Source organism: Ailuropoda melanoleuca, chromosome 13 (genome assembly GCF_002007445.2).
Source record: "Ailuropoda melanoleuca isolate Jingjing chromosome 13, ASM200744v2, whole genome shotgun sequence".
Taxonomy (NCBI): domain Eukaryota; kingdom Metazoa; phylum Chordata; class Mammalia; order Carnivora; family Ursidae; genus Ailuropoda; species Ailuropoda melanoleuca.
Window position 1 is genome coordinate 65779944 of NC_048230.1, and position 132440 is coordinate 65912383.

The 132440-nt window shown below is 45.1% G+C and overlaps 3 protein-coding genes, 1 long non-coding RNA gene and 4 other non-coding genes across 30 annotated transcripts in view; 4 read left to right on the forward strand and 4 right to left on the reverse strand.

Moving 5' to 3' along the window:
- RALGAPB (Ral GTPase activating protein non-catalytic subunit beta) overlaps window positions 1-53134 on the reverse strand; it is a 76630-nt gene extending 23496 nt beyond the window's left edge. Inside the window, exons 1-20 of one of the 3 annotated variants that reach the window (XM_011219609.3) lie at window positions 52851-53134; window positions 40345-40560; window positions 36960-37162; window positions 31893-32056; window positions 30110-30296; window positions 27045-27176; window positions 26198-26376; window positions 24788-24936; window positions 24443-24659; window positions 20748-20949; window positions 17780-17947; window positions 17121-17235; window positions 16608-16755; window positions 14044-14108; window positions 13035-13164; window positions 11130-11251; window positions 9648-9830; window positions 8399-8550; window positions 2478-2665; window positions 115-221 (exon numbers count right to left, since the gene is read on the reverse strand). In XM_011219609.3, coding sequence (XP_011217911.2) covers window positions 115-221; window positions 2478-2665; window positions 8399-8550; window positions 9648-9830; window positions 11130-11251; window positions 13035-13164; window positions 14044-14108; window positions 16608-16755; window positions 17121-17235; window positions 17780-17947; window positions 20748-20949; window positions 24443-24659; window positions 24788-24936; window positions 26198-26376; window positions 27045-27176; window positions 30110-30296; window positions 31893-32056; window positions 36960-37162; window positions 40345-40530 — 2997 coding nt within the window. In that variant the 5' untranslated portion in view covers window positions 40531-40560; window positions 52851-53134. Of the gene's footprint in view, window positions 1-114; window positions 222-2477; window positions 2666-8398; window positions 8551-9647; window positions 9831-11129; window positions 11264-13034; window positions 13165-14043; window positions 14109-16607; window positions 16756-17120; window positions 17236-17779; window positions 17948-20747; window positions 20950-24442; window positions 24660-24787; window positions 24937-26197; window positions 26377-27044; window positions 27177-30109; window positions 30297-31892; window positions 32057-36959; window positions 37163-39282; window positions 39451-40344; window positions 40561-52850 lie in introns of those variants that run through there. The other 2 variants (XM_002915147.4, XM_034641760.1) reach the window with 2 other exon arrangements.
- Window positions 53135-63641: 10507 nt separating this feature from the next.
- Window positions 63642-68025, reverse strand: LOC105235838. Of its 5 annotated transcripts, none has more exons than XR_004619796.1 (6): window positions 67833-68025; window positions 67653-67752; window positions 67044-67206; window positions 65748-65839; window positions 64109-64291; window positions 63642-64022 (listed from the first exon to the last, which is right to left on the reverse strand). It is a non-coding gene; the product is annotated as an uncharacterized LOC105235838 (long non-coding RNA). The 5 variants fall into 5 exon arrangements; XR_004619797.1 differs by lacking the exon at window positions 67653-67752 and having other exon boundaries at window positions 63642-63809; window positions 63899-64022; window positions 67833-68018; XR_854241.3 differs by lacking the exon at window positions 67653-67752 and having other exon boundaries at window positions 67833-68019.
- LOC117795815 lies at window positions 64964-65097 on the reverse strand. The gene has a single exon (XR_004619974.1). It is a non-coding gene; the product is annotated as a small nucleolar RNA SNORA71 (small nucleolar RNA).
- Window positions 68026-75543: 7518 nt separating the features above from the next.
- LOC105235839 lies at window positions 75544-87917 on the forward strand. Of its 8 annotated transcripts, none has more exons than XR_004619640.1 (8): window positions 75551-75648; window positions 77723-78223; window positions 78753-78916; window positions 80062-80132; window positions 81736-81808; window positions 83480-83640; window positions 85113-85213; window positions 85295-87917. XR_004619640.1 is itself a non-coding variant. In XM_034640652.1 (6 exons), exons 2-5 carry the CDS (start codon window positions 77860-77862, stop codon window positions 85121-85123), a joined length of 612 nt encoding a protein of 203 aa, XP_034496543.1. In that variant the 5' UTR covers window positions 75560-75648; window positions 77723-77859; the 3' UTR covers window positions 85124-85213; window positions 85295-87917. The 8 variants fall into 8 exon arrangements, 4 of the variants coding, with proteins under 4 accessions (XP_034496543.1, XP_034496542.1, XP_034496545.1 ...); XR_004619639.1 differs by having other exon boundaries at window positions 75561-75648; window positions 85320-87917; XR_004619641.1 differs by lacking the exon at window positions 80062-80132 and having other exon boundaries at window positions 75544-75648; window positions 85320-87917.
- LOC117795813 lies at window positions 79452-79585 on the forward strand. The gene has a single exon (XR_004619972.1). It is a non-coding gene; the product is annotated as a small nucleolar RNA SNORA71 (small nucleolar RNA).
- Window positions 80672-80804, forward strand: LOC117795814. Its single transcript, XR_004619973.1, has one exon. It is a non-coding gene; the product is annotated as a small nucleolar RNA SNORA71 (small nucleolar RNA).
- LOC117795817 lies at window positions 82594-82728 on the forward strand. The gene has a single exon (XR_004619975.1). It is a non-coding gene; the product is annotated as a small nucleolar RNA SNORA71 (small nucleolar RNA).
- Window positions 87918-91579: 3662 nt separating the features above from the next.
- On the reverse strand, window positions 91580-120566 carry LOC100476795 (lipopolysaccharide-binding protein). 10 transcript variants are annotated; one of them, XM_034639771.1, is made up of 16 exons: window positions 120335-120566; window positions 119543-119657; window positions 118176-118304; window positions 117688-117843; window positions 113270-113333; window positions 110764-110827; window positions 109536-109627; window positions 108656-108832; window positions 106726-106785; window positions 105582-105752; window positions 102996-103063; window positions 101451-101496; window positions 100402-100465; window positions 99229-99305; window positions 92936-93019; window positions 91580-92587 (listed from the first exon to the last, which is right to left on the reverse strand). In XM_034639771.1, the coding sequence occupies exons 1-16, from the start codon at window positions 120456-120458 to the stop codon at window positions 92534-92536; spliced, it is 1545 nt and encodes a 514-aa protein (XP_034495662.1). In that variant the 5' UTR covers window positions 120459-120566; the 3' UTR covers window positions 91580-92533. The 10 variants fall into 10 exon arrangements, 5 of the variants coding, with proteins under 5 accessions (XP_034495662.1, XP_034495661.1, XP_034495664.1 ...); XM_034639770.1 differs by having other exon boundaries at window positions 91580-93019; XR_004619368.1 differs by lacking the exons at window positions 91580-92587; window positions 92936-93019 and adding an exon at window positions 96733-98339 and having other exon boundaries at window positions 99229-99390; window positions 120335-120565.
- Window positions 120567-132440: the final 11874 nt, after the last annotated feature.

Below are 132440 nucleotides of genomic sequence, written 5' to 3' on the forward strand. Positions count from 1 at the left end.
TTAATGAATTTTGTTGGGATATTATTTAACCTTTAAATCATAACACACGCACACGCGAACACATGCACTCACTCACTCACTCCTAGTCATTTCCCTGTAACTTCTAATGGATACCTTCTGATTTGCTTTTGCTCCTCTGGGTAAAAGGCAAAGTTGTTGTGCCCAAGCAAGTCTTCCAGACATTCCCCGGACCAGCACAGTGACAGAGGGGAAAAAATCATCTAGAATAAAATATTGGTGTAAAAAGTTTTTATTTCAGACAACAACCATTTAAAATACATGTGTTATCAACTGTAGAGCCTCTAATAATCCAAACCCCAGCAGCAGTGTTTGAAAGCCACAGTGTTCCTGTCCGTGTGCCACCTCTGCGGTTTCTGCCATATCCACTTACCGTAAGTACTATTATCTTACTTCGTATCAACCACTTTCTTATTTAAACTTACATCTATTTTAAAAGGAAATTATGTATTTTTAAATGGAAAACTGTGAATTTTGGTGTGCTAATAATGTATTTTTTAAACACATGTTTAACAATACATAAAATAATGTTCACCAATATATTCACTAACACCATCTCACATGCCTCCATGGGTACACATACACATTTTTGGTAAACCCTGTCCTAGCCCATACTCTTAGTACAGAGAGACAGACTGGTTGTCTGCAGTGCTGCTGCTGCATTCCCCCACGCCTTGTGTACTGCTATCCACCACAGGCAGTCACTGTTCCATCCCAGGGGAAGTTCAGGGGCAGGGAATTGGGGGTGGGGGGATGGGAGGAACTCAAAGTGACCCAGATCCTCCTCCTTATTCCCTCCTTCTGTCCTGGTGTGGGAGTTCAACTTCTTCAAACATTTTTTCTCACTTCTTCTGTTATTAACTATTACAATAAACTATTAAAATGTCCTTGTAAATCTATAAAGTCCAAACTGTTTATATTTTTGGTACACTTCCAAAGCAGTGAAATTACTGTGAATGAGAGTAGGGAAGTCCTAAAAAATCTGAAAGAGGGCTGACACTTACCCCTCAGGCCAGGAAACCTGAAGGGAACACTGAGATTTTAGACTCCACAGCAGGTGGCCTGGGAGTAGAAGGCTGGAGGAATAATGAATAACAGGTACAAGGCAAGGAAGAAAGTGAAGCAAGCCCTAGGTCTAGGACAGAGAAGATTGAAGTGCATGCAGGGAAGAGCTGGAACTAGCACTTCTAGAGCTGGGCAATGCTTAAAGGCAACATTTATTTTATATTAAAGTCACTGTATCTTACCACCACACAATGGAAACCTGTGATGGTATCCACTCATCTCTGAGCTATAGGGAAAGGTTTCATTTTCATTTTATGGATTCATGAGATCCTACTTATACAGTCTCAACAGAATTTGCATGGGACTGTAAGACCCTGTTCACCTTTGTAAAGGTAACAAGTCTTTAATTACTAAGAAAATCCTAGGGGGCAGGGACAACAGAAAAGGACAGCATGAGGCTCAGAAAATTTGGACACTAGTCCTAGTCATACCAAGTACTTCTTGCGTAACCCTGACCAAGTCACATACTCTCTCTGAGCCTCCATTTCTTCACCTATAAATGAAGGAACAGTGGGTGATTCTCTGGACCCTCTCTGCCCATGGGTCTGTAAGCTTCACTTCCCCAGAAATAAGGGTCTCTCTGAGAACATGCTTCCTTTACATACTGGCTGATTCCAAATGCCATCAGAAAAAAAATATATATACTCTGAGTAGCCTGGGTTGTAGTGGTAATCATGTACCTCGAGATGGGTTACAATTGTGGGGGGAAGTTGAGGAGGGAACTAGTGTATGCTGTGTCAACGGAAAATCATTAAAGGGTTTTCAGGAGGGCACTGGCATAGTCAGATCCATATTTAAGAGTATAATGATGGCAGCAAGTAGGACTGGGGTAAGGGTAAGATATTTTGGAATGGGGGGGTGGGGGTGGTCAGACCATGTGGGAAGCAACCACAATAATCTGAGTAAGAAATATTAAGGCCCTGCATTTGGATGTATTGGGAGGGGTGCAGAGGAAAAAAAGATGCAAGAATCACTGGGTAAGCATAAACTCGGACACCAATTATGGAAGGGGGAAACAGGAAGGAGCAGGCCAAGATGACTCCTCAAATTTCCCACCTGTTTGGGTGGCACGGATAACTGAAATACAACGATGTGGAATGAGGGCCAGAAGAGGAGAAGGGCAGGATCCGAAGTTCAGGAAGAGTAATAATAATTTTTATACACATTACACAAGAGAAAATACCCCACTAAAATAAACTTTTTACAGAACTATAGAGCTCCTTTCTGATATTTCAGATACATACAAAGAGCCTCTAAGAGATTCTATTTAATATGTGTATTCTATTTTCTGTGTGCATTTGCAGTCTTTCCCTCCCTGACCCTGGAAACAGCCTGCGAGTACTGATGAACACGTCGATTTTGCAATGGAGAAGGCCCAAAGTGCTGCAACTTACTCTGTTCATTTCCAAGAGGTTGCTCCAGCATTGCCAGGATGACACTGTTATCCAAGACAAAGTACCGGAAACTATGCTTGTTTATGGTTGGGAGCCTGGAGTACTTAATCAAAGTGGTCTCATTCACCAGACTACAAGGAGAGGCAGGACCACTGGGTGAAGGAAATGCGCCAAGCAACTGCATAATACTATGGAGAATGCAAAAGATAACAGTTAATACCCAAAGCAAAATCTTAAGTTTACCTCATGCATCAATGTGTTCTTCTGCCCTTTGAATTTTAAGTGACCACAGCCATGCTTCCTCTTTGCAAATCAGAGTTACTTCCTGTGGTGGACGTCGTAGTGTGTGGTCCAGATTCCTGCCTCCAAGTCTGAAAGCTCCAGTCCCAAGAGATGGTGGCCACAATTTTCAGCTGCATCCCTCTCTAGGACTTGCTCTCAGGCCAAGAAGAAGCACCTCACCCCAAATCACCACTTTGTCTGGAACAGCCCACAGGCAGCAAAAGGGTTATATGGCAGTATCAAGTCCCATCCCAGCCCCAAAGATCTCTGTTGTACCTGCCTCAGCTTAGTGTTTCCCCTCTGCTCAGTCCTGCCTCCTTCACCTCCATAGAGCAGGTGATCCTAAGAGCACCTTCCAATAAACTTCTTGCAAGGAAATTTCTCTCAGAGCCTGCTATCCAGAGAACCCAACTAACCACACTTCTAAATTGTGGAGCTCTCAAAAATGTATTTTAAAAAATATGTTATGTGCTCCAAGTGTCAGGATTATGCTAGCTAAAGCATTCTAGACCTAGAAAAGAACCCAAAGACCAGCCAAACCTCAATATTTCAGATGAGGAAATTCAGGCTCAGATGTGATAAGTGATTTTTTTAAGCAACCAGGAACCAGGGCCTGCTGCCTTCTCACTGTGTGGTCCTGAGTAGACATTATCCCCATTTTACAGATAAGACTGGAGGCACTAATAGTACACCTTACAGAACTACTGTAATTACTAAATAAGAATATTTAAGAAAAAAAATGCTTTGTAAACTGGAATTCAACTGAACAAGAACAAAACTTAACATTCAGAAATGTTTATGTCCATAGAAATTTCTGCATACATTCAATTAACAATAATAATAACTGGCACTTACCATGAGGCACTGGTCTAAGCACTTAATACACGTTCTTTTGTTTAGCTATCAAAACAACCCTATGAGGTAAGTACCACTATCATTCCCATTGTATAATGAAGAAACTGAAACAAAGAGAGAAAGTACCTTGTAATGATTTTACCTTGTGGTCCTATTATCACCTGACCCGTCATATGCATCTCATTTGGAGTCTGATGTACTACCAGTGTGCCACAAGGCCTTCCCCACATGGCACCTCATTCGGAAAACTAATACTCCCCAACACATTTTCGTCATCTCAATTCTTAGCCTGAGCAGCCTCTCCCTTTCTCCTTCATTCTAATGCCTGAACACAAACAGCTCTGATAATGGAAGGCAACACTGCTCAACAGATGTTTTCCACCAAAAATTTTCTCTTCTCTTAGGTGGAGGATGGTCTAAAAATTTCAGAGACCAGGAGAATTTGATGGTGAGTTCAAGCCTCTAAGGATGTGTGGAAAACAAGTGAAATAGTAGACCAGAAAGAGGATAATGTGACTTCAGTTTTCTAATGCAGGACAGAGACAGATGTTACAAAGTATATGGACCATGTGAGTTTGTCATGTTGGACGCAAGATCCTAAGACAATATCAAATGGGCTGCTGGCAAGGAAACAGGTTACTAAGATCAAATCACACCAGCCTAACCACATTTTCTCTTCTGATAGTGACTAGACTGGAAAGGTAGAGAATGGTTTCTGAAGTCAAGACATACAGGTACTTAACAGTGTATGGTGACAACCTTGGAGACAACATTGAAAAATTCCTGTCAACCCGAATGGAAATCTCTGATGGTGTGCTTTGTGAGTCTATCTCTGTTCAATATTTTCACCAGTGTCTTTGACTAAGTCACACACATAGCAGGCTCATTAAATCTACGGTTGACCAAAAGTTGAGCTGCAGAGTTAATATGTCAGAGGAAGAGTTGGGATCCAAATAATGAGAGAAATCTTACATAAAAAGATCCGAAGTTTAAATGTAGAGTTCTGTACATCCAAATACCCCCAAACAAGTAAGTACACGATGAGAAAAACAGACAAAAGATAAATGTGTGAAAAAGACTCTAATTTTAGTTGAGTTTATGCAAATCATCAAGTTCTCAAAAACCCAATGCAGTCTCAAAGTACATTTTAATGAAAATAATATCCTACAGGGCGTAAAGATCATCCAACTCACCTAGAATATTGTACTCAGCAACTTTAAGAGGTACATACGTAGTCAAACCCCCACTGCTGAGAGAAGAATGACCAGGATGATAAAGGTACTTGAAGCTCTGTCATGTAACAAATAGCTTAAGGCACTGGCAGAAACGAATCACTAACTTCATGAGCACTATGTTCAGATATCGTTACTGCCTGGGAAGAGGACTCCACTACCAAGAGTTTGAATTAGAACTAATAGGTAGAAGTTTAAGTGGGATGATTTCAGTTCAATGTAAACATCAATTTTTTTTTTAAAGATTTTATTTATTTATTTGACACAGAGAGACAGTCAGAGAGAGCGGGAACACAAGCAGGGGGAGTGGGAGAGGAAGAAGCAGGCTCCTAGCAGGAGCCTGACGTGGGACTCGATCCCAGAACGCCGGGATCACGCCCTGAGCCGAAGGCAGTCGCTTAACGACTGAGCCACCCAGGCGCCCCCTAAACATCAAATTTTTAACAATAAAAATGAAATGGGAACCCAGGGGGTTACAGTATCCCAAAATTAGAGACTAAATAACTGGGTATATGTGTCTTACAGGTGGCTTAAGCAGAGGGGCTGCTGAAAGGTGTTCCAAGAGTCCTAATTCTGAATTTGTATTAGTACACGAAGGAGAAAACACCCAACTAGCTACTCTGCACTTCATCACCGTCTACTATTCTTAGCATTGTGAAGAGGTGTTGAAGAAGGAAATGTGGGCTCTACCCAAGTTTGGGAGACAACACCAGCATGTATCAAATATAACCAGATACAATCGTGACAGTATAGAATTCCACACTATGCAGTCGCGTCTGACTGAACGAGCACAGAGGCACAGAAAAGAGTCATCATTTGGAAGCAGAATAGCCAAGAGAGATCCCATGGAGGCAGACAGATCTTATGTGAGCACTGAACAGTGGAGGATGTGACCTCAGGGAAAAGAGGGAAGTCATGAAACCCAGGGAATACACAGAGGCAGGTATGAGCATGCCCACAAATGGCCTGCCAGGTCCTACTATGGCAGAAGGGATATGCTGGGAAAGATCAGACAGTAGGAGTGGGTACAGAAGAAGGAGGGTCTTGACAACCAGACAAGAAGTTCAGACAACATGGCAGGAAACAAGAGATCTATTGTTTTCAACCACTCAAGCAACAGAAAAAAAAAAAACAACAGTGCCTAAGGAGGAGTTCAAAAACGGAATGCAAGATGAACACGGTGAGATTAAAAACAGGGAAATTAGGCAAGAAGTGAGAAGAGCCTAGACCAGGATGCTGAGGTTAGAGGGGACGGAGGAAATACTTGTAAAAATAGAGTCTACTGGACTCGGTCACTAGCTTCATATGGCTAATGACAGATAAAGCAGAGATAAATCAGAAAAAAAAGCCAAAGGTCTGTGTTTGCATAACCGGAAAGCAGCAGTGATGCAAACATAAAGCAGTGATTTTGAGGCAACAGAGAGATTTGGTTTGGGACAGGTTTCATGATGACGGTACTCTGCAGGGCCCTCTTCAAGACTGGTAACTGGAGATACCATTTGTGGAGCTGGCAGCAGAAACAAGTGCAGATAAAACAGATGAGCCACCTAGATAATCACTGGCTAGGCTGCCTGGAAGCCAGGGCTCATTACTCATTCTGAACACATACATACCAATTCTTGCGGCGTCATATTCTCATAGGAATGCCCCACCTAGGGGCTAGGAGGCAGCAAACTTACTTTTGTATAATACAGAGTTCCCAGTGAGAAATGCTCTCCCTCTTTCTCTCCATATCCTTCTTATTCTTCCAGGCACACATCAAAGCTCAGTTCTTTTATAAAGCTTTTCAGTCTATCCCACCCCCCACATGGTCTTCTTTTTTTTTTTTTTTTTAAGATTTATTTATTTGAAAGAGAACACACGTACACGAGCAGGAGGAGGGGCAGAGGAAGATAATCTTTGAGCAGACTCTCCGCTGAGCGGAAAGCCCAACTTGGGGTTTAATCTCGCCACCCATGAGATCATGACCTGAGCTGAAACCAAGAGTTAGAAGGGCACCTGGGTGGCTCAGTCAGTTAAGCATCTGTGTTTGGCTCAGGGTCCTGGGATCAAGCCCCACATCAGGCTCCCTGCTCAGCGGGGAGTCTGCTTCTCCCTCTGCACCTCCCTCTACTCGTGCACAATCTCTCTCTCTCTCAGATAAATACAGAAAATCTTCAAAAACAAAACAAAACCCCAGAACTGGACACTTAAATGACTGAGCCATCCAAGCACCTCTCTGAACTTTTATCTAGTACTCATCGCCTGTATAAGTACATATTTAAACAGTTGCATTCACGTTTTTCTGATTTTCTAGCTATTAGCCAAACCTCCAGAAGCACACCAAAAGCCTAGCTAGTGCAGTAAGCAGGACTAAACTAAAGCATGCATACTTCTAAAAATGCACTGAATGACCAAAGCCTACGAGGAAGAGAAATAACACCCCAATAACACACACCCCAAGTGATACATAGACCACTGAACTCAAAAGATTCTGGGATCTTGGTAAGGGCTGACTTACACACAAATCTGCAAGCAGTCCTGCCTACCACTTTAAGACCAAGATGAGCCAATCCAGACTGACCTGACATCTGCCTTCCTGCTTTTATGTTTTCTGGGTCTTCACCCACACTTACCCTCACAAGCCCCAAATTTCCATCTGTACTGTGATTCTACCTCATCTTCTCCACTCAACTCTTCCCTTCAATCCATAAATGTGCCTACATGGCCTTCCTTCCCTCTTTCCATTCCCCTCACTTACCAGCCAAATGCAAACTCTCTCAGCAATCTCTATTTTTCTAAGGTTCCAACCTGTCTCCATCCCTTCACTACCAAAATGATTAGAACAGAAATCTTCCCTTGCTGCCTTCTTAACCACTCTGTAATCTGGTTTTTGATGAAACTTCACCAGTCCTGTAAAAGTCAGGTCCAATGTCATCTTCTCTAGAAAGCTCTGATTTGCCCATATCTGGAAGTATTCCCCCTTCCAGCATGTTATTATACCCCTTCTCCTGCAGCACTTACTCTCTACCTAACATTATAGCTATTTGTGCTCATCTCTTATCTTCCCTATTGGACAAGAACCTTTTTGAGCATGGTGATTGAATCTGATTTATCTTTACAATCCTATTACAAGTTCATAAGAGGGAGCTCATAAATTTTGACTGAATGCACTTCTAATACGTACTATAAATGTAACGGAATACAGACCACTCAGCTAAGAAGCAGGAGACTTAATAGTGTGACCTCAGGCAGATCCCATCTCTGGACTCAGGCACCAAAGGGAAGAGGAAGGGTAAGGCTCTCCGAGATTCTTTCTAACTCTAACAAGATATGACTTCAATTAATGCCAATTAGCAAGGAAAAACAAGGACCCAAACTCTCAGCCCCACATTCCTGGGTTCTTTTGGTCCCCAAAACAAGTTTTCCCTTTCTATTTTATTTCTAAAGAAAAAGTATCCTGGAAGATTACATCACTTAATGCTGAACAACTGAGGAGGAGAGGAAACAACATGGACCACAACTAACCCCATCTAATTGCTAGGAGCAATCCCTGTGCAGTCACTTTCATACCATGTTAGGGTGGCTTCAGCAGCATCCTTTACCCTCATAGATGCAGGGTTTGGCTCCTTATCTCCTTTGTACTTGACTTCTTGCTCACTGCTCTTGGATTTACTTCCTGAAATACCCAGTTCCACAATCTCCAATACTTCCTTAAGACAGTCCTAGAAGCAGGAAAGGCAAATCAGTTTTTGTAATACACCTATGAGAAGATAAGGAAATACAGCAAAATGCTAACAGTGGTTGTGTTTTGGTGATGGGCTCCAGTTTCCTTCTCACTTTAATAGGTATATGTTAATTTCACAATAATATAAAAAACTTTGCCCAATTTTTCTTTTAAGAACTGAATTTGAATGTTCAGAGTTAGATAATAAATGATAAATTCAATTCAGTCTTATCAGTCATAATTCTTACAAAACTACCACAGACTATAAAATCATGAAAGCCCAAGTTTAAGAAATAGAACAGTAATTCAGTTAAACCTGGGATGGTTTAAGACATTAAGACATTAGATTATCCAAAGGGAAGTTCATCCATTACTAACATTTTTAAGCAATTCTTGGTACCATAACTTTAGTAGAAATCATAATGAAAATAACTAAGTTAATCAACAGTATTATTTTAAAATGATATAAAGTTCTCCATAAATATCCAATGAGCCTGATATATCTTATTTATACTATGAATTCTTGATAGCCGCCTGGCTCCCTATAAGGAAGATATTAAATGGAACAATGGCAAGGGAAATCAGCCTAGAGATCTGCGCCTACTTGAAAGTGGGAAATATGTGTGAAATGAGATTTTTATCTACAAGCAAACCGTTATGGCAAGCTGTGCCCTCGGTTTGCAGCCCGGCTACCAACTGTCCTTCAAAGTTTGGCAATGTGTGACCAAAGTGCCTGCTGGCCATCTCAAAGCTACCACATCCTTTCAAGAAAGAATTTTCTTGATATTTCAGAGAAATTAGTCAAGGCTCCATCTTGCAAAAGAACTTCTCTATGGATTAATTTGCAACCAAATATAAGTGTGATGACAATTTTTGAATTGTGCTCCAAAGGACAAGTATTCTACCGAAATATAACAAAGAATATTCAGTTTAAAATAGGCAATACGTATTTAAATATTCTCTTTTAAGAGACATCTTCCCAATATACATTTTTGTTTCTCCTTCTTGTTTTAAGATCTAGTAAACTAACCTTTTCTTTCTTTCTTTTTTTTTTTTAAAGATTTTATTTATTTTTTAAAGATTTTATTTACTAACCTTTTCATCAAGCATATCAGGGTGCTCTGTCAGCCAGACACAGAGACACTGAAAAGCTGCTACTATCATGGAGTGCAGATCCCGGGAGTGAAGAGGAGCTGGCCGACTACACTGGTACACAATGTAGCTGCACACAGAACTGATGGCTCGCTTCCGGTCTCCAGAGTCAACCATCACCTTCACCTAAGCATATTCATACGGGGAACACAGTTAGCCAGGAACCACTGTATCAATTTCAAACTATCTACACTGCAGCCTGGCCTTTCTGACACTGGGATACACCACAGGAAGCCTTGCTTTTTAAAATATTATTGATACAAAGGCACCTGGGTGGCTCAATGAGTTGAGTGTCCAACTCTTAACTTTGGCTCAGGTCACGATCCCAGGGTTGTGTGAGATCAAGTCCCATGTCGGGTCTGTGCAGTGGGTGGAGCCTGCTTGAGATTCTCTCTCCCTCTCTCCCTTTGTCCCTCCTCCCACTCTCTCTCTCTCTTTGAAATAAATAAATCTTAAAAATAAATAAATAAAATATTATTTATACAGGAACAGAATATTTCAGATACATCATTATATAATACTCTATAAAAACCAGAGAGCATTTTTCAAACTCTAAAATAGTTATTTCATTTTAGCATATTTTTTCATTGGCTAAAAAGCTAAACTCCTGGGGTACACCTATTCATCACTCCCAGATATCAAAAGAATATCTGGCAATGGAACATGTATATATTTCTTAAGCCCTCTAACCCAATCTTGTGGTGATGCACCATGGGCTATAAAGTTCTGTATAGCTGCTCAGAGGTATAATTAACATACAGGCAACTACACATATTTACAGTGTAATTTTACAAATTTTGGCGTAAGTATACACTTGTGAACTACCACTACCATCAAAACAGTAGACATATCCGCCACCCCCAAATATCCTCGTGCACCTTTATAACCCTTTCTTCCATTCCTTTATGCCCCTTCCTTAGGTTACTATTGATCTGCTTTCTGTCAATGCATTTTCTAGAGTTTAATACAAATAAAATCACACGTATTGTATTCTCTTTGGGGGGAGGGGGTCTGGCTTCTTCTACTCAGCATCAGTATTTTGATATTTATGCATATTTTTATGTGCATTTATTAAAATCAGATGATCCTATAATGACACAAAATATCATGCTGAAAATTTAAGGGTATTATAAGCAAATACAAAACCAACAGGTATTCTATTATCATGTGCAAATTAATAGGAAGTACTGAAATGTTTCCTGTAACTTAAGAGCAAAAGTATCATTCATCATCTTTGAACCTATTAAAAAAAGTAAAGTTCACTTTGTAAAATTTCACTAGGAGGCTCATTTTTGCACACTCTGGATAAAACTATGTTTGAGAGTAAGTAACACTGTAATACCCATATCCAGGAGTTGAGAGATATAGGAAAAAAAGTCATGGTCCAAAGCTATTGGGCTAAAATAAAAGGACTGTTCTCCTCACCTTTGCTAGGCCAGAGAGGAGCTCTAGAGCTGCCAGTGATATGCTCATGTCTTGCCGCCACTGGGAGTTGAGTCTTTGGGTGACAAGATGAATGCTGCGAATCAGGAGCCCAGCAGCTGAATCTGTATTAAGAGCTAGGATATAACCCCAATGCCACATCCCACAGGGAGGGAAAACAACTAAGCATTAGTAACGAGAAGCACAGCATTCCACCAGGCACAGACCACAGCAGCCACAGTGAGCACGATGGGCACCCACACAGTGCTATGCTCCCCACCCCACTGGCCTGAGCGTCAAGCCTGACTGAACAACAGTGCACAGGGCACACACACTGGACCAAAGCAGCTTCTAGCGCTCAGCTCAGGTACTTTTACACAGACACCCACTAGGATTTGGCAGTTCAATATATCTTAAAATTTCTTAATTAACTCATAGGGAGTTACATCTAAAAAAAAAAACCAATGAAAAGGCGATCAATTATTTTTTTGGAATTTTATAGAAAAAAGGAATTCACATTTTAGAATCTCCTCCGATGTTAGGAATACCCTAAAACATCTGTTGAAATTATTTTCAGGGTTTAACACTATCAAAAGTCACATGCAATGCCTTTTCAAACACATTTTAACATTTAATTCTCTAAAGCTACTTTAATACTTCTAAAAAAATTAAATAATCAAGTCGCCATATTTTTATTTGGCCTCTAGTTCTACATTTAAAAATAAGTACTACTCACTTAATTATAAATTAGGACAAATTAAACCGAATTTATAAAGGAAGCTTTAGGGACATTATACCTGTCGATCCTATCAGAAAGAGGGCAGTGACAACAGAAAAAGGAATGATCATTAAAGAGAGACATTCATGCAACACTAACACAAATCTGGATTTCTTAGTAAAAACTACTTTACGACATTACAAGCAGAACTCACTAACACCAGTTCAAAAGGCTGAAACAAACAATAATCACTTCAAACATTTATATTAGAACACATACAATAATTCAAAAAGTTCTTTAGTGTTTTAGAAAGCATGAAAAACAAATTTTCATCTCTAGTATACTTAAATCCATGAACATAATGAATAACAATTTAAATAACTTCTTTATAAATGCAATATTTAAATTTGTTGAATAACCTCACAATGTCCTGATGTATTTGACATGCTCAAGGATACTTAAAAGCAAATTTAAACATGCCTGGACTCCTAGGCTCATGAATTCTCCAGATAATTAAAAAATTAAATTCACATCTAAGGATCCAGATTTCATTCCAGTCATGTTGGACTAACACTCACAGATTCAATACAATATTAATAATCATGTATTAAAAAAAAAGGCACCCACATATTCACAGAACCCATAAAGTAATTGCCAAGGTAATGGACATCACTGAATAGTATGCTCTGCTAGCTTTTGATTCAAATTTGTGACTAAAAAATCTAACCGGTTATAGTAGGGTATATGGTTTTTAAACACAAAGACTCTCCCCTCTTGGTTCCATCTAACGTATATTTTATCACTCCACTTACCACACTGCAATAATTGATGTGCTGGCTATCTCTGTCATTAGAGCCTGAGGCAGAGCACATTCTATTTCTCTGTATTGCCAGTATCTGGTAACAGAATCCATAAATTTTTCCTGACCACCCGCTATTATCGTTTATAAAACTGAAAAAACTACCCAAAATCTAGCTACTAAAAGCTATAGAGGTAATTTTAAAAGATTTGTTTTCTTTTTAAAAATCTTTTAGACTAATAAATATTAGGTTATTAAGTATTATACCTAAATACATTTAAGTATTATACTTAAACACATTAAAATCATGAACACTAAAATTTTGTTTATGTACTGGGCATTAAAAATTATTCAATAATCTTCAGATTTCAAAAGAACAAACATGGCTTACCATAATCCCTTAGGAGAGCTTGAGCAGGTCTTTCACTATCGGGAGTTGTGGGCTCTGTGCTTCCACCACTTGCTGAACTAATACCACTATTAGTGCGACTATGACTCTTCAGGTTATTCTCTCCACCACCCTAGTCAAATAAAAATGGATCAAATATTTGAGGGCTACATCCAAAATTGGCCAGTACAGACAGAAGTCAATCATTAAAAGCCATGTTAATAAAACGGAATGGGCCAACTAAGTAGCACAAACTGATACACAGATAAAAACTGACAAGGGATTAAAACTACTGAGGTGTTTTTGCATAGATGCCATCTACTGAAGGGTATGAAGGGTCTGATGATTATGAGTGTCCATTCTGGAGTCTTCTTTGCTGCTGTTTACAAAGGGCCAGCCCAAGACCTTTCCTATGTTCACTAGACTTCACCAGCTAATGACTCTGGGCCCTTAAAGAATTACCTTATCCCTCCTAAGCAAAATTTCAGGCATACAAGCTTAAAAAACAAAACGCAAATAAACAAACAACAGTAACTTTCAAATGTAGTTACCAGAAAGCAAACAAAAAGATATCATGGTTAGTGTAAAGACTGACTCCTACACGGATAGGGGTTAACAAAGGTATCTGTTAAAGATTTCTCTCGTTTTTCTCCCCATATAAACAAAATTCATTATATCCAGATCAGTGGATTATTACTAGCAACCTACTGGGACACGAATATAATTTCCTTAATAATAATTTGATCACCCATCCTACATCTACCCAGCTCATTCTGGTATACTCTGTTAATTTCCCCACTCTCCTGTCTATACACCAAGTGTGGGGATCACATATCCTATAGCCAGAAGCAAGGGGCAGTGGGAGTCTCTGGGAAGCTTTTTTAATTTGGAAGTACTGGTGCTTTGGGGGACCTTCAAACTTTAAAAATCACAAGGACAGACATTTTGGATTGCAATTTACATAAAATCAGATGTTGATATTCTGACAGATAACATGTGGTATGCTTCTTACCACCTCCATTTGGCAACCAATGGCTTCTAAAAGTGCTGAATCTTGAACAATATTTAACATTGCCCCTGTAACAGCAAAAAAAAAAAAAAAAAAGGCATTTTATTTAAATATATGACAAGAATACTAAAATGGCTAAAATATCTCAATAGAGATAAGAATATGATTTTAGCTGACTATTCCTGAAATGTCCATAAAATTGCTAATAAATCTACTGACTGGATGAAAAAAAACACTCTTTAGAAATGCCCTAATTCTGATCTGTCCTCAAAGTTTTAAAACCACATTTTCTAAAATAAACTTGAAGTCAAACTATATAAAAACATGACTACTATCAGATATTTTTAAACTGCTATTTAAGACCAGATGCAAGCATATCAATTTCAAGGCTAATACAAACTAAGAAAAATATTATGGACTACTTTAAAAAAACAGATTCTGTTCTTTTATTTGTTTTTTTAAAGATTTTATTTATTTATTTGACAGAGAGAGAGATAGAGTCAGAGAGCACACGTGGGGGGAATGGCAGAGAGGGAGGGAGAAGCAGGCTCCCTGCTGAGCAGGGAGCCTGATGTGGGGCTCAATCCCAGGACCCCAGGATCACGACCCAAGCCAAAGGCAGACACCTAACCAACTGAGCCACCCAGGCGCCCCTGGATTCTGTTCTTTTAGAAATAAAAGAAAAATGACAAAATAAAAATCTTTCTGGTCAGACTGCTTTTGTGTTTATTTTATTTGAGAGAGAAAACGAGAGGAGAGGGCATGAGTGGGGGGAGGAGCAGAGGGAAAGGGAGAATCTCAAGCAGACTCCCTGCAGAGCACAGAGCCTGGGGCTCCAGACATGGGGCTTGATCCCACGGCCCATGAAATCATGATCTGAGCTGAGATCACCAGTCAGACGCTCAACCAACTGAGCCACCCAGGTGCCCTTGGTCAGACTGCTTTCTAAGAATAATTAAAGCCACAAGGTTCAGGGCTACCCGTGGCTGCATATTCTGAAGGAAAGCTGCACATATTTACTATCAAGGAACTTACAGCCCTAGAAAGGCTAGAACAGAAATAAGACAGTGTGCCTAGCACACTGCTTCTCAACTCAGTGTGGGAGTACTCTCGTCCACAGTGGATAAAGAGAGGAGAGACACAGCTTTGCCAATCTATGGCAAGAGTTGGACAACTGACTCTTCCTTGAAATGTACATATGGAGCTCTTCAGAACAAGGGTAAGGCAAAACTAAATAGCAACTCTGTAGTAAGTGTCTGATTTCAAGTATACGTTATTTGAATAACCTAAAACACTACAACGTGGAGGCCCCCTCATAGTAAGATTTAAGCTCTATTCTTTCAACTCTTTCAAAATGAAAGGATTTATTCTTCCCTATTTATTCCACCTTCTCACTGCATAACATAACACTTCCTGAACACTCACTCCAACTACTCCTGCCACCACCAATTCTTTGGCCAGGACATTTCCTCTCCTGAAATGAAATCCTAACTTCATTTCTGCCTATTCAAATTCTGCCTTACAAGATCAAATTTAACTTCCACTTCCCCCATGAAGTCTTCCTTGCTCTTTTGGTTTGTTCTCTCAACAATGAAGACACTGAACAAGACATGCAATCTGCTATTATCTGACACTTTGTGAGAATGTTCTAATTTCTGCAATAAGACTTGCTCAAGGCTGAAAGCCATGTCATTCAGTTCTTTAGTACTATCCTCAGAGCACCTGTAACTAGGGCCATGTTCTTGGCTTGGATGAAAAGCCAGAAGTACAGAAAGAGACAGCTGTAGTAATTAAGCTGAAAAATAACGGGGGCTTAAAACATGGCAGTGGGCATAATGATGAGGAGCCATTTAAAACTGACAATCAGGGACACCTGGGTGGCTCAGTCGGTTAAGCTTCGGCTCAGGTCATGATCCAGGGTCCTGGGATCGAGTCCGGAATCGGGCTCCCTGCTCAGCGGGGAGTCTGCTACTCCCTCTGCCTGCCGCTCCCCCCCACTTGTGCCTTCTCTCTCTGACAATAAATAAAATCTTAAAAAAAAATTTTTTTAAATAAAAATAAAAAGGAGAATCAGTATGATCAGGAAACCACCAGAGAACATTAAGGAAAAAGGAAGGAAGCAGAGCAACAGCTATTCCTCAGTTTCCTCCTGGCAGGGTTCTGACATAGCTTCCAGATTTACACCCAACTCAAAATTTTTCCCCATGGACATAATGAGCAGGAGACAGAGGAAAATGCAGATGTAAGGGACAGAAGGAAAGAGGAGAGAGGGAGAAAGAAGAAGGAGGTAAGGGAAAGGAGGAGAGAGGAAAGGCAAGAGGGAAAGAGAAAAATAATACAACTAAAACTAAGCAAAAAGGACCCCTGAGACACCTATAACGCTTTCCCCTTCCCTCATCTCACACCTTAAAACTTTTTCACATATAGAAGCAAACAAATTCTGCCTCTGATTCAGAGTAAGTAGAGCTGTATTAGGCTCAGGCTTCATCACCGACCCCTGGCTTCCAAGCACGACTGGGGTCAACAGTGTATGGGTTCACTTACAAAAAAAATGTGTGAACACAAACCTAGTATCATTTGAGTGTTGTTGGGGTCCGTTTCCGTTTGCAAGGCACCTATTAGTATATTCACAAGTCTCAACTTCAGGGACAAAAAAGTTATTGGTTTATCATATGAAGAGCTGTCGTCATTACTAAACTTTCCTTCCAGGACCACCTACGGAAGAAACAAATAATACTCAACATCAACTGCTGCGGTGCGCTATGCCCACATGGCAAGTCCTGCAGTGGACAAAGAGACCAGGCTACCAAGCAAGGCCTTCAACTTACTAGTATTAGCCCGTCTGCGAAGTCTGGCACTAACTCACACAACACGCGTTATTATTAGCTGTCACTAGCTATCGCCACCTGAAACAGTAGACCAAGGCATGCTGGCTGGCTGATAGAAGAACAACTTTGTTGATTTGATTGAAATAATCTGAGAAAAGTTTTAAAAAGCTCATGTTCCATTTTTTAAAATACAATTTGATTTAAGCACACAAAACAGAATATAGAATATAAAAAACTTTAATAAAACATTACCTCAGATCTGACTGTGCCAAAATGATGAGGGAGGGGCAACAAAGAAAGGAGGATATTAATGGAAGATCTTCTCAATTCTGTTGGATTTACATAGCTTTTGAATTTTGAGAGTTCTCTGCCAAAAAAAAAAAAAAAAAAGAAAGAAAGAAAGAAAGAAAGAAAGAAATAGCTATTGGTATTTCCAAACCAAAGCTCGTTTTTAGCTATTGCCAAACATACATTGTCAATTTTTCACAATATAAGCACTGGGTTTGGTTTCATAATGCAATAACTACTTTCCACTGAGTTTATATTGTGGGGTGTGTGTGTGTGTGTGTGTGTGTGCATTTCCATGTTAAATCGTTACAGAATTAAACTAGAATCTGATTGATTGTTTTAAAATGTATGATCTACTCTGTAAAAGTAGGACCTCTGGGCTGCAGTTGTTCTTAGCCCTCTAGACCAGGCCAAAAAGGATTCAATATGCCCAGGACAAATTAGAACTAAATGAATTCAGAGATGAGATATATCTGGATGTTCTATGCTCAGGTAATGTGACCTGAGTCCCCTTGGGTTATGAAGACAACTGCACAGGATAAATTAGGAAACTGGGGAGGAAGCACCAAAACAGACCTGGCCAAACCCAACAAGTGATACGCTAGTATAGAGTGAGAGCTTACCTGTCAGGCAAAATGGTTTCAAGAGCTGAAATAAAGTAAGGAACCACAACATCAATCCCTTTCAAGTCACAGCAGAACAAAGGAGGGGAGTTTAGAATAACGCTGGCCAAGACAGGATGGCACACATAATCATTTATCTGCAAACCTTGAATTAAAAGCATGTAAAATCTAGGAAAGCAAGAAAAAAATTTTAAATAAACTGCTGATCAACTGTTTTCATAATTATTAATATTTTCTACACACTCATCTGAAAGTCTATTTCCACTCTTCACTACTTCTATCCTTTAAAAGGTATTACTAGAGTTAGAACAATTCAAAAGCAAATATACTAAGAACCAAATTATCTTTCCTAATGAAAAGAGAAAAAAGATTCATGTCTATTACACCTTCTTGAAGTGTTAAGCCTCGCAACTCAGTTATAGGTGCCTGCAAATGAAGACAAATGACTGCAGTAATTATCAGTAAACTAGGAATTAGTGAACTGAATTCCATGCCAGTAAAATTTTGCAACAATTCCCAGTTTTCCCAAGGGGGAAAAAAAAGTGTGTGTTGTGTCTTTCCCCTTCCCCATCATTTCTGGGGGGACGATGAAAGAAAGAAACCTCATTCAACCCTGCATTTACCATGGAGGTGAGTATGAGTAAGACTCCTTTTAGGAATATACCTGAGCGTACCTTCCTTCAGCCTCCTCTCCTAACCTCCAATCAACTAAGTATTCAATCTTCCATCATTCAAGAGCAACTAAATCGGTAAACTCCTCTACTACCGTGAGGCACTTTTCTCCACATACCTATTCAGAAACAACTTCCTCACCTCCTGGTCACTACTCAACACACTGCAATCTAGCTTCTCCTCCTAGAACTCGGTTGAAACCATGTCAGCAAATAACCAACAGCCTCTCAATTACTAAATCCAGAAGACATGTCTAAGTCTTAACTTACTCTGCCTTTTTTAAAGCATTCAACCCTTTAATTACTCCCTTCTTCTCTTCTTTTCCTTCTGTGACCTCTGTAGCTGTTTTCTGTAATAGACCCTCTTACTCCGCCTGCCTCCTACACTGGTATCCATCAGGCTGTCAAGCTCCACTCTCTTAAGCTCTCTCTCACACTAACCTGGTTTTAAGCTCCTGAATATAATCAAATCAATCTCTACTCCATGCCTCTCAAGTGAGCCCCAGATCTGTTAACCAAAAGTGTGCTGGATACCTGAAAGCAGGTCATGTCAATTATTGATTAGTGATAATTTGTACTGATTACTCCAGTACTTCCTATGCAGTGTCTGGCACATAGTAGGAACTTAATAAATATTAGTTGATTAATATCCTACAGGCATCTCAAACTCAATAGTTTCATAACTAAGTTCACCACTTGCCCTCTAACAAATCTGCTCTTTCGGTTGGTCATACTCCCACCATCCAGTCTTAGGGGCCAGACAGAAAGCTCATGATCACAGCCTTCTCCCTTATTGCTATTTACTCTTCAGGGTATCTCCCCAACCCATAGTCTCCCTCCCAGACTATGCCTCCACCACAAGTGATAAGCTCCAGCACTCCATGCGACCCACCCTCACAGTTGTAGCTGACTAGACCAGAGGAAGACACCTGATTAATCCGATCCTCTTTCCCAGGAATCTGAAATTAGGCTTCAGAAATGCTAACTGGCCCTGCTGATCATCTAGACCAAAGCCATGGAATTTGAGAACTCAGAAGCATATTGACTACAAGAAGTCATCTGCAGAGAAGAGAAGAATGAAGCAGTTCTGGGAGACCATGAAGACAGAGAAACAGGAAGAAAGTTGTTTTGTTCCTTGAACACTTCCTAGTTTCTGATCCCTGCCCTTTGTGAGGCCCCACTGCACGTCCTGACTTCAGAATGTATTAAATAGCAGTTTCCCGTAACTCATTACCATTTTGCTTAAATCACATTGAGGGGTTTCCTGTTACTTAAAGCCAAGAACCTATTAAGATACCTGATTAGTTGCCTGCATGTACCATTCTGTTTCAGGCCTACAGGATTCTGCACTCGGTTCCCTGGGGCTCAGTTTAATCCTCACTCTTGAGAGCCCGGCGGGTACAGACACCTGAATGCTCTCTTGGTGATCACTTTAGCAGCTATGTGAATGATCAGTTCAGGAAAGCAAAACAGAGTCAAGAAAAAACAGGAGGCCACTACAAGTTAATTTAGGAAAAAAAATGACAAGATCTAAAGTGTCATGGTGAGGACAGAGTGGAGAGACTAGAAAGAGGGTTAAGTAAGGCAGGAGTTGGTTCACCCTCTAAAGAGAAAGAGGGACAAGAGTCTAAAATGACTCCTAGTTTCTGGCCTGAGCAACTGAATGGCTGACAGAGCCATTCACCAAGATGGATGAAGTCACCGATTTGGGTAAGATAACTCTACCCAACTTGCTAACATAGGCTAACCACTACCCAACCTTTTTAAGTCCAGCATAATCATCTCATCCTCTCTAACTCTTTCCTGAACCCCTGGAGTAAATGTGTACTGCTGCTTCTTCTGAATGCCCACAGCACTTGACCTCTGCCTCTCTCCTACCAACTTCCTATTACTATCGGATCATTGTTACTTATGTACGTGGCTTTGCTCACTTGAGAAAATAAGCTCCCCAGAGGCCAGATTCACAGCTAACATTTCTGGACCATCTATAGTGCCTAATACTATGCTAAAAATTTATTTAATTAATGTGATCCTTCCAAATTTCTCCATTATTAATAAAAATCAAATATGATGAAATAAATAATATTTCTAAAATAAAAAGCATCTTAAGGATCTTTACCAAACTTGATGAGGCAGCTAAAATGCAAGAATTTCAAGAAAAATTCCAATTACTTATAGACATTTGCAAGTATTTCAGACCAAAATTGACTTATCACTTCAGCCTACCAAGTCATGCTATAATAGTTTCACTATCAAAACTATATAAACGGAAAAATAAACAAAAAAAATTCTAAGACCTGGATAAATAAGCTGGCAGAATCTCTTCTCCAGTCTTCTTGCTACAAAAAATCCTACACAGTGTCCCACAAGCCTCAGCTCTTCCTGCTTCATAGTTATCAGGAAATTCACTTGCATCAAACATAGGATTGGAAACCATGGTGTCTGTGGACATTTGTGACCCTTTCCGTCGAAACTCCATGCTAGCTTGTGTCGTAATGGCTGAGGAGAGAAAAGGAGCGTTTTATTATATTTGTCAATATGCAAATAGGCTCATGGGACCCTGGACACAAAGATCAAGTGTTGGTGTCATTAAATTGTTACTTAAATAGAATTCAATAATGCTTTTGTTTGGCAACTGCGTCTTAATTTTTTTAAAAAGGGGCTCTCTGAAATCTTCTTTGAAAATGGTAACAATTAATTTACAGTGATATTATCCGTTTAATAGAGTCTACTAGAAGCATTTTTCAACTGAATTTTTGATCAGCAGAGTACATGTGTATATATCTGTATGTGAATACAGATATATAATAAAAGAATTTGGTTTTTCTATTATTTATTCTGCTTTTTCCTCCCCCTGTAGAATGATGCTTAAACATTAAGAAAAATAGCTACTGCAATTTACACATTACCCCAGACAGACATCATAATTGAATGGGCAAGCCCATGCCAGTTTTTATAGTTTAGGGAGAGGGCAAAGTAAGGATGAGAAATGGGTAGGGAGGAAGAGAGAGCATTCCCACCACCCACCCAACTCCAAAACACACACCAAAGAATTGCCCAACCAAGCAAAATGAGAATGAATTTTAACAACCACAGACAGCAGCTAACTTGAGGTTGATAAGTCAGATAATTGGATTGGTAAGAAAGATTAACATGGTCATTCATTGTCACTGAAACAGAAGCCCTTTGAAAGTTGCTTTTACTTTTAACAAAAGATTTCACAGTGTATCGAAAATCACTCTGAAATCTTTTATCACTCTACATGAAATGTTTAAATTATTTTGTAATAGTTTTAATAGAATGCAGAGTCAAGCATAAATCTTTATGCAACTTCCCATGAGCCATTTTTTAGTCCTGAATAAGCTATCCAGCAATAATACATTTGAAAAACACTACATGCAGAATGCATACAAACCAAACACTAAATCTGTATTAAAATAAGCTTAAAGCTTAAAAAAAAAAAAAAAGCCAAAACACAGTTAGTGCAAAGTCCTGGAATTCATGACATGACCAGACTAGTGTACAGAAATAATGGGACTGATTCAGGCAGATTAATTTGCTTTTGCCAACAATCTTCCCCATTCAAAACACAGAAAAGTATTTTTCTTCCCAAGTGCAAAAACTACAAGAGACAATGACAATAAAAATTTTTAATGGAATTATGAAAAAAATAAAAACATGACTGCAATTAAGGAGAAGCTTCTGGTTCCTACTTACAAGATTTATAAGAAAGAAGAATTTGGATAAAAGATGCTGCAAGATAATAGAAATAAATGGAAACAAATCAAAGGACAGCAGTAATTATAAAATACTTTAAAGATGGTGAAATTTTACAATAAGTTAAGAAGCTTTTAGCTTTTTAAAAGTTAGATTAAAAGCTTTATGATACCACAAGCTAGTTCAAAAACAGGAAATTGTGCATTCAGATCCAAAATTGTGATTTTTGTATCATGCAAAACAATGAACGAAGAAAATTACACAACTACAAAGAATTGAGGTTTTGAACTGCCAATACGTGCATTAAAATTTTAGTTCATTAACCCTTCCCAGCTCAATGTTACTTTCACAAACTACAGTGTAATGTCACATCAGTCTAGAGCTAACCAGTTCATAGAAGCAAACATTTTAAGTTAGAGGTGAACTGCATGGCAGAATTCCTTGATGACAGCCAGTACTTAGAAAACAGACTAACAGTGTTAGTATTTCCAAATCTTCCAACCCTGCCCCTCCACTCCCACCCCCACAACTTCAAGAGCAGCACCCAATAGCACTCAAACCCAGTGAAATACCAGGACACCTCCTATCTCCTGGGTAATGTAACAGCCTTTCTCATCTCCAAACACAATAGGGGAAAGAGGAGCTTCTATCTTTTCCGTACGAAGGAAAATGTTAAGAGTTAAAAGTAAGAATTAGTTGCCCACATATTATCTGAATTATCCATCTTTTGGAACGAGAGGGTGAACAAAGCTGTTACAAACTCCCTTGAGAGTGAGAAGAGCTGTAAATTCCCTTTAAGCAAGCCCACCAAGGAGGCAGGAGATTGAGCCATTCTGGATCCAGGGAGTTTATGGTCAATAGCTTGATACCCAAAAGTTACAATTATAAGAAATGCACCTTAATAAAAATAAAAATTAAAAATATGACTGATTCATTCTAGAAAATACAATACAAATTAATAAATATAAACATGGTTCAGAAAACTCAAAATATAAGGCACACGAACATAAGAAAATAAAAGCCAAAAATGTTTCCTAAAAGTTTTCATTTAGTCATAAGTACATTTACTTATCCATATGTGAGAACTACTTTCAAACTTGTAAATAAACTATAATATGGAAATGGCAGAATATAAAGTGTCTGAATTTGAAGAAAATAAACAAAAGAATCTGTAAATTCAAACATGCAATCTCCAATTATATTCCCAAAAATATCTTCATAGTCACACCTTTTAAAATTATTTAAAAGATTTGTAAGAACATCCAAAATGATTAAACACGTATAATGCTCATATAGACCTTAGTTCTGAGATGATTCATAATAGCTAAGAATGCATTTCTGAGAGAAAGCAGAGACCTTTATGGTCATCATATCAGTTTTAATCCTTGGAACTAATATTCTCCCTAGAGATGCATAAATTAATGCAATCAGGCATCCTTTTCTCTCAACCTACATCTAACCCCAGTTGGAAAAGTGCTTTCCTACCAAACAACCAATACACTCACTAGTGCGTATAACACGGTGTCTGGGCACATAGTCATTGCAGCTCAATAAATGCTAGCCATGATTATTGTTCTCTATAAGACATGTCATAAATATCCAGTATTTTCTGCACTACCCCACACTCCCATCCTGCACGCTATGCCACTACTTCCAAGTGCAATGGTGAGATGACAAAAATAAATCAGACTTCACTTAGTGCCATTTCTATATTAAAATCTAAATGAAGATAGCAGGGTTGAGTTAATTCGCCACCAGTCTTATTTAGCTCCAAAGCAAATGGTATTTTTTAAAGTGTGCCCTGAAATAAAGTTCTCTAGACTAAAACCTGAGAAGAGTTTTTCATGAAGCAGAAATTTTCTAATATTTACATGTACTAATAAGTGAATGGCTGTCAGCATCTAAGAAAACACTTCCTGTGAATAAATTTCTGGTCAAATCTTTAATTCTTTCTATCAATATTATTATCCTGGCTGACATGAAGGGAACTTCCGGCCACCTACTGAAAGGAATTTGATTCAACAAAAAGCGGCTAACCTGAAGTGTGTCTAATAAAACCAGACAAAAGCCAAACCTCATAGAACAGACATAAAAAGGACAGGTAGGAAAACTTCCAAAATTCTGTTACTGCAGCTGGAAGGGGTTAAACACAAGACACTGCTTGGTCAGAGACAGAAAGCTTTTTAAGATACATATTAATCTTGCAGGTAGGAAAGATTAAAAAGAAAAAAAAGAAAAGAAAAAAGTGATAACATATTTCTTGAGCAATATTTACCAGTCATGCTGCTGTCTCTGTTTATCCCATTATGAAGTTTACAGTGAACAAACGCTGCATCAAACAACCATGATCCAAAGAGATTCAAGATGCTGTTAACCTTTGGTCTCCGAGGGGCAGGCAGTGGCCGGGGTTCAGAACTAGTCTGATTGGGACTTGACAGAGGAGAGGTGGAGGATGTCTGGTGCTGAACTTTCGAGGCATGAGCAGTACTAACCTGTTAGAGGAGTACAAGAATAGATCCATACTCAAGAAAAGTTGAGAAAACAGCAGGACTTTTTAAAAAGGTTGGCAGATTAAAAAGTCAACTTTATACAGCATAATAAGAGAGATGAAAACTCTTACTGTGCTTGTCTTCATGGTGGCCTTATTCACAGTAACAGCCCGGTGCCTCCGGTTATGTGGTGGGGTGGTATTGACAGCAGTGCTTTGAGGCATACTTAATCTATTCACGGGTGTTGGAGGAGCACTGTCTGATCGGGGTCTAGAAATGCCTTTAAGAAAAAGACAATCGGAGTTATTCTTCATAGTTTCAAACATGTGGTCAGAAAAATCTTCCTTAAATAACACCAGTGAAGGCTGATCATGACAGACTACAGCAGACACTGCTAGCTGCCTCCCAATAACCACTCATTCTTTCTTCCCGAGTTACAGAACACGAATTTTAGCTGGACACGGCTACCCAAAATACACAACTACATTTTCCAGCCTTCCTTAGAGCCAGATGTAGCCATGTTCTGACCAAAGGCAAATGGGTGATTGTTGGGTGGGTCTTCCAAGAAATCTCCTTAATAAGACCAGTCAAGTACAGACTTTCCTCCCTTCCTAATTCCTGAACAGGATGGTTGGAACTCATTTAACCATCATGGCCTATGAGAGAGTACACAAAGACCCACAAGATGGAAGGGCCTTGGGTCCCTTACAATGATGGAACAGCTACAGCAGCCCTATACTGCCTACCCCTGGCCTTACCATATGTGAAAATAAACTATCTTGTTTAAACCACTGGTATTTTTGGTTGTTATGTGGCAGCCAAACTTAATTTGAACTAATATACTACCTATGTAATGTATTAACAAGTGCACGTAATAAATGTTTTAGAAAAAAACTTATTAAATATCATTGCCTTTTGGTAGTTTAAAAATACTGACTTTCCATATTCCTAAAATGTGAAAAACTTTTTTTTTTTTTAAGATTTTATTTATTTATTTGACGGGGGTGGGGGGAAAGTACAAGGAGGGGGAGTGACAGGATGAGCAGGGAGCCCGATGTGGGGCTCGATCCCAGGACCCCGGCATCATGACCTGAACAGAAGGCAGATGCTTACCCGACTGAGCCACTCAGTCGCCCTAAAATCGTTTAAAATAATGGTTCATAAAAGGTGTAATTTGCTTCCCAGTGACAGACATAAGAAAGATACTTAACGTATTTTAATCTTATTTTCTTGGATTACTAGTGATAATGAACTTTTCCCTTCTGTAAATCATTTATTCATATCCTTTGTCCATCTATCTACCAAATCTTATTCTTTTTCTTAGCATATTTTGATCTATTTATATAAAGACAACGAAAGCCTTCTAGCTATTACATTTGTTGCAAATAATTTTTCCTGCTTTGTCATTTGTAATCAGATTTGTTCCGAAAAACACATTTGTTCATCTTTTCTCTGGGCTTTCCATAATAGTTTCTAAATCTATACTCTAGAGTTATCTACACGTAGGTCTCCAAACATTCAGCAACGTACACAAAACTCACCTAAGAACGCATCCACCAGACAGCTGATTCCACGCATGGCACGAAAAAATATTTGAGGCAGATGTTTAAGGCAGGGATACTGATTCAATTCTTGTGGCATTCCGCTCACATTTAAGAACTGTTCCTGAAATTTGGGAGTTGAGCTTATAATGGCCGGGTTACTCAAATCCACGGGATTGCTACCAAAAAAGAGGAAAAGAATTAATTACAAAGAAAGGCTTTCTAATTTTAAAGGAAACAGAAAACGATCATAGAGAAAGACATTTTAAAAAAACTAAAATCACTGAAAGACGAAAAACAAACTACAAACTGGAAAAAAGGATAGAGAATGGTTAACATCCCTAATTTATAAAAAGGATAATTTAGCATCACTAATACACAAACAGAAAAATGAAGCCAGTCAAACCAGAATGAGAGGATATGGAGAGGAAATGGTTTAAGAATTCGGGCAGTATGCAACAGAACAAAAGTTCCACAGGACACAAGGATGTAGCTAGTAGAAAGAAAAGTAAGAAGCAATAAAACTGAACAGAAAAGAATTACTATAAAGAAAGAGCAGGTCCTGGGAGAGATAATATCCAGCTGCAGCAGTAGGCATGAGAGCAAATGTTCCATGTACACAGGGGACAAGATTCTAGAGTGCAGACCAAGCGCAGCTGAGGGTAGCCTGACTCTGTTGGGACAGGGAGAGCAGGAGGCCCATGATGTAGATATGCCAATTGTCCAACGTGCCTCCATCTGAGGACTGTACTTAGCTGTCACACACTGAGCACCAACATGAAAGTTACAGCATGGTTCCTGCCCCAAGACACCAGGGAAGAGCACACACAATACTAAATAATAGTACCTTAACATATGTAAGAAGCGAAACCACGTCTGTGCTACACACTCGTTATCCATTTCAGGAGGGATCAGACTGGCATCTTCATCAGGAACTTTAAATGGAGGAAATGAAGGACCATATGTAAAGCGTAGCAATCTGGAATACAAAAAAAATGCATACCACCAAGTTCTTTTTTTTTTTTTCTTAAAGATTTTATTTATTTATTTGACAGAGGGAGACAGCAAGAGAGGGAACACAAGCAAGGGGAGTGTGAGAGGGAGAAGCAGGCTTACCGCCGAGCAGGGAGCCCGATGCAGGGCTAGATCCCAGGACCCTGGGGTCATGACCTGAGCCGAAGACAGACACTTAACGGCTGAGCCACCCAGGTACCCCAACTAAGGTCATTTCTTAACAGAATGAAAAATATATTAAAGTATTAAGATATGTATTAAGTATTAGAATATTAAGAATTAAAATACGATAAGAGAAATACAAAAGAAACAGATGACATGTGCATTATACCTCACAGAAGTGAATAAGATAAATGAAAACCTTTGTTGATAAGAGACAAACTATAAGGGGATTTCCGGTTTTGTAAGATAAAAAAATGTTTAAACGTTTGAATAATGTATTTATTTTAAAAATTATTGTTATTTAGTTACATACCTATTTATGTTAGGTTACATAATTTATATTATAAATTTATACATAATTTATAAAACTACATATACATAATGTTATACATTAAATATATATATGATCTTATATTTTATATAATAGCTTTTTAATACATAATATGTAATATATAAAACTGTATATGATATAATTTCATAATATATAACATTACAAATCATATATTATCAAATTATAAAATTATGCATTTTTAAATTTTTATTTATAATTGCAAACATAAGTAGTAAATTGTATAATCACATAATATGAAACTGATGTTTATATAGTTATATAGTTATAAAGTTATTTAAATTATTTTTAAAAGATTCACCCCACTGCAAACTCCTTCAACACAACTAAGCTGTAATTTATCCATAATAACTGCTATATAACTTGCATGAAGTTCAGAATTTATAGTGTACCTTAAAAGTAATTCGATTCAAAAATTCAATTACTTAATTTAATAGTACTATTCCAAATGTATTTAAACTGTTCAATGCCCTTTGACTCAATTATCTTATATCTAGAAATTACATCTTAATGAAATAACCAGAATACACACAGACTTTGTATAAAGCATTCATATCAACAATATTTTTAAAGAACATAAATATCTAACCAATGAAATTATTTATATAATGAAAAACTACAAAGGCATTAAAAATATGATCTTGAGATTTAAGAATGCAAAAGGCACACGTAATTAATGGGACAAGAATCAAATTTAAAAAGCAGATAACAATACTATACATATTAATCTCAAATTTTTTTTATAAAGAGAAATGGAAAAAATACATTAAAATGTTAACACTGGTTATCTGTAAGTGGATATTTTTCCGTATATCTTCCAAATTTTCTATTTTAAGAATGTATTGCTTTTATAATCAAGATAAAAAGAAGTATTATTTATTTTTTTGGAGGAATAATTAGTTAATTTATTTAACATGATACAGGTATTATTTAATGACACTTTTTTTTGGTTGCTAAAAATTGTTTAGGGTTTTTTTTCACTTATTTTTTTTTCATTTAAATTCAAGTAAGTATTATTTAAAAATAGATTTATAATTTTGACATTCACTAAGATAAAACAGAATCAAAAGAAATTCCAAAACCTCCATTTTTTACTTTAAATAATGATAAAGATATAAACATAAACATTTTATTAACTCAGAAAAAGACCAGTCTACCTTCTGATATATAATGCTACCTATAAGGTATTTGTTCCTGCCTTCACACTGCCTCTCCATCTATCGAATCTAAATCAGATCAAGTCTCTAGATCGTACTGCCAGCTGACAGGAAACACAGAGGACAGAGAAACATATTGACACAGCTAGGACAAAATCAGAAAAATTCAGAACATGGAAACACTCTAAGACAAACAACCCAGTTTCTTCAACAACAAAAACTGCAAAGAAATAAAAATGAGACAGTAGGAACCTACAGTTTAAGATAAGCTTAAGAAACATGTCAACTAAATGTAATATGGGAACCTTGCTTGTTTTGATTCAATGGCATCAACCATAAAAAGAAAAAAAATAGAGGCATTCAAGGGAAATTTAAACATGGAATGGCTAACTGATATTAAAGAGCTGTTAAAATTTTTAGGTATGATAATGGTATTGTGATTATGTTTTAAAAAGAATCCTCATCTTTTAGAGTTACATACTAAAATATGTAGAGTTGGGGGTGCCGGGGTGGCTCAGTTGGTTAAGCATCTGCCTTCAGCTCAGGTCATGATTCCGGAGTCCTGGGATCAAGCCCCGCAACAGGCTTCCTACTCAGCAGGGAGTCTGCTTCTCCCTCTGCCCCTCACATTGCTCTCATGCTCTCTCTCACTCCCTCTCTCTCAAATAAATAAATGAAATCTTTAGGGAAAAAAATGTGTAGAATTGAAATGAAAAAACAAGTCTGAAAAAAAAAAAGCCTAAAGTTTACTCACATTACATATAAATGGTAAAAAAGGTAAAATTATTATAACAAACTACCTACATTTTGGTTATAATACAGCATGTTATAGTATGGTCTCATTTCTGTAAAATTATGTATAAATATATATAATAGGATTTCTAGTGAACTTAACTTTTTTTATACCTTTCTATGGTTTTTTAAAAATAATTATCATGGTATTCTAGTAATCAAATTAAGAATGGGATTTTGGCAAGGGAGGCAGGGTGCTGAATTTATCTGCTTCTCCATACTTCATCTGAAAGGTTTTAAATTTGCCAGGCAGTAGCCAAACTGCTATATCAATTTTTAAAAAGCGGCTTGATTCTATACCTGAAATACAAGTAATAACAGACACAGGATATAGACTTTTCACAACATAGTCCACGAATCCCAGGAAGACATGTAACTAGGAGAAAGCTGTCTTAGACCAGGTAGATGAAGGAAGGCAAGTCAATGATGCTAACCTACCTTGAAGTGAGCGCACAGGTGACCTTGCTCCACTGCTCCACCACTGCCGGGTGGTGCCTCCAGTTCGCCACCATCTCCTTGGCTGTTTTCCAGTACGGTGGTGTTGGGAAGCACCGAGTACAAGCTAGTAACCAAACCTCAAAGAGAACACCAATCAACTTCTCTGCTAGATTCTCAGCAATGCCACCTTACCAACAAAAAGAAAACATCTTTGGCATACTTACTTTTAAAGAAAAATCTTTAATTCACTGATTTGGGATAAGTGGTCAAAAAAATCAAAATAACTGCAATGTTAAGTTCTGACTTTCAAACAGCCACTTAATAAGTAAGAATGAGAAACTGTTCTTAGGAGCTCCTATGAAGAAAATAATGACTACGTCAACCAATTATCATTTATAAAGTTTTCAAGTGGCCCTGCTCGGTTCTTATCAAAGATCTTTATCTTCCAGCAAGTGGGACACAGAGGAGAAGGGGAAGGATGAAATGTCTATAATGAGTGACTACTGGGCCAGTTTCTGTGCTGACTGGTTTTTGCACATGACCTCCCATATTCCTCGCATTAATTCTGCAAGATAGATATTTGTACCTTTTACCAATTATCAATTAAACACGTTTTGAAGAAGAGAAAACTTAGATGAGAAAATTTAAGTAACCTCTCCAAGTTTACATAGTCAGTAAGTGAAGGAATCAGAGCAAATACCCAGGTCTTTCTACCTCCAAACACTTTGCTGTAAAACACTCAGGTGTTTGAAGCTACCCTTCGGGGAGAGGGAGACAAAGAAGGGAGCAAAAGGACTGGTGCTGTGCAGGACAGAGCCTCAACCATGAAAACAGACCTGTTCCTCTGCTCTGAGCCCCGGAACTAGGGAGAAAAGCAGTGGTCTGTACTCTGCATAGCTCCACAAGACAAACGTGGGATTAGTAGGAAAAGTTATAAGGATGCATATTTCAAATAAGCAAAAATGAAGTTTCAACAATAATGAGCCCCAGAAGGGGAGAAATTGCCTGTGTTGAGTTGCTGAGATCCCTGGCATGGAGACTGTGTACCAACGATCAAAAGAGTCAATGACTGGCTAGCTATCATCATAACAGACAATGTATTCCTACTATGGACTCACTTTCAACAGTAGAATTCTGTGATTTCCTTTAGGTAATTTCCTGGACACTGCATTTGTGCGAGATCACAAGCGCACACTTGGCATGTCTGTTAGTAAGAGACTACACAGATGAATAGGCAACAAGGGAACCTAGAACTAGAATATCAACGTACAGTTTGTGTACACTGTGCTGTAACATACACAGCAGGGCCTCTAAAATACAATCTGAAGGCATGAAACTGGAGGCTTCTTAATGACAAGGTAATGAGTGGCATACTGTCATTCCTCAAATAGAACCCTTAAGATTTTGTATGTTTCATTTGCTGAACAAAATATCTTCTGCAGCTGTCAAGTTTTCAGTGTCTACTTTGATAACTACTTTGAAATCAGGTACAGTACTTACAGGTCCTACTTCAGTTAGTTCTTTCTTATATAGGCTCTGTACTGTTCCCATCATTATCAAATATGCATCAATGCACTGAGTCTCTCCCTACATTAGCAAAATCATCACTGAAAGTAAAATAACTTCATATTGTGCCTATGAGGGCTTCCATTCTAAGACCTGTTAACCTTAGTTTGTCAAATGTCATGGCAAATTGTAAATCCCTACTTAGTCTACTACTCATTGAGTTTAAAGTGAACTGTATCCAGAGCTCGGAAATAAATTAGAAAAAACATAAACAGACCTTGCACAGTTGGCGGGGCTAGAAGTATGTCATTAATCTGCAGAAGAAACAACAGTAAGACTTCCCACGTTTCTCGTGCCATGATGGATGACTCACGGGCCAGTTTCTGAATGGCTCTCAGGACCTGTAAGCATAGTCGGATCTGACTGGAGCCCTGTTCCTGTCTGAAGAAGACAGACATATCACTGACAAGCCTCAAGGAGAGAAAGCAAAGGCTTGAGGACAGGCAACTTATGGACACAGCAAGCAATGATCCAATGACACTCCCCAAGAGCATCAGAAGACAGGACAAGGTGCAGCCTCTTCAGTTCAAAACTATTTCACCACCACACAGTTTGGCTCTCTGGGATCTCAACCTGCCATTCCTATGAGAGCTTGAAGAGCTCCTGGGGGTGGGGGGGGGAGGGGTAGCAGAATGGAAACTTCACCTCTGGATTTTTAAGTCTAAAATGTGCCTGACACATAACAAGCACACCATTTTCTGCTGAATGAATGAGTAAACACCCACAGCCCCTTCTGTTGCTCAGACTGAAGTAGAATGGCCTTTGTATTCTTTTTTAACTTTTTTAAACACACATTCACAAGAATTTGGAATGTGAATTCATAGTGTTCACAGTTGCACTGAAGCTAATGTCTGGTAGAGAAGAGCCTACAGACCCAATGGAATATCCTCACAGGTTCCTGAAACTGATGAGGTATGGAGGCGACTGCCTCAGAATTGAACACCCTGCTACTGCTGTTCTAATGAAAAAAGCAACTTAACCTAAGATGGGGGTTCCAATGGTTCCCAAGATAAACTAGAAAAAAGTTTTATAACTCTCTTTAGTCCATGGGACCATTTTTTCTCAAGAGAATAAAACAGATCAAAGTACTGGGGCTTGAGTTAAAGACAGAGGTCCAAGACCCAGCCCCTTATCCCTACTTTCCAAAGTGGACGACCTAACAATTTTGAAAATAGTAGGAAACTCACTGCATAAATGAGTGGTGAGTTGGCCTCCGGACCTCCTACGTGAAACCTAAGACAAGTAACTAATATTACTGAAATAAATCTTGAGGACAAGTTTCTGTATTATGACTTTCGTCCCAAACAACTGATAAAACAGAGCTTCCTCAAAAAAATCTAGAAAATGGAGTGGCCTTACCACTCCCGCCCCCACCTTCAGATCGAAGATTCTGATTCTGGGCCATGGCCCAGAAAACCAGACATTTACCCTAAAGTTGCAAAAAAATGACACACTAAGTTTTTCCTAAAGAAGTCCTACCTAGAGTAAAATGAGACATTCACCTAGAAAAGACCAAGACCTCCCAAAGAGCAGGGAGATGTCCCATGTTCAGCTGGAGGTGAATTCAGTTTATGTAAAGCCATGAGGCTCACGTTTGTGTCTGTTGCTCTGGCTACTTGAAGAATAGTACAAAACTATCTAATAGCCCCAAATCTCATCTAGCCATATAAGAAGTCCAGAATAAGAAATAAGAATAGCTCGAGGGCGCCTGGGTGGCTCAGTCATTAAGCGTCTGCCTTCTGCTCAGGGTGTGACCCCAGGGTCCTGGGATGGAGCCCCACATCGGGCTCCATGCTCCGCGCTGGGAGCCTGCTTCTTCCTCTCCCCCTATCCCTGCTTGTGTTCCCTCTCTCGCGGGCTGTCTCCCTCTCTCCCTCTGTCAGATAAATACATAAAATCTTTAAAAAAAAAAAAAAAAGAAAAGAAAGAAAGAAGGAAGGAAGGAAGCCAGACTAGCTCTGGGGTTGACACTCTTCCAAGCTAGTGGTAAGACTCCAAGCCAGTAACTTAGGCCTATTCACTACTTCCAGGTACCCGTCCACTGGTACAAAAGGAAACACCTGCTCTGCAGGTAGCTGTAGCCTCACTAAGAAGACCTACATTCAGGAGCAGCATCCAAGTTTCTAAAGCTAAGAGAAACAAGATCATCTTTACTAAAAAATAAAGAGAAAGGTCTAAACACCAGAGATTTTCCTTCCCCCCCAATATTTTCAAAAAGAACTTGTGATCTTCAGAAAAACCGTTCTTAGAACAAGGGCTGGTGAACTATAGCCCTTGGGTCAAATCTGGCTGCCATCTGTTTTTGTTGAAGTTTTATTGGAACACTGCCATGCTCATTCATTTATATATTATCTGTGGCTGCTTTCTCTACATCAGCAGAGTTGAGTAGTTAGAACAGACACAGTATGGCCCACAAAGCCTAAAATATTTACTATCTGGCTGTTTATCAAAAAAGTTTGCCAGCCACTGATTTAGAAGAATATTACATTTTTTAAACTACAATATATTTGAGCAATGAAAACCCTAATCAATTTTAAAAGATGATTCACTCTTCACTCAATTACTCAAACAAAAAAGAGATCAAACTGATAGGCAAAAAGAGAAAGGTTACCCCCGCCGACTTATCTCTAGCAAAGTGGTAAAAAGTTTCTTCCATTTTGAGTGTCACTTTTTATAAAAACAACTAAGTAAACTTGATGACAATTTTGTGATCTGAATAAAAAAAAAAACAACAAAAAACTCTGATACTTCCAATAAAGGGAGAGGAAATCATAACTTCCAATATTTAGCACTGAAAATATTCAGCTCCCCAGAACAGTGTTGGCCAGGAGAACTCTAGTACTCAGTTCAGTATCCTCTCCAAAGAATGCACACACACTCTTGAAAAAACAAGCTAATGAACAAGGTACTCATGTTCTCAAAAGGGAAAAAAAGCAAAAGCCCAATTAACTCAAATGCCATTGATATTCTTCATCAATACAAATGAACTGAACACGGAGAGGTGGTGAGAGTACAAACAGGAAAGAAACACAGTGACAATACTACTCATCAGACTGTCCCATGCCAAAGGAAAAAGCCAGTAAATTAGTCTCCTACATGGAATGACAAAAGCAGTAAAACCATTACACCGGTTTAGAAGAGCCTGCTTAGACACAAGTAATATGCTAATCACTGCCGACTACTTCCTGTTGCTACTTCTACTTGAGATCAATAAATACAATCAACAAATATTTAATTCACATCTAAAGTAATATAAGTACTGCACGAGGTACTGTGGAAGCCCAAAATATGGACAGCCTCATTCTTGCCTTCAAGCTGGTTAGCTGGGGAAATGAGACACACACATTTTAAAAGATAAACAATAAAACAGTGAAGACATAAAGGAGTGACACAGGAAGTACGACATTGGTTCAGAAAAGGTATGGTCACTGTGGGTCTGGATGGTCAAGTAAGGCCTGACCAACAAGAAGTGAAATGTGGACAACTAGGAGAGGGAGAAGAGGAAGAAGATGACAAAAGGGCACGTGAAGATGCAGATCATTAAGGAGTCTTAAGGGAATGTTTAACTTATGAGTCTGACCAATGAGCAGGGCTCAGGCAGAATTAGCAGCAGATAATCTGGCTAGATTACAGCCAGCATTTCACACAAGGCAAGGAGTTTATACTTGATCCTACACATCACAGTTCTCAATGAGATTTTTTTTTTTTTTTAAAGATTTTATTTATTTATTTGACAGAGACAGAGACAGCCAGCGAGAGATGGAACACAAGCAGGGGGAGTGGGAGAGGAAGAAGCAGGCTCATAGTGGAGGAGCCTGATGTGGGGCTCGATCCCATAACGCCGGGATCACGCCCTGAGCCGAAGGCAGACGCCTAACCGCTGTGCCACCCAGGCGCCCCGAGATTTTTTTTTAATTCAAATTTTACAAAGTAATTTTCTTTCTAAAACTCTTTAAAAAATTTTTTTGGGGGGCGCCTAGGTGGCTCAGGCAGTTAAGCATCTGACTTCTGCTCAGGTCATGATCCCAGGTCCTGGAATCCAGCCCTGAGTTGGGCTCCCTGCTCAGTGTGGAGTCTGCTTGTCCCTCTCCCTCTGCCCTCCCCCCGCTCATGCTCTTTCTCTCACTAATAAATAAGTAAAATTTTTTAAAAATAGTAATTTTTTTAAGTAAACTCAATGCCACATGTGGGGCTCAAACTCACAACCCTGAGATCCAGAGTTGCATGCTCTACCAACTGAGCCTGTCAGGCACCCTCAAAGTAATCCTCCTTCTAAACTTAAAAAGTTAAAATTTATAGAGTGGTTTTGGATGATTCAAAGTCCCTCACCATCTGATAAAGAAAAAGCTATAACAAGAACTTTTCCAAAAGGAAGCAAACCCCTCTGCCTCTTTCAAAGACATTAAAAAATAGCTAAAGGCAGGTTTTCCTTAAAGGAAATCCTCATGAATGGATAAGAAATAATTAATGCTTTCTTCTCCATTATTTTTTGTATTTCCCAAACTCTTTACAATAACATATAATCTTTTAGAATTGGAAAAAAAATTTTTTTTAAGATTATTTATTTATTTGTTTGAGAGAGAGAGAGTGCAAGAGGGGGAGAGTGCAAGCAGGGAAGAGGGAGAAACAGACTCCCTGACAAGCAGGGTGCCCAACGTGGGGCTTGATCCCAGGACCCGGAGATCATGACCTGAGCTGAAGGCTGCCACTTACCTGACTGAGCCATCCAGGCGCCACTGGAAAAAAAATTTTAAGCCTAAATAAGGTACATCCCCCATACTATGATATTTAAGGTCTTTGTCTCTGAAGATGGGAGAAAAAAAATCAGTAACAAACTGTGTTAACATAATCTTTTGGCCTACTATGAATTTGCCCATAATAATTTCAAGTCTGCTTATTTCAATGTCTTCATTCTCTCATAGGAAAGATTCATTTTAAGGTAGAGGACTTAGTTGCCTTTAGCTTAAGTGGAGAAAAGAATTATGATAGACAAAAGTATGTTTTTTGAATGGAGGGGAAAGGGGTCATAGCGTTTTAATATCTAACAGCTATCTTAGAAAGGAAACCAAAAGCCTTTAATGAACACACAGTTGTTAAAAACTCTTAGTAAACATTATATAAGCCCATCTCTTATCGTTAATATTAATACATTCTTCGAACAGTAATGAAAGTCACTTTTCAAAAAACTAACAATGAAATCAGCTCCTATTAATATAAAAAAGTAACATTTATGAATATTTTATCATGATCCTGATAACGGGCCAGACAGACAGGTATAGCTTACCTAGGTACAAAAAGATTTTGCAGGTGTTTTAGTATACTTTGAACATATAGATTAGGCTCTTTAATAACTGGCAATGGAATAGAATCTTTCGGCAATACTAAAGCCATAATCCAGTCTGTATATACATCAACACAATATTTTACAGTCTCTCCATCCAATGGAAGGGTCAGTCCATAGCAAATTACTTCCATGGTCCATTTCACCTAAACAAAAGAAAATATACATAAAGAATTATCACAAACCCCTACTAGATTTCAGTAGACTGATTTAAAATATTTACCTCTTTTATTACCAAAAACCTCTCAAGTGACAGTATATTCATCTCAATTAGGTATCATCAGATTTATTCTCAAGAACGCACTTTCCATGGATAAAAAATGCTCACACATTTCCTAAGCAAAATATTTAAGAAAAAAATAAATTATTTATTTCTAAATATTAAGCCCATGTTGGCTTTTACCCATTAGACGTTATTATTGTTTGCTATGTTAAATAAAAAGCAACTATGGGCCATCTTCATTCTCCCTAGAAACTGGAGGCACAGAAATAGAAAATTTTAGCTACATTTTTCCTTTTAATTTGTATGTAGGTATGTGTGTCACTTAGGAAATCATATACATAAATTCAATCATATTCCATATCCACATTATGCAACATTAACAAGCAACAGGAAGGAATATGAACTGCTCAACCTTTTTCTGCCAAAGAAAATAATTAACATGGGAAGGTAAGAACAAACACAAGTGAGAAGAGACTTAAGCTGGGTAAGATCTTTTTTTTTTTTTTTTTAAGATTTTATTTATTTATTTGACAGAGATAGAGACAGACAGAGAGAGAGGGAACACAAGCAGGGGGAGTGGGAGAGGAAGAAGCAGGCTCATAGCAGAGGAGCCTGATGTGGGGCTCGATCCCATAACGCCAGGATCACACCCTGAGCCGAAGGCAGACACTTAACCGCTGTGCCACCCAGGCGCCCCTAAGCTGGGTAAGACCTTAACAAGGCACTTAGCTGCACTAAATGAGTGCCAGCCTCTTGACCCATCTGCATCACATCACAGAGGCTGAGAGAACTTGACTAAGGGACTGCCAAACCACTGCCTGCAGTCTTGAAGAATGAATGTGATATGAGCAGAAAGGGAAAATAGCATGATTTGCAAAAGAGAATGAAACAATATGCCAGATATTGTAGACTGGAAAGTTTCAGTGAATTCCAGACGAAACTTGGGACAAATCACTAAGCAGATGATCAGTGAGCACTTATAAAACGGAAGCATGATCACTGGGAACCAGCCTACTCAAAAAGAACAAGTCATGCTAGACAAGTTTCATTCCTTTACTAACAAGGTTACTATGAAGGCAGTGGACAATTGCATAACCCTGGCAATTTACAAAGCAACTTTCATAAATATCATCTAATCATCAAAATAACCCTGTGTGAGAGGGTAAACTATCCTCACTTTATAGATAAGAAAACTGACACTTAGGAAAATTAAGCAATTTGGCCCAAGTCACTGGTTTGGAAATGGTAAAACTAGAAACTTGGACCCTAGTCTTCCAGCTAGACATCCGAAGCCACTCTCACCATACCATCAATAGCCTTGTCTGGCTAAGGGGGACCTGGGTTTTAACAAGAAATGTGGTCAGATGCAGGATATCCTTTGGACAAGATGGAGACCTATGGCCCAGAGGATGGTAGAATGGCTGGATTTATAAGTGGATGAAACACAAGATGAGAGAACACAGTGGTTTAATGTACCAAGATCATTTTGAAGAAGGTGCCCAGTGGCATGCCAAAGGTCCTGCTGAAATTTTAACTTAGGAAAAGAGAGAAAAACAGATTATAGGCTGACCATCTGTAGATATCACAAAGCTAAAATGGATAGCTAACTATTCAGAATTCAAAAAGACTTCAACAGTTTAAAACAAAAAAACAAAGTTGAAGCTAACAAGATAAATACATGTAAATTTCAAGCTCAAAAACAACTACAAAGACAAAGGGTAAAATTATGTAACAGCAATATAACATAGATAATATAATACAATATTATCTGCAACAGTGATAAACTTTAAAGGCTATAATACCACAGTGAAGCTGTGACAAATATAGGAGGGTGGGAGGAATTTAACCACGCATAAGAAGGGATTTTAAAAGGGACAGCAAGTCCATAATTGTCAGATGAAAAGACAAAGGAGAAAACATCTCTGGTGATATCTTCATAATAGTTCAATTGTATAATTCTAGAGGACACTGGATTCAAGGACTATTCTCTCGTATCTTTTTAAGGGTGAGGAAGGAGAACAAACAAGGGCTGCCCCAGAGCACCTCTATCCACTCATGTGCCATCTCTTCCCAGGAGAAGAATACAGAGCCAGCAAGACGAAAGTGCACCAGGGCAAGCGCTGGTGCTCAGGGAAGTCTCTGCTGAGGTACTCTGAAGAGAGAAAAACCGCTCCTCAGACTGAGGGGCTTCGTCCTCCGGCAACCCATGGCCTGCGGAGGGTAAATAAACTGCCTTTAGAGCTATGAGCTTTAGTCTTGTATCCAGTTTTCTATCTAGATTAAGTCTAATCTCTCCTTTATCAGAAAGAAATCAAAAAGTAAGGAAGAGAAAAAGTGGGTCTGGAAAATAAGTTAACCCAAAGTCTGAAGGTTGTATAAACTTCCTCAAGCACAGAGACAAAGTTCTAATCCCATATCTTAGCCAGACATCACACTAGCAAGTTCCTGTATCCCTCCATTTTCAGGGTCCCTTCATGACCTGCCCCTGAACACTTCACTTCAGCCCAGTCACCAGAACCCAAGAACGGAGGACCACCTCCAGGCCAAGCCACTCTAAGAGCCCTTATCTTTAGGGACAGCAAACACAACCCCCATTCCAACCACTTGGGCTGATAGCCATATGGGCTTAGCTGCTCTGCACCACTCTAAAACCTGAGAGTCAGGTAAGGGTAGGCAGACATGGAGACACAGGAGGGCCTCAAGTTCAGTGCATATGTGTAGCCTGAAAAACTTGATACAAGATAGGCCTTCAGTTAGAGGCCATATGGGAGCAGCAATGAAGACCTTCCGAACACACCTCTGAATAAAAATCTGAAGACTGGGCCCAGAGCTTAAGGGAAAGGGCCTGACACTCAAGCCTCTGTCTTGGGCACACAGCTCAAATGGAGAGTTGGGTCTGGCTAGTAAGGAGCCAGCAGCACAAAGGTACAACCTATTCCGTGACCCCCCCAAATTCTCAGCCCCAACCCTCAACCCAAACAAAGGTCAAAATTAAGAAAGTTGTTCTACATTGGACAGAAACCCATTAAAAGGACAATGTCAAATAAATGCTTCAGTAAAAAAATTTTGTTTTCACACAGGAGAATGAAATGAAGAAACACTTACTTCTTTGTCAGTTTTTAACAAACTCTCACTACCAGCCACTGAAGGGGTACCTAAGGCCTGCCCAAGGGGATGGACCACTGCATTTGCCACTTCTCGCCCGACGCTCTCTGGATAGCTGTGCAGCACACTCGTGTGGCCCTGATCATTCTGAATCACCAAATGCAGTGACCTCCACTCAGAGTACATCGTGCCGCTAAAGGACTATCCAAATGGCACCTGAAAAGACAAAACAGAATTATGTTAAATTACACTGTTGCAAATTAATAAAAATAAGTAAAACACAGATTTACCCTACATGGAAAGATAAAGCAGCTACAAACACAATGCCAGGTAGACAGAAAAATACACATCTAAATGTTTTGAGAAAGTCCTAAAACAGCCTCATGGCAAGATCAGGTAGGAAGGCAGACCCTGGGAAGCAGCTGTCTGAGCACCTCCCCAAAGAGCCTCAGAAACGCCGGAGTGGAACTGGGACAGACATCACTGTGCAAGGGGATAAAATGATCTGATTTGGCAGTCATAGCAAGAGGGAGCCCTCCTCATTCTATGTTCCAGGACAGAAAAAGACAGAAGAATGAAGCACACTAAGTTGGAAAGGAAGACAAAGGAAAGAGTTTACTCCAAGATCCAGATTTTTAAGTCAACAATTTCCAAGTACCTATTACATGCTAGACACTTACCCCTGCAATTTCCCACCAATGTCCTCAAATCAGACATAAAATTCTTTGAGAATATTTCATTCCCTGCAGCAGTGACACACAAATTTCTAGTAATGGAACACCTGGAAGTCACAGTGTTCTTCAGAAAATACTTTAAGAGCTCCACTCACTGAGCATTTACTACATGCTACTCATGCAATCATCAAAACAACTCAGTGAACAGGGGTACCTGGATGGCTCAGTCGGCTAAGCATCCCAACTCTTGGTTTCAGCTCAGGTCATGGGATCCAGCCCCACATCAGGCTCCACGCTCAGCAGGGAGTCAGCCTGGGATTCTCTCTCTCCTACTCCCTCTGCCCTTCCCCCCACTGTGTTTGTGTATGCGTGCGCACACGCTCTCTCTCCCTAAAGATAAATCTTGAAAAAAAACCAACTCAATGAATATTAATGAATGTTATCTCTATGTCACAGATGAAAAAGCTGAGACACAGAGAGGTTTGCTACTTACCTGAGGCTTCAGAGCTATAACATGGTGGAGCTGGGTTTGAATCCATATCTGTTGGGTTCCAGGGACCATTCTCTCAACCATGGCATGTACTACCTTCTCCCTATCTTATACATTCTCCATATATGTACTGCTTCTCCCTGTGCTGTGTATTCTCCATGAAATGATCTGTCTACCATGCAAATGAAAAACTTTCAGCCACAGAAAACATATCTGTATGAATGCACGGTAAATGTTACAATCATAAAAACCACGCTTATGAAGAGAATCAAGGATGGTTAGCTCTTTCCAATTAATTTCTGTTAACTTCCAACTTCTACTTGTTCTGAAATCTGTATGCCCAGTCAGCAGAGTTTAAGCAAAATACATGGGTACACTTAATCTTTAAAAAGTTCTATCCCTTAAGTTAATTTTTCTTCACACTGGGAAAGACTAGCATTGTTCATTTTTATCTCAAAAAACCTCATTCCAGCTCAACAAGTATCAGTGTTTTTCAAGAGGATATGGCATTTGAGAATTACAGGCCTGCAGAATGAAGATGAAACTCCTTAGCACGATGTCAAAGTCATTCACAGACTGGTTCCAAACTACCTTTCTTTCTCATTTCCATACAGAGGAACCCACCACCTCCCCTTCCCCTCTTGCATATCTTCCACCCTACTCAATCTTCTCAGGTACTTCGGGAATCTGATGGACTCTGGGCCCTGGTACCTTTCAGTACCCTATGAGATCTGATGTCCTCCTATGAAAAAAAAAGCCCTGAAAATGGGAAAGCAAGAGAGATGGACCAGCATCTAACAAGGTACCTACAATGTGAAGGAAGGGTGAATGTGACTATTAAGATTGCCTCAGTTTCCTTGGGTTTATAAGGAATCCCCCCAAGGATACTCTGGTGCCCTCCCCACCCCTCCCAAAATAATGGAAGGGGGAAAAGGGAAAGCTCTGATAGGGAGCCATCCCCATCAGATGACAACTTATATTCCCATGCCACACATTTTTTCTCACCTCTTTTAGTCAACATATATATACATACGTACATATACATACAGTACAGTATACATATACACACTAGACATAGTCTCTTACATACATGCACAAGAATATTACACCACAGGGACTTTCGTTTTGTTTTAGGGTAGTTTTAATTTTTTTTTCACTTTATTTAGCTCCATGTCCTATCCAAATAATTCACTTTCCTAGATAGATAATCCATGTTAACAACCTAACGTTTCCTCTTGTGTTTGTCCTATTCTAACTCAATCATATTAATTTACATACTTGCATAGATAGGCATTGTATACTTTTCTTTATCTGTTTTTTTTTTCATTCAACAATGCCTTGTGAATGTCCTTCCAACTAATAATAGATTCTTTCTAATGATTGTGTAACATTCCATGGCATGGGTGTGGTATAACTTATTCAACCAGTCTCCTAATGATGTGTATTTATTTTGTTTCCCATTTTTTGGTACCAGGAAATGATGCAATAAACATGCTTGTTCATATAAACACTGGCCTTTTAATTTCTATGGAACAAGTCCCCAAGAATGAAACTACTGGATCAAAGGACATTTGTTTTTAATGTTAGTAGGTCCTGCCAGATTGCTTCCCAAAAAAACCTGTAACAACTTCCATCTACATTAAGAATGGATGAGAGCCGTTCCCTCCTCTCACTCTCCATCTCCTGCCAGGAATTGCTTGCTTTTTTTCTTTCTTTCTTTGCCAATTTGGTAGTTATGAAGTGAAATTTCATTGTTCTAGTCACGCATTTACATTTTACAGCTTGAGTCTGGCTTAGGTGGTTTCTGTCTCCCATCTCCTCTATCAGTGTTTCTCACACTGTGCATCATGAAATAAATGTAATGGGTAACACTTTTGTTTCTCATTACATGGAATAAGATATACAATAAAGGCATCACACATAGTAAAGATAAGCAATATTCTGTGAAACTTGTTTCACTCTTCAGAAATGCGTATTTCTGGGTCACAGTGTAAAATACATTTATTATGGGACTAGGTCCAAAAAGTGTGAAAATGTAACCCTAAAGTGTATATGTACTCTCCCAGATTTCCTACAAAACATTGTTTATTTCTACACACTGAAGTTTTATATTCATCTGGAATTTACTTCCGTAAGGAAAAGTGCAATTTATTTTCTTGTAAATGTACAGGCAGTTGTGCCATCATCATCTATTAAAAATACATCCTTTCCCACCAAACTGAAACACCAATTTGTCATACACTAAATCGTCATTTATATAGGAATCTACTTATGAATGTGTTCTATTCAACTATTTACGTATTCCTATGCCAATGCCATAATGATTTAAATTTAGTGGCTTTACAGAAAGTTTTAAGATCTGAAAAGAAAGCCCCCTCCACCTCCCCTATTCTTTTTCAAAACTTTATTGGCTGTTCCCAGACCAAATTATTACATATGTATTCTTCTATATAAAATTTAGATGATTTTATACAATTAAAAAAATAAACACAACCTTGCTGGGAAACTAATTGAAATTGCTAATTCCACCTTCTCAGCCTTATCTTCTACTGACACTTTTCCACACATACCCTTCCCCCCAGCTATGGCCATAAAGGACCACTGATGGATCACTCAAACTCAACAAGGTTTTTCATACCCTATATTACTGCTCGAGCTACTCCCACTGACTGCACTGCCACGCTTCACCTTGATCCACTTTATTAAGTACTCCTTCAAGGAACAGCACAAATGTCCTCCCTTTGGTAAGGCTTTTCTACACTCCTCAAATCACTCCTCCTCCATGTGCCTATTACAGGTTGATCATATCAAACTTCACATTAACTTATTTGTTGGCTGTGTAAAGATATCTTCACCACAAGAGTGTCAACCTTTTCTGAGTGGAAACTTCACTTCCTAAATCTTTGAGTAGTTTCTAGCATGCAGTAGGTAATAAATGTTTCAGAATGCTAAGGTTTACCAGTGGGAAACAGGAAGACATCAGAAAGTTCCCTTTATTCCACTGAGTTATGTTCAAAATTCTGCACACCATACACAAATAAAATTGGAAAATGTCCATTTGTTTTATGCTATTAGTTTTTTTTTTAATTTTTTAAAGATTTTATTTATTTATTTGAGAGAGACTGAGAGAGAGAGGACAAGAGGGCGGAGTGTCAGAGGGAGAAGCAGACTCCCCACTGAGTAGGGAGCCGGACTTAGGGCTAGATCCTAGAACGCCAGGATCATGACCTGAGCCAAGGGCACATGCTCAACCAACTAAGCCACCCAGGTGCCCCTATGTTATTAGTTTTTAAAAAAGTAGTTAGATGGTTTCCAAATATCTAAAGAATATTTAATTAATATTTAGCATGAATTTCAGACAACACAGTACTGGAGGGAAAAAAAATGTTTTAAGGCAAAAAAAAAAAAGGACAAGTTAGCTTTCAAACTCTACTGCACACATAAGAATCGTGGAGGGGCAGGGCAGGGGTGGTGGTGGTGCTGCTGCATATTTCCAGGCCCTATCACTATAAACTGAAATTCTGTACAGGTCTGCACTGGGGCCTGGGAATAAGCATTTTTAAGAAACAGCTGCTATCCCTCCCAATTCTTTTTTTTTCTTAAAGATTTTATTTATTTATGTGACAGAGAGACAGCCAGCGAGAGAGGGAACACAGCAGGGGGAGTGGGAGAGGAAGAAGCAGGCTCTCAGCGGAGGAGCCCGATGTGGGACTCGATCCCTGAACGCTGGGATCACGCCCTGAGCCGAAGGCAGACGCTTAACAACTGCGCTACCCAGGCGCCCCTATCCCTCCCAATTCTGAAAAAAGGCAGGAATATTATGCTTTAAAAACAACAACGGGGCGCCTGTATTGGTTTTCAATACAAAAGAACTGCCTCCTAGAGGGCATTCTGGAACTATTAAGTGTACTTCTGGTTAACACAATGATTGGGGTGTGCTATTGGTATTTATGGGCAGAGGCAGGAAATCTAGACATCCTGCAATGCAGGAGACAGTCCTGCACAATGAACAATTATGCTACTTTTCACATGACTATCAAATGTCTGCCAGAAAATCATTCTGTCCTTAACTGTCTAAGCCTAGAAATGTAACTCCATTTTATATAAAAATACAAAATATTTTATGCTATCTTAATATACACTGAATTTACCAGTAATGCAATTAATCGTGTAAACTGTGAAAAGACTGGACCTTTTATGTTTATAACCTCACCATACCAAGAATTGTTTAAAAAAAAAAAAAAAGAACTGTTGACCATTTCAGAAAAATCACATCACCAAAGGCTATGCCACGGGTGGTATCTGAGCTGCTGATACCACACACTGCTATCAGACACACAATCACTAGAACTACATACATACTTCTGCAGCCCTTATTTCAAAATGTCAAATATACAAGAAAAGACAGTCTCTTTAATAAGTGGTGCTGGGAGAACTGGATATTCACATGTAAAAAAAAATGGAACCACCCTTATCTTATACCATCCACAAAAATTAACTCAAACTGGATTAAAGACTTAATTTTAAGACACGAAACTCCTAGAAGAAAACACAGGAAAAAGGCTCCTTGATATGGGTCTTGATAACGGATTTTTTGGAAATCATACCTAAAGCACAAGCAACAAAATGAAAAATAAGTGGAACCACAACAAACTGAGAAGTTTCTGCAGAGCAAAAGAAACCATCAACAAAGCGAAAAGACAACCTATGGGGAAAATATGAGAATGGGAAAAAATACTTGCAAACCATGTACCTGATGAGGGGTTAATATCCAAAACACACAAAGAACTCATACAACTCAATAGCAAAAAAAACCCCAAATAATCCAATTAAAAATGGGCAAAGGATCTGAATAGACATTTTTCCAAAGAACATACATGAATGGACAACGGGTAGATGAAAAGGTGCTCAACATCATTAGTCATTAGGGAAATGCAAATTGAAACCAAAATGAGATACTACCCCATGCCTGTTAAAACGGCTATTGTCAAAAAGACATAATAAATGCTGGCATGGATGTGGAGAAAAGGGGACCCTCAATACACAGTTGGTGGGATTGTAAACTGGTACAGCCACTACAGAAAAATGTATGAAGTTTCCTCAAAAAATTAAAAAAGAACTAACATATGATCCAGCAATTCCACTTGTGGGAATATATATCTGCACCCCCATGTTCAAAGCAACGTCAATACATGGAAACCACCCAAGTGTCCATTGATGGATGAATGGATAAAGAAGCTGTGTGGGGGGGTGTATAATGGAATATTATTTAGCCATAAAGAAACAAGAAAATTCTACCATTTGCAACAACATGGATGGACAATGAAGGCATTATGCTAGGTGAAGCTAGACAGAGAAAGACAAATACTGTATGATCTCACTTATATGTGGCATCTTAAAAACAAACGAACAAAAAAAAAAAAAAACCCCAACAAAATCATAGAAAAAGAGATCAGATTTGTGGTTACCAGTGATGGGGGTTTTGGGGAGGGGAAATTGGAGGAAGGTAGTCAAAAGGTACAAACTTCCAGTTACAAGATAAATAAGCACTAGGGATATAACGTACAACGTAATGACTATAGTTACCACCGCTGTATGACATACAGGAAAGCTGTTAAGAGAGCAGATCCTAAGAGTTCTCATCACAAGGAAAATATTTTTTTTCTTTTTATCTATAGGAGATGATGGATATTAACTAAACCTATTATGGTAAGCTATAGGCAAGACATTGTGGAAGTTCAGAGGACAAAAGATTACTTTTGATTGAAAGAAGGGCTGAGCTGGAAAACAAGAGGTTAAGATCAGGGAAGAATGAATGAGGTATTGAAGGAAGGTTACAATTTTAACAGAGATAAGAAAATTAAGTGAATAAGAGTGAGAATAAAAAGAGGCGGGCAGAAAAGAAAAATATATGAGGAAGGGTGCTTGCTTCAAGTAGCAAAAAAAACAGCACCAGAAACTAAAAACCTAGAGTGGCAGAAAAGAAAGCCGTTAAGTAGAAGGGATAAGATTTCAAAGATAAACAGTGACCAATTTTGAAAGAGTATGAATGCTAGGACTGGAGATTTATAACTTAAAAACTGGGGCAGAGAATGAGAGAATATTAACTTTATCATAGAAATGATACAACAGAAACTAGAATTTGGTGTAAGTGTCCAAGACAGGCTGAAGAGACAACAGAAAAGTAAACTCCAGTGCAGCTAATATACTGAGAGGGAGGGAGGGAAGGATGGGGACGAGGCAGGGAGGACCGGGCACTGCAGTGAGAAATGAAGACAGAACTGAAGTTAGATAATTAAGGGCTCTGACTGCTAAGTTAAGGATCCTGTATCTCCTCCCCAGACAGGCTCGGTCAGCTATCACCCTGAGCTACTAGCAGAGAAGTCTCCAGAAGTAAATATGACAGGAGGAAGGAGAAGATGATGACAATGCTCCCCTGCAGATCACTTAATTTCTTCCCAACTCTACATGTGTCCATTTTCTAGGTAATCTCCCTGGAGGTTTCTACTATCAGGTGACTGTGTGCTGGTAACAGCTTATGGCTTGTAGGCACTACTGCAAAGTAACATGAAGGTTTGGTCTAATTGACAGATTACCACAATGACTGATAGTGGTAGTGGTAGATGCACTGAGACCACAGCCTGACATTAATTATATCAATGGACTCAACCAATATTTATTGCATGCCTTCTGTACACCATGCACAGGGAATAATAACAGTGAATAAATAAGATCCCTGTTCCCAAGAAGCTCCAAATCTAATTGCAAAGAACAATTTTTAAAAACTTCATAAAGTAAATCCAGACATCAGTTATTTCATGAAACAAACATTTATTAAACACGAGCTACGTGTCAGGTATTGTCCTAGGTATAGGTAGGCAGATATAAACGGGACACGATGCCTGCCCAAGGGAAGGTTTCATAGTAAGGAAGACAAGAGAAATCTATGACAACACCAGAGTACCGCAGTATTCAACATGATTAACTGACATGATGAGTTTTGAAGTCAGCATCAAACAAGAGAAAAACTACTAGAAATCTTGCTTTGCACCTCTGTAAATGTACCTCTGTAAAACTGATCATTTTGAAAGAGCTTTCACGTGTTATTTCATTTTATTCCAATAACAAACCTAGAAAGTTCAGTAAGACAGATGCACTAGACACCAGGTGAAGAAACAAAAAAGGCTTTAACTTGCTCAGAGTCACACCAAGTGACAGTAGAGCTGGGACAAGAAACCACCTTTTGCTCCAAAGTCCAATGTTTTTCCCTTTTGTTCTGACTCCATACCTCACCATTATGACCTTAGACAAGTCACTTGGCATTTCTTTGTCATAGTTTCCTCATCTGCAAAACAGGGAGAACACCTGCAGTACCTACCTAAAGTAACTCGGGGGGGAAGGATCAAATAAAGTGACATAAGTCAACATACTTTAAGATGTACAAAGGCAAGGTACACATTATCAGGCATGCCTTGTTTCTCTTAGGAAAAATAGGGTACAGAGTGCCAAAGCACTGAGTAAATAAATGAACCATGCTGGATTTTAAAGCACACATTGCTCTCAAGGTCACCCATATAACTTTATGATGAATAAAGACAAAAGGATTATAGCTTACATTTCTGTTGTAATCCCACTGACCCTACAAGGCAATTATCAATCAAATTTCGTCAGAAAAGAATGTATTCACCTATACCCCAGATTCTGTTGGGGATCCTACCAAACACCTGAATCACAAGAAAGAAAGACAGGTTGTGCCTGTATTCCTCCCCAAAAGGGTAAACAAGTAGTTTTTGCTAGTCTGTTTCAAAAAAAAAAAAAAAAAGCATGAATACTATGAATACCCTGCCCACCCCTCATCAGCACCACCACACTTCTCATCTTTTATGCCTCAGACCTGCTCTGTCCAGTACAGGAGCCATATCCACACGTAACTACTTACATTTAAATTAGAAATTCAGTTCCTCATTTACACTAGTCACATTTCCGGTGCTCAGTACTCACATGTGGCTAGGGGCTACCATACTGGACAGTGCAGATATAGAACAGCTCCATCACTGCAGAAAATTCTACCCAGCAGAGCTGCCTTAGATACTATACTTCTATTTTTATTACAACTCTAATGAAACGATAGACTCCTTGAGGACAGAGGCTGTGTCTTATTTGTCTTGGTATCCTCAGTATATAAAGTACATGTCACACACCAAGCATTCACTATATATCTAATTGAGTTCTCAAACACAGCAGACTACTCTGTCATTTTCCCCACCCCAAAACACACATACAGGCACACACACAACAATAACAAACAAGACATCCTCTCACTTGGGGCATGGAGGTGGAAGGAAATACTGCGCGCAGAGGAAGGAACCTGCTTTCTAGCCCTTGATGTGCTAGAACCTAACGATGTCGTCTTGGGCAAATTACTTACTTTCTTCACTTCTAAAAACTTAGAATTAAACTCCATGTACTTTAATTCTAAAACTTTAATCGTCTTGTACCAAAAGAAATCATGTATTCTATCTAAAAGGTCTTTATGCATGTCAGAAAACACATTGGCTAACATTGATGAGTATCTCAAATTAAACAGAATCCATTTCTAAGTCTCAGGCTATCTTGATTGAAGCCACTTTTGGTCTTTAATGAACATGTGAAATATTTCACCTTTACTTTGGATATCAACTACAGAGTAAAACCTCAGGCTTAAAGATTGAGTTTCTTCCAGGCGCTGAGGCCAGAACTGGATAGTCTGTCCATATCTGATCAGAGAGAAACGAGAGCAAGTTTCTTGAGTTTCTGAATTTAACAAGAATTGTCCCATCAGGGGCGCCTGGGTGGCACAGCGGTTAAGCGTCTGCCTTCGGCTCAGGGCGTGATCCCGGCGTTATGGGATCGAGCCCCACATCAGGCTCCTCCGCTTTGAGCCTGCTTCTTCCTCTCCCACTCCCTGCTTGTGTTCCCTCTCTCGCTGGCTGTCTCTATCTCTGTCAAATAAATAAATAAAATCTTAAAAAAAAAAATAAAAGATTTGTCCCATCAGTTTCTCTATTAGCCTTAGCCTAAAAATGGACAAAACAGTCCAAAACAGAACCAAGAAAATCTTTCTGTAACAATCCTTATTCTGTAAAGAATGTCTTTATATAAAATGTATATTTTTTTATTTAGTCCACACACTTCACCATATTTAACTGCTATAAAAAAAACTTTATTGTACAAAAACCTCTTCATAATGACCTTCACACACATATTCACTCATTCCCTTTTATAAACTTTACATGATTTGAAGACCAGCCAAGAACAAATATAATCTGAATTACTGGCCTGCCTTTCCTTAAAATCTGTAAATATGTTGGGCAATAGCTGTTCAGGCATTCTACAATAAATATATACTAAGTTTGTCAAATCCTCTTTTCATTAAGTACTACTTACGTCATCTCTCCTAGTGAACAGGATAAACTGCTAAAATACCCAATCCCATCTACTAGCATTTACCAAGTACCAACAAGGCAATAACAACGTTTAGTAAATGACAACTAAACACTATTTTGGACAATGAGGTGGGGAACATATGCAAAGGCCTACGAACAATTAAAGGTCTCCACTGCAGAAATGATATCTGATTATGATAAAATCAGATTTTAAACAAATCAACCAATGTTGATTACACATCATCCTACGTAGTGCCTTGCCTGTGTAAGAACTCAATGTGTTTCTCCAGCTGGTGGATGGATAAATTAATGAACCTAACTAGAGTGTTTCTAACCAAAAAGAACAAAACTCTATAGGTTAAGAACTATCAAACACCGTTTGCAAAAATGGAAATAGAAAAGAATCTGTTTGCAGCATGAAGTCTATGACATAGAAGAGATTCAAACATGCCAATCAGTAAAACCTGTGTAAGTCTATATCAAAACACTGGGAGAAATAGAGATCAAAAAATATAGTTCAAGTTGCTCATAATCCAGTAGAAGAGAAAGAAATGCAGCACAGAAAAAGAACTGGTAAATTCCATTACGATGATGCTTAAGAGCATATAAGAACAACCCAAGATGCCTAAGTGTCACAGACACAGGCTTCCCAAAGGGCACGTTGGGAGTTAGGCGGCCAGAGACTGGAAGGAAAAGCTCTGTGCACATGTATAAGAGAGAGCAGACATGTGTTCGTTTGGGTGGAGTGGGGACAAAGCATGGAGGATAGCCTAGGTAGAAGAACAGCAAATGTAAAGATGACCCAGAAGTTAAAGACACTAGATCCATGAGTACTGTATACCAAGGAAAACTGCAAACTAACAGTTTACGGGAGACGTACATACTGTAAAGGTATAGCAACTCAGAAATCCTGTAGAGAAAGTTACTTTCCATCCCCAAGTGGCTTTCACAAAGTGGAGTAGTCACTGGACCTAAAGATACGATCTTTGCAAGTGGAACTTGCATTTTTAACAAACTCCCAGACGATTCTCCTACCCACTTAAACCGGAGATGCACTGAAACATCTTCTGAGATACAGGGCTGCCCACCCTAGCAGTTCCCAAAGTTTGTTACACACTGGAATCACATGGGGCTTTTTAAAAAATACTGACGTCTGGCTCCCCCCATTTCCTCCAAACATTCTGATTTAATCCGTCTGGGTGTGCTGCCTCAGCTTCGGGAATCTTTAAAAGCGGCCCCAGGTGACTTTAACATACAGGAAAGCTGGAGAGCCACTGACCTAATTGTTAAGAACTTCAATCTGGAGTCAGGCTCCCTGGGTCCAAATTACCAGCTATGTGACCTTGGGAAAGTAAGTCACCAAACCATTCAAAGCCTCAGTTGCATCGTCAGTAAAATGGGGATAACCATCCTACCTTACAGGCATGTTGTGAAGTTAGATGTGGTGAACGTAATGGCCTGGCACAATGCCTGGCGTATAGTGAGCGCCTAACAAGGGTTAGCTGTTTATTCTCGTTATTAACTCTTCCTCACCCGACTGTCACTGTGCAATGGGCAGCATCGTCCCCACAGGGCAGCAGCAACTCAAGCTGGACCAAATTCCTCGCCGGAGTTGTCTAGCTCCGCTCCAGACCCGCCCCCTCCCCCAGGTTGCCAGGAGAGCGCATCGCCCGGCCCGGGTAGCTCCCAAGGGCTAGACCGGGTCGGAACAGACCCGATAGAAGCCGCCGACTCCCCCACCCCGAGTAGGGGCCAGGCTCCGCCGGACCCCGCGAGTCCCCCTAGAAAGGCAGAGCCGTGCTTCCGAAGGCAGGGCCCTTGAGGCACCCGGGCCCGAGAGACAGTGGCCGTTTCGGGACCGCCTGGAGGGGAGGAAAGGGGAGGGTCCGGCAGCGACGGGGAGGGCCGTCCGGTTACCTGAGGCGACGGGCGGGGCCCGCATCGCTGGGGCGGGCGCCGCCGCCGCCGCCGCCGGCCGCGCTCGGCCTTCCGCCTCACGCCACCCGCGCCATAGTGCCGGCGCTTTTGCTGCCCAGGCCGGCTGTCCTCGGGCGGTCGATCAGTCCACCCGTCAGCGACTCTCCGCGGGCACCCGGGGACGACGAAGGCCGGTCGGGCCGGCCGGCTGGGCTCTGCTCTGGCAACTTCCGACTGCCAGGGGCGGCAGCGTCAAATAACTCCCTGACCCGAGTGGACCACCGCGCGTGCGCGGCGTGCCTGATCAGAGGCTTCTGCGGGTCCGAAGCCGCGGCGTCAAATAATTCCCAAGACACGGCGCCGGAAGCTGCGCCTGCGCAGCTATCCCAGATCGCTGCGCGGGGCACTTTTTCTCCTTCCTTTCCGGATCAAGTGGAGTGGGAGGAGTGAAGTGACGGCTGCGGCTGCCTCATCTCAATACCGCCGAGGGGGTGCTCCACCTGCGTACCTGTGAATCAGTCCAGACTTCGCATGTTTTCGGTGCGGACTGAGTAAGGGGCTTCTCTGCAAGATTCTGGCTCCCACCCAGGTTCTAGGAGTTTCTCTCATCCCACCGTTACAGCACCCTTTCTTTGAAATGTTGCCCTTTCCCCGCTGCTCCCTTATTACCTGGACATAGCATTAACTATAAGAAATACTCAATTCCAGGCCAGGGGCGGACTACAAAGATGAATCAGACATCAGAGCCTCTGGTTAAGGAGCTGAGTCTGACATAGGCGAGTAAACATAAATAGTAATAATAGTAGCAGGAGATACCGGTTTAAGGACCTACGATGCACCACAGATTTTGTAAACATTACCCCTTTCTATAATCTGGTTTCAGCCTCAACGAGGAAAATAATAAATACGCTTAAATAGACACAGCTCGAGTGCCTTGGGACTGCAAAGGGGGAAACTTGGGCTGAGAGAGAAGAGGAGGGAAGCCTCGGCCTTGAGACTGTCCTTGATATTTAGAGAAGACAGGATCAGGGTGTTGAGTAGTGCTGAAGGCATGGTTGTCTGAAAAGGGCTGAAGAGAGCAGAGAAAATGCTAACTCCTTACCTTCAGTTAGAAGAGACCGTGGGAACTGATATTCTCAAAAAAAGAATAGAAGAGTGTTTTCTCAAGACCTTGCCACCCCCTTACCCCCCACCCCTGCCGCCAAGCCCGACCCCAGAAAAGTTGTTAGAGGAAAGAGGAACAAGGAGTAAGAATGTTCCAGGACAGGAGTGGGGCTATATCCAGGACTCTTTGTGGATCAAAGCAATGCATTTTAATCAAATGCAGTGTGACAAACACTCTAAGAGGCTCACTGAATATCTCTATTCCAACCACTTATCCCTTGCCTTTCAGAACTACAGAGACTGGAAAGCAAAGCATACCATTTCCAACCTCCCTTGCAGCTAGGAGTGGCAACAAAACAAAGTTTCCGGCCAATAGGATGTAGACAGAAGTCCGAAGGGAGATCCTCCCTCCAGAATAAAAGTGAAGTCTTTGGAGACGTTTGTGACCTTCACCTTTCCCGTACTTTATGCGTGGAATTCAGGCACAGCACCTGGAGGTGCTGCAGTCATCTTGAGACCATGAGGAGGACTGTGCTAAGGAAGTTGGAACAGAAAGACGAAAGAAGCCTGGTTCTTTAGGACACACTCAAGCATCTGCACAAACCCTGCTAATTTTGGTGACTGTTCCTCACATTGAAACCAGGGTGAGCTTAGGACCCTGAGCTACCAACAGTCCGCTGAAGATGCTTGGGCATGGGTTGTATGATGTGGGCCCAAATGTTGGTTTGCACCTCTGTGTTCAGACCATGATACCTCTCTGACGTACTGCAGCCAGGGTGATGGGGGAGGGGGAGCAGCAGGGATCCTTTACTCTGTGCACTCTGCTGGTCCCCAGGGATCCTTTACTCTGTGCACTCAGCTGGTCCCCAGGGCAGTCACCTCACCCCCTTTGGCAGGAGTTGCTATGCCTATCTCCTCCAATGACTTGAAATGTTGCTCTGCAATGCCAGTGTGCTCTTCCCATTGATGTACTTTCTTGCCTCTGATGGACATGATGGCATGCTGCTCTCATTGTCTTAAGCCATGCAGAACAAGGGTGGATGCATCTTGTACGAACGGAACTGCTCTTCTCGCAGACTCCTTTCCTGTGCTCCCTGCTGGTGGCGGTGTGTGGAAGGCAAGTGTGGTCAGCATTGAAAGCAATTACACTTTAGGAACACAGTGACAATTGCCTGAAGAGTTCAAGATATGATTAGAAGATGTGTTGTCCGTGTTTACGAAACAATATTCCAAAAGGTAAATTTAACATGGCCAGAAAATAAATTATCATTAACATTTTCCTGCATATTCTGGGTAAGATTTGTATTTGTAGTTCTCATCAATGAGTCACTGTAGAAAACTCTGAGTCCTTGGAAGCCAGTGTATCGAGACCACCACTCATGGATGATGCACCATCATAAGAAATAATATACCAAGCATTAAATAAATGTATCAGAGGACTACAAAGTTAGGTTATATTGTTTCAGTACTAACAGGTTCCAAATAGTGTACCTTTTTTGGCAGTGGGAAATATGAAATTAAGCAAGAATGGCACATTTTATAGTAAAAAAACATGAAGGGATGTTTCTTGGACTCAAACTGGAAGAGATGGCGCCTGGATACTACCAAGAATCTTCATGTGCCCCGATAGGACAATAAATACAGTCCCAGCACCTCCTCCCTACCCATTATTCTAAATCCCCATCAATGAATCACTATATTCCACAAGGGCCCATGAATTTTGTGGTATATTTTTAAGCAAATTGCTTATATAGAAAGGAGTCATGCAAAAAACATTTGCTCAAGGCCTTGCACATACTAATGCTGCTTTGGCTAGTGTCCTCTTCCCCCGGTAGCCCCCTCCAGTTTCCCTGAGTTCACTTCCTCCACTCTTGAGAGCACCATTTTCCAGGCAGTCTTGCTTGCCAACCTGGGCCCCACTGTAATGGCTGCTTGTGCCCCAGAACATCCCCTCCCATCAAAAGATCCAATTCATACATATACTCCTTTCCTGCTTGAAGGGAATGTGCCTGCTCTCTTATTTTTAAGACCTGAAAATAAGTTTTGTGACCAAATAAGGGCAAGCCACTGAGAATGGACTGTTGTCTGAATGCCATGAGCAAGGGCCGTCACAACGTGTTTATTTTGAGAACTCAACATGCTGCCTGTTTGCTGGAACCTAGTTAGGCAGGCCAGTGTCATGCAAGGGAAAGTCAGCCCGGATAAGCAAAATGCCCACAGTGCCTCATGCAAAGCCTCCATGGAATACCTTAATAACTGGCCATTTGGAGGCAAGTTAAGGGAAAAATAAGCTTTTCACTAGGATGCATGGGTGACAGAAACCTGACTTATGCTTCCAAATGAAATAATTTTTGGAAACTTACAGAATCAAATGAGGGGGAGGACAGAGGTCAAACTGGGCCAACACAACAGACACCATGGACTGGAATGCCACCAGACTTCCTGCCCTGCATCTCTGCTTCTCTCTGTATGTGGACTTCCGACTTCACACTTAGTCTGGTTTTTTGCATACAGTGAGAGACATATGCTGGGTTTATCCCAGGGCACATTCCCATCCCTCTTCCACTGAGGGTAGGCAGGCCAGCCACATAGAGTTGTGCACTGGACAATTCATGGGATCCATTCACATCATAGTTTACTGTTGAGAAGCAGAGATGTTGGGCATGCTTGGCTGAGCCAATGCCACAGAAAATGGAAAGAAAAGGATAGGTTTTCCTAGCACAACCTTCTCTGGTGAGCAGTGGCCCTTGAGGATCCCCTTCCAAGGAAGTTCAAGGAATCCCATCTTGACCCTTAATGACCTCCCTAATAAAGCTACCAGGGGATAAAGCTGGTGTTCTGATTTCCTCACGGTTATGAAGGAGTGCCAAAGACGAGAACACTGGGGAGTTCTGAACCCTCTGAATTCCTGTCTACAGGGGTCAATACAGGGAGGTCTCCTGTGTGATGGGTCACATGCTCCCTTACTGATGGGAACTCCCAACAAAAGCATTCGGGGTTATAAACTCCTTGTGTACTGTTTTAGCTGCATTCCACAAGTTTTAATATATGGTATTTTCATTCAATTCAAGTCTGAATATTCTCTAAAGTTTGTTTTGGTTTTATGTCTTTATGTTGTAGTCGCATATTGTAGTCTATATGATACTGATGCATTGGTATGTGCGATTTGCTTTGCAACATACAATGTGGTCAACATTTAGAAGTGCTCTAAATGTGCTTGAGAAAAAATATATACTCTCATTGTTGGGCAAAGATTTCTAAACATGTTTTCTAAAATATGTATTGAAATCAAGCCTATATTCCAAAGACCAGAATCTTTGGAAAAGGAGAAACAGTAACTTTACGGTGAAGTCTGGCAGCCACCCCTTAGCCAAGTAAGTGATCAAGGTTAATATCACTAAGGATAAGTCATGTTAATATCATGTTCCCCTGATGTGTGATGAGAGGAGAACTGCACCTCTGTGATATTCTTTCCCCAAATCCACAACCGTATTCTAGTCACGAGAAACCAGTAAAGAAATGCAAATCAAAGACATTCTACCAAATACTAACATTCTCCAAAACTGTCAAGGTCTGAAAAAACAAGGAAAGCCTTGAGAATCTGTTGCAGATCGGAGGAAAGGGGGATACACCCTGACAAAACGTAACATGGTGTTCTGGACCAGATCCTGGCACAGAAAACAGACATTACAAGGGAAGCTGGTGAAATCCAAACCGAGTCTGGAGTTCAGGTAACGGGACTGTGCCAATATTAATTTCTTAATTGACAAATATACTGTGGCTACGTAATAGCCATGTGCTTGTTAGGGGAAGCTGGGTGAAGGGCATATGGAACTCTCTCTGTACTAGGTTTTTAACTTTTCTGTAAATCTAAAATTATTCCAAAAGAAAAGATTTATTTTTAAAACTCAAGTCTGTTGCTTGTGTTGTTCAAATCTTCTAGTAAAAATAAAGTAAGGGAAACAATAAGGGGAAGGGTCTGTCTCCACTTCTCTAAAAACTACTTTGGAGCCTTCAGCCCCAACAGCCCCAAGACAAGGAAACAAACACAAAACTTGGCCATCTTCTTGATATGGTACAGAAGAACCTTTAATAAATAATAGCAGAGGTCCATCATTTAACAATGAATCAGGGTGTCTGCTATACGGGTGTTTTCATATGTCTTCATCGCATCCCTTTAAGGGAGGTAACCAAGGCCCAGAGAGGGTGAAACTCGTCACCCAAGTCACCCAGCCAGGTTGAACTAGGTGCGTGTGGCACAAAGCCAGTGCACTCACACTCACTCCAGGCTGCTGCCCCAGTCCTCCACGCTGCATGCCATCCCCGCTGGCCCTCCTCCAGCTCCCCCTCTGTCCCCCACATTGCTTGCACACGTGCACCACTCCTCCATGGCCCAGGTAATTCCGCTTGCTCAGGGAGACCTTCTCTGACCCCCCCCCAAGACCTCTGGTGTCCCCGTTTAGTCTCATGGCAACTTTCATTTGTCCTTCAGAGCATTTATTACATTTCTTCATTTGTGGGTTACTCGTTTATCATGATGGGACTGTGAGCTTACAACGGCCTGTGTTCACCGCTGTGTGTTCCCACTGCTTACGGCAGAGGCTGACACTTAATAGGCACTCAAAAAGCGAGTAGCGACTGACCGAATGTACAAACTCTGGGCACGCTAAGGTTGACTCCAGGAGGTGGGGCTGGTGCTAGAGAAGCCCTACAGAACTTGTAGTCCTGCTTCCAGAAGGCTCTGGAACATGATGCGGGGACTCCATCAGGCATACCTGATATATACCCAGCCCTACTCTGCCAGGATGTAGGATCCCCAGGAGGGATACCAGGGAATGGGGGCCTAGGCGAGAGCAGCTTCTTGAAGACTCTACAGGATGCAGCAGCCGTCCTGTAGAGGAAGCATCCTCGGGACACTCTTCTTACATGGAATTAGCCTTGAACCCCTCACCGCCTACGTCTTTGCTGTCCAATAAGGTAGCCAGCAGCCACCTGTGGCTACTGAACATTCAAATGGGCTTAATCTAAACCCGGATGTGCTGTAAGCATAAAATACACACCAGATTTCAAAGACTTAGTTTGGGAAAAAGTGTAAAATATCTCATTAGTAATTTTTTATTGGTTATATACTGAAATGACAATATTTTCTGATATATTGCATTAAATAAAATATATTATTAAAATGTACTTCATCCTCTTTTTATTTAAGTGGCTACTAGGAAACGTTTAAATTACCTTTGTGGGTTGCATTGTGTTTCTGTTGGATAATGTTATTCCAGACTACAAGCTCCATGAGACCCCTCCTCTGCTTTGGTCAGAGCTGTATGCCCAGCTTACAGCGAGACTCAGCACACAGTGACTGTTCGGAGACATGTAGGGTGTGGATTAATAAAACTTACTATCTTATGTACTTGTGTGTAACCCTCTTGAGGGCAGAAACTTTCTTTTTCATCACTGTATCTCTATTCTTAGCACAGCCTGACAAGTGTTTTTTGAATGGATGAGTGAACCTTCATTCTTCTGTCTCTGTTCTCCTACAGTAATAGCACAGTGGTGGTAAATATAAGGTCTCTAATAAAAAAAGCAACAATAGTAAAGATCAACAATGGTTGATATTTTGGTGTTGGCTGAAACATGCCTATTGTCTCTGTACAAGTCAGCTTCACAAGTTCAGTTCTAAAGACTGTTGATTTAGATGGAATATTTTAGAAGACTGGAAAATAGGCAATGTGAAGCAGATGGGACAGAAGAGTAACATACCCTAATTTCTAGTTTTCCAGCACAAACAAGCATCTGACACCCTGATATGCTCATGCTATTTATGATCAGCCTGCAACATTTTTCACTACTTAATACTCCAGGCAATGGAAAATCAGCTGAGCCACTCATTAGAAGTAAGACAGGTCCCTTCGTTTCTCTGAGCCCCGGTTTCCTCATTTATAAAATGGAAGATAATAAAACCTACCTCACTGGGTTGCGAAGACTGAATGAGGTCATTATATCTACAGGATTATTTAGTACAGTGCATGGCATTTAATCAAAGTTCGATCGGTTGTGGCGATGATTAACACCAGTCCTACTGGGATATCTGCAAATTAGCAAAGAAGAACGTATTTGTGGTGTCACGTTGACAGATGAGTCTGTCATCATGACATTTATTCTTCCTGTTAACCATCAACAAGCCCATCCAATAAAAATGGCTGACGTTTACTGAGCACACAGTATGAGGTAGGTACTGTCCTGTGACTGAACATGCATCCCTTATTTTATCCTTACTGTGGGGGGTGGGTGCTGATGGACAAATTACAGAGCCAGAGGGGCCCCTGAGTGGCTCAGTCGTTAAGCGTCTGCCTTCGACTCAGGACGTGATCCTAGAGTCCTGGGATGGAGCCCCACATCAGGCTCTTCTGCTATGAGCCTGCTTCTTCCTCTCCCACTCCGCCTGCTTGTGTTCCCTCTCTCGCTGGCTGTCTCTCTCTCTCTCTGTCAAATGAATAAATAAAATCTTTAAAAAAAAATTACAGAGCCAGAAACTGAGGTTCAAGGAGGCAAAAGAATGTGCTCCAGGCCCCACAGCGATTAAGGGACACTGTGAGAATTCAACAGGCTCTAAATGATTTCATTAGGCTACTTCCCAGGGCAGGTGTAGTTAGGTATCCTGGTGACATGGCAGTTGTAGTCACGGGGACGGAGAGGCCTGCATGAGCTCTTCCTGGTACACATTGTCAAGACCACCATTGGCCTCTTCCCTCATCCTTGAACGCTGACTGAGCTCCTGGTATGCGTCAGTCACTGTACCTTTCAGGCTGTTAGGGGCAGAGGCTCTAATAATGGCACAGTGGTGGTAAACCTAAGGTCTCTAATAAAAAAGGAAGATAGGAGTTTTGGTCACTTGGCCACGCCTCACAAAAATTCAGGGAAAACTGGACCCCAGAGCTTGTGGAACACAAACATGGTTTAGAAATTGAAAGATCTTCCCCTAGAAGAGTTCTAGAAATGGTCCCTTACCTGCAACGGGAGCTCAGTGTCTGTACCTTGAGATCCTGTGGTTAAAGGGACTCAATCCCTCTGTCTCTTCCTGTTTCTGCTCCTGTGACCAATTACTCCAGCTCCTAACATACTCACAACTCCCCAAGAAGACCTGCTCTTATTCCTAGACCAAGGTCACAGGTTAGGGCTGCCCTCCGTGGCTGTGCTTCCCTAATCTACGGAGCTGTGGTCGAGGTGGGCGAGGGGGCTGCAGAGTTGGCAGAGGCGGAGCCTGCCCTCAAGACACACACGGCCCAGTCTGACTGGCCAGTCCCCACCTGAATGGGCCGCCCCCCTCACCACACAGCAGCCATTCATCATCAGGTTCAGCACAACAGTGGCCTCTGCGGCCTCCTGTCCCCCCAGTTCCCTAGGCCTGGCCCCCCAGAGGAAAGCTTCCTACTACCCTGTCTATACTGTAATGGAGGCAGCACAGGCTGCCATGAATGCCCAGAGGAGAGAGGCCCTCCCTTGACTCCAATCACACCTGCCAGGTGAGGCCTTCCCTGTCTGTTCAGTTTCAAGTGCCACTCCCCCTCTTGCCCCAGACTTCCTGTCTCGTTTCCCTGCTTTATTATTTTTTCCCTTAGCCCATCTCTAGCATGCTACACATTTTATTTATGGCCTGTCTCTGTCCTCTAAACTATTAAGTACTTTGAAGGCAGGGGTTTGCTCTTTTGTTTACCAGTTCCTAGAATGGTGCTGCACATGAATGACACTGGGTACGAAGGAAAGGAAGGGCAGAGAATCCAGTCTGGCTGGGGGTGTAGCCAAGGCAGGCTTCCTGAAAGAAGTGACACAAGCTGAGTCAGGCCAGCCTCTGAAATGGGGGATGTGTTCCAAGCATGTAGGCCAGGAAAAGGAGAGCATGTTCAGGAGCCTTCAGTAGTATGGCTGGGGCCTGCTCACGGGGAGTGGCGCATGGGGTTAGCATGGAGAGGCAGACTGTGGGCAGCGAGAAGGGCCTGGCAGGCACCCTGGAGAATGGGATGTCTATGCTAGGGCTGAGGCTCAGATGGGGCCTGGGGGGTAGAGGGTGGGGGAGGACAGACCAAGAGGCTGGGCCAGGGCTAAGGATTGTTTACGGTTTGGAAGTGAACGAGTTGTTGACTGAGGAGAGCTGTGCTGAGTGCGGACTCTGCACCGGCTGCCGCAGCGAGGACCTCCCTGATCTCCCCGGCCCGCCCTTGTACTAGGGTGCCGCAGAAACAGGGCAAAGATGGCTGATTCCTCCACAACCTGACCAGTTGGGCTTACTGCGAAGGACATTTTGGTGATGCCAGGCCAAGCCACAGTCAGTGATCATGCCTCTATAGCCCCAAGACGCCCCTCCCTTGGCCCTTTCAGCAACCATGGCCATATCGCCTCCTCCTTTCTTCCCCAGCACTCCCTCACTGCCCGCTCCTGCAGATCATGGACCAAGTGGCATGGCAGCAGAAATGCCCCAGGCCACAGGACTGAGGTGCAGGCAGGGAGGCAGTCAAGAAAATGAGAAAATAAACAGAATAAAAGGGAAGGGAACGCGACGCACGGGGCTACACAAAGCTGACCCAGGGCTACTGAAGATGGCGGAAGCTGCCTGGCAAGGAGGGGGCTGGTCAGTGTAAAAGAGAAGACATCTACAAACAGCAAGCCAACAACCAACAGTTAAACTTCACTGGAAAGGAACTTTGGCCAAGCTGGGGAATACGCGTTCATTTTTCATGAGGGGACTAGGGCCACGGTTGGAGGACGCTGGCCCAGACAGTGGAGTAGGTAGGGGACCTTCAAGAGTGGGCAACGTCAGGTCCTTGGGTAGGAATTCAGGAGAGGGGCAAGGGAGAAAAAGGGCCTCTGCTGGAGCTGCTGGACAGAGCAGACGCTTCAGCCCCAAGAATGCCTCCTGCGGACTGAGGCCGTCAAGGTGCTGAACTCACAAAGGTAGGCCTGACCACCTGGTTTTGACCTCAGCCCCAATCAAGGTGATTTCAATTTCCATGAAAGGAATAGACAATCAACTCCTCCCTTTCTACCTCTGTGAGTTCCTGTGTGGACCATACCTGAAAAATGAGACCAGAGGAGCACCTACCCACGTGTGGGGAGGCACATGGGCATGGGGCACACTAGTGCCATGACTGTCACTGAACAGAACTCCCAGAGACCAAATCTATCTTGTGGCAACAGCAACAGAAATCCCGACACCTGGCCTTTGCCTCCCCCAGCCCCAGAGCTCTCCAAAGGACAGGTGTTCCTCGTCCATGCCACGCCCGCCCCTGCTCAGAACCATCTCCCGAAATCCCCCAGGGGAACCCCAGCCCCAGCACTCAGGGCACTCCTGCCTCCTCCAGGACTTCAGCCCCTGACTCTGCCTCTGTGTCCACCCCACCGTCATACTCTTTTCCAAAGCCCCAGCCCAGATGTCCTTCAGCCAATTCTAACGTTTTCCTTTTCTCCCAAACCTGAGCCCTCCAGAAGCACTTGGGATTGTCCAACCCTTAGTCCAAATTCTACATCCCAACTCCAATCCCTAGGTCAGCCTTGGGAGTGCACTAAGTGGAACATCTCAGAGAGTAAAAAATGGAAGGTCTGCTCATGACCCGCCTTCTTTATACCTACCTTGCTGGCACATGGAGGTATGGATTTAAAAAGAGAAGACAAACAACAAAAACAAGCAGCAGGGCAGTTTCAAGATTTATTGGGTGGGTGAGAGGACAAGGATGCACAGTGCAGAAAACTCTTGGTTCTAAAACGTTACAGGAGGAGTAGGTTGGGAGACGTGAGGCTGCTGGACAACCTGGCCCAGGTGGAAGGGAACCGGTCTTCCTGGTCCACGGCGCTCGGTGACACCTGCTGGGGGAGTGGCAGAAAGAGCTGAAGTCTCTAGCTCTGGACCTCAAGCCTCCAGGGTCCCAGGGCTTTCCCTCTGGCCTGCTTACACAGAGGGAAAAGTGCTTCCATGCTGTGCTGAGGCAACAGGGTAAGAAGGTCTGGCGATGCTTCACCTGGCAACATTATTCTTCATCATGCTACTCCAGTGTCCACGATCAACCCCAACATAATCTAAAGGAGAAAGTCCAATGAGGCCAGCAGCCTGGAATTTCCGTACCTGAAACACAGGCCGACTTAGCCCCTTGGCATTAACTCACCATGAGGAGGTCCCTCCAGGGCAGCTGGGGCCCAGGTCACCCTGAGAGGGCCAGTGCCTCCATCCACTCAGGCTTCCTCCAGCAATCTCCAGCTCCAAGGCAGCACTCCTAGAGCGAGGAGGATGCCACAGGGCAGGAGGTCACAAGTGTCCAGGTTCCAACGTGATCTCATCTTTCTCCAAGCTGTTATCAATGAGAATGCCCCCAATTAATCAGGCATGAGCTGCCAGGTTTTTTTCACACCAAACACAGCTCAAAAATGAATCTCAACGCTCCCAGAGAAGAGTCAAAATAAACACTGTCTTAAAAAATGGGCATTTTCAGGGCAAGAGCAGATATAGTAACTGATAGAGGGATGGCTGGAGAGCGCAAGCTCAGAGGCCCCTCCCACTGAGCCCCCCACCTACACCCACCCCACGTTGGGAGTGAAGGTCACCATTTCAACCTCCCTCCACTGTCATTACATCCCTGCACATCTGTCTCTCAGGTGCTTGTGCTCACCCCGGTGTCAAACTCCTCCTGTTGCTCCGCCCCTCTCTACCCAAATACCTTCCTATTTCCCATCACATCCCACCCCTTCAAAGGCCTGCCCAGGGCCACCAAATCCAAAAAACTGCTGCCCTTTGAAAATCTTATGGCAATCAGTATACATCACCCAGTATCACACAGTATCCCTACACAGAATTCATCCTGGCTCCTTAAACCCTATAAAGTACCTAAACTTGAACATAAACATAGCCCGGTTCCCCACAACAGGAGGCCAAGCTGAGAAAGCTCAAGTGTCCCATCACTGACTCGCACACAGCAGCACTCAATGCCTGAGGCCAGACAGCACTAGCAGGAGAGCAGCAGGAGTGTGTGAAAGCGCCAGCATTTGGAAGGGACAGGTGTGAACCCTCCAAACACGGGAAGCTGCTTTCAACGATTCCTCTCCCTGCATTATCAATGACCAGAGCACAGTCAGCCCGTGATCGCTTTCGAATGCAGGTGCTTGAAAGACAGAGAGAGACCTAGGAAGAAAAGCAGGTGCTACTGGCCTTTGGAATAGACTGAATCTGGGGAAACCACCCAGGCAGCACAGGACTTCAGGAGTGGCCATTCTTGCAAAAGCCCCATAGAACCTCCCTGCCAAGGGGAATCAAAGAGAAGTCACTTTGGGCAAAAGCGCTGCGAAAATCGTAGGGTTGGAAATGACAGGAATCCTGTGGTCTTAAGCAGTACAGAAATCACCGCTATCATAACTTTGTTTCTTAAATGAAGAAAATAAGACTCTGAATAGGTCACTGACAGAGCAGCCCAAAGGAATTCAAAGCCAAGGACAGGAGTCTCTGACGTGTGGGTCTCATTTCCCATTACAACAAGCTTCTGCCGTCACTCCAAGGACAGAAGGCAGACCCTCCAGATAGCGCTCGTGACCCAGTGGGACTCTGGAGACCCTACCTCTGCAGCAGCCGCTGAGGACATTTCAAGGGCTAGATGTGATCTAGGCTGCCTGGGATCGAGGGAACAGATCTGGGGACTCAAAGACATTACCTTCTCACCTCTCAGCTCCCCTATATCTTCATATGAAGCTCCTAGGAACCCACACATGACTGAACCAGATGCAAGGAACCAACAGTCCAGAGAAGAGACCTCTTACCTCAAGGACATTGGGGTCTAGAATGCTCCTGATACAACTCTCACGATGCCTCTGCACACGGTGGGCTCATCTGCAACAGATCCAACTTGTCCCTGCTCACAGCAGGGCATGGTAGGCATCAGGAAGGGGCTTAGCACAGTAGTTCCCAGAGAGTTAAGGAAGCATTCGACACATGTTGGCTGTTATTATTTCCTCAACAGACACACTACTTCCTTGTCAAAAAGACAGCAGTTAACTCTAAAGAGGGAGACAGCGCGTGGCCTATGACAGGGTGGCCAATGCTGACAAATGCATCATTAACCAGGGATAGCCTGAAAAGGATGCCAAGACCTGATTTACAGGCGTGTGCCACGGGTGCCCGGCAACACCTATGCTGAACATCGAGGAAAACAAGTAACACACACAGCCTGGTTCCCAACAGCACGGAGAGGAAGTCAAAGCCCCAACGGTGACACTCATGCACAGACAACTGCCCCCGGGGCCCTGGAGGCCCAAGGTGTCTGCGGACAGGATGGAATATGGGCAAACTCCTAAAAGGTGAGGACGTGCACCCTCCAAACACAGGACAACCCTTCCCTGAATCCTCTGCCTCCACTACCAGGGAGCATGACGTTGGCACCAGGTGACAAGAGACATCTAAAAGGTGGTAGGAAAGAGGAAGTGCGGGAATGTTCCAGGTTTGAAAGGGACAGGAGTGGACCCCTCCGAACACAGGGAAACACTCTCAGCAAATCCTTTCCCTGCACTATCAGTGACCTGGACATGGGCAGCCCAGGTTAGCAGCCTGCTATCTTCCCAGGTAGCAGAAAGCTGCCCTGCCAAGCCCAGGACCCCGGAACATCATCACCACTTCATGTAAAGATTCCATCTCCCATCATCAACCGGAAGACCAACTCCTGGCAAAAATGCCTACATTGTTTATTCACCCACACATACAGCTCGAGTACCTACTACGTGCCAGGAACCGTGGGCTCAAAAACAAAGGACACACACAAGACCTCTGTCCTCCCAGAGCTCCGGCAGTTTCCCCACTCAAAAGAAAGTGAAGCTCAGGACAAGGAAATAGCTGAGCCAAGATTATGCGGCTGGCCAGGGGCTGAACCAGGATCTGAACCCAGACCTCTCTGACCCCAATCCCATCCCACCCCACCTACCACACCAGGCCTCCTTCTGCGCAAGGGCTTTGCAAGAAGGCTCTCAGCACCTGCGCTCCAGGACCACGCCCCGCCCCGCGCTGTGGCAGGAAGGCAAGGAGCCCCCTCCCTGGTCAAGGTGATCAGGCGCAGCAGCACTTACCCAGCAGGCCTCAGCCCTGCACACGGGGGTGGGGGGCATCTGGCGCTGCGGACCACGGTCCTGCGGGGCAGAAAGGGGTGCGTGCTGCCTGCGGCTCGGCCCGCAAAGCCGTCCAAGGGACAGTCTCCATCTGCTTCCAAGACAGCCGCAGAGCTCGCACGGCCTAGGCACGGGAGAGAACGGGGAAGGGGCTCTAGTGCCAAGCAGGGAGGCAGGAACCACACGCTGCCCCTCTGCGGCCCTGCGAGCACCCCCCCACCGAAAGCGCAGACAACCGCCCTGCACAACCGGGGTTTTCACACTCTCCGTTAAAGACAGGGGACGGGAAAACGGGTTCACGCTCCTCAGGTCACTTCGTAGGCAACGGATGAACGGCTCTGGGGGACTCAAGGCCCGGAGCCGGGGGTGGGTGTGTGCGTGAAAATCGCGGGGTCCGCGGCGCCCCTCCCGCCCGGGAACACACGCAGCGGCGCACCCCGAGCCGCGGTACTCGGCCCGCGCGTCGCCAGACCCGGTTCTGGTCGTTAGCGGGACCCGAGTCTTCCCCGCGGGCGGCGGATCGTACCCGGGGCCCCTTTCTCGAGGACCCGCCTCCCGAGAAGTCCGCACCTGGCGGAGGGGCCGGACACTGAGCCAAGAGCGGGGCCCGGAATCCGGAGGGCTGGACTCCGCCGGCTCTCCCCGCCCCCTCGGGCCTCGGTTTCTCCTCCTGTCGTGGAGAGGGGGAGATGCAGCACCGGCCTTGGAGGGCCGGGGGTCCCTGTGCAGCGCGGCCCCGCAGTGACTCACCCGGGGCGCCGGGACTGTTGTCGGCGGGGGTCAAAGGGAACGACGAGGAGAAGGTGCGGCACGGTACGGGAGGGTTCGGGACCGCTAGCTGAAGCGGCAGGGACCGCTAGCTGAAGCGGCAGGAACCACAGGAAACCCACCCTCCCTCCCAGCGCGGGTGGGAATGCAGCTCGGGCGCGGGCTGCGGCCCAGAGCGGCGTCTCTCGGGCTGAACCTGCGCGCGCGGTGTGTTCGCGCCCCCTCGTGGCTAGGAGGTGAAAATCTGAGCGGCCAAGCAGCCAAGCATCCCTTTATCTTCCCATCACCCCATCCGCCCATCCGTTTATCCGGAAAATATTTAGGGAGCACCAGCTTTCCCATCCATCCACCCACCCACTCACCCACACACCCAACCAGTCATACATCTATATGTTCATCTAGACTCCCATCCCCCCCGCCCCGGAAAATCTACAGAGCAGCAACTTCGTATCAGGGACTGGGATAAGCATTGGAAATATATTGAAGAAGTCAGTCAGGGTTCCTGATTTCTTTGTTGTTGTTATATTCTCGTAGGAATAGTGAGCCAGCGAATGCAATAATTAAAATTATGACAAGTTGGGATGTCTGGGGGGCTTAGTTGGTTAAGTGTCTGCCTTAAAAACTCTTTTTTAAAAAAAAAGAGTTTTAAAAAAATCATGGCAAATGGGGCGCCTGGGTGGCGCAGTCTTTAAGCGTCTGCCTTCGGCTCAGGGCGTGATCCCGGCATTCTGGGATTGAGCCCCACATCAGGCTCCTCTGCTGGGAGCCTGCTTCTTCCTCTCCCACTCCCCCTGCTTGTGTTCCCTCTCTCGCCGACTATCTCTCTCTCTGTCAAATAAATAAATAAAATCTTTAAAAAAAAATCATGGCAAGTGTTACAAAGGAAACGGGCAGGGTGGTATAATAGTGGGGACATACCTAGCCAGGGTGGAAAGCAAGGGCCTGCCCGAGGGAATAGCAGTGTTTTTCTTTTTCTTTTTCTTTTTCTTTTCTTTTCTTTTTAATGAAGATTTTATTTATTTATTTGTCAGGGAGAGAGCGCAAGCAGGGGGAACGGCAAGCAAAGGGAGAAGCAAGCTCCTCACTGACCAAGGAGCCCAAGGGACCCAAGCTAAAGACAAATGCCCAACCAACTGAGCCACCCAGGCGGCCCCAACAGTTTTTTTTATAGTGTGATATCTGTCACTCCAATGCCCTATCCCATCAATGCTACAGAGGACACTAATACCATAATGTTAAATCATCACTAAGTTTTAAGCGCACATTATATTCCAGGATTTTGATCCATTTAATCATCATATCCTATAAGGTAAACACTATTATTATCCATTTTGCTGATGAGGAAACAGAAGCTCAGAAAGTTTAATTACTGTCCAAGATATGCAGTTCATATGTGTTAAGAACCGTGCATGTTCTGAGAGTGAACCCTACTTTTGAGCTAACCAGTTAGCCTATTGCTTTGTGGGTGCTGGCAGGGGACACAAAATTCTCGAGTCAATCTTAGGACCGTATTACTGTGGCAAAAGGGAAAGAGCTTTATGTTCATTCAGGTTGGTTCCCATGACACATGGATCCCATGGGGTGGTGCCGGGCCCACTATGGCTGCCTGCACACATACTGTGTTACAGCGTTACAGGATTGGGCCACTGCGTTGGGGGGATTCACCACTTATAGCAAACAGAAGCCAGCCTGATTTTAGTCTGGGAGGAGACTTTATCTCCTCCTTCAAGGTTTCTCACTGCAAAACACAGCTCTAAGAAAGGGCCCAGGTAAAGAGGAGTCAAGACCTTGCATTCTTAGCATATCTGGCAAGAACGTCCATTGATACTCAGGGCCCATGGCAGATTGCTTCTCCCAGCAGTAGGTATCAGAGTCAAAATTCAAACCCAGAAATCAATCTAAGAACAATTTAGTAGGTGTTTGAAAATGTGTTTGATAATATTTAATTTATTTTGGGGCGGTAATATTTAATTTCTTTTCCTGGTCAGAAAAGTATATTTTGGCATACTTGGATGAAACAGATGTTTTCTTCACGTGATACACATCATCACCAACCAAAAATGCCCACATTTAGAGGCTTTCTCAGAAAAACTAGGACCAACAAACTGCCTGTTTTCATGTGAATCTGGGTATATAAATGGCTAGGACATCCAGAGTTTGGACCTATTCACTCTTTCTCCCTGGTTTGCTTGTGGCTCTCTTCCTGTTGAACTTAGTCTTGTTGCGAAGGTCAGTTATGGTGTCCTGCCCTTCTCTGACAAAAAGTCGGATGTGGGACCCATGCTGGGAAAATGATACTTTCCTTCTTGATTTTTCATGGTGGACGTGAGGAAGCATGGATCCTAAAGCAGCTTGGAGGCTAGCTATGGAACCATGACTAGAGTCAGCCTTCTGTCAGTTTCCAAAAGGCGGCTTCTTGGAAGTGGCGTGCCCTGGCAGGGTTTTGAAGGGCTCACATAGAAAGGGGGAACAGGAAGACATTCAGGGAAAGGGAAGAAGAGGAAGACTCAGAAACTGAAGCTTGAGGAGGGGTGAGGGAATGAGTATGGGAAACCCTTAGGGGCTGGATGGGGTCATATGTCAACATCTCACTGCATGGCAACAGAGCAGCCTTAAATGTTGATACAGGACAAGAGAAATCCTCATTATTGCTATGAAAGAGAACTCACCTGATTCTAAAATGTAAGAAAAAAATTCCACGTGTCGCAGTCTGCTCTTGACACTGGAGGACTTAAAAAAATGAGAGAAAAGGACAATTGAACTGATCCCAGTAGAGTACATCAATGAAATTACAAAAGCAGAAAGTAAGATGGCAGAAAATGAGCATAACCTCATTTGGAGCAGCAGAGGCAAACACTTCCAGGAATGAGAGCGAGGTCAGAGGACAGTCAGAGCAGAGAGTAAAAAACTAGAGAAAAATAAAATTGAAAACTTACGTAAAATGAATGCATTCCTGAAAAATATATAGCAAAATCGCCTGCAGGAGAAATAGAAAACCTGAATCATCTTAGAACACTTTAAAGTGTTAAGTCAGTAGTTAACAATATTTCCACAAAGAATTCAAACTTACATCTTCTCCCAGATAATAGATGAAGAAGGAGTCATTCTCAGTTCACAGAGTAACCATGATCCCAAAATTAGGCAAGGTCATTGAAAGGAAAGTAAATTATAGTCCATCTCGTGAATGTAGATGTAAACGTCTTTCAAAACATATTGGCATGGGGAAAGCAGCCCAGACCCCTGGTACCCTTAAAGGGCAGTAACTGCGCTCCTATCTTGTGAATGTCTTCTGACCATTGATTTCAGACCTCTGGTCTCCAGGATAGTGACAGAATAAATTTCTGCCTTTGAAAGCCCCACAGTTTGTGATACTTTGTTATGGCAGTGTTAGAATTAATACAACAGACATACCTAAAACTTTTTTCTACCACATTCTCTCTGTATTAGCAAGTGACTTCATCTTTCTTTTTTTTTTTTTTTTAAGATTTTATTTATTTACTCGACAGAGATAGAGACAGCCAGCGAGAGAGGGAACACAAGCAGGGGGAGTGGGAGAGGAAGAAGCAGGCTCATATTGGAGGAGCCTGATGTGGGGCTCAATCCCATAATGCCGGGATCACGCCCTGAGCCGAAGGCAGACGCCCAACTGCTGTGCCACCCAGGCGCCCCGACTTCATCTTTCTGAACCTCAGTTTTTAAATTTTAAAATACATAAAATATGCAAATTGGTGAAGCTGCTATGGAAAATAGTATAGTATAGCAACTGCTCAAAAAATTAAAAATAGAATTACCATATGATCCAGCAATTCCCCTTAAGGGTATGTTCTTGAAACAATTAGGAATGTGATCTTAAAGAGATATTTGTCTACCTGCATTCATAGCAGCACTAATCATGATAGCCAAAGATGGGAGCAACTCAAGTATCCAACAACAGATGAATGGATAAAACAATGTGACACGCACACGTACGCACACCAACAGAATATTATTTAGCCTTAAGGAAGGAAAGAAATTCTGAGATATGCCACAGCATGGAATAACCTTGAGGACATGCTGCTAAGTGAAATAAGCCAGACACAAAAGGACACATACTGTATGATTCCACTAACATGAGGCACCTAGAGTAGTCAAATTCAGAGACAGAAGGGAGAATGGTGGCTGTCGGGGGCTGGGGAAGCCAGGAATGGGGAATTGTTGTTTCAAAGGTACAAGTGCAGTTTTGCAAGATAAAAATTCCAGAGATTGGTTGCACAACAGTGTGAATGTACTGAACACTACTGAGCTGAATACTTAAAAATGGTTAAGATGATAACTTTCATGTTGGGGTGCCTGGGTGGCATAGCGGTTGGGCGTCTGCCTTCGGCTCAGGGCATGATCCCAGCGTTGTGGGGTCGAGCCCCACATTGGGCTCCTCCGCTGTGAGCCTGCTTCTTCCTCTCCCACTCCCCCTGCTTGTGTTCCCTCTCTCGCTGGCTGTCTCTATCTCTGTCAAATGAACAAATAAAAATCTTTAAAAAAAAAGATAACTTTCATGTTATGCATATTTTACCACAATTAAAAAATTTAAAGGCAGCTGAAATAATACATTGAAACTCAGTAGTATAAGGGCTTTTTACAAAGTAGGTGTTGGGTTATAGTAAGGCAGTTTAATAAATTTTAGTATCACATCATAATCATCATCAACACTTGATAAAAATTAATATCCATTCATAACTTTTAAAAATTCTTAGAATTCTAGAAACAGAATATATAACATAAACCACCTGCCAATATTATACGTAATGGTGGAATCATAGAAGCATTCTTCTGTTTTCATCCTGGAAGTCCCAAAGAAATAATTGTGGGGGGGTTGTCTGATGCCCTTGGCCAGGAAGACCCAAGGTCTTAAAAGTGAAGAATTGAGGTGGTCAGTTACCATGGCAAAAGATAATGGGGCAAAGCCAAATATTATCCTGGAATGCCCAAGTATTCAAGCAAAAAAGTTAAGCCAGGAAAGTTTAAGAAATAAGCCACATAGATCTCAGTGATTTAGTTCGCAAGGAAGGTCCAGAGTTGTTGTTCAGGGAGGCCCAAGTTAATTAGCTGCGACCATCCAGATTGAGTAGTCAAGACAGTTGTTTTCAAGGATTGTCCACCATGGATAGAAGGAAAGTCCAGTGTCCCTGCTAAGACTATCAGTCTCTAGCTAGGACTCTAGTTCATGAGGGCCCAGCCTTGCTAGTTTCTAGACGGAGAGGGCCACTGCTTCTCATGCCTGTCCCCAAGGCAAAGCCTGAGCCATTCATAACTTCCCTGAGCCCACACTGAGTCCCTCTCCAGAACCAGTGGTCCACAGCCCAGGACAAAAATGAACCAGAAGCAAAACTCGTATGAGAGAGGGTGTGAGAGTCAGAGGACCCAGCTAGGGGACCTAGGGAGAAGGAGGGATGGAGACCCAAGTGGAAGCTGACCCTGGTGGGAAGCATCCAGTGAGGGCCTGTGGCTGTTGGAGACCCTAAAACAGGCAAAGACCCAGGCCATGTATAGCTTAGGAAGAGTTCGTCGTGCTTGAGAGGCCCTGAGGGGCTAGACTGGCCGTGGCTTCCATCAGGCCTCAGTCCCACCTTGCAGGAGCTGGAGCCTATTCTTTCCGAAAGAAGAAGTAACAGACGAGCAGCAAGAAGCAGAGGAGGAAGATGAACAGATACAGCAAGGTTTCCAGCATGGTGACCATTCTTAATGCAGGGACAGGGCCTGGAGCTCTTGCAGGCCTCACAAGGTTGGCTCTGGACTTCCAGCTTGGACCCTGGACACCACCTCCTTGGAACAATCTGTCCAGAAAGCCACAGCTCCATCTCCCCAAGGGAAGGAGTTCCACACCACAGGGATCTCTCAGCCACTGTGAGGTCACAAACTCCAGGATGGTGGAATGTTGGCCTCCCAGCTATAGCCCTAATCTGTATCAATGTGATCAGTCTGTGGAAAGCAGGACTCCTGGTACGTAATCATATAATTTTTTACTTGCCTTTTTAGACTTTCTAAATGGTAGTGTCTTTTCCCTATCCTTAGAAAAATATCAGGCAGGCCTCATAGCTTTTCTGATCATTCTTAGGTAATAAGTAACCACTAAAATTGCAAACACTGTTTCTATTTGATAATGACCAGTCTAGCATATAAATCACATTTTCAATAATTATAGGTAAGACTTCTCTCACCCTCTGGGGCCAAGCGTGGGGTGGGCTGCTATCTGCTGAGAGGGGACAGGAGACTTCTCCCTTATCCAAATGTATTTCTCTTCACCAGGAGGACTCTGGCCACTCTCTTATCCCCAATATCTCCAGGATCAGAACAGATGGAATAAAGATTAAGGTGGAGGGAGGACTTCTCTCCAGGTTGGGCACATATTTAATGTAGGTCTTTCTCTCTTGGCCTCTATTGCAGGGGTTCTTTGGAGAACCCAACCTTTGTCCTCCTAGGGATATGAACAGGCCAGGCCCGGTCCCCTCACCCTAGCAGGCTCCCTCTTGTGCAGGACCTCTTGGGTAGCAGGTGGGCACTCCTACTGATACCAGAGACTGGGGGAGTTCTCGGGTCCTGAGCCCTCAACCACAGCCGGTGCCAGGTTCTTGACTTTGCCTTGACAAAGAATTCAGGGGTGAATCACAGTAAAATATAGCAGAGAAGCTTTATTGCAAAGCAAAATACACACTCGAAGCGGGGGTTGCATAGGTGCACTCAGAGAATCTGAGTGGCATGGGTAGATGTGGGATTCCATTTTTTTTAAATTAATTTTTTTATTTTTATTTTTATTTTTTATTTTTTTAAAGATTTTATTTATTTATTCGACAGAGACAGAGACAGCCAGCGAGAGAGGGAACACAAGCAGGGGAAGTGGGAGAGGAAGAAGCAGGCTCACAGCGGAGGAGCCTGATGTGGGGCTCGATCCCACAACGCCGGGATCACGCCCTGAGCCAAAGGCAGACGCGTAACCGCTGTGCCACCCAGGCGCCCCTAATTTTTTTATTTTTAACATATAATGTATTATTTGTTTCAGGGGTACAGGTCTGTGATTCATCAGTCTTACACAATACACAACGCTCACCACAACACATACTGTCCCCAATGTCCATCACCAAGCCACCCCATCACTCCCACCCCCCTCCACTCCAGCAACCCTTAGTTTGTTTCCTGAGATTGAGTCTCTTACGGTTTGTCTCCCTCTCTGGTTTCACCTTATTTCATTTTTTCCTCTCTTCCCCTATGATCCTCTGCCTTGTTTCTCAAATTGGGATTCTGATTCTTACAAGCAGTTATAATCAACGGGTGGAATATTCATGTAGGATTTTGGAAATAGTTCCAAGAACTCCATATAGGATTACGCGTGCTCTAGCGACTGCACTATGCGCAGGCGCACTCTGATTTTTCTCTTGCGGACACGCGGGGTAGAGTCAAGATGTACGAGGAGGAGTCCTCTAGCGCCCCCAGTGGAGGGGTCATTCTCCATCAGTTCCGGGCTAACTGGGGCTTTTGCGTATGCGTGCCGCAGTCGTGGTGTTATCCCGGAGGCTTCTTATGGCGACAAGCATCCTGTTACCCCATAGGTGTGAGGTCAGTTCCCTGTTCCTTGTCTTTCTTCCTCCGGCCGCTACCCAACATTTCCCTATTCCACCTGCCTCACTACCACAGATGCTACACCTGCTGAAGAAAATGACGAACCTTGGACTGAGGAGTGGGTCAGGCCTGGCTCCCCTGTGCTGCCTAATGCCAGGTAACACATATCAAGCTCCCACGTGTTTCTGCTGGAACCCCTGATACTCAGGTACTCCTCTTGTTCTCCCTCTTTGGGGCAGGGGGTGGGACTATTTTAAGATATAGAATTCATAATTCTCCCTCTTTTTAATGTCTAACTGTACTGTTAATACCCTCAACTTAGAGAATTCGGAGTCATGAGCAGTCACTGTGCAGTTATTGTCTTCCTAAATTCTGCATCCGGCCCAACACCTTCTTTGGAAGGCAGCTGCCATTTTATCAGATGGAACCTTCACAAATTGCCAGTATTGGGCCACAGTTTGCTGACCACAACAGCAATTTGTTGTTGCTCAGCTGTTCATTCCTATATCGTGGTGCCTCCTTGGTGCCTTGCTGAAGTGTCCCTTTTAACATCTAGTTATCCTAATGATTAGCAAGCATCAGCCACACCTCTTAGATGCCCAGCCTCCTCGAAGCACCGGGGATGCACAAATAAATGTCCCCAGATCCCCTCCCTGGCGTCCTAGGAGAAAGAGGTGCAGGAAAATAATCTAGGATTGAATCGTGGCTCTCCCCTTTTTTAATCTTCTTAGGGCACCCTTGCCTTAATCTCCAGCTTGGGACAATAAGGCCCCCAGCCTGAGCTGGGCAGGAGGTCCTGCTCCTCCTAGGATGTCCCAGGCTCATGGGGTGCTGGGTGCTGTGGAAGGGACAAGCTCTCAGCCTCCTGCTTGCTGCTTCTCTCCTCTGGCTTGCAAGAGCTGATCAAAGCCAGATGGCTTTAGAGCTGCGCTGATGCGCAGAGCAGCCAGCAGCCACGGTGGTTTATGGAGCACTGGAAATGTAGGTGGTACAAATGTCCGTGTTAAACACGTGCCAGATTCTAAAGACTGTCAGAGGAAACAGATAGCAAATATCTCATTAATAATTAGAAGATATTAAATGCTGAAATGACAGTATTTTGGTTATATTGGGTTAAAAAATACACTATTAAAATTAATTTCACCCTTTTTTGTGCCTTTTTAATGTGGCTCTTAGAACATTTTTATTTTTATTTATTTATTTTTAAAGATTTTATTTATTTCACAGAGAGAGAGAGAGAGACAGAGCATGAGTGGGGGCAGAGGGGTAGAGGGAGAAGCAGACTCCCAGCTGAGCAGGGAGCCGGAAGCGGGGTGATAGTGACTTGAGCTGAAGGCAGATGCTCAACCTACTGAGCCCCCCAGGTGCCTCAGAACATTTTAAATTACGTATGTGGCTAGCATTATGTTTCTACTGGCAGTGCTGCCTTAGACTTTTCCAACACAGCACATTCTCTCAGCTTCATAAATAATCCCACAGGGTCCTCTCAGGGACAGAAGCCCTTGGCTTTCTCAGAAATACTAAAGTATAGCAACTACCATGCTTGGCCATTTGCTCTGTGCTTTGCTTTTGATATGAATCATTTCACATAAATCTTGAAGCGATGCTCTGTGGGGAAAGTTACGATTTTGTCCATTTTTCAGAAAAGGAAAACTCAAGCTGGGCTGAGGGGTTAGGTCATTTAGTCAAGGTCACACGGAGCATAAGAGCAAGAACAGGAGGCAGGAGAGGACACCAGGGCCTCAAGTGTGTGCATCTGACCTCTTGGTCCAATGTCCTCATAGCTACAGCATCCGTGGTCCCTACCCATCAGAGTTCCCCAATGTTCCCACAGTCTTGGAATCCCACAGACTCTTCCCAGGTACACAATAGGGAGTGTGCTCACCTTCAGAGACCCCCCTTCCCCCTTGGTTGCATTGGTCAGGACTGGATTTCCACTCTGTGCTGACCTAGTCAGTTCCAGGAATCTGACTGGGGGGACCCCCTCTTCCGGCACAAGGGTGGGCTGTTCATACTTCAGAATGTGGGCTGAGTTAGTGGCAGGGTTGCCTTAGGTTCAGGGAATACACATGACCCAGGGTGCAGGCAGTGTTAGTGCTTGTGAGGTCTGGGAACCATGAGCCCCTTCTTAAGCCTGTCAGCAGTGTCCCTGTAGTCTTTGCTGCTTTGCAAATCTGACCAAGTCCCTCCTGCATCAAACTCATTTTTGGGACAAGGTCTAGCAAAGCGCCTGCCCAACTCTCTAGGTTTATCTCCTTGTCACTCTCACGTTCCACTTTCAGGTCATCAGAACAATATTTTAACCTGGTGACTTCCGGTCAATCAGGCAAGAACCCTATTGTCCAGACTACTTGCAATCAACATGAGCTCTTGCTAATAACAGCTCCTCACGTGGAAGAGTAACCATTCCTATAAATTAATGACAAACCAGTGGCAAAGCGGAATAAAGAGAAAAGCAAAAGAAGCGAGGGGATGTTATTTCCAAAATTACAGGCTGCTCTTGGAAAGGATCCCAAGCCCTTATGGAATCAGAATTGAGCTCCGCACCACCAGGGGGCGCGACAGGCCCGCTTGCCCCGGATCCGCCCCGGGAGACGCCGCTCTAGGCCGCGGCCCGCGCTCCCGCTGCATTTACGCCGGCGCTGGGCGGGTGAGGCGTGTCCTGTTGCTGCTCCTGCTGCAGCCGCCCGGGCCTATCTCCCGCAATCCCCAGACATCCGCATCTTCCCGCGCTGTCGGCTCTGTCAGCGCCGCTGTCCTGCGTCGTAGTCGAGGAGCCCGGGGTGAGTCCACTGCGGGGATCCCTGGGCGCGTGGTCTGCGCCCCCACCACCTTCAGGGGAAACTGAGGCCTGGGGGGGGGGAATGGGGAGAGCCGGCGGAGGTCAGCCCGGATGCCGGGGTCCGATTCCCCGTCCTCAGCCCGCCCGCGGGGAAGACTCGGGTCCCGCTAAGGACCAGCAGCGGGTCCGGCGACGCGCGGGCCGAGTGCCGCGGCTCGGGGTGCGCCGCCGCGTGTGTTCCGGGCGGAAGGGGCGCCGCGGATCCCGCGATTTTCACGCACACACCCGCCCCCGGCTCCGGGCCTTGAGTCCCCCGAGCCGTTCATCCGTTGCCTACGAAGTGACCTGAGGAGCGTGAACCCGTTTTCCCGTCCCCTGTCTTTAACGGAGAGTGTGAAAACCCCGGTTGTGGCAGGGCGGTTGTCTGCGCTTTCAGTGGGGGGTGCTCGCAGGGCCCCAGAGGGGCAGCGTGTGATTCCTGCCTCCCTGCTTGGCACTAAAGCCCCTTCCCCGTTCTCTTCCGTGCCTAGGCCGTGCGAGCTCTGCGACTGTCTTGGAAGCAGATGGAGACTGTCCCTTGGACGGCTTTGCGGGCCGAGCCGCAGGCAGCACGCACCCCTTTCTGCCCCGCAGGACCGTGGTCCGCAGCGCCAGATGCCCCCCCACCCCCGTGTGCAGGGCTGAGGCCTGCTGGGTAAGTGCTGCTGCGCCTGATCACCTTGACCAGGGAGGGGGCTCCTTGCCTTCCTGCCACAGCGCGGGGCGGGGCGTGGTCCTGGAGCGCAGGTGCTGAGAGCCTTCTTGCAAAGCCCTTGCGCAGAAGGAGGCCTGGTGTGGTAGGTGGGGTGGGATGGGATTGGGGTCAGAGAGGTCTGGGTTCAGATCCTGGTTCAGCCCCTGGCCAGCCGCATAATCTTGGCTCAGCTATTTTCTTGTTCTGAACTTCACTTTCTTTTGAGTGGGGAAACTGCCGGAGCTCTGGGAGGACAGAGGTCTTGTGTGTGTCCTTTGTTTTTGAGCCCACGGTTCCTGGCACGTGGTAGGTACTCGAGCTGTATGTGTGGGGTATAAACAATGTAGGCATTTTTGCCAGGAGTTGGTCTTCCGGTTGATGATGGGAGATGGAATCTTTACATGAAGTGGTGATGATGTTCCAGGGTCCCGGGCTTGGCGGGCAGATGGGGGCTAATAGGGGCTTCTCTTCCTGGCTCACCTTCTGCCATTTCTGCACCTGCATTCGAAAGTGATCATGGTCTGTCTGTGTCCTGGTCATTGATAGTGCAGGGAGAGGAGTTGCTGAAAGCGCTTCCCCGTGTTTGGAGGGTCCCTTCCTGTCCCTTCTAAACTCTGGAGCTTTCCCACACTTTCTCCTCCTCACCACCTTTTAAGTGCCTCTGGGCACCTGCTGTATTTCTTGCATGCTCTCTGCCTGGTTCAGGACGATTTCTGTTTCTGTGAGTCTTTAAAAAAGGAGCAGGAGCGTGGTCCTGCCTCAGTGCATGTCTGAGTTGGTTGTGGCCCCACAGCTGTGGTCTTCTGACACTGGTCTCTAATTTCGGCAGCCCTGTGTCCCTTTCTGCCCGTGTTTGAGGGGGTTACAGGCTGCCTATGTCCTGATGATTGGTAATGCAGGCAAAGGAAAAGTTGCAAGGCTTTCTTTACGTTCAGGGTTCCAGAATGGGGCAGCCTTAGGTGACGCAGCACGAGGTAGACAGAGGGAGGCAGGCGTTCAGCGCATTCACCTCCTAAGACCCAGATTCCCCCAGTGTTTTCCTGTTGGTGAGCATAGCGGTTTCCTGGACATGTAAAGCAGTGCCAAGTGCTTCTTGTCCCCTGCAGGAGTGTGTCGTGACTGCTGTTCCATGTATGTGAGAGGTGACGTCAGGAAAACCTGTATCAGGAGGTCCCAGGTAAGTGGTGTCCTGCCTGGTTCTCTAGAGCTTAAATTCTGTGCGGGCTGTGAGGCCGGAGGTGTTCAGGTGATGAGATGTGGGAATGAGTGCAGGTGAAGGCTGCTTCCCAGTGTTCCCAGCGTTCCCAGCTGTGTCCCCTTGAGCTGGAGGGAGCAGGCCTGGGCCCTCTTCGGCTCCTGAGAGCCCCTGATGAAGGCTCCTGTGACGTGGAAAGCGGCAGTATTGGGATGGTCAGAGGGCTGCACTTGAGAGGCAAACCAAGATTCATATCCGGTGCCCAGTGGAGTGCTCATTACGTGGCCACTCACACCCCGTCTTCCAGAACCACGAATCCTCAGTGTTTCTGCACCGTCAGTCTTCCCTTCATCTCTTGGATGGAATTGGTCAATTGTCTGTGCAAGTGAGGGACAGCCTGTGATCTCAGGCTATCAGTCTGGTCACTGGCCTGTGCGCCAGACTCCGAGTTCAGGCCGGTTCCCAGGCTGTTGCCCCACAACAAGGCTTCCTTTCTCGGCCCCCTCACTGCCCTTTTCTGCTCCTGCATTCGAAAGTGATTGTGGGCTGCCTGTGCCCTGGTCATTGATAGTGCAGGGAGAGAAGTTGCTGAAAGCATTTCCCCGTGTTAGAAGGGCCCATCCCGTCCCTTCCAAACTCTGGAGCTTTCGTACACATCTTTCTTCCCACGAATTTGTGTTACTTCCTTGTACCTAGCGCTCTGTACCTCACTGAATCCCCTTTTTGTCGAGAAGGGCCCTGCCTTGCATGTGTCTGTTCACGGGCCAGTGATAGAGCCATGATAGGGTCCCTCTTCTTCCAGGCCCCCCTCCCCCCCCCAAGCTTTCTCTGCCTCCCCATCACACTTCTTCCACACCCTCAGCCCCACCTCTCAGCCCTGGTCACGGTGGACATTGGTGATTCGCTTGTCACACCCCCTTTGCTGTGATCTTGAGGGCAGTGCCTCCGTCTTCGTGCCTGACACGTAGCACTTGGACAAAATAAGATGGAGGAGATTGAGCTGCCATGCGGTGAGGCGGTGGGTTCATTCCATCGTGGTGTGTCAGTGGGACGACGGCCCTTGAGCCTGCCAGCCTGCTCAAGGCTGAGGCAGCCTCTCCCCGGAAGTGTTTCTCTCGTCCTGGTCACGGGCTGGGCCCGTGGTCCACGGGGTGATGTTCCTGTGCCCTTAGATTGAGGGGCAGGGAATGGAGCAGTGATCGCGCTGGGCAACACACATCGTAGTTGATACATACGTGAGCTGCCTTTACACATTAGATGGAGGACATGGAGCCTTCCCACCACCTGTCCTGCTCCATGCTTGTCGCTGCCGGTCAGCATGGCATGCTCCCCAAAACCTGTCCTCGACAACCTTTTGACATAGACTGCTTAGCAATGGATTGTTCGCAGGCACAGAGGTTAACACCGACGTTACTGGTGACCCACAGACCCCTTTCTAGAGTTAAGTTGTTCTTGTCCCGGAGACAGTGGTGTGGTCATTCAGATTCTGGTAGCAACAGGCCGCGTGTGTGGGTGCTGTGATCTGCCGACCACCATGCCCTCCAGGGCCCGCTGTGAGTGCTCATTTGTGCCTTGTGTCTCACAGGTGGATCTGCACGTGCAGAGGCTCCGTGAGAGGTGTCGTCTTACCAGCTGGGGGCTAGGCCCTGGGGCCCGAGGTAAGATGTTTGGACTTCTCTCTGGAATTTTATTTTGTGCATCTGTAAAGTCACGTATGTGAGCCCTGGGGTTTGGATGAGGAAGTGAGATGGCAGTGGGCATCCTGTGAGCTCGCAGTTGTGTCCCTGGTGTGGGCAATCCTTCACATACCGAGAGGGGACGGGTGTCTAGAAAGCTGTCCAGGTAGGTGAAGGGCGCCCCGGGGCAGCTTGCTTCCTAGTGTCAGCAGCGTGCCCTCACGGAAAGCATGTAGGCACCGGAGGCCTTGGGTCCAGCCCCTGAACCTACCTAGCTTTGGGACCTATTCTCAGTTTCCACTTCATTTGAAAAACGTAGCTGGGATAGAGGTGAAGGATTTAAAAAGTTTTTCATGTTGGTGGTAACTGTATGATCCTGATCTCTTCCAACCCAAAAACATTTCCAATTTGTGTGTGTGTGTTTTTTTTTTTAAAGATTTATTTCAGAGAGAGCAGGGGGGAGGGGGAGAGGGAGAGAGAAACTCAAGCAGACTCTGCACTGAGCGCAGAGTGCATCGGTGGGGCGTGATCCCACGACCCATGAGACCACCTGAGCTGAAACCCAGGAGTTGGGCGCTTAGCCAGCTGCCACCCAGGCTTGCCAGCATTTCCAGTCTTTTATGCTGGAAGTGTCTTGACTCTCTGTGGCAGGGAGGTGTTATGGGGTCTCCACAGGGTACCACCGAAGCTGCTGGGGCTCAGAGTGTTTCCATTCTCCCTCCCTCAAGCCATTCCCTAGGCCCCTGACACCAGCCTCCCATTTCTGCTCCTGCACCCAAAATGACTGCAGGCTGTCTTTACCCTGGTCGTTGATAGTGCAGGGAGAGGAATCACTGACAGAAGTTTCTGTGTGTGAAGGGTCCAGCTGGGCGTCCCCTTCCAAACCCTGGAGCTTTCCCACACTAGCTTGTTTTCTGCTGTTCCCTTCAGAGCTTGGGCCTTGGCTGGCTCCCATGTGATGCGGTGACAGGGCTAGCCCCCTGACCGGGGGGGGGGCTCATTCTGTCTTCTTACGTTACAGATCCTCTTGTCAGAAAACAGTTTATACATTTCTTTCTGTGTGGACCTCACACTGGACTAAGTTCGTAATAGAGCTCCAGGGCACACGTGAGAATCGCAAGTCATGGGTTCTGCTTTATGAATTTATGGGAGTGGAGGCTAGCCCATAAGAGCACATCAGTCAGGACAGCCTGTGGGTTCATAGCTCGTGTGTGTGTTGTCTTTGCTCCTTTACTGTTTCTTGAGCACATTGTGGATTGCTTCTCTGGGAGCTGTCAGTGATGTTAAATAAATAGAGAAAGAAAAGTCCAGGGGGGCCTGCTGTAGGGGCATGGGGGAGTTCTGTCAATTCCGAGTCAGTAAACAAGTTCTCATTTGTCTTGGTCTGCCAGAAGCTGGGGGAGTTTTCTCGTCAGTCACTGATGGGAGGAGAGTGTGTTGACTGATCACCCTGTCTGTCGCTCTCCTTTCGTTGGCTTCATCTGTGCTTTGTGGGTTCTTTTGGAAAGGGTGACCCCAGGGGCTGACTGAAGAAATTCTCGGGCCTGTGGATCTTTGAAATCTGTAGACTGCAGACTTCTAGCCTGCTTTCTGGTTCATGTCTGTGAGGATATTGTGGCTGACCGGGCACGCGGTGTGGTTATCCATCCACAGCCGGCTGACTGGTGCCTTTCGTGCTGTGCTCTGCCAATGTGTTCCGGGAGCAGAAGCCCCGCTGTGGTGCCTTCACTCTCTAGACAGAGAGAGATACAGCCTGGTGCCCTGAGAGATGACAGCCACGTGCCCCTGAGAGATACAGCCTGGTGCCCTGAGAGGTAAAGCCTGTCGTCCCTGAGAGATGACAGCCTGGTGCCCCTGAGAGATGACAGCCTGGTGTCCCTGAGAGAGAATAGCCCGGTGTCCCTGAGAGAGAACAGCCCGGTGTCCCTGAGAGAGAACAGCCTTGGTGCCCCTGAGAGATGACAGCCTGGTGCCCCTGAGAGAGGACAGCCTGGTGTCCCTGAGAGAGAACAGCGGTTCCCCTGAGAGAGAACAGCCTGGTGTCCCTGAGAGATGACAGCCTGGTGTCCCTGAGAGAGAATAGCCTGGTGTCTCAGAGAGAATAGCCTGGTACCCCTGAGAGATGACAGCCATGTGTCCCTGAGAGATGACAGCCATGTGCCCCTGAGAGATACAGCCTGGTGCCCTGAGAGGTAATGCCTGTTGTCCCTGAGAGAGAACAGCCTGGTGCTGCTAAGAGATGACAGCCTGGTGTCCCTGAGAGAGAATAGCCTGGTGTCCCTGAGAGACATGTTTTGGCTCCCAGGTAACAAGGCAGTGAGGCTGGAGGTGAGGTCAGGGACCACCCCACTTCTGGTCAGGGCTTCTGTTGTTCCCGAGACCTCTTCCCTTTCCATTCAGGTCTCGTGTTTGCAGATAGGATCCTGTCGTGCCAGGTGGTTTTGTTCCCATCTCGCGATGAGTGGAGGTAGCGAGAGTAACATTTGAACCACCTGGTGCCCAGGAGTCCTCGAAGAACCCAGAGAGTACCCTTGTCTTTCACACCTTCTCTTCGCCCCCTTTGCATCAGGGGCCTGTCCTGTCCCACAGCCTAGTTCCTGGCTCAGCCAGGCTGGAGGATTCAAGGGACAATGGTGACCATTCTGGAAAAAATCACCCCACGCCCCATTCCAGACCTGGTAATTCAAACCTCTGGGTATAGAGTCCTAGGGATTGAGTTGGGGTTCCCTCACACAATGTCCTCAAGCTTTCATGATGTTTTCTCATTTCTCCTGCAAGTGGGCCTGGCACTGCTGATCTTCATGGGCCTGGGCACCTAACCAGAACAAGTCTCGTTGGAAGTTTATCTTGTATTTGCCTTTCTTGGCTGGGGCTATCAAGTGGCTCTTTGCAGAACAGGATGGCAGGTGCTGGGGCCTTGTGACAGGCTGGGCAGGCAAGTTATGACAGTGTGGGAGAGCTGCTGAGATGGTGGTCTATCCCCTTGCTCAGGATGCAGTGGGACCTCGGGGTCCAGCCCGAGAGTGAGCGGGGAGCTGTCTTCCTATGGATTCCTGGATGTAGTCAGTTGCCCTGATGGCATACTGCTTGAAAGAAAATGATTTATTATAAAAACTGGACTTGTAAGATATTTTTCCTTTATTATCCTTTCTATTCTGGTGATAATCTAGTATGGCATGCATGAACTGGGCGCTTAGGCCTGGTTGATGGGGACCCTCTCAGTGATGTCACTTGGGGGAAGGAGGCAACGGAGACTGAATGCTTGTCTGCTGTTTCTCCCTCTTAGGTCAGCCTTAGATCTGGAACTGTTGAAGGAAGTCCCAAGGCTGTGAGTCCCTGACCTTTGGGATGACTTGGCATCTGGGTTTGCTGATATGTCTCCCCAAGGTGAGTGACTGCCCAGCGCTGGGGACCCACAGGCAGGGGCAAGCTGGTTTGCATCTCTGGGTGGGAACTCCAAACCACCAGTCTCACCTGTCTTTTGGTTTTTTAGATTCTCTTGGTGTTAGTGGACAGCAGAGGAGCAGAGGATGGAGAGGGAGTCCCCGTGGGAAGTGTCATCTCCTGCTGTGACTCAGGGCATCATGGATCAGCTCTTCACACAGGAGATCAGAGGGAAGGAGCTGGGGCTGGGCTCCATGTCAGCTGGCTCTGAGTCTTGACAGCAGTGCCCCGAGAAGCCATGGACAGGGAAGGCCAGCCCCGTGTCCCTCTGCTATGCCTGGAATGACCTTAGTGACCAAGACTGTTTCTCTAGAATTGCAGCTGGGCATCACTTTACTCTCTGCATCCCCCCCGCCCCCCATCCAGTAAACCTTATAGATCCCTGTGTCTGCCTTCTAAGTCTGTAACATGCCGTGTGCCACCGAGGCTGGATGTGGAGAAGTGGATCACAGGCCAGTGTTGTTTCCCCGCTGGGCCTCTCCGGTCATGCTCCTGGGGCTTGGCACACAGGCTGCAGTCCGAGGTGTTGCGTTAGGACTGGGATAGTAGCCGGCCCAGATTCAGGCCCACGAAAGAGTGAAGGTCGAGGAACAGTCAGGCCAGGGCTTCAGAAGAGTGGCTGGTAGGGGCTCCTGGGTGGCACAGCGGTTAAGCGTCTGCCTTCGGCTCAGGGCGTGATCCCGGCGTTATGGGAATCGAGCCCCACATCAGGCTCCTCTGCTGGGAGCCTGCTTCTTCCTCTCCCACTCCCCCTGCTTGTGTTCCCTCTCTCGCTGGCTGTCTATCTCTGTCAAATAAATAAATAAAATCTTTAAAAAATAAAAAAAATAAAAAAAAAAGAAGAGTGGCTGGTGACTGGGCTGGAGTGAGGCAGGCACTGATGTCATTGAGGAAGCTGGGGAGGCCTGAGCTCTGGGGCCTGGCTCGTGAGTAAATGCCTGCTTGTGTGGCCAGCTGTCCTAGTTTGCCTGGGATTGAGGGATTTCCCAGGACATGGGACTTTCATTGTTAAATCCAGAAAGGTCCTGGGCAAACTGGGATGAGTTGGTCAGCTTACTTGGGAGTAAAATACGTGATGTCGGCTTGAGAAGACAGGTTACTGCGTTACGGTGGGAGGGAGCAGGGTGAACGTGGGGCAGCTGCCATGGGTGGACCTCGTGGGTATCCTCAGGGTCAGGCTTTTGGAGATACTGTGGTAAATCAGTAATTGCAATAATGTGATGATGGTCTGAGGATGTGCATATGGGAACTTTTTAATTCCCATGTTGTAAATGGACAGGTCTCCATGAGGAAATAGATCCCAAAGGCCATGATGAAAGGCTAGAGTTAATTGTCCAATTTCTGCATTTGAAATTGAACTTGCCTTGATGAGTTGGACACCTTGATGGGCTCTTCTGCGGGGGCAGGCGTTCCTTGTGGCTGAAGTATTCACTCTGCCAGCCAGTTCCTGACATCCAGAAGTCAAAAGTTGTCTTTTTTGACTTTCCTGTGGACTGTCTTGACTATTTTTTTTCTAGTAGTCTTTACTCACCTGGTTGTAGCTTCCTGGAAAGATGCCAAGGGAAGGATCTGGGTCCACGTGAGAAAACTGTGCCTGGTTGGTAATGCTTGCTGCCGTGGAGGGGCAGCAGCAGAACACGGGCCAGTACTTAAAAAGTGTGCATGGAGACACTTGGCGCATCCCACCGGGCACCAGGTCGTGCCCGCCTCGCACTGCAGCATGGGAAGCAGGAGCCATGCCAGATCTTGAGGGCCTGAGGAAATCTGAGGCGAGCATTTCAACCAACGTGACCCAGGAACCAGGCTTAACGGCAGGGAGCTATGATCCTTGCTGGGAATGTGCAAGCTTCCTGGAGGGCCTGGTGGCGCAGGGAGTGGAGATTTCCATAGCAGAACTGAGAGCTACGTGCATGGGGAGCTGGTCAGAGGAAGGTCCATCCATTACAAAGAAAAGCATTTATTTATGCTGTTACGAGCCAGACGCCATGCTGAAAGCCTGTGGAACGTGCATTTGTGGTAGGCAGTGCCGGAGGTATTGGGGATACTGCTCCAGACAAAACACGGGAGGCCTCAGAGCTTCCTCAGAACTGTAGTCCGTGATGGTAAGCCATTAGCCGTGTGTGGCTGTTTAAATTGATTTAAAAATGTAAGGTTCACATTACCACTTGCACCAGCCATAATGCAAGCGCTTGTAGCCGCAAGGGGCTGCCGTGTTGGGTAGTGCACGTAACAGACCTGTCACTGCAAGAAGTGTGTGTGGGAAAACCCACGGGCCCAAAGTGGTGTCAGCCAAGTCCCCAAACCCGGGCTTAATACCTAATGTAATTGGAGTTTCACCCTCCCCCAGAAATGGAGTCTTACCTGGTCCATCAGAAGTTCTCTGATGGTGCCTGGGAGTCTACCACAGGGACCCCCTCCATCCCCACAGGAAGATGAAGTAATTTGCATGTTTGGACCCAGTCCTGTTCCCCCTAAGGGAAAGCCTTATCTGGAACAGTTCTTTTCTTTTGCAAATAAGTTTCTTGCCCTACCTCCCTTCTGTAAAAACCTTTCATTTTGTTCAATCCCCTGGAGCTCCCCTCTGCCTGTTAGATGGGTTGCTGCCTGACTCGTGAATTGTTTAATAAAGCCAACTCGATCTTCCGAATTTACCTGGTTGAATTTTGTTTGACATCAGACAGTACTGGTTCAGAAGGTTAGGAGTTCAAGCCTAATAATATGAATGAAGAGTGTTGCTGGACACCTTTACAGAAAAGCTGTTACTTGAGTCTGAAGAGGATGGGTGCCACGTCCCTGCTGATCAGGGTAGTTCTGAGTGTTGGTGGATAAACCTGCGGCAGCAGCCTGCAGGGGTGTGAGATCACTGGCTTTGCAGTCCCACAGACCCGGGGTCTAGCCCACGGGTGGCATAAGGCAGGTTTTGTACTCCCTGACCTTGGTTGCCTCTTGTAAAATGAGAACCACAGCTTTGCAGGAATATGGTAAGGTAGGGGTAAAACAGACTGGTGTATGAAAAAGCCTGTGTAATGTGTCCCTTCAGAATGTTCAGTAATTGTTAGCTCTTCCTATTATTTATTGAAGGTTCCTCTGCACCCTACCAAGATCGATCATATTTCTCTTTCGTCTTGGGGGCTTTCAGGATGTAGCCCCTAAAGCCGAAGTTTGTGGGAAAGCGAAAATAGTTCCCTTTACAACAAAAGATGTATATAATATAATTAATAGATATTTAGAAACATTTATTTCCAAATTAGGGGATAAGTACTTTCTCAAGCATACAAAGGGTATATGTATGAATACTGTTCATGTTCTGGGTTATAAAACAAGTGGGAAATACCAAGAATCAGTCCTACAGACTACCTTTGTACCACAGTGTATATGCAATAACAAGCAAAAACAGATTTGAAAAAAATCCCTGTTTGGGAAATTTATTAAAACAGGTTTTAAAATACCTCATCAAAGATGATACCATAAGAGGAATTAAAAATATTAACAACTGAATGATAATACAAATTTCTACATACCAAATATTGTGGGATGTAGCCCAAATAATTTCTAAGAAATTTATGCCTTGTGCTTAAATTAGGAAGAAGACAAATTTAATAAGTAACAAAGAAAATAGAAGTAATGAGAATAAAAAAGTGGAAAGAAGCCAAAGTTAGGGAATAATATAGATTACTTCTTGTCTATAAAAGTTTATACTTTGATAAAATGAACATATTTCTAGAAAACAAAATTGCTTTAAGGAGAGATGGAAAACTTGAATAGTCTGATAAAGCCCACAGGGGACAGTTCTACAAAGTCAGAGTTATTTGCCTGTTGTAACATGAACTTTTCTTGGTCACTATCAAAGCTGTGATTTTCTTTCTTTTTTTTTTTTTTTTTTTAAGATTTTATTTATTTATTTGACAGAGACAGCCAGAGAGAGAGGGAACATGAGCGGGGGGAGTGGGAGAGGAAGAAGCAGGCTCATAGCAGAAAAGCCTGATGTGGGGCTTGATCCCGTAACGCCGGGATCACGCCCTGAGCCGAAGGCAGACGCTTAACCGCTGTGCCACCCAGGCGCCCCAAAGCTGTGATTTTCTGACAAATCTTGGATCTGTCCTTGAATGAATATATAACGATCCAAACATATATCTCATTGGGGACAGTTGAGTACGGTCCACTTGGAGGGGCGTGTCTCCATGAGGCTTTGGCTTCAGACTGTCTACAGTTTTGTCAGAATTCAGCTGTAGACAGGTCATGCATGAGAAACATTGGTCAGGCTTTTAAATTTTTCCCGCCAGTGTTGAAGATCTCAGACATCTACTCCCCTCTACTAAGGTGCCAAGACTGAATAGCGTCAGCGAATGTAGTAATCAGTGGAACAGTGAAAGCCTCTTTTGAGGAATAACAATTTCTGAGGATGTAGTGAAGGATTACCTTGGACTAAGAACATATGAACTGTGACGACGTTGATAAACCAGTAGCTGTAGGTTTATATCCTAAATGCCTGTGATTGTCACAGGCAAGGATGTTGAAACCTTAAAATCACTCTGTAGACAGTTTTTGTACCAGTCTTTGCTTGGACAGGAGTATGTTTCTTCTAATCTGAGAAGTATACAATTATTCTGTTTTTATATTAATATAGTCTATACGTAATTAACTCAGGAAGATGGAACTTCTTTTGTCACTTTTTTGTGGTTTTTTATCCTAAATTTGGTAAACAGAGCTCTCACAAGTTTTGAGTTGATTAAAACTTAGAGAATGATAAAATCTAATAGCTTTTATCCTTTCTAAGGGGAAGGGGCAAATCTTTGTGTAACCTGGTGGCCACTCAAGGAAATCCAAAGATAGTTTAGGACTAAAAGACATTTTAAGCATTTTATTCAGAATTTGGGAAAGGAAAAGGCAAGAATTGTCAGAGGACAAAATAGGGACACATCACACTTTCCAAATGTAAGAAAAAGTTACTGCAAGACAGTATTTTAAAAACCACAATGAAAAGTCAATAGCTATTAGAAACAACTTTTTTTTTTTTAGAAATAAGGAACTTTTGTTAAGACGAATCAAGAGTATACCAGACATAACATCCAGATGGCCAACAGAGACACGAAAAGATGCTCAGCATCACTCATCATCAGGGAAATGCACATCAAAGTCACAATGACATATCACCTCATATGAATCAGAACGACTAGTATCAAAAAAGTAAGCTATATAGACGTGGAGAAAAAGAAACCCTTGTGCCCTGTTGGTGGGAATGTAAATTGGTGCAACCATCATGGAAAGCAGTATGGACGTTTCAAAAAAAGTTAAAAAAACTACCACACGATCCAGTAATCCCCCTACAGGATATTTACACAAATAAAATGGAAACAGTAATTTGAAAAAGATATAGGCACCCCTATGTTTACTGTAGCGTTACTTACAATAGCCAAGATAGGGAAGCAACCCATGTGTCCATCGACAGATGAATGGATAAAGAAAATGTGTACATATATGTGTATACACGCGTGCCCACAGACACACAATAGAATATGCAATATGTTGCCATTTGCAACAACATGGATGGATCTAGAGGGTATAATGGTAAGTGAACTAAGGCCATTTGAGAATGAAAAATACCAAATGATTTCACACATGTGGAATTTAAGAAACAAAACAAAGCCAACGAAAGAGACAAAAACAGACTTAAATACAGAGAACAGACCGGTGGTTGCCAGAAGGCAGGTGAGGGGGGGATGGTGAAATAGGTGAAGGGTATTAAGAGTACACTTCCCCCCGTGAGCACTGAGTTATGTATAGAATTGTTGAATCCATATATTGTACACCTGAAACTAATATAACAGTATATTAATTATACTGGAATGGAAAAAAAAACTATCTGGCACAGAATAAAATAATTTTACCAAAACCCCCTGAAATTCTAATTTTATTTGTGCGTGTGTGCCAACCATGTAGCAGTGTTCAGTAAAGGATTTATTTATTTATTCATTTATTTTAAAAGATTTTATTTATTTATTTGACAGAGACAGCCAGCGAGAGAGGGAACACAAGCAGGGGGAGTGGGAGAGGAAGAAGCAGGCTCCCAGCAGAGCAGGGAGCCCGATGTGGGGCTCGATCCCAGGACCCTGGGATCACGTCCTGAGCCGAAGGCAGGCGCCCAACGACTGATCCGCTCAGGGGCCCCATCAGTAAAGGATTTATAAATCTTTCTTGTGGATGAATTCATTGAGCCAACTTTGTCAATTTTTAATATGGGTGTTTGTTGTTTAGGAACAGTGCAGGTAGTATGACCCAAGTCAAAAAATTGTTACTGAAATTTGTGCATTTACAGTATAATCTTTTTATTATTTTTACTAGACACTTTAAAAATGAATCTTATTTTCAAAATATAATTGACCTTATCAACATATTACATAAAAAGTGCACATATCCTAATGAATTTACCATCATAGTAAACTGTAATAATTCCCTTAAACTACATGTATTATCTCATACACATACTTGCATCTCCCTGTAATTATGCTTAATATCACCTTAGTCATTTTTGTTAATTACCATTATTAGCAAAGTAAACACTAGACTCCAGAAAACTAGAAGACAGGAAAACAATGACTATCTAGCTATTTTTCTCCATTAGTTTGCATTTAATATTATCTTTTTATATTTAAGCATATCACCCATCTGGTTAATTTATAGCTATTTTAAGTACATAAGAATAAGGGATAAATTAGCAAGGTTTAGTGACTAAAGTTTAAAGACTTTTTAACTTAGAAAGCGTCCAGTATCCAAAAATATTTATCCATGAATTCAAATTGACATTTGAGGTTTTACAAAAGTGAAGGACCTAAAAATTACAATTTTAGCTAACACGGTCTTTATGATTGGTAGTGCTATAAAGATTATAAGATTGAAGGCAGCCCTGCACCCACCATTGGGAGGCCTCCCTAATACCTAACACCCCCCCGGATGCAGGCTGTGCCCACCGCTGCCAGGGGCACATCTTTCATGAGACCCGACAGGGTTCTTTAGGAAGAAATGCCAGCAAACCGAAGCATCCAGCGATCAGGGTGACAGGCTGAGCTCTTAAAATACAAGGGAATGTCAATTTTTGGTCACAGATTTTGGCTGAAAATTACCTGAGCATTCTGATAGCCAGTCAGGGAAATCCCAAACAGGCTGTTAACATACGCTCAGACAAGGGAGCCCCAGAGATAGGCCAAGCTGTTCTTCCAGCTTCAGAAAGGTCCGACGGGAATGAAAGTGGAGAAAGAAGATGGGTCACCCACGGGCATTCAGGAGGACTCTTGCTGAATTGTCCCAGAAGGATTGGGGCTGAAAGAGTCAGGGGTGGCAGAAATGGTCAGATCAGAAAAGTCATCCATCATCTTGGAAGGGGGTGGGGTGTGTTACGGCATTGGGCAGACCCCTCACAAAGCTGCCTTCTCTATGAGAGAGGAAAGATGGTGACAGACTGGACACCAGTGGGGCTCCCCAATGTTTGGGACTAGGGAATACCCCAGGACCTTTACATGTCTCTGAGGGAATAAGGACATCCAGCAACAATGGGGGAAGAATTTCCTAATAGTTCAATAAATGGGGGCACAGAGATTATACTTAATTTAGCCAACATAAAGAAAGGAGACCTTTTCCCACCCTAGTTTCGTGGTGTAAGATGCATACCTGATATTCACAGGAGATATTGAAGGAACCGGGCTTTACATCTAGATGCTGTCTTTGGCCAATATCCCAACTGTTGGGGCATCTCTGTAATAGAAGGTGTTCTCCCCAGTCAAGGCAGACAGCTTCCCCCTCCCCCAAATGGGAAAGGTTAGTTTTACGAATAAAGCTTTGACAATTAGAAAATCTGCAGGCGTCTTTGGTGCTTTCATGGTTCAGTGGCACAGACATTGTGGTCCAGGGCCGTGCTTCCTGCAGAGCTCCCACACTTCTTGTAAAACCTAGATTTCTGTGTAGCCTGGCACATGTTTGGCCCTCAGCAAGTTTAGCTATCTTCTACCTAGTGAGGGTACATCGTGGGGCTAGAAAAATCCACAAGGGCTTTGCCCTTAAGATGGTCTCTAATGGCTTTATTAGTGAGAGCAGCCACTTTGGGGGCAAGGCTGGTACTTTCTGTCTTCCCCTAGGATGGGCTAACCCAGGGCTTTCAGCAGAGTAGGATATGCTGGGAGAACAGCTTTCCTTTGTTAGTGGTTCTCAACACGGTGCTATTTTACCCACTGCATGGGGCTTCTGGCAATGTCTGGACATGTCATTGGTGGGCACCACTGTGTGTGCGGGGGTGTGCCACTGTCTCGTGGGTAGAGGCCTGGGAGCTGCTGAACATTCTACAATGTAAAAGGATGGCCCGTGACAACAAAGAATTATCTGGCCTAAAATGTTCAACATCCTGAGGTTGAGAAAACTTGGTTTAAATCAAGCCTTTTCTATGGCATGTCTCACCATCTCTGCATCTCAGCTACAGACCATGATGTGAATGGGGCTCCCAAGAGCTGTACAGTGCACAGCCTTCACAACCATACGTGGCACCCCTGCACACCCACAGGGGAAGATGGGGGTAGGCATGCCTCGGGGGTAAGCCTGGCACTGTGCTCCCCAGGAGGAAGGAGAACGGCTGTGAGGTTGCAGAAACAGAGAAGGAAGGGGCAGAGGGGGAGGAAGGACAGTTTTTACAGTTGCTTTCCAATAGCTGACGGCGAGGGCAACAGAGGAGATAGAATAATCTACAGGGAAAGTCATAACTCTGATAATTAACTGAGCATTTCAGGATGATATTTTCACTTCGGTTCATTCTCTTTCACCATCCTGGCTGACCATCTCACGGCTCCACTTTTAGACACTTTGGGTTTTCCTGGCCAAGGTTGTCTGACATTCTGGCTCATTTCCTGGGCCTTCCGAGATAAAAAGGCAACACCTCTGTGATCTCATCACAGGTATGATTTTGGTTGATGGTGCAAGACAGACTAAAAATTTGAAAATCTGTCATCCTACTCCTCGTCTATGAAGGGGTCTTTAATAACGAGGAGTGGACGGTGATGACCGTGCTAGTTTATCGATCTAGCACAGCTCGGGCCAAGAATCGCCCTGAGCACTTTCCACATAGTTTATTTCAATCTCTCCTCTTCCCCACGTCATGATGTCAAATGACACGTGCAACTAAGTCATTCAACACGTTTAAGGTTGAGCAGGGGGCTTCGAGTGGCATGGTCATTGGCCACTGCTTGTGCTATTTTAAAACACAGGATTCTGGGGGATTGCGGAGAGCCGAGGAGAGGGAGCCAGTATTCGAAAGCAGGCCAGGCTTGCCTCAAGCCTGAGCTCTTTATTACTCTTGTGACATGTTAGCACATCTCCTAATTGAAAACCAGACCTGTATTCATGGTATAAATCCTATCTATTGGAGGTGGATTATTCTTTTAGACCACGGGTGGACACCGCGTGGCCCGCCACTCAGATCTGGCCTGCCACCTGTTTTTGTAAATAAAGTTTTATTGGAACACAGCCACGCCCGCTCACTGGCTGTCTGGCTGTTCTCTGCTACAGTGGCCAGGAGGAGTAGTCCCGATGGAGACTAGATGTGTGGTAAAAGCCTGAAAAATCTGCTCTCTGGTCTGCTGGCCCCTGTTTTTGGCAGAAAGCTTGAGGAAGACTTTGACCCCCTCCCTCCACAGCACCGAGCCCAGACACGGAGGCCAGTGCAGGACACTCAGCAGCAAACTGAAATCGAGGTTTGTTGAATAAATGTTGAACTCATGTAGCGGCTGGCTGGTCTCTGCTCCCATGTCAGTGAATATTTATGCACCAAGGAAGTGGCGACACAAGGCTTTAAGCCCACGTTGTCTCACTTCTGCTCCTGTAGCCACAACATCAAAGGACACGTCCAACTAAGTTCATGTTTAACGATGAGCAGCGTGCTTTGAGCTCTGCGGTGACTGGACACTGCTCACGCTTCCCCCCTTCACTGAAGTTTATTCTAGCGGCTGCCCAGAGTGAGGCTAAGGACAGCTGCAAAGGGGGCAGGAAAGGGCACAGGAAGGAGGAGGAGAGGGGTGGGGAAGGTGTCCCACGGTCAGGGGTGTCATCGGGTGCTCCAGGCTCCCCGGTGACGAGTGTCCACGTGGAGGAGGCTTTAATGAGGAGTGGAGGCAGAGCGGCCGCAGCCTCCGGACCCCCCGCGGGGGTGGGGGCAGGCCCAGCTGTGGTGCCGTCCCCTCCTCCAGCCACGCTGCTCCTTCCTCAGTGTTCAGCCTCATCAAGGTTGGCTCCCAGGAGCAAGAAATTCTGGAGAGAAGGCAAAAAGGACAGACAAGAAAGACCGTTTTCTGAGCTACAGGGGATAGGAGCTTCCTGGAAGAGAAACCTTCAGGGGAAGAGGCAAGTTCTCACTTGGCCCGAAAACCAGGTAAGTGCAAAAACCATGCCTTTAGGCCTTGGAGGCTTTTAGAAAACACTGTCCCTCTTAGCTGCCTGACCCTGGGAATTTATTTTCATTTCCCAATATTCTGATTTCCGGAAGACACACACGAATGTCACTGTCCTCCTCCAGAAGCTTTTTCTCCCAGGAGAACAGTGCACATCTGGGTGCTGCCTGAATTCACTCCCCTCACACAATTAGTTTATGAGGACGTAGTCCAGGATTCCCTTAGAGTAAGAACATGCTATGAACAGGGAAGACATGGCTACCTCTGGAGTTAGAGAGTGAACTNTCCCACACTTCTTGTAAAACCTAGATTTCTGTGTAGCCTGGCACATGTTTGGCCCTCAGCAAGTTTAGCTATCTTCTACCTAGTGAGGGTACATCGTGGGGCTAGAAAAATCCACAAGGGCTTTGCCCTTAAGATGGTCTCTAATGGCTTTATTAGTGAGAGCAGCCACTTTGGGGGCAAGGCTGGTACTTTCTGTCTTCCCCTAGGATGGGCTAACCCAGGGCTTTCAGCAGAGTAGGATATGCTGGGAGAACATCTTTCCTTTGTTAGTGATTCTCAACACGGTGCTATTTTACCCACTGCATGGGGCTTCTGGCAATGTCTGGACATGTCATTGGTGGGCACCACTGTGTGTGCGGGGGTGTGCCACTGTCTCGTGGGTAGAGGCCTGGGAGCTGCTGAACATTCTACAATGTAAAAGGATGGCCCATGACAACAAAGAATTATCTGGCCTAAAATGTTCAACATCCTGAGGTTGAGAAAACTTGGTTTAAATCAAGCCTTTTCTATGGCATGTCTCACCATCTCTGCATCTCAGCTACAGACCATGATGTGAATGGGGCTCCCAAGAGCTGTACAGTGCACAGCCTTCACAACCATACGTGGCACCCCTGCACACCCACAGGGGAAGATGGGGGTAGGCATGCCTCGGGGGTAAGCCTGGCACTGTGCTCCCCAGGAGGAAGGAGAACGGCTGTGAGGTTGCAGAAACAGAGAAGGAAGGGGCAGAGGGGGAGGAAGGACAGTTTTTACAGTTGCTTTCCAATAGCTGACGGCGAGGGCAACAGAGGAGATAGAATAATCTACAGGGAAAGTCATAACTCTGATAATTAACTGAGCATTTCAGGATGATATTTCACTTCGGTTCATTCTCTTTCACCATCCTGGCTGACCATCTCACGGCTCCACTTTTAGACACTTTGGGTTTTCCTGGCCAAGGTTGTCTGACATTCTGGCTCATTTCCTGGGCCTTCCGAGATAAAAAGGCAACACCTCTGTGATCTCATCACAGGTATGATTTTGGTTGATGGTGCAAGACAGACTAAAAATTTGAAAATCTGTCATCCTACTCCTCGTCTATGAAGGGGTCTTTAATAACGAGGAGTGGACGGTGATGACCATGCTAGTTTATCGATCTAGCACAGCTCGGGCCAAGAATCGCCCTGAGCACTTTCCACATAGTTTATTTCAATCTCTCCTCTTCCCCACGTCATGATGTCAAATGACACGTGCAACTAAGTCATTCAACACGTTTAAGGTTGAGCAGGGGGCTTCGAGTGGCATGGTCATTGGCCACTGCTTGTGCTATTTTAAAACACAGGATTCTGGGGGATTGCGGAGAGCCGAGGAGAGGGAGCCAGTATTCGAAAGCAGGCCAGGCTTGCCTCAAGCCTGAGCTCTTTATTACTCTTGTGACATGTTAGCACATCTCCTAATTGAAAACCAGACCTGTATTCATGGTATAAATCCTATCTATTGGAGGTGGATTATTCTTTTAGACCACGGGTGGACACCGCGTGGCCCGCCACTCAGATCTGGCCTGCCACCTGTTTTTGTAAATAAAGTTTTATTGGAACACAGCCACGCCCGCTCACTGGCTGTCTGGCTGTTCTCTGCTACAGTGGCCGGGAGGAGTAGTCCCGATGGAGACTAGATGTGTGGTAAAAGCCTGAAAAATCTGCTCTCTGGTCTGCTGGCCCCTGTTTTTGGCAGAAAGCTTGAGGAAGACTTTGACCCCCTCCCTCCACAGCACCGAGCCCAGACACGGAGGCCAGTGCAGGACACTCAGCAGCAAACTGAAATCGAGGTTTGTTGAATAAATGTTGAACTCATGTAGCGGCTGGCTGGTCTCTGCTCCCATGTCAGTGAATATTTATGCACCAAGGAAGTGGCAACACAAGGCTTTAAGCCCACGTTGTCTCACTTCTGCTCCTGTAGCCACAACATCAAAGGACATGTCCAACTAAGTTCATGTTTAACGATGAGCAGCGTGCTTTGAGCTCTGCGGTGACTGGACACTGCTCACGCTTCCCCCCTTCACTGAAGTTTATTCTAGCGGCTGCCCAGAGTGAGGCTAAGGACAGCTGCAAAGGGGGCAGGAAAGGGCACAGGAAGGAGGAGGAGAGGGGTGGGGAAGGTGTCCCACGGTCAGGGGTGTCATCGGGTGCTCCAGGCTCCCCGGTGACGAGTGTCCACGTGGAGGAGGCTTTAATGAGGAGTGGAGGCAGAGCGGCCGCAGCCTCCGGACCCCCCGCGGGGGTGGGGGCAGGCCCAGCTGTGGTGCCGTCCCCTCCTCCAGCCACGCTGCTCCTTCCTCAGTGTTCAGCCTCATCAAGGTTGGCTCCCAGGAGCAAGAAATTCTGGAGAGAAGGCAAAAAGGACAGACAAGAAAGACCGTTTTCTGAGCTACAGGGGATAGGAGCTTCCTGGAAGAGAAACCTTCAGGGGAAGAGGCAAGTTCTCACTTGGCCCGAAAACCAGGTAAGTGCAAAAACCATGCCTTTAGGTCTTGGAGGCCTTTAGAAAACACTGTCCCTCTTAGCTGCCTGACCCTGGGAATTTATTTTCATTTCCCAATATTCTGATTTCCGGAAGACACACACGAATGTCACTGTCCTCCTCCAGAAGCTTTTTCTCCCAGGAGAACAGTGCACATCTGGGTGCTGCCTGAATTCACTCCCCTCACACAATTAGTTTATGAGGACGTAGTCCAGGATTCCCTTAGAGTAAGAACATGCTATGAACAGGGAAGACATGGCTACCTCTGGAGTTAGAGAGTGAACTGTCATTGTCCCTGTCCCCGCTCCTGATGTGTTTCTTGCCCTAAAGGCCTGCTCGGTTTTGCTCCAGGCCCATCCCTTGCTGCTGCGGGCCGGAAGGCTGGCCGGGGCCCCGTGGAGATTCTCACACCACCGAGGGGTTTCTGGCTCATTAACCCCAAAAGGGGACATCTAATTGGACTCCTCTGCACACTCCCTTCCTGCCCTACATGGCTAATGGGCCCTGCACAGTGTTGATCCTCAGTTGACGTGTTTGAGTTAACTGGCAACTGAGCTCACGTGGAAGTCAAGATTCCACACAACACGTGCCCTCTATACTCCAAAATTTAAAACAAAAGTATTTTTTTCCTATAAACATTAGTTCCAGGATGTCAGTGGGAGTCAGGGGCTCCCCCTAATTCTACCAGCCCCGAAGCAGCCCTCCCAGGAGGTCTTAGAGCTCCCCACCCAGAACCCACGTCTCACTGACCTCGTGGACTTGGAGCTCCAAGCTGTTGAGGTGGGTGTCCCTTGGCAGAGGGAGAGGGAAGCCCTCCTCAAGCTTTGCTGGAAGATAAAGAGCAGAGAGACACGGGCTGGACGGGGAAGGCTGGAGAGGTGCGGACACACGCTCGTGGCATTTGCCGCTGGCCTGTGAGAGGACAGGCTACTTTGAAATGTGGTTGGCTATTGGATTCAGGGCTGGTTTTCTGTTGGGGGGGGCACGGAGATGTGGATGCCTGGTCAATGCGGCTTCTTCAGGAGGGGACAGATGTGGACAGCCTCCACCCGCCAGAGGGGCCCGGGATGGGGCATGCCGTGATTCTGACCAGGGACTCATCCCCGAGGACCACCATCCCCTCCCCTTTGTCTTTTCCAGGACAACTGCCCTGCTCTTATCTCATAGTGGTAAAAGACAGATGGTGAGGCCGGGCGGAGAAGGCCCTGGCATGGGAGGAGGCCGGCTGGGTTCTTAGGCAGCCACCGTGCTAAGCACCTTTTCCATCGCAGTCACCTGGCAAGTCAGTGACCTAACCTGGTCCAGAACCCAGGTGTGCTAAGACCAGGTGTTCTCCAGGTGCGGCTTGGAATGCCCCTCCTCCCTTGGCCTACCTCCCTCTGCTTTGGGACTCAACGTGACCCTCGCCTCCTGGAAGTCTGGACTGACCTCTGAGTCACGTTCAGTGCCCCCTGCCAGCTCCTGCAGCCCCCTGTGCTTCGTGTCACAGCATTTATCACACTGGTTGTCACTGCCTGTTACACATCTCCCTTCCCAACAGAGCGTAAACTCCATGAGGGCAAGCCCAACGGATTGCCAGGACCTCTGCCAGTGCAGAAGAGGGGCTCAGCTTGTTGAATGACTAAATGACTGATCCATGAATCCTACAGAAAGGGTGGAATTTAACGTTTGCACAGGGCAGTCAGTAGCAGCTGTCCTTTTTTTTTTTTAAGATTTTATTTTATTTGTTTTAGAGAGAGAGCGAGCATGAGCAGGGGGAGGGGCAAAGGGAGAGAGAGAGAGATAGAATCCCAAGCAGACTCTGCACTAAGTGCGGAGCCCGACTCGGGTCTTGATCCCAGGACCCCGAGACCATGACCTGAACTGAAACTGAGTCAGACACTGAACCCATGGAGTCACCCAGGCGCCCAGTATCATTCTCACCATTGAGAGAGGGGTATATGGTGTGGAGCGCGTAGTAATTGAGGATGGCTTCCATCAGCTCCACCTGGAGTGGGGGGTGGGCAGAGCAAAGGGAGCAGACAGGACATGAATGAAAACAGGAGTCTGAGGGAAGAATGCCTTGCTGCCCCGCCCCCCGCTCTGCTTCCAGAAACACCGACATGCCCTCCCACTTACAAAACAGGTTGCCTGTGACTGTCACCACTACAGATAGACAGCTCCTTATTCACAATCTCCCCAACTCCAGTCTCTGGACTTCATTCTCTACCAGTACGTACAAGCTGATTTTATGGCAGAACATGACCTGAATGGCCATGGGGATGTTTAGTGTTTATTACACTTCGTGTGGATATTTTAAAAATCTGTTGCAGAAGTATTGATGTGTCTGATTACAGAGTGCTGCCCCAGATCCTGCTGGAAGAGTTCTATCACCTATAGTTCGTGCTCCAAATGACCTCTCATAAATTCTCCATTCTGAAGCGCATCAGCCCTGAGGGCTTTGGGTAAGGCATTGCGCACCCAAGCCACTATTATTACAATAGTGAGCATACACTGAGAGCTTACTACGTGTGAAGCATCTTGTCAAAGTGTCTTCCTAAATTCATTGTCCCATTTCATGCTACAGTTCCCATTTGAAGTGGTTGAAGTAAATGTTGTGCATTCCCATTTTACAGTCAAGGAAACTGAGGCTCAGAAAGGTTAAGTTACTTTCCCAAGGTCACACAGTAACAAGTGGCACGGCCGGTCTAAGAGCCCAGATCTATCTTCCTTCAAAGCTCGTGCTCTTCATGTCCGTCCTGTCTCCCCGTGAGCCCTCAGGCAGTGCCCTTCTTAGACGATTAACTTTCAGACACGGCGTCACTTCTGGCAAGACTGCAGCACAGTCTTCTCNGGACGATTAACGTTCAGACACGGCGTCACTTCTGGCAAGACTGCAGCGGTCTTCTCGGGGGCCTTGGCGCTTCTCTTGGAGCCCCCGGAAGCCCTGCTTGGAGAAGATACACAAGAGGTGCTTGGAGAAAACCACTCACGTTGATGAAACGGACGTTGGAGTGTTTCAGTTCCAATTTCAGCTTACTGTGCGGAGAAAGAGAAGCACGGGTCACCCCACGCCGTGGCTGCTACTTCCTCGCAGTTACCCCAGTGGGGAGTGCAGCGCTTATGGGCAAGACCATTTCTGGGGGTCGGGCGCCCGAGGGTTCCTCGGCAATGTGGTGCTTGCGCATTTAAGGCTTTCAGCATCACAGCGATTTAAGAGGAAGTGACATTGTTGCAAATTACCGTTACTGAGCATCTTCAATAACTTAAATAAATTAAGATGGTATAAAAATTAACTGGAAGAAGTGGGAAGCAAAGAGTAGTGCTCTGTATGTCCAATGACGTAAAAGTGTATTTAAAAAAAAGACTGGAAGGAAAAGTGAAACTATTAGTAGTGATAGTCTCTATGTGGCAGGGTTATGGGGGGTATGGTTTTTTTTTTAAATACTTTTGCAATTTCCACGCCATGAACAGGCATTATTTGCATAATGTGGGAACAGACGATAACAATGGGAGGAAGAGCACCTGCGTGATGCTGGCAAACAGCTGGCACCCGGCGGAGGGAAGAAAGGTAGAGCGACTCAGGGGACCTCGGGTGTTGTCACTAGAGAAGCCAAACCCCAATCCCCCCATTGATCCTCTCGGCTGCTGCCCTGGCTCCATTGTTCAGGGATTCTAACTGCCCTGGGCCAATATTTTGCTTTCTGCTCATGGGGCAGAGTAGTTTTGCTAATTCCTTGGTAAACCACTGTGTGAGGACCACCTATGTCCTCCTCATTTTGCTGTCTCTCCCCAGTCCAAGCCCTCGGCTGTCCTCTCGGATACGGCAGACCCCCAAGGCAGGCTGAGGCACAAACTCAAATTCTGGGACCTCCAAAAAATGCCCACATGCTCACCCTTAGCTTCTCTTTTTAAAGATGCCTTAAGGAGATGTTCATTTTAATGGACTCAGCGCACTCTCTCAGCCGACAGGTATCGACCCCTGAGGCCAGGAATTAGTTCCTCTGACGCCCCACTGAACCTGCTCCGCAGCACCCAGAGTGGGTGGGACATGGGGCACAGGTGAGGGCTCCAGAGAAGGACGCACCAGGGCATGGGCCAGCCCCTGCTGGCGGTGTATTCCCTCCTGCCCACTGGCTCACTGGTTGAGTATGTGCCTGTGGGGTATCCGGGCAGGGCAGCAGCAAGGAGTGCCTTGGGGTGCCTTTAATCCTCCATCTAAAATCTCCTCCTTTTTTGAAACGCAGTACTGACAGTTTTCCTCAATCTTATATATAAAGTCCTTGCAAAGCCCCATGTCTTCCAACTAGATTATGGCTCCTAAGTAATCCCTTTGCAGCAGTTCACCTCCCCCACTGAGGCACTGTCAACACGCCTTTCCAAAGGGGCACCCGGATTGGAGGATAAGCCAGCCCCAGTGGAGACCTCCGTCCCCCAGGGTCAATGCCAGCCCTATCAGTGAACAGACTAGATGCTCTGGGCGCTGCAGGGTTATCCCCATCCTACCCCATTTCCTCCCCTTGCCCATGGCCTCTTACCTTCCTGTGGTCACTGAACCAACAATCCTGTCCGAACTCACACTGATGGTGGCGGAGATGTTGGTTGTCTAGAAAAGCAAAAGGGGATAACCCAGCCTCTCAGGTAACGTAGAAATCCTGTTGTCTCTCAGTCCAGGAGACAAATCTTCAGAAACAGAAACCTCAGCCAGATGCGGGACATGTGGATGAAAAGGAGCTACCCAAGGATTATGGGCTGAGGATGCAGAATGTTCTTGGCTCCACAGCTGACTTTAAGAAAGGCGAGCTGAGGTTTTAGAGGTCTTAATGGAAGCATCAAGAAGGGCAAACAAGCCCAGGCTAAAGACACAGAGCATTCGAATGGGGAGACTGTCCACCAAGAAGCATGACTGAGCTCAGAAGCAGGCTACTAAGAGAAGTCCAGAGAGTCCCTGAGCCCTAGGGACCTTTAAAGACACCACCACCTGCCAGCTGGGTGTGAGGATGAAGCCTGGCCTGTTGAGGGGTGGGGTTGAACCAGATGATTGAATCTGGGGGATTTCTAGCCATTATTTCTTTGAGTACTTTTTCCAGCCCCTCCCACTTTCTCCTCTCCAGAGACTCTGAGGACAGGAAGAGGAGATCTCTTGTTGTAGTCCCACAGGTCCCTGAGGCTGTGTTCATTTTTTCAGGCGATGAGTTCAGATAGGGTAATTTCTGTTGTTCTATATCTTAATTTATTTGTTCTTTTCTCTGTTCCACTGACACCCCCCAGCAGGGACGTTAGGGCATGTTGTTACAGCCTCATGCCAGTGTCAGTCTCGGATCCCCAGTCAGCCTTTACTCGCCTGGGTGGGGTTAGGGCCAGAGCTTTTTCTCTGGTGTTTGGCTTTAGGAGCACAGTTATTGATTGTTTACAAGTTTAGTCATTGATTGTTTACAAGTTTTCTATCTTACTAGGCTGCCCCTTCTTTGGTCCTTTGGCTAGAGAGAGGCAGTGTTGTTGGGGCTCTTTCATGTTCATGCCTGTTGGTGTTTCTGGGTTGCCCCAAATTGGCATATGCAGGGCAAAAAGAAACCCCAGGGAGCTCATCGTCATGTTATTCCTTAGATCCGGAGGCCCGTGGCTTATCTACCTTTTTCTCTCTGCCTTTCAGAGTTTTCTTGTTTATTTTGTATGTGTTGTGTAAGGTTTGGGTTGGACTCAGCAAGAGTAGGGAGGTAAACGGACATCTACTCAATCTTCCCAGAGGAGGAAGCGTTTTGCCCATTTTGAAATTGGATTGTCTTTTTCGATGACTGAGTTGTAAGAGTTCTTTATATATTCTGGATACAAGTCCCTTCTCATATATACAATTTGCAAATATCTTCTCTCCTTCTGTGGGTTGTCTTTCCACTTTCTTGAATTATGTCCTTTGAAGCATGACGTTTTTTACTTTGGTGACGTCCAACTTATCCATTTTTAATTTTTTTGCTCATGTTTTTGAGTTGTATCTAAGAATGCTTTGCCTAACCCAAGGTCGTGAAGATTTAGTACTGTGTTTTTTTCTGAGAGTTTGGTGATTTTAGCTCTCCCATCTGGGTCTCGGGTCCACTTGGAGTCAATTTTTGCGTATGTCCAAGGAAGGCATCTGGTTTCATTCTTTTGCATGTGGATATCCAGTTGCCCCAGCACCATTTCTTTTTCTTTTTCTTTTTTTTTTTTAAGATTTATTTATTTATTTATTCGACAGAGATAGAGACAGCCAGCGAGAGAGGGAAACACAAGCAGGAGGAGTGGGAGAGGAAGAAGCAGGCTCATAGCAGAGGAGCCTGATGTGGGGCTCAATCCCATAACGCCGGGATCACGCCCTGAGCCGAAGGCAGACGCTTAACCGCTGTGCCACCCAGGTGCCCCCCCAGCACCATTTCTTAAACGCATTTTTTCCCCATTGAATTGTCTTGGTCCCCTTGTTGAAAATCAGTAGACTATAAATCTGGCCGTTTATTCCTGGATTCTCAGTTCTAGTCCGTGGATCCGTATGTCTGTCCTTGCGCCAGAACCACACTATCTTGACTGCTGCAGCCTTATAGCAAGTTTTGAAACAGGGAGCTATGAGTCCTACACGTTGTTTTTCTTTTTCAAGATTGTTTTGGCTGTTCTGGGTCCCTTGAATTTACATATAAATTTTAGGATGGGCTTGTCAAAAAAAAGAAAAACAACCCCAGCTGGAATTTCGAGAGGGATTGTGTTGAATGTGTAAATCCGTTGGGAGAGTATTGCCATCGTCAGAGTTCTTTACATTTTATACCTTCTTTAAAAAGGTAATTTAATGATTTTGTTTATAACAATTTCAAAAGAGTTATGGTTCAGATTAAACCTGTTTTTATAGCTAATGTAACAGTGAGTAAGCTAAAATTGTCCAACTTAGCTGGAGTGAATGACTTTTAAGGTTTCTTGCAATTCTGACTGTGTGATTTGATGAGTACACCCTTGGGAAGCCTGCCTGCTGTGGCCAGAAATGCAAGGTTCCCTCCAGGCCGAAGTAGCCTCCAGCATCTATCCGTCTCCCAGTCCTTCAGTGGAAGGAGAGGCTTACCCCATGGCAGATGTAATCCTTTGCTGCTCTGTCCAGAGATCAGACTTACCACCCTGAGCTGGAAGAGTGGCTTGCGGTCAGAGGAGGTGGGCAGGAGAGCGAAGGCCTGGATGTCTAGCACCGGCATGAGGGTCACGTTTCCAGGGGTGAACCTCAGGAAAGGAGCTGATTCAGGTGACATCTCAAGCTCTAACTCCGTATTGGGGTACAACCTGGCCAGCTGGAGAAAGAGAGCAAAGGCTCAGGGGGAGGGCAGGAGGCAGACAGGGAGCTCGAGATATATCAGGGAAGGCCAGATGGGCAGATCCCCAAAGCCTGAATCTCCAAGGGCCTTAAACCAGCAGTGGAAATATCGCAGGATGAAGGGCAGTTTTTTCCAGAACTCCCTTCCAATAGGTGACTGTTGTGGTTGGAAAGGGCACTCTAATAAAGTGAGACACCCTAATGGGCACGCTGCAGTAACAGTGATGGTCACCATACTGCCTTCAATGCAGGCCAGCTTGTGTTTACTACAGTGTAAGTTTGGGGCTGGAGCTGAATTGCCTGGTTCAAGAGAAGGGAGGCTGATTGTTCTTCTCCACTCTGTTTCTGTCTCTTTTCAGCTAATCTCTACATAAACATCAGACAAATATCAATGATTGGCCTAGCCCCAAATTATTAGCCTAGCCCCAAATTATTAGCCTGCCCAATGTGCGCCCCCCTTCCTCGTGCCCCAGAAGGATCTTGTCTATTTGCACTGATTAAGTGCTATTATCTCCCACGTGATCCTCCCAGCGACCCAGTGGGGCAGGTACTCTTGTCGTCCCCGTTTGACAGATGAAGAAACTGAGGCCCGACAAGATGGAGTTCCAAAGACAGAGAACAGCAGACCCAGGATTCAAACACGGGCAATCAATCCGAATCCAGATCCTGAGTCTTTATGCCACAAGGGGTCAGAGAATGATGGGAATTTTTGTACACGAAAATTAATTTAATGACTTTTATCTTTACCCACTGTTCTAATAGGTAAGCTGTTTCAGGTGACGTCTCAAGTTCTAGTTCCATATTGGGGTTCAACCTGGCCAGCTGGGGAAAGAGGGCAGAGGCTTAGGGGGAGGGCAGAAGAAAAGTCTCCACACAGCTCACTGATGTGCAACTACTCTCCACATTTGGTCCAGGTCAAGTTCTCTGTGATGAGCGTTCAGAGGTCTTACCCGAGGAACAATGGTCCGGAACGAGCTGGTGTGCAGGCGGATGGGAGAGTCCATGGGAACCTGCGGTAGGAGAAGCAGGAGGCTACTTGAGATGCAGGACGTGGTAGCAGTTAGAGATATGGACTCTGAAGTCAGACGGCTTGGGTTCGATACTACTCCCGCCATTTTTTAGCTGACTGCTTGTTGGCAAACGTATTAGGTCCTGCATCTGTAAAATGGGGGTGATAATCGTAGCACTCACCATGCGGCATGGGCAAGGACTGAATGAGACGCTGCGTGGTAAAGCCCCAGCCCAGTGCCTGGAATCTCAGCCAACACTTACTTACTGTCTGTTTTTGTTATTTATTATTTCTTAGGATGCTCCCCTCGAGGCCAGCGAGGGCTCATAACCACTACAACCTGGATTGAATCCATTTCCAGATACGGCTGCCCAAACCTTCTCTAACCCTCTCTCCTGGTGTTCTCTCCCCGCCCCTCTGCCTTGCTGATCTTCCAGCTTGGCGAGCCCTGCCTGCACCTGCACACAGCCCACCTTCCTCCATCTCTCCTCCCTTGAGATTCCCTCTTTACCTGGGCGGCTCCTATAGGGCTTGGCTGTGGGGGTGCACAGCTCAGATCTCCCTTCAGGGGGTGCCCTGTGAGAAGGGCAGTTGGCTGACAGCCATTCATGCTGGGGCTATGCTCTCCCAGACAGCCCCCAGCCCCTGACCCAGCACAGCCCGTGTAGCGCTAGAGAATTTTGTCTGATCACAGGCAGGATCAAGACAATGAGCCACACTGAAAGTGACAAGCCCTCATTCACTTACTGTGATAGTGTAAGCAAGAGGCTCAACAGCAAGGGGAACCGGCCCCCACTACTCCATTTCCCCTGTGGCATGACCCCTGTGAGGTCAGATGCATCGGCAGAGGGGAGGAGGGGGGTCACCTTATTGCCAGAGGAGCCCCAGAGAAAAGGCTCTTGCTGGTTTATGGACCCAGGGGGAGGAGGGAGAGCAGAGCTAGTAGAAAAGTACTGAGTACCAAGTCAGACTGGAGAAAGCTGTCCTCCAGGCCCCAGCAAGGGGGTCTCAGCAGAGGCACCCGAGCAGTCTCATCTGAGGATCCCCCACTGCCCCCCCATCCATAAGGAGGCCTCTGAGCGAGGTGTCTAGGCTTGGAATGCAGTCAACCTGAGAGTACCACCAGCCCCAGCCCAGGAGGGGATGGGGCGGAGGCTTGAGTCCTTGACCACAGCTCCCTCTGGAGACTGCTGAGCACAGGCCTGGCACCAAGTCTAGTCTGGGAGGAGCCCCCAGGTCAAGCCTTCCTAATAGCCTGTGGTCAGGCTGGAAAGATCACGCACAGGATTTTAGCCTGGAGCCGGGCTCCTCCGATTTCCGCCTGCTAGGGCACTCCTCTGAGAAGCGGGCTCCGCTCTGTGCCCTCCCTCCGCTGAGCTGAGGCTTCTTGGAGCTGCTGGACAGGCAGCACTTCTCCCCAGTGTGCTTGCCTTCCCGTCTCCTCCACAGCTCCGTGGGAAGTCTGTCCCCTCCTACTTCTCCTTCCTCTCCCCTTTCCCCTTCGCGGGCGCTCCCCTAACCCATCTCTTCCAAGTCTAGTGTGGCCTTGGCATCTGCTGCCCGGAGGACCTGATACGATAAGGCAGAGTCCGCTGTGTTTTTTTAAAGTGCCAGTAATGGCTCATACGCCTCGTGCATCAGATGCCAAGCTCCTAACAGATACTCTCTCACACGATCCCTGGGGACCAGGCACTGTTGGGGTCCACATGCACAGCCTGGATTTGAACCCGTATTTGGCAGGCTTCAGATTATACATTCTTTCCCCGGCTCCTGAAAACCCCCAAGCTTCGCTACAGTCTGGCCTGACGCTCTCTCCTGGGATCCGCACCCCCCACCCCACACCACCCCAGCCTTCTCCCTCCCCTACTCACGTGCTTGTTTTGGATGGTGAAGTTCATGCGCCCAGCCTGGTGGTAAGCCCGGCTGGCCGTGTTGAAGACATATTCAGAGACAGCAAAGTAGACCATGTGATCATGTTTCTCTGGCAACCTGATGGGCGGAGCATCGAAGGGGGCTGGGGAGTGCCAGTTTCGGCCAAAGAATTCACCCTGGAGACAGAAGGACACGTCACCCCCCCAAGATTCCTACCAGAGAGGGTGCCAGGCAGAGGCATCCAGAGCCCAGGGAAGCCTCCTGTGCCCGGCGCGGTGGTCTGGGTGGCGGTTCCTCTCCAGAATGTGGGCCTGGGGTCCTGACAGTTTCCTTCTAGCACCGCAATATTTAGACCCTGACAGCTGCCTGAAATCCCCCTCTTACAGGTCGGCTGGGGAGGTATGTGTTGTGTTCTCCAGGCTCAAGATGCAGCCTGGTGGTGGAAAGCAGGGACTCTAGAGATTAATTGTCATATACTAGCTCTGGGACGTTGAGCAGGTCCCTATCTCCCTTGGGCCTCAGCCCCTCATCTGCAGAATGAGAATGGTGCTGACGGGCCTATGCGTACATTTACGTAAGTGAACATTTGTACAAATACTCAGCATCTGGCACCTAGTAAGAAGCATATAAGTGTTTGCTAAGTAAATAAAATGGGAGGAAGATGGCACTCCAAGACCTGGCTCAACCGCCAGGGAACTGTGGAAGAGACTGGAATGAAGAGGGGGCATATTAGTTTCCTACTGCTGCTGTGGGCACTGGTCAGGGATGGGAACTTATGGGCAGATGAACTGGAGAAGGAGGGTAGGAGCCAACTTTGGGAATTAGTGCTTATTTTCTGCCAGTCCTTAGCTCTAAGGTCCTTTCTCCACAGAAACTTACCTTGAAGGGTGTGTCTAGGATTTGAGAAGTCACTTGGGGAGCACCTACTAAACTGTAGTCAATGCCAGCAACCTGGTCAATCATTAAGATAACTGTGGAACAGGAAAGAGACAGTGTTACGAATAGGGGAGTCAAACATAGCTGTGTGAGTTGTGCACTGCACAATTCCAGGGCTCTCCTTTCACATGGACTGTTGCCTTTGGAGAATGGAAATGGGGCTGGGGCTGATCCCTGGTACCTTCAGTCACAAAGAGAGTGCAGTATTCATTCATTCATTCATTCAGTATTTATTGAACACCCGCTATATGCCAGGCAAAATGCAAGGGGCTCCTGAAACAGTTGCGTGAGATAGTCAGAGTCTCTGTCCTTTGGCAGTCAAGGGTTGGGAGGGGGAAGGGAAAGACAATCAAATACTTGAGCAAATAAATGTAAAATTCCAACTCTGTTAGATAGCATAAGTCCATCGGATGATATCAGTCATATAACAGAGGGTAAAATGGTGAGGGGGAGGGGGTTGCAACCTGATTTGGACAGGCAGTCAGAGGAAGCATTGCTTGGGCTGTGATCTGAAGGAAGAATGTGTGTTGACTGGGTGAAAGGGGTGGATGTGGGGGAAGGACGTTCCTGGCAGACGGAATGACGTGCAAAGATCTTGTAGCAGTCAGAGCATAGTAGAGGCATAGAGGGTGCTTTAGAGGAATTAATAACATTGGAGGCATATAGGGACTGTGTGGCTGGCCACATTGCCAGACCAAGCAAGGCCTTGTCACTCAAAGCGGGGCTCAGTGTCCTGAGAGTCAGAGGAGTCTTTGATGGGTTCCAAGAACAGGGGACACCTGACCTGATATGTGACTGTAGAAGTTCCCTGGGGCAGCCAGAGGGACAGGGCTGGGTGGACCCCCGGCCCTACGCAGGGATTTCAGAGCATCCCTGTCTTGTTAAAGCAGCCAGGACAGAGCCAACACGTGCTTCTCCCACGTGCTTGTCATCCTCTGCCCACGTCGTGCACCCGGCATGTTTCCGAGTCACGATGCTCAGTCGCCTTACTCCTCTACCTCCGGAACGGACCCCCAAGAGAGGTGGTCACCCCATATCCAGCTCTGTAGGATGGACAGGTACTTGAGGGGGAAGGTTCTCCTGGGGCTCTTGGGAGATGATGGTGATGGTCTGGGGGTAGTGGGTGTCATGACATCTGATGGTACCCAGAGAAGGGAGGGGGCCTCCAAACCTGGCAGAGTCCGGAGATAGGGCTCCAGGTGAGACGTGGTTGACTTCCTGACCATTTCGCAGATCTGCAGGAAGTGGTGGAGAAAGTCAGGGGAGTTCCCCTCTCCCTCTGTCCAGGGCCCTGCCCCTCCCCCACCGCCCTCCAGGAAACCTGGCTTTTCTCCTCACCCTGTAGGCAGGAGTGTGAGGGGTGGAGGAGTGTGTTGAAAGGGAGAAGAGGCCACTACCTCCGTCAACACACCGCGCTTGGTCACTGTCCCATTTGGGCTGGGCCACATACGTGGGTCCAGCTTAAGTGCATAGACTTTTCTGGAACCCACGTTAAAAGTGAATGGTGGCCAAGTTGGCACTGCTCTGGGGTCTGCTATTGTCATGGTCCTCAGTTCAATGTCTTGGCAGGAAGTATAGGCAGGAAGTAAGTGGCAAGAAGTATAGCCCATAAACACATTTATTAGAGAGCCGAGGGGCAAAGCAGGAGAGCTTCCAGGTGTAGGAGGCAGCTCCTGAAGCATCATCTCATTCCTCAGCCCCTTCTCTTTGGGTTCAGGCTCCTGGCTATGTGGGAATAAGGAATCCTAAGGAGTGTGGTGCCTGGTCTGCAGGCAGTACTGACTAGGGCCACCAGAGGGCCCCAAAGCAAAGCCAGAAGGAATCCCTTTCTTCAGCGGGCCACCAACCTACTTCTCTGTACATGCTTGGGAGATCCCAGAAGTCCCCCGTCTTCCGATTTCCTAACTTCAGCTATTCCTACACCCTCTCTATGACTTTGCCTATCTCACCTATTCACTTACTACCCACTTAACATCAAATGGCCTTTTAAAAATCACATTCATTTAATAAAAAATACAAAAACTTTATATCACTTGTCAGTGGAAAACTGGCATCCCTTGGCATAAATGTGATATAACTGGGGAAAAAGAATACAAGGGACTGAAAAAACGTTCTGGAAGCCAGGCTAGATAGGGTCGCCTAGTTGCATAATGCCCCTTTTTTGTTAAAAGTGTTCAGGATACATTGGTCCCAAACTGAGATTTCCCTTTGTTGTAGAGAGATAAAGGACTGCAAAGGGGATCCCTTCGTCATTCCGTCATTCTGCACGACGCAATACCAAAGCTCCACATCGCTGAAAATCAACACTTCGTTTGGGGAAGCTTCCCCACTTTGGGAACCAATGTTTTGTGCAAACACCAAGCCAACCTGTGTCCGGTGGGCCTGACCTGGCCTCTCCTGGGGCATACGGTAAGGGCAGCGCCACCCGGGCAGCCAGCCCTTCGGGGGCCTGACTTCATCCACCCCAAGTCCCCTGATCAGAGGTCCTCTCTCTCCTCAACAGCTCTCTTCACACTCTCAGCCCCGTGGGGACACAGTCAGTGCCCCCATCCCCTGAAACTGACCACTCCTCTGGCTCAGCCTCTCTGGCACCTGCCCCATCCTCCCCTGGACACATGGTATCCAGAGTTTTCTGGACTGTGTTTCCTTTATTTGTAGGGCAGAGACCACAGCTTGCCTCTGGCCTCAGCCTACCGTACCGGGCGACTGGGGCATAAATGGCAACGAAAATAACCTCGCATTTACTCTTCCCGTCCTCTGTTCGAGGCCCTGTGTGTATGATGTCATACAGTCCTCCCAACAGCCCTGCAGGGTAGATGCTGTCATTATTCTTGTTTTACAGACAAGAATCCTTAGGCTCAGAGAGGGTAAGCCAGTTAACCACGGCATCACAGCCAGCAAAGGCGCAGAGCTGGGATCTAACCCCAAAGGTCTGACTGCAGAACCCATGTGCTCAAGAGCGAAGATTCCAGAAGGTGAAATGCGGTTGAGAAATGACTCTGCAACACTGGTGAGTGCTCTGAGCACAGCCTGTGTTTCCGGTGCTGCTAAGTGGTTTTCGAATCAAATCTTTACCAGCCCCCTTCAAGATAGGGGTCCTTGTCCCCATTTTACAAATGAGTAGAGTGAGACTCCAGGGGGTCCATCAATGTGCCCAAAGATACACACCAGGTAAATGGAAAAGGCACTCTGCCTCCAAGGCTTTATCCAGAGGTGAGAGGTACTGAAGCTAGCCCGCTATTGTTCTCAATATGGTGCATTTGGAGGGGGGGTCAGTCTTATTTAAGAATATTTTCCTCTCCTTAACCGAGAAAGATATCCTAGATTTTCTCCTAAAAAGTTTTGAATTTGTTTTGCCATTTAAATCCTTAGACCACCTGGATTGATTTTTGTGTAGGGTGTGAGGGAAGGATCCAAAGTCACTTCTCCATATCTCTGTAACATTATCTACAACTAGATATCAAACGCTCTGCCAGTTCCAAATGCCAATTTAGCATATGTGGTCATACAAACTTGGGAAAGCCTTGAAGCTTGCCTTTGCACCATGAATGAAGAAAATTTTACTAAGCAAATTCAAATGACAATGTACTTAAGAGACAAGACTGTTCTCAAATACCAAATACATACATGCCAATGATCCATGTATTAATCACAAAGCTACTTATCCTTTTGTTTACCTTTTGTTCCAAGATATTTTTGAAATTGTTTTCAATTCTTTCATGGAAGAGGTTCAGGATCCAGCTGGAAGAAAGAGGAAAGAGAGTCAGGATCCACTTTATGATTAACTAGGACTCCCTCCATGTTATCCCAAAAAGGGAGCCAACCAGATGGGGGGAACTCTCATATACTGTTAGTGGGAATGTCAATTGGCGTAACTAGTATGGAAAACAGTGTGGGGGATCCTCAACGAATTAAAAATAGAACTACCATATGATCCACCAATTCTACTTCTGGGTATTTACCTGAAGAAAACGAAAATGCTGATTTTGAAAAGATCTCTGCACCCCCATGTTCATTGCAACATTATTTATTGTAGCCAAGATATGGAAACAACCTAAGTGTTCATCAGTGGATGAAAGGATAAAGAAAATGTGGTATATGCACACACACACACACATACACACACACAAGTATTAGACATCCATAAAAAAGTAAGATATCTTACCATTTGCAACAACATGGATGGACCTTGAGGATATTACGTTAAGTGAAATAAGTCAGACAGAGAAATACAAATAACACACGATCTCACTTAAACGTGGAATCTAAAAAAAACCCAACAACAATCAAGCTCATAGGTACAGAGAACACATTGGTGGTTGCAGGGGCAGGGAGCAAAATGGTTGAAGGAGGTCAGAAGGTCCAAACTTCTAGGTATGACATAAATAAGTCTTGGGGACGTGATGTACAACCTGGTGACTGTAGTTAATAATACGGTATTGCGTATTTGAAAGTTGCTAAGAGTAGATCTTAAAAGTTCTCAACACAATAAAAAATTTTGTAACTACGCATGGTGACAGAGGTTTACGAGATTTATTGTGGTCGATCTTGTCACAGTATCTGCAAGTAGCGAATCATTGTGTCGTATACCCGAAACTACTATGGTGTTGTGTGTCATTTATACCTCAATGAAAGAGAAAGAAGGGGAGTCAGGCCTATTCTTTATACAGTACAAAATCCACAGAACGGCTTAACCTGGCAGTTTAGCAAGTAGTCATGCACTCATTCATTCAACAAACATTTACTGAGCTCCTCCAACCAGCTCAACACCGAGTTGAGGGGACATTGGTCAATGAACTCATGGAGCTCATGATGTGAGTCTAACCCCACTTCAGGTAAAGCTGCCCTCAGAGACCCTTCCCCACCACGGATAGTACTCGGTGAGAATCGTGGCCCAGAACAGACATCGCACCCTGTGTTCTCACCTAGGGTGAGGCTGAGAGGTTGCGGGAAATAAGTGAACTAAGTTAGTGGAATTATGTCTGGTAAAATTTTTTTCTCCCACAACTTTTCTTTACCATTCAATACTTGCTGACTGAGTGATGTATAGTACAATTGTATGTTTATTATAAATTCATGCAGTAATATTGGACACAAGTATTTTCTGGGGGTTCTGCAGAAAGCATCTTGAATTTTCCAGGGTTCTGTGCCCTGAGTAAGCCCAGGACTCATAGACTGGCTTAACGTTGGACCCTGGCTGGGTCTGAATGACCCCGGCCATAGAGACCATGACTGGAGTCCCTGACAGCTATGGGTGGGGGTGTTGCTTCTAGAAAAGTCTGTCCCCTCCAACATCTCTGGGTACCCCTCCAATATTGAGTTTAAGTAGAACAGATTGAAGCAGTAGGAAACTTTCCATGGATCACAAGTTACATAAAGTCATCCTGGCCGCATTCCTCCTCTTGTTGCCCAAATTCAGTCCAATTTCCTAAATCTGCCACAGGCACTTCCCCCCACCTCTGCGGCCATCCCCTGCCCCTGGGACATCATCATCTCTCGCCTGGACAACTGCCTCTCCCTTCTCTGGTCTCCCTCCACTCAATCTGCCCTGCTCTAATCTCCTGCAAAGGAAGTGATTTTTTAAAGGAGTCAGATAATCTAATTATATCCCTGCCTTTCTTAAAATCCTCCAGTGGCTTCCCACTGCCTCCCTTCAGGGTAAAGACTAGAGTTTGGCTCCTGCCTAGTCTCTTCACTTTTTCTAATTAATCACCACCCCATCAAGTACACTGACCTCTGCTCACTTCCTGGGAAGCACAGGCTTTTCATGCCTCAGGATCTTTGCACATGCTTCTTCCTCCACCAGAGAAGCTCTCCCCTCCTCCTCTTTTGCTAAAATTCAAGGATCATTTCAGATATCCTTTCCTTGAAGGAACTGTTTCTGCTCCAAATGTTAGGTAAACTCTCTACATTCAGAGTATCTGGACTCTCCTTATAAGCATGTTATCACCACTATGTTGAAGGTAATTCAATATATATTAAAATACTTCACGTCTCCTCCCCACTAGAATATACGTTGCACCAAGGTGGGGACCCCATCTCTCTTGCATCATCTTATATTCCTAGCATTCAGCTCAGGATCTGACGAATAACAGGGCATCAATAAATATTTGTTAACTGAACGACTGAGTAAGGCTAGCAACTCCCCATTTTGGTCAAGACCCTGGGTGTTCATGCCTCTGGGCCATATCAATAGCACCCAACCATGCAGCTGTCACCACCCTAACAAACCAGCAAAAATGTTTTTCTGGCCCCCACTGTATCCATCTCTACTGTGTGTGTGTGTCTGTGTGTGTGTGTGGTGTATGTGTGTGTAAACCACACAGAATTTCACAGCTTTGCTCCTGAGAAATGGGATATTATGCTCACCCAATTAAAACAGCACAGTGGTTTCAAGCTATCCAGTCTCCACTAAGTTTCCTTTTCCAAATGGCAGCCTTAAGTGCAAAGGCTCTAGTATTTGTACAGAAAACACTTGCCAGTTGAGTAAATGCACAGCTACATCTCTGGGTTCCCAAAATATAAATTCCCCCGAAACTGGCAGGATCAGATGACCCCACCTTTCTGCTAACATTTGTTCCCCCCAACAAGGTCACCCAGCAAGTACATGTTCAGCAAAGAGGTAATTGGCTATTTGTTCTGTTTTCCAACCCCGCACCCCCGCCCCGCCCCCGGCCTGTGCCCTCGGCTCCTCTCTGTGTCCTGCAGGGCTAACACATGCACATTCGTCTCTCGAGTTCTCTTGCTGTCTGGCTGACGAGGGGCACAGGCAGCAAGGGGGGAGGAGTTGGGGCACTTACACCCAGGCGTGCCCCCTGCTGTGCCAGTACACGCCTGCCCCATGGCCCCTTCTCCAAGGTTCCAGCTCGCTCTGGGCTCTGGTAACACTCTTCCGTCCCCTCTCACCTCCATCCCTAGGGGCGGTAATAGCTCCCTACTGTCATGGGTCTCCAGGTGCTTTGACATCCCTTGCTGAACACACCCCTTAACCCTGCCCACACTCCTGTTAAGACTCTTGTCATCAGATCCTTGTCAGTTAGGCCTTTTGAGCTGCCTCTGTGTCCTGCCAGGATCTGAGGGATGCTGTGCCAACCCAGACAGAGTGAGAAGGTGTCGCTCTGGGGACTGGCCTCATTCCTTCACTATGCCCTGAGCGTCTCCTCCTGGCAAGTCACTTCAGAATGCTGGGTTGCCATTAAAGGCCACCTTGCCTGGGTATTAGCAGACTCCTTCCCTTCCTTCCTTCCTTCCTTCCTTCCTTCCTTCCTTCCTTCCTTCCTTTCCTCCCTTTCCTCCCTTTCATCCCCTCCCTCTTTCCTTCCTTCCTTCCTTCCTTCCTTCCAAGATTTTATTTATTTGTTTAGAGAGAGCGTGAGTAGGGGGAAGGGGCAAAGGGAGAGGGAGAGAGAGAATCTCCAGCAGACCCCGCGCTGAGCGCTGAACCTGACATGGGGCTTGATGGGGGGGCTCAATCCCACAACCCTGAGATCATGACCTGAGCCGAAAACAAAAGCTGGACGCTCAGCCAACAGCCACCCAGGCGCCCCAGCAGACTTTTTCTTAAAGGGCCAGAGAGTCAGTATTTTGGGCCCTGCAGGCCACACGGTCTCTGTTGCAGCTGCTTCACTCTGCTCTCGTAGCTTTAAAGCAGCCACAGACGGGATGCGAGCAGTGAGCATGGCTGTGCTCCCGTGACTTTCTTTTTCTTTTCTTTTTTTTTTTTTTAAGATTTTTTATTTATTTATTTGATAGAGATAGAGACAGCCAGCGAGAGAGGGAACACAAGCAGGGGGAGTGGGAGAGGAAGAAGCAGGCTCATAGCGGAAGAGCCTGATGTGGGGCTCGATCCCAGAGCACCGGGATCACGCCAGTGAGCTGAAGGCAGACACTTAACCGCTGTGCCACCCAGGCGCCCCTCCCGTGACTTTCTTTACGAAAACCTGAGGCAGACTGGATTGGCCCGCAGGCCCTTGGTTTGCTCACCTCTGATCCTGGGGCACCTTACATCTTGTTCTTATGCCCCACCAGGAGCGTGCCTGGGTGAGCTGGATGCCGGCATCTTGACAAGCTCCCGCAAGTGCGTGGAGTCACTTACCTTAGCCGTCCGGAAATGTCAGCGCTGATGTGGCCGATGGAGCTGCGGCAGCGGGCCACGGAGGCAGTGGGCCGTCCCGACTGGTCCTTGCCCAAGTTCAGAGAAACTGAGATGGAAATGCCATCCACACTCACATCGAAAGTACCATCTAGGGTGCTGATTGGGAGTTGTGGGAAGCAATGGTGTCACGTCAGTCACCTCCAGGAAGAGGAGCTGGAAGCCCAGTCCCCAGTCCCCTATGAACTAGCTGTCTCTCCTAACTGAGCCTCTGCTTTGCAGCCAGCATTTATTAAGCATCTGCTGTGTGCCGGAAAGGCAAATTACCAAATGCCTCACCTCCGTTATTTTACTCAATCCACAGCTGTATCAATGAGGCACGTTCTTATTAATCATTTTACAGATAAATAAATGGAGGCTTGGAGATGGTCGGATCTGGCTCCTTTGTAGACTGGTTGTCTGAGAGACATTCTAACCCAAGTACTACTCACACGAAAGCCTTTTTCACCTTCCAGTTCCCACTGACAAATACGTAGTTATTGGCCAGGGAGGCTGTGACCCCCTGCCGTGGACGTAGCCTCAAATCCGAGTTCCTGAGCTCGAAGCGATGGATCTTCAGTCTGGGGAAGGAAGGCAGACTGTGAAACCCAGAAAGGCCAGGCACATATTAGCCCCCTGAATGAGGCTCTTGGGCTCTAGAGTTGTTGGTGACTTTCTGTTGCTAATCTGTGGGCTGCTTCACTGTCCCCTATTTGGTTTTTTGGTTGTTCTAACACCTTTCAAGAAAATTCCATGTTTGAGATTCCCTCCACTGAAGTTCCTCGTGTGGACTCTGCATCTTGGCTGGTCACGCTGCCTGGTACGCTCATCTACATCGCCCCTCCCTGTGGCCGTTTGCGTTTGTGGCTCTTGTCGCATCAACACACATTAGTTCACGCAACAAACATCCATTGGGATCCTGCCAGATCTGGACATGTTAACAAACCATGTGGCCTACTGTGAACACCAGACGCAAGAGGTGCTCTAGGGTGGTGGGAAGGGCCCTTGACCTCTAAGTGGCATGGCCTAGGTATTGTGTGTGTGTGTGTGTGTGTGTGTGTGTGTACACACACAAATTTAAAGTAGCTCCTTTTTTGCTCACTGCCTTCGGGAAATTATCCTGAGAGACTTTGGGAGGATTCCAAGAGGCAGCCTCTAGAGTCTATCAGAGATGAATAAATAAATGATCCCCAAGAATCTATTATGGACACTTAGGGGCCTGGGGAAGAAAAATCCATGCAACCAAGGAATGGCTAAAGAAAGAGTAAGGTGTGAAGACTCTAAGATTGACTGTGGAAAAGCTACAGGGAGATTAAGGCCAGTTACGCCTTATAGGGAGGGAGATGAGGAGCTGGGGCTGGTTCACCAGGATCAGGCCACCTGCTTTATCCCTCACTAGGGTTATGTGTGGATGCTTTCCTCAAGAAGCAGTATGCAAATAAAATGCAAACAGTTTCCAGAAAAACTCAAAGTCCTTCATTACAGACCCCTAAAAAGCTTTGGAGGGATGGATAGCATATCTCAAGCAGGTCCTTCATCTGGGCAATCAGGAGAGTAGCTGGGGGTCCCTGGCAGAGCAAAAATCCAGGGCTAGTTTCTGCAGGACTGACCTCAGGGCCTATGAACGATCTCTAAGGCTCTCCCTCCCATCCTGATGATTCAAGAAACATATAGCACCTTCCAGAAGCCCCACAAAAGCTGGTCATGATCCTTTTGCCTTTAATCCAAGTGATGATTCCATGTTTATCCCCTCCCCCAGGACCCTAGGCCCCCATTCTGCCTCCTCCACTGCCCTGATAGTAGAGAATGGAGACCTCACCTGTAAAAGTCATAGCTCACGCTTTTAATCCAGCCGACTTTGAAGCTTCCTGAGAAATCAGGCAACTTGATTGTGGACAGTTCCTTCTTCAGGATGGCTACTCCGAATCGGCGGGCTGAGGGGAAATAGGGGGAGTCAGCTCATTCCGTGGGAGGCAGCCAAGCCCAACAGTCGAGCGGCCGGGCTTTGAAATCACACGGACTGGGATTGAATGTAGGACTTGCCACTTCCTCTCCGTGTGCTCCCAGGCATGTCCCTTAAATTCCTTGAGCCTCACTTCCCCCGTCTGTACAATGGTTATGGTGATGATACCAACTGGAGCATAGGAATTAAATTAGATCATGAACTCAAAGTGTCAGGTACCTGGCAAGTGTTATTTATCTACTCAACAAGATCGTAGAAGCAGTGATACGATACGTGGGGCTCTTGAAGACTCATTCACCGCAGCGTGGTCAAACCTTTGGGTTTTTCACTGTTGCCTGGACCATATGTTCACAATGCAGATTCCCAGGCCTAGCTTCCATTGCTAGGAGATGGAGATTTGGAATCTGTATTTTAACATACGTCCCAGCAATTCCAGTGTGGTCCACCGACCCCCTGGGGAAAATGCTGGTCTAGTCCCATCCTTCACCTCTGATACTCAAGACGAGGACACTGAAGCCCAGAGGGACATATCCAAGGTTTCTGAGCCAGGCAGGGGCAGAACCCCAGCCGGCGGTCCCTTGTCCTGGTTACCACACCACTCTCGTGGGCAACAGTGGGCACCAGAGGAAAGGCTGACCCCCTCCTTACCATATTCCAGGCCTTTTCTGGTTATTCTGGCCACGAACCCAGGATTGGATGCCCCTTCTTCGAACCCAGAGACCACTGCCAGCAGCAGCAGGGCCACTACCACACAGTATGGTCTGGCCATCATCCTGTCCTCAGCAACGTCCCGGGCAGGGGTTGGTCAGAGTCCGTCTGTAGGAGCCTCCCTTCCTGACAGAGACAGCAGTGCCAAGGTGCTTATAAACCAGTGGCCAGATGAGGAACTGAGCCTGTTAGGAGAGAGGGCGGGGAAGGTTCAAGGCTTTGAGGCAGCCCAGTTTTCAGCAACTTGAGATGGGGAGAAGGTTGCTTGTGAAATTGTTTGAGGTTTATTTCTGGCCTGAGGGTAGTGGAAGTGGGGCCTCCACTTCCAACCACTTCCTCTTCCAAGCTCTGCTGCCCAGTGCTGCCCGAGGAGCCTCCCCGCACCACCCCTCTCTTGTGGAACACCTCCATTCGTTCCCCATTAGCTCCGACTGAAATGTAAACATCCAGCGTGGCAGCCGAGGCCGCCACAACCTGGCTCCGACGCACCTCTCCAACCGGACTTTCCACCTGCCCAGCCTGCCAAGCCCGCGCTCTGGCTCTCCTGGAAGTGGTCCCCGTTTACACCACGCAAGACCATTGCACATACAACAAAGGGATTCTGCAACTCTAGGCTCCGGACGGCTCTGCATTTTTTTCTTTTTGCTTTCGTTGTTTTAAATCAACTTTATTAAGGCATAATGCATATGCAATAAAATGCAGACATTCTAAGTGTACAGTTTAATGAGTTTTGACACATGTATATATCCGTGTGACCACATCGTCATCAAGATAAAAACATTTGCATCACCTCACCCCAAGAATCTCCCTTGTGCCTCTTCCCAGCCAATCTCTGATCCCACCTCCTACCCCCGGAAACCACTGACCCGCTTTCTGTGACCATCCATTCATTTAGGGTGTTCCAGAGCTCCGTGTGAACGGAACCATGCAGTAGGCGTCCCGACTGTGCAGACGGCCTTCTTTCATGCAGCATTATGTTTTGGGAGTTAATCCATGCTATTTTATATGTTAATAATTCACTCCTGTTTATTGTAGGGCAGTGCTCCACACAGCCGCTGGATCAATCCTTTCATTGTATTGTATCGTATCTTTACTTGTCTTCAAATAGGAAATATACTCACGGGGCTCGACAGTCAATCCATACAACAAGACGTACAGTGAACAGTCTGGCTCTCAACCCTATTTTGCACCCTGCCAGCTCCTCTCTTCTCCGAATCAAATCAACATGAAATTCCACTGTTGTAAGACATCAAAGGTGCTTTGACAGCTTACATCCTAGGGCCCGTGGGAGCCCGGAGAGGGACCATTCAAGACAGGAGAGACGCTTGCTCTGAGTTTCAAAGTACTTGTAGGAATTTGGCAAACAGTCACAGAGAGGATAGTTATCCTGGGCAGAGGGAACAGCACGAGCCAGGGCACGGAAGCCTGAGGCAGCATTGCACATTCTGGAAGGCAGGAGGAACTGTAGGGTGAGGGGTGGGAGTGGACTAGAGGGTGGCCCAAGACCAGGCACAGACATGGACAGAATCTCCTCTTGAGGGGCTACCAGGGGCATTGGAAGTCCTCTTTGTGTAGCTCCGGGGTGATGAGGTGGCCCTTGCTGAGGCTGCCAGCACTGACCAAGCTTGATATCCGTCAGCTCAGGATGGGTAAACCGAGGCCCCCCAGGGACCCTGTTAGTGAGGGGCTCAATTCCAAGCAGCTGTTTCAGGCAAGACTCAACCCTTGGGGGAATTGTCCTCTCCTTGTGGCCTCCCCCATATGTCCTTGACCCTGGGCCTGTGGCCAGACTTAAATCTAGTTTCACTTCCCTTTGGAAGATGAGACATCAGGGGGGTGGTCCTTACCTCTTCTTTGCTTGTCGCGGAGGCTACATTTCTAGGGACGGTTCTTCTGGGGGCCCTTTTGTCTCAGCTTTTTTAGTGGAACAGTCAAGAATCTTTTCCTCTCTCCCATCAGATGGTCCAGAGAAGGGATAGTAGAAGGTCTTTGTTGATAACCTCCTGGAAATAGTTTAATCAGGAGCCTGGCCAGCTCAGGCTTGGGTTCTGCTCAGAGCTCCAGCAGCAGTCGGAGGGTGGAGAAGGTCTACGTTAAGGGTGCCCGTGGGGTTGGACTCCAGGATGGTCTGGGAGACAGAACCGTGTCGGTTTGCCCGGCCACTGTGACAGGATGCACAAGCTGGCATGATTCAATAACAGACATTTATTTTCTCACAGTTCCAGGGGCTCGACGTCTGAGATCAAGGTATCAGAGGCACTGGGTCCTTCTCAGGGCCGTGAGGGAGACCCATTCCAGTCCTCTCCCCTCGCTTCTGGGGCCCTCTGCTAATTTTTGGCATTCCGTGGTTGGTAAACGTGTCACCCCAAATTCCGCCTTCATTGCCCATGGCGTTCTCCCTGTGCGCGTGGCTGTCTCCAAGTGTCTCTCTTTCATAAGGACGCTAGTCCTGTTGGATTAGAGGCCCACCTTAATGACCCATCTTAACTAATTACCTCTGCAATGACCCTGTTTCTAAACAACATCACATTCTGAGGTACTGGGGGCTAGGACTTCAACATCTGAATTTGGGGGGACACAGTCCAACTCCTCGTAAGGAGTGAGGATAGCAGTTCAAGTCTTGGGGATGCTGAAATTTGCGTCAAGGTCCTACATGACTGTCCCTCCATAAGCCTGTATGCCCCAAATGGGCATAAGGCTACTGACCTTGCAGGATTTTTGCGGGAATTAAATAAGGTAACATTTGAGAATGCACTGAGTGCCTGGTTCCTGCTGAGCCTAGCAGTGAGGTAGGTCATCTGCACTGGGGACCGTCCCCTGAGCTGGCCTCCTGAGACATCTCGTCTTGCCAGAGATGCAAAACCAGCAGTAGAGAAAACCTCCTAATTGTGGCTTTCACTTCTCCTTTGGCTGAAACTTGAGGTCATGGCTAGGAGATTGGGAGTTCATGCGTCAGAACGCCAGGGTTAAAGCCTCGCAAAAGCTCTGCGCTGAAGACGTGACTCTGAGACATTTTTATGGGCACTATTCTCTTCACGGGAACCTCTCGGGTGTCCTGCACACGCCTGACTTAGTGTGCCCTCTGCCACCTTGTCCTGGAACGGGTGTCCTCACTGCCTACCACTGAAATCCCTCTTCTTCCAAGAGTAGGGAGGGTAAGCCACCCTGTGAATGCCCAGGGGTGGCCTAGCCTTGGCATTTTTCATCTCCCCTTAGGTGGGACCACTTGGCCTCTCTGTTGGTGCACCCAGGCCTGCACAGACCTTGACTGGCAGCAGGGGCGTTGTGTCTGTCATTGGGGTTTATCTGGGCTCCATCCCACCCCTCACCTTCTTCCAGGGCTGGGCTGAAGCTCTAGCTTACTGATTATGAAATATCTTATTTTTTAAAAAAATATTTTATTTATTTATTTATTTGAGAGAGAGAGAGAGAGTGTGTGCACAGGGTGTGAGCAGGGGAAGGGACGGAAAGGGAGGGAAGGGGCAGAAGGGAAGGGAGAGGGAGAGAAGCCTAAGCAGACTCAGTGCTGAGCTCAGGGCCCCACTGGGGCTACATCTCATGACCCTCACCAAGCGGAGCCACCCAGGTGCCCCTGATTACAAGATATCTTTATAGGCAATATTTATACATGATAAAAATGGTACAAATGGTACAAAGGGTAACAATAGCTCTTCCTTCCACCACTGTCCTGAGGCCTTCAGCTTTCTGCCCCAGACGCAGTGTCTTTCTTGTCTTTACAGAGGGACTTTGTGACAACAGAAGGCCACACCATCACATGAGCCCCATGAGCCCTCGACATCTTACTTTTATGTCATAGACCTTGGAGGGAGGGCAGAGTGGCCGCAGACTGTGAGCAGCACGTAGTCACTCGGGCCCCCGCAGCTGCGGGCCTCCTGCCCTGCGGGGTGCCCTGGGGCTCAGCCAGGCAGGTGCTGGGGCCCCGCGGCCTGGAGGGTTGCCCGGCTCTCCAGCCGCGGGGGGCCGCGCATCGGGACTGGTGACTCAGGTACCCAGGTTCGCTAGTCTGAGCCTCCAGCAGATTGTGAGTGTCAAAAAGCAGAGTGTGTGTTTGATGAGTATGAAGCCGCCGGGAACTTTGGGCAACCCTGGCTTTCTGGATGAGACCACCTAGGAAAGACTGGCATAGAAGACACGGGACTCCTAGGCGGAGTGTGTTGAGGACCTCGCAGACAAACCTTACACATTCGAAGACTCTGATGTCTCATTTGAGAGTGGGCTTTGAACAGTTACACGGGGTGGAGATCTAGGAACCTATGTGATCGGGCACCTGGGTGGCTAGTCGGTGAAGCGGCTGCCTTCGGCTCAGGTCATGATCCTGGGGTCCTGGGATCAAGCCCCCCGTCAGGCTCCCTGCTCAGTGGAGAGCCTGCTTCTCCCTCTGCCTGCTGCTCTGCCTACTTGTGCTCTCTCTCTAACTTTCTTTCAAATAAATAAATAAAGTCTTAAAAAAAAAAAAAGGAACCTATGTGATCAACAAGCAGACACCAAGCTAGCAATCTGGTTATGTTCACCACCAGTGGGGCCCAAGACTTAGGGCAGAACGGGGAAGAACTGGGTGTGCTCCCACCAGGGCGTGTCCCTCCACCAGCTGCTGGCCACCGGCTGACTAAGGCCTTAACCGCCAAGCTGGACTGATCTTCTCTGGCCTATTGTGGAAAAGGCCCTGGATGCCCAGCCCAATTCCAGAGACGTGAAGAGCAGCTTCCTTCTGCGGCTGAGTGTCTCGTTTTTTCCATTCTCGATTTTGAGGACAGTTGCAGGGCGTGTCGCAGCTCTGTGAAAAGAATGTGTTGCCTCCTACTCACCCCCATGTTCACATTTTGAATTTCCATAGATTTTTTTGAATTTATTGTCTGATTTCCTCCCTCACAGGATATCCCTTCTCTTTCATAATGTCCATATACTCGTCCATTTATATAAAACCTTACAACAAAGAAAAATAAGAAGGAAAAATTCCAGGAGGAGAAATGACTTGATTTCACTATTCATTCTTTGAAGGACTTCACTGCAAAAAAAACCCCACATGAACAGCAGCTGGCTGACCTCACCTTTCTGTCTTCGAATAGACTCATTAAAGAGTTGCCTCTGAATGTTAAAAAAAAAAAAAAGACCTTGGAGATGGTTTCACATCAGCACGTGTGGTGTGGATCTGACTCATTTGATTGACTGCAGAGTATTACATTATACAGATTCACAGTTTGTGTGACCCGTCTTCTCCTGATGAACATTTAGATTAGTTCCATTCTTGCTGTGATGAACTGCACTGCAGACAGCATCATTGTGCAAATGTATTTGCGTGCCAGTGTGACTATGTCTGCAGGAATTCGCCTTAGAAGAACATACTCCGGCCAGTGGGGTCTTTGCAAGTTTTGCTAGCTTGTTGCCACATTCCCTTCTAACAAGTTGAACTCATTCACATTTGTCTGTTTCATTTGGGGAATGATTGGGGGCTTTGCCTCTGAAACTTGGGCCAGGAATCAGAACCCACTTCTCATTTGTGGCTTATTTCAGGTCTATTTCCTGCCTACATGGACCACCTTTTAAAAAAAATCAATTTTCTTCCCCTGTAAAAAAATATTTGGTGCTGTACAGTCAAAATCACATGCACATACAAGTTCATGCACTGTGTGGAAAGTCAGTCTCCCTGTCTTATTTACAACTGTATACCTTCGGGGCGCCTGGGTGGCTCAGTTGTTAAGCATCTGCCTTCGGCTCAGGTCATGGTCCCAGGGTTCTGGAATTAAGCCCCGCATTGGGCTCCTTGCTCAGCAGGGAGACTGCTTCTCCTTTTGCCTGCTGTTCCCCTGGTCATGCTCTCTCTCTGTGTGTCAAATAAATAAATAAAACCTTAAAAAAAAAACCAAAAAAAAAAAAACCCACAACCGTGTACCTTCCTCCCAACACACTATCTGACCCATAATTGGCACTCGATAAGTATTGGATGAATGAATGAATGAGTGAGTGAGTGAGTGAGTGAGTGAGTGAGTGAGTGAAGAGAGGCTGATAAACTTAAGACCTTGACTTTTCATCTCTCACACTCAAGTGGGCAAAACGAAGAAACATTATGTAGGAAAGCCTATTGGTTGCCTGACCTGAAGCCATCTTTCTTCGAGCAAACCCCGGGTTTTGTTCCTGTTCACTCCTCCTCCATGTCATTCTAGTAAATTCTGATTTGTCTAAGTCTGTCAATGCCATTCCTTTGCCAGTGATCAGCTTAGAAAAGGTATGTGATCCAATCCTGGCCACTGAGAGGTGTTGGAGTCCCCTGATGAAGGTTTCCTCACTGGCGGTAAGTAAGCTGCATGGGGAGACATAGCCTTGTGCTGCTGGAGGTTGCATGTAAGTATGCAATACCTGGACCCGTGGCAGTCACTTTGGGATAGTGAGGGGAGCCAGGTAAGCATAGACTGACAGGGTGATGAGGGCAGAGCAGAAAGAGAAAGAAGCTATGCTTTTGGTTACACCCGGAGCTGCTGACTGTGGTATGTGCTATTACATGAGATAATAATTCATTATCATTTTCTCTTACTTGCAGCCAGAAACATCCTAAATGAAATCTATTGCCTTGATAAGTTATAAAAGTCACATGTCTGAAGTGCATTTACAATGCAGACGAGGGACATTGGAAATTCCAGAAGCCTCGCATATTGCGAATTTGTTTTGCCTAACCAAACGGGGAAACTAAAATGAAAGTACCATATATATATATTTTAATGTTTATATTTATATTTATATATTGTTCAATATATATATATAGTTCAAAATTTGGCAATAGAGGCAAGCACAAAGGGAATAAAAGATTTCTGTTTCCTTATCATCAAAGGTGAGCAATTTCAACACTTTGAGATCAACCCTTCCAGTGTCCTTTGTTTCCTTACATACGAAGTAAATGTAGATCGTAGTAAAATGTAATGGCGCTTACCTGGTTCTTGTTTGTTCATTTTTGTTTTTTTTTTTTAAAGATTTTATTTATTTATTTGACAGAGATAGAGACAGCCAGAGAGAGGGAACACAAGCAGGGGGAGTGGGAGAGGAAGAAGCAAGCTCATAGCGGAAGAGCCTGATGTGGGGCTCGATCCCATAACGCCAGGATAACGCCCTGAGCCGAAGGCAGACGCTTAACTGCTGTGCCACCCAGGCGCCCCAGTTCGTTTGTTTTTTTAAGATTTTATTTATTATTTATTTGACAGAGAGAGAGACAGCCAGCGAGAGAGGGAACACAGCAGGGGGGAGTGGGAGAGGAAGAAGCAGGCTCCCAGTGGAGGAGCCTGATGTGGGGCTCCATCCCATAACGCCAGGATCACGCCCTGAGTTGAAGGCAGATGCTTAACAACTGAGCCACCCAGGCACCCCTCTCGTTCATTTTTTTATCAAGCATGAACATTTCTCTCTGCTGTCGGAGAGCCTTCAGTCATGTGATTTTTGGTGGTTGCATGCGTTTTGGGGAAGGCTCTGCTGGATTTCCTGTTGCAGCATCCTGCCCTGCAGTTAGGGAGGTCTCCTTACTTCATCTTCTCCCTCTCTGGTTGTCAAGGGTCTAAAGGGTGGAGACCAAATATTGTGGCGAGCCTGTGTTTCTCAGTGGGGTCCTTTAGTCACTGTGATTCAAATGACCCAAAGAATACTGCAAAATGCAGGCCCCAGGGGCTCGGCACTCTGAAGCATACCCTAAGGGCGGGGCTCAGGAATCTGAGATGCATACCGGCCCTCGAGGTCATTCTGATGCCTGCTGAAGAGTAAGAAACACATCACCCAGCTTCGGTCACTTTCCAGGCGAAACCTGCCCACGCACAGCCAGAGTTGGGGCACCTCCTCCCGTCCATTTGGGCCGGTGAGGTTTACACCAGCGTCTGCCTCTCCTAGCTTGTACTAGAGTCTGTCTCTCCTCTCACCATTTGCTGTCCGCCTTGGGGAACTTTCAGCCATCAAACTCTATTCTATCACCAGAATTCTGAGAACTCTTTCCTGCTTCCCTGCAAATTCCACCTGTTGGCCCCAGGACTCTAGCGGACTCTAAAACTGTCAAGACAAAGTCTGATGCCTTTCTTTCTTTTTCTTTCTTTCTTTCTTTCTTTCTTTCTTTCTTTCTTTCTTTCTTTCTTTCTTTTTCTCTNAAACTGTCAAGACAAAGTCTGATGCCTTTCTTTCTTTCTTTCTTTCTTTCTTTCTTTCTTTCTTTCTTTCTTTCTTTCTTTCTTTTTCTTTCTTTCTTTCTCTTTCTTTCTTTCTTTCTTCTTCTTTCTTTCTTTCTTTCTTTCTTTTTCTTTCAAGATTTTATTTATTTATTTGACAGAGAGAGAGAGACAGCCAGCGANTCTTTCTTCCTTCCTTTCTTTCTTTCTTTCTTTCTTTTCTTTCTTTCTTTCTTTTTCTTTCAAGATTTTATTTATTTATTTGACAGAGAGAGAGAGACAGCCAGCGAGAGAGGGAACACAAGCAGGGGGAGTGGGAGAGGAAGAAGCAGGCTCCCAGGGGAGGAGCCCGATGCGGGGCTCAATCCTAGGACCCTGGGATCAGGCCCTGAGCCGAAGGTAGACGCTTAACCACTGAGCCATCCAGGAGCCCCCTGATGCCTTTCACGTACAACGTTTCATCCATATATTCTTCCCTTTGTTCATCCCATACAAAAGCATGGTGCACCTGCCAGGTGCGTGCTAGAGCAAAGGTGTGATGGGGAGTGAGACTTGTCCCAAGGCTGGCTGCTACTCAGCTCTAGGGTTCCACTTTATAGTGTCCCCCTCTCAGTGAGACTTTCTTGGGCGACTCTACCTCCATGGGCCCCACCCCCGTGCCACCATCACCACGCTCTGCCTTCATTCCTTAATTGGTTGCACCGTCCATTCTTGAAGGACATTTTTGTTGCTTGTTCTTTTCAACACTTGAAGGATGTTACACTGTTTCACGGCCTCCAAAGCTACTGATGAGTCATGGATCTCTGAAATCACTGTTCTTCTATTGTGACATTTTTCTGTGACTTCTCTCCAGACTTTCCCCTAATCTTTGGTTTTCGGCAGTTGTGTTATGATGTGCGTTGGTGTGGTTTTCTTTGTATTTATCCTGCTTAGGTTTAACTCCCTGAACCTGCAATTCTATACCTTTCACCAAATTTGAGACACTTTGGAATTATGGCCATTATTAAAAATTTTTTAAATTTTAATTAAAGATTTTAAAAATTAAAAAAAATTGGGGGGGCTTATTGACTCTCTTTTCTCTTTCTAGACCTACGATTACGTCTATGTTGGGTCTTTTGATGTTGTTCCATCAGTTCCTGAGGCTCAGTTCATTGTTTTTTTCTATCTTTCCTCTCTCTGTTCTTCAAATTGGGTTCTTTCTTTCTTTCTTTCTTTCTTTTTTTTTTTTAAGATTTTAATTATTTATTTGACAGAGAGAGAGAGAGAGTGCGAGCACAAGCAAGGGGAGTGGCAGGCAAAGGGAGAAGCAGGCTACCGACTGAGCAGGGAGCCTGATGGGGTTTGATCCCAGGACCCCGGGATCATGACCTGAACCGAAGGCAGACACTTAACTAACTGAGCCACCCAAGCGCCCTGATTTGGATAATTTCTCTTGAGGTTGCTTACTCTCTTTCTTTCCCCCTACCACTTTCAATCTGTTAAATCCATCCAGTGAACTTTGAAATTTCAGACATTGTAAGTTTTCAGATCTCAGATTTCCGTTTGGTTCTTTTTTTAAAGTTGCTGTATTTCTGCTGAGATGTCCTACTTGTTTGTAAATCATAAGCATCTTTTCTTTATGTCCTTGAGTATAGTTACAGGAGGTCTTTAAAGCCCTTGTCTGCTAATTCCAACACTTGCATCCTCCAGGTGTTGGTCTCTTTTGATTGTCTTTTCTTTTGAGTATCGGTGATGTTTTTCTGCTTTTCGCACATTGAGTAATTTGGGATATATTCTACGCATTGTGAATGATATGAAAGATTTAGATTTTGCTATGTTCCTCTGTAGAATATTGCCTGCCTGCCTTCCTTTCCCTCCCTTCCCTCCCTCCCTCCTTCCTTCCCTTCATTCCTTCCTTCCTCCCTCCCTTCCTTCTTTCCTTTTTAAGCAGGCAGTTACTTTTGTTGATCTTAAGTGGTCCTCTCTGTGCTGAGAAGAGCTGGGTCTCAATTCTGTTATTTCAGCCATCACTGGGGCTGTTTCGAGTCTGCACGGTGCGTGCATAGATGGTTCAGGAGTCAGCCAGAGAGTTAGGCAGACTTTATACACAGAAATTTGAGGCTCCTCCTCTTCTAAGAGGATTCTTCCTTTACTTTCAGCCACTGTGGTTGCCCCAAACCCTGTCTTTAGCTTCTTCAAACCAGCAAGACTGTCGCCTTCCCTCAAATTAAAAGCTATAAAAGTTGGGACCTCAGCCAGTGCTGATCCCTTATTTCAAGTTTTAACTCCGGTCTGGTATCTCCCAGCTTTGGATCGCTTTCCAGCGCCTTCAGGGTGTTGTTCTGCACTTTTTGTCCAGCATTTTGGGTTGTTACAGAAGGGAGGGTGGTCCGGTAGGAGCTACTGGGCCAACACTTGATGGAGAAGAATCTTCAGTCCCTTCCATGCCCTTCATATTTAATTTTTTTGGCTTTTAAATTGACTTTATTTTTATTTATTCTTAAGATTCCAATATAATTAGTATACAGTGTTTTATTAGTTTCAGGTGTACAATACGGTGATTCGACAATTCTATGCATTCCTCAGTGCCCATCACGGTAAATGTACTCTTAATCCCCTTCACCTGTTTCACCCATCCCTGCCCCCACCTCCCTTCTGGTGACCACCAGTTTATTCTCTATAGTTAAGAGCCTGTTTTTGTCTCTTTTTCTTTGTTCACTTGTTTTGTTTCTTAAATTTCACATAGGAGTGAAATTAAATGGTATCTTTCTTTCTCTGACGGACTTATTTCACTTAGCATTTTGCCCTCTAGATCCATCCACGTTGTTGCAAATGGCGAGATCTTATTCTTTTTTTATGCCTGAGTACCATTACACACACACACACACACACACACACACACACACATATACCACATCTTCTTTATCCATTCATCTCTCGATGGACACTTGAGTTGCTTCCATGTCTTGGCTGTTATAAATAGTGTTGCAATAACACTGCATGACACTGCTGCCCCAGTCCAGCAGAGAAGATGGATATGAAACAAATAATTACATGGTTAGAAAAGGGAAACAGGAATTAAAAATGTAAATAAGGCTGACTGCCATTACTGTGTGCCTGTATTGTGCAAAGGGCTTGACAACCTTCGTTTTACTTAATCCTCATTATTTCCTTCTAAAGTGGGTGTGTTAGTTTCCTTGAGTTTCTGTAAAAAAACTACCGCAAAGTTGATGCCTTAAAACAACAGAAGCTTATTCTTTCGCGGTTCTGTGGGCTACACCCTGAAATCGAGGCGTCAGAAGGGCTGGTTCTTTCTGGGGGCTCTGAGGGCAAATCTGTTCCAGGACTCTCTCCTAGCTGTCGCTGGCCTTAGGCATTCCTGGACTTGTGGAAGGCATTCTCCCTGTGCCTTCACGTCGCCTTTTCTCGATACGTGTCTGTCTATGTAGCCAATTTTTTTTTTTACATTTTTTAATTTAAATTCAATTAATTAACATACAACGTCTTATTGGCAAAATTCATCTTTTTTAAAGACATAGTTATATTGGGTTAGGGCCCACCTTATTAACCTCACTTAATTTGATTGTCTGCAAAGCCCTTATTTCCAAATAAGGACACATTCACAAGGTCCTGGAGATTGGGATTTGACATCTTTAAAGGGACACAATTCAACCCATTATAATGTGTGATACACCTTGTAGCAAAAATTTTCCTCCTGATAAAAATACAAAAATAAATTACATACATAGTATTTTATTTATACATATTTATATTGTTATGCTTTTAAAAACATATTTCTCCACTCTTCATTGTTTAGTTATTTTTTTAAAAGATTTTATTTATTTATTTGACAGAGATACAGACAGCCAGCGAGAGAGGGAACACAAGCAGGGGGAGTGGGAGAGGAAGAAGCA

Bases quoted from the DNA above. Each gene is read 5' to 3' on its own strand.
- LOC105235839 (XM_034640652.1), top strand. From the start codon at position 77,860: ATGACAAACCAGTGGCAAAGCGGAATAAAGAGAAAAGCAAAAGAAGCG. The intron at 78,224-78,752 runs GTGAGTCCACTG...TTCCGTGCCTAG, and splicing joins TCGTAGTCGAGGAGCCCGGG to GCCGTGCGAGCTCTGCGACT. The intron at 78,917-81,735 runs GTAAGTGCTGCT...TGTGTCTCACAG, and splicing joins GCAGGGCTGAGGCCTGCTGG to GTGGATCTGCACGTGCAGAG.
- LOC100476795 (XM_034639770.1), bottom strand. From the start codon at position 120,458: ATGATGGCCAGACCATACTGTGTGGTAGTGGCCCTGCTGCTGCTGGCA. The intron at 110,828-113,269 runs GTAAACAAAAGG...CACTTCCTGCAG, and splicing joins AAAATATCTTGGAACAAAAG to ATCTGCGAAATGGTCAGGAA. The intron at 109,628-110,763 runs GTTTGGAGGCCC...CCTGTTCCACAG, and splicing joins CTATCTCCGGACTCTGCCAG to TTATCTTAATGATTGACCAG.